This window comes from Perna viridis, chromosome 12 (assembly GCF_037379345.1).
Source record: "Perna viridis isolate PV_CMFRI_1.1 ecotype Kerala chromosome 12, ASM3737934v1, whole genome shotgun sequence".
NCBI lineage: Eukaryota > Metazoa > Mollusca > Bivalvia > Mytilida > Mytilidae > Perna > Perna viridis.
The window spans coordinates 13895589-14017159 of NC_142456.1; the positions used below are offsets into that span (position 1 = coordinate 13895589).

A 121571-nucleotide genomic window follows, 5' to 3' on the forward strand; every position below is an offset into this window, starting at 1 on the left:
TTAAAAGGATCGGAGCCAGGGCAGCAGGCAAAGTCTGTGTAAGCTCTCTCTCGGTGACAAAATACATATTTATGCATCTGCAGGGCCGGGTCCAGACTTTTTTAAAACGAGCGGTGCCAGCTGAGGTTCCCTAGAAAAAGGTGGTGCTGGGACATTATTTGCCATTTTCTTACACCTGAAAATGACAAATGTTCAAATAAAAAGAGGGGTGCTAATCCCTGCACCCTCCTCTGGATCCGCCACCGACATGTAATGTATAAAAAATCACTTGATGATTGGGGGTTTAACGACCTTGAATACCAATACAGGCCTCTCACGGTCGATGTTAGTGGGTTAGCAGAACCAACTGGCGTTGGTTGCGGAGCCCAGCCTTCGGAATACTTGACCGAAGAACTCGGTCAGAGTGAGTCTTACTAGCAGCTGGGCTGCTGTGTTGACGCTCTGGCCTACTCCCAGACCCCACGCTGGTCCGAGAGCGTTTCCCCACTCTAACTGCTTGGGAGTACGTCAACGTCATAAATTACTTGTGGAATCAGAGACATATAATTGAAGAAACAAGAGACTTGTTAATTAGACAGTTTATCGATAAAGTTAATTAAAATGCGAAGGAGAACGAGATTTCCTTACCTCTCCACGAGGAGTTAAATATATAAATCCTTGCTCTCCACTAATTTATTAAACTGATGACATTATCTAAAATAAATTGTAACACGCACCCAGAAAACTTTAAATAAGAGACTGAAGATTTTATTAAATTATCTTTAAAAACAAAATTGTTGTGATAAGTTAATGTGAAAATATTGAATTTAATTTTGAATTATTTTCATTTTCGTAAAAATCTGGGGGAGGTAACTTGTTTTCAATACTTCTTTTTTTTGCTTGTTTTGGTAAAAAGAAAAATGTGGTATGAAAATAAAGTTTAAATATCGTAGAATGGGAAACTGAAGGTTTTATGTCAATATTCGCGATACCTTTTAGTTATGATCATTTAAAATCAAGTTGTTATTGTCGATTAAGCAAGTACGAGACCTTGTTCCCGCTGCGTGTTAATATGAAATTTCAGTTAGTTGTAAATCTCTCTGGTGGAACAGATAAAAAGTCAACAGACATGAGTACAATAATTAATACATCATTAGCTTTAAAAAAGATTAAAAAAAATATTAAAAAAATAAAATAAAATTTCGATTTGAAAAATGTGTACTATCAAAGAAAGTTAATAACTGAACATTAAAAACAGAGAAATATAACACCTACACGTATACACATTTATGTCTCTTGTAAAATTCATTGATTTCATGGCTTATAAAGGCAACTTATTTTATTTCGAACCCATTATAGTTCACTTTTTGACTCATTTAAACCAATGAAAAAATATTAAGCTTATATAAAACATAAACGGATTAACATCTTCGTTTATAAAAGTAATCCAGGATTTCCCGGCTTTTTCACGTCAAAGGCTTTTTAAAATTTTCGCGCCACTATAAGATTGCTCATTTCGGAATATTTCTACACCTTATCAATTCTCCCAACGTAAAAATATAGCTAACGATAATATTTACCACTGTACATCTCGTAGTATTAACACTGTTAGAAAAAATATAATGTAGATGTGACTTTCAATGAGGTATTTGATATTTTTTTTGAAATATAAACAGAAAATCTACTTTGTTGGAAATTCTTAGAGAGACACCGAATAGTTCACCATAATGTAAACAGAAGTTGGTCATGCTTGATAACCCCCTCTTTCTGATTGGTCAATATTTTACATAAATTCTCAGCGGTCTCTCTACACGGTCTCTTTTCATCTTGGTTAGCGAGCTGGAGTATACGTCAATATTTTCATAATAATTTTGACAGAACAGCTGACCGAAAGGTAAAAGAAATGAAAGTAATTTATGAAATGCATGAGCCTTATGAAAGCATTGGAATATTATATTATTATATTATATTTTCTTTCAACAATAAATTTGATAAGAAATTAAATTTAGAATTTAGCGATTTGTTGTTTCCAATATTTCAAATGTAAACAAAGTAGCACGCGGCAGTTGCATGATACACTGATTTCACTTGAAGCAAACAGTTTTTTTTCATTCATGAAGTGTGTTGAAAACTTTTCTTTGGTTGCGATGTTACTTTTACAATTTGAAGATAAAACTACACAACAAATTACATTTATTACTTTAAATTGATATTGTTTTCTCGTATTTGTTTTTGTTTTTTTTTAAATATTTTTTAGGGGAGCCTTTGTTTTAAATTGCCAGTAAAATTGATAAGTTAATTTGAAAACACCGTTTGATGCCCTGAATCCTCCTTTGCAAACCCAGCCATATGGGCAATTTGAGATATACATTTGTAGGTAGTGTTGCCAGGTGATGCTTTCTATGCCCACTAAGGTAGAAACTTGAGAGTTTATTCATAATCTGTTGAAGCAATCTTTTTTTAAAATCTTGTATAAATTCTTTTGAACAGATAAAACATACCATTTGAAATTTAATTTCTTTATTCTAATAACAAGGTATTATTTGAATTTAGAATTATTTTGCTAATAAGAAAATGCAAAAAAAATATGTAAAACAAAACTTTTCTAAGGGAGTAAGTCATGCTGGCATGACCAAAGGACAAGGTAAAACTACCCCCCCCCCTTAAGTCATAAAGGCATTACCAACCCCCTCAGTTGCAGAAAGTTTTATGATAACTTTTTTACTTATTTTCGTAAATCCAAAATTTCCATGTTGAAAGATATTTATAATTGCAAAAATAAACATTTTTCAACCTCTGCTTATGGACTAGGTAGTGTTGATCGGCTTCCTTTTTGCTTCAAAAGTTTTGCAGCCTTTTCTATCTGTAATTATTTATTCCAAGAAATTTACAATTAACACATCCCATTTATATTTTTCTATTTTAATTTTCAGGTACATGTAGTTTAGGTACAATATGCCAGAACTAATTCAAAATGGAGTTCATGAAAATGGCTCCAGCAGTTGTAAGCAAATGTGTCGCCCAGTTTCTCCATCAACCGAATACAGACCATTAGGGGAACGAATCCAGAAACGCATTGAGTCCAGAGACCCATGGTATTCTTTAGAGTTTTTCCCTCCTCGAACAGAAAATGGTGCTGTCAATCTGATTGGGAGGTAGGATTATAGATATTTTCTATTTTATTAATATGAAGCTACTTAATTCTTCACAACCAGCAACATGGTAAGTGCTAGTCATTATGCCGTCACTGGTATATATGTACATGTATTTTATAAAAGTATCTCTAGTTAACTTCAGCTGACATAACTTTGGCTATTAAAAAAATTCTCTTATGCCCATTCATACTTTACATTATTAGATTGATGTTTTTATGCTTGGTTCAAAGGGGTTCAAATTTGAAGTCAAAAGTCCTCGTGAGAAAAATGAAAGGTCCTAAATAATATGTCAAGGCTAGTGTTTGAAGGTTCAGTACTTGAATAAAATGGAATTTAACGGTTCTGGTTCAGAAATTGAGGGTCCAATTCCTTGGACCATTTTTAATTTGAACCCCTTGTGAATTTTTTTGTGAAAATCACAATGTTCCATGTTGCTGGTTGCTTTTTTTCTTGGGTTTTAATTAAAAAAATGTAATCATCATGCTAACAGCTTGTCACAGATTTATCTGTTTTCATTGCTAACTTAGTTTTTTTATTTATTTACATAACTTTTGCATAATTTTTATGTCTTCTTTTTGTTATTTGTTATATGTTATCAGTGACTGGGATTATAATTTTGAGAATGAGCCATTTTAATGATATAAAGAATTTCAATAGGCCATTCTTAAACAAATCTGATTTAAACAGAACCTTATTCAGCTTGGATGTGATAAATGACACATGGCCCCTCTAATCCCAATCACAGTGACATTTTATCTGTTTAAATTCTTTTTGACTTACTATTCATTTAATGTGGTAAACAAAGTTGGGTTGTTCCATGAATAAATTTCCCAAAAATTGAGGCCATGAATTGTCCCACAATGCTGGTTTTTAGAAAAATATAATTCACATATTCACATTCTATACAAAATAGATTTTTTTTTAAAAAACCGTGTCCCGTATTTCACTATTTCTGGAGCAGCCCGAACTATAAACTTGCTACAAGTCTTCTTATATTTATGTACTATATATCAGTGTTGTCCCTAGTCCAGTTTATTATTTTGTTTCACAGTGTTTGACTTCAAGCAATCGGCTTTTTACAATTTTGGTTGGAATGCACTTAAAGCACTGCGCTACAATTCTTGGGAAAAGCTTTATGAACTATACTAATCCAGAAGGCACTGTACTTAAAAAAATGTATTTCAAATGTATGGGGAGAATACTAGATGTATACTACAAGTCTACATACATATTATCCACATCTGAAGGATTAGTGAAAGCATGCTGGATAGTATGTTAATGATTTTATGCTTTGTCTAACATAGTTTTGCAATATCCATAGAACAGAGAGACTTGTAGCAAGTCTTCCCGAAGTACATGTAGTTCACCCGTATGAAAAGACTTGTGCAGTTGCACACCAAAAATATTGTTTTATTTTTAAAGTGAAGTACTTTTATTAATTAATCAATTTTAGATGTACGCATGGTTACTATGGCGACTAATGACCTCAGTGTTCTGTACTGAAGCCTTAGTTCCTTTAGGTTTGTTAATGGTATTAAATTGAAAATGGCAATGTTTTACAGATTTAATTAGAGTTATCTCCCTTAGTACATATTTTTCTCAGGCATGCAAATTGGGAGATTATTGTGCCCATTCTTCCCCCCTAAAACACATGTATGTTATTTTACATTTTGTGTTGTTCTTTCTCATTTGTTTTCATTATGTAATGTATTATTTGTCATTTGTTTTTTTTCTAAACAAGATGAATCTTGAGTTACATGTTTCTTGGATTTTAGAAAATAAGTGAGGAATTCTGTGTTTGAAACTAGAATGATTTCGTCATAGTCCTACACCAAATTTTCATTAAATTTTCTGTTAAATGTGTATAAAATTAATGGAATTAAGTATAGATCTGCACGATTTTTTACAGACAATGTCTATCTATCGACCACTTATTTCTTAAACTGGAAATGGATTTTCTAAACACCTCTTAAAGGGTTTAGTCATTGGGTTATTGGATTAGATCAATTAGATTATAGAATGCAAGAAAAACTAACCCCTTAATGACTTACCCCTTTTGATAACTTTCAAACTTCTTTCTTAAATAATTCAAAATTTGTCTGGTTTCTTCTTCATTCAAGCAAAGTACTTTGTTATCAAAAATATGCTGCCAAAAAGTATGTGAAAAAATTTACAATTTCATAGTTTCTCATAAAAGTCTTTCTGGTTAATATTTGTAAAAGGGAGGTAACTCTTTCGAACCATGTATTGTAGATCCCCAAGTTATAATCATTTATTTATGTTGAATGGTTAAAAGTCATAGCTCATAACATTAATCAGAAAGTTCTAATATCTTATTAATCAGTTAAATTAGAATTTATAGCAATTTTATAATGAATTATAAGCAAACTGTTCTGATAGATCCTTCATTGTGGAATTCCTTATTTGATCAATTACATTTTTCTTCACAAAATACTCTAGAATATTTTAGGTAAACTTGTACCATTTTAATGAATTCCTTTATTGAAAAGAATAAGCTTTTAAATATTCTTGTTAATTTAAATGGATATACATGTATGTGGAGTATTTGGATGAAAGATCATATACTTACGTGTGTAATGTCTGGTTTTTCTCAGGATTGAGCGTATGAATGCTGGAGGTCCATTGTTTTGTGACATAACATGGCACCCAGCTGGTGACCCAGGAAATACAGAGAAACCAACAAGCTCTACTTGTATGGCTGGTACAATGCTGAACTACTGTGGTGTTGAGACGATGCTTCACATCACATGTGGTAACCAGGACATTGAGGAAATCAAAAACAACTTGCAGAAGGCAAAAGATCTGGGAATCAGAAACATGTTGGTGCTAAGAGGAGGTAAGGTAGTCTACATACAATTGTAGAATTTTATTTGTAAGATAAAGTATTTAGATAAAATCTTTGGGATAATACTTACGATAATTGATGAATAATAATACATATCTACCGTATTTTGGTGTGTATAGTGTGCCTTTGTGTATAATGCGCTGGGTGGTTTCCTTTAGAAGTTGATGTAAAAAACCTTTTACCGATGTATGTATGTATTGTATGCGGTGAAAATGGCGTAACTTGTTAGAACCACGAACATTTCTGGCTTTAACGTATTTGTAAATAGAAAGGACCATTTTGTCTGTTTTGTGTATTTATTTCAATAAAGAATATTGTTTTTGTTACTTTTTGTATTTATCTGTTTTGTCCTTGTTTATGTGTATTCATTTACTATTCGGGTAAAAAATGCGTAACGTAGACAATAGTTGAAATTGTCAGCTTGGACATATGTTTTGATTACCTTTGAAAGGTTTCTGTTGAGAGTAATAAATTTCTGAAGAAGGTCTGTTTTTTACTACAATTAATTAAGGGGTCAGAGCGAACAATGCAGACGGTCATCAAATAGGGCATGTGTGTTGATAGCTCGGCCAAGTGTGATCTAATGAGATGCAGAATTTTCTCCGATGTGTATCGGGGATCCATAAAGGGTTTATGTTTAAAATTAATAGTTTTTACGTTGGATAAGGATTTTGTTATTAGTTCACTGAAAAAAGGAAGCCAAATATTATCAAAAAGTAGAATATTCAATATCTATGAAGTAGAGTTCAATATGATGAGTAAATAACAATATTTTTTTTTAAACCAACTACTTTGTCCAATGGAAATATTTTAGGGCTCTATGAGCAATGTGCCCAAGATTTTGTTATTCAGTAATTAAATTGTTTAAACGTGTGTAATTTGATTACTTCTTACAAATTGTTTACAAGTCGTAGACATCCTAAAGACATAATTATATACGCATTGCAAAGCAATTTACAATTTCTTTTGATAATATTGGTAACTAATTGTTGTGTGTCCTCATCATGATTAATTAATCCCCTCAATAAACATGTCAATTGCTTGTTAGATATAAAATTGACAGGTGAAACCATAATCAGTGACATCCAAATACCCTTTGCCAAGCCTCAATAACCACGTGGCAACATTAGTTAATCGATACACAAAAACAAAAGTATAACATTTGTAAACATAATCTGCCATGTTCTTTTAGGAGGTAATAAATTAAACCTGATTCTGTTCAAGAAGATTTTATTGACAATCTATGCTTACAAAGGTAACAAGTCAACAAAAAAAAAAAACTCATAAAAAATCAATAAATATGCTTTGGCAGCTCATAAGTTGTCTCTTGATTCGATGTTGACTCCCTCGAGGTCGTTAATTTTCGACCGATCTTAGGTCTGTAAAAATGTGTTGAAACGGTGTATGGGTGTATTATACACACCCCCTTGTTCTGAAATCAGTTTCCTGGTAAAAAAAGTGTACACAATACACACCAAAATACGGTAGTCTTAAACACAAGATGACAATTACAAGTTTTTATCTAAAATTTTGATATTTTAATTGGAAAAGGTATGGCATTAACTGAAGGCAAAAATACAAGCATTCAATACTTGTTCACAGCAAACATGCAGATGTGATTTTAGTAGGTTACCTCCCTTATTCACTAGCACAGGTGTTACCATAACAGGTTCACCATAATTTTTATGAACATTGACTGCAAATTATGCTCTACATTACGCTGAATCTCTCTATAGAACCTATGTTAAAATCATACTAAGTTAATGATTTTAAGGATCAGTTTCTTAAATTACAGCAAAATATATGGATCATCATTAAGTAGCATAAGCAGGTATGCATTCAACTGTCCTTAATTCCGTCACAGAAGAAAAGAACCAATGCATTGTTGTCAATTTATTTTCTACTCATTCAACCATCTTTTTTGTAGACCCGCCAGATGGAGGTGAAAGTTGGACCTTCCAGAAAGGACGTTTGAATTATGCCACTGATTTGGTGAAGTTAGTACGACAGGAGCATGGGGACTACTTTTTCATCTGTGTGGCTGGTAAGTTCTGAAAAAAAGGCATACATTCCAAATTAACAAGTTACAATGAAAATGTCAAGTTCTAACAAAATTTGAAAGAATGATTAGACAAGGATTGTTTAAAATTGTATGAATTCTAATTATGGAAAGGGAGATAATAATTTAAAAAAAAACTTGGTTGATTTTAGTTTTGTGAGTTTTTCATGGATCGTTGTAGTGTATCTACCTGCACTGATTTGTTCAACTTGTCACAGTTTTCCTTTTCCTCTTTCGTCTACTCTGGACGTAACTTTTTGTGAGCAACTCAATGGGTGTTTCTAGAAAAGTATAGTATGCTTACCCTATCTGTGTAGCTGGTCCATGCCCCCAGTTTTTAGTTGAATCCTAGTCGCTCATTTACTTTTGTTACTTTGTATGTATTATTTTAGTTACTTTATGTTCTTTGTTGTGTATCTATTTTCCATGTCTGGTCTTTGTTCCTGGATTACATTCTTTTGATTTCTGCTAGAATCTTGGTTCCCTTGATTACTCTTTCTCACTAATATGAACATTCTGTTTTCAAAACTTAGTGAAAGTACTTCAGGTAATAAATGTACAAATGTAAATGGAGTGTATAAAACTAATATCTGGTATCAGACATAGAAATGTTTAATGGTAGATTTTTCTCCTTTTCTATAATTAGAAACTGTCTTTACTGAACCATTTTAGGACTGTAGAATTTATCCAGTTTAGACAGGTGTTTGGTTTACCCAGCACTTGAAAATGGTATGGTTTAGACAGTTTTTCTGTTTAGTCAGGGTCAGGTTAACAGTTTTTCTGTTTATTCGATGTTTGGTTTAGACAGTTTTTTCTGTTTATTCAATGTCAGGTTTAGACAGTTTTTTCTGTTTATTCAATGTCAGGTTTAGACAGTTATTCTGTTTATTCAATGTCAGATTTAGACAGTTTTCTGTTTATTCAATGTTTGGTTTAGGGTGCACTATACAGTTACATTAAGGCACACTGTTTTGCACACCAAGTTACCCTGGTCAAATTTTGTAAAACTTAAAATTAAAAGTTGAAATTTGGTGGATATATTGTTTAAATGTAGTTAAGCATTTATACATAGACAGATGTAATATATGTAAATGGTAAACAGGTGTAATTGAAAGGAAGAATGGTATCTGGAATGTTTCAGTCCCCTGCCGTATTAGGTTCTCTCCTCAGCATCAGGTGGCTGATTTTGAAAATACCTTATTTCCCACGAACTTTTGGTACTAAAATTGTGAGAGAATGAATCGAAAAGGGTCTTATTATTTTTACCCTTTTTCCAACTACTCCATGCATGCTTTCATCCTGTGGTAGTGTCTAAGTGCCTGATATTTTACAAAACATAGTAATTGGCTGTTAGTTTTGGAAAGGCACATTTGATTTGTACTAAAACTCAGTAATATTTTTTCAGTGTTACCATGGCTACTGGATTTTATAACAATAATCACTTAATTACTTATTAATGACTTGAACCTCCACACACCAAGGATTTCAAAAATATGCACTTTTTTATGACAAAACAGCTTTATTTCAACAAAATGAGACCAAATATTCAGAAACGACCTAACTGTATTGTACTACCTTATGGCAGGTTTTCTGTTTATTCAATGTCAGGTTTAGACAGTTTTTCTGTTTATTCAATGTCAGGTTTAGACAGTTTTTCTGTTTATTCAATGTCAGGTTTAAACAGGTTTTTTTTTGTTTATTCAATGTTTGATTTAGACAGATTTCATAGTTGTACATTATGATTTATTGTTTAAGGCTATCCTACTGGACATCCAGAATGCAGCTCTTATGAAGAAGATCTGAAATATCTGAAAGAAAAAGTGGATGCTGGTGCTGATCTAATCATAACTCAGTTGTTCTTCAAATCTGAAACATTTTTGAAGTATGTACAAGATTGTAGAGACATTGGGATTAATATTCCCATCATTCCTGGTATCTTACCAATTCAGGTATGTTAAATAAATATTTGAACTAGATAACTAACACTAGAGTTACTGTCCTTTTCTTTTGTCTTACTGGGATCAAATAGAATCTATTAGTTCTTTTTACATGAATAGATTTTTTTTCTTCAGTAATTCAGATTTTATAGACAAAAAAAAATTAGATTTAAATAATCATCTAGATTTATGAAATTGTTACATTTACAGCTTTGTGAAAGCTTGTAAAAGCTACATAATGGAAAACAAGAGTTATTGCCCTTTACTTGGTTTCAAAAAAACAAAAGTGATTCAAAATTTCATTCTTGACTTTTGTATTACAATTAATAATTTTCAAGTCTAGAAGGTATTGTTGCTATCATACAATGTATTTAATTTTTGAAACAATTTAATTTTGAGGGAAATTTACATCACTACAAGATTGAAATTAAAAATTTTGAACTTTGGAAAATTTACCAAACATTCAAACTTCAGTTAATTGAGAATTTTTTGTATATTCATCATGGAGGTTTTGTTAGAAATTTCACATCAGCAATGTGAAAGCATTGCAATTTAAGTTTCTAAATTTACAGTAAAATTTTAAAATTCCTTTTGCAGGCCTATCAGTCATTACGTCACATTGTCAAACTGTCTCGGTTAGAAGTACCACAAGAAATCATTGATACCATTACTCCTATCAAAGACAATGATGAAGCAATAAGAAACTATGGAATTGACCAGGCCACTCAAATCTGTAAAGAGTTATTAAACAGTGACAAAGTGTTTGGCTTACATTTTTACACACTTAATCGTGAGGTTGCAACTATTGAAATACTCAAAAGACTTGGTATGTGGTTAGAAGAACCTGCCAAGCCTCTTCCTTTCAAGTTAACTGCACATCACAATAGAAGTAAGGAGGACGTACGACCAATTTTCTGGAGACTGAGACCTAACAGTTATGTTCATAGGACTTCTAATTGGGATGAATTTCCTAATGGCAGATGGGGAAATTCATCAGCTGCTTCATTTGGTGACATCTCAGACTACTACTTGTTTTATTTGAAACACAAATCATCGAAAGAAGATATGTTGAAAATGTGGGGTAATGAATTGAAAAGTAAGCAAGATGTCTGGGATGTGTTCTATGCTTACATTACAGGAGAGCCAAACTCAGCTGGAAATAAGGTATTTTTTTTGCCATAATTTATTTTTAACGGTAGACATATGTAAAATCTTTGTTCCCTTTGATGAAGAAAAATCTCACTCTTAGCAACTTGATTTTTACATTAACTTTATATGAACTGCAGTTGATACCAGAAAAACAGCTGTACATGCACAGGCCCAAATGTACTGCAAGAGTGAAAGGTTCTGGACTTATCATTTTCAAATCAATGGCCCCCTTAGGAAAACCAAAAGTCTTCCAATAAAGTGTCAGTGATTATGGTTGAAGGCTCTGTACATAAATAAATGAAATTTCAAATGTCCTATTTAAACAAATATCAGAGTGTCTCAAGACTTGGACCACCACTAATTTTAATCCTTGACTTGATACAAACGTCCAGCTCTTAAATATAAGTTTATTCCCCCATTTTGTATCTGAAACCAAACATACTATAACAAATAAGTTTTAAAGTTAAATGTCCAGTGCTCAATTTTAATTTTTATTAGGTGAAAGTTATTCCATGGGTTGATGAAGAACTAAATCCAGAAACGTCGATTATCCAGGAAAAGCTTGCTGCAGTCAATAAAAGAGGAGTAATGACCATTAACTCACAGCCAAATATAAATGCTGCCCCCTCAACAGATCCTAAAGTTGGTTGGGGAAGTCCAGGAGGATATATATTTCAGAAGGTAGTGTATTGGGATAAAGTTGAAATCATTTTATGAACCTTATGTCACTCCTGGTTTTTAGTGGGATTCATATTGCTTTTGATTAAGTCTTTTATGTGCTGTTTTGTTTTCCTTATCTTTTTTTATGTAGATGTACTTCATTCTGTTGTCTACATTGTGTATGTAGATTGTCTCTGTTTCCTCCTCTTTTCATGTTTTGTAATTAGATGTTAAGTAGTAGTCTTTGTAAGAATCATGCAAAGTCTGCAAAATATGATACACTCCAAAAAAGGCTACACATTTTTATTTTTGTAATTAGGTTGTTTTATGGGTCTATATTATGAAATATGTAATTATTCATTCCAATCTGTTTGCTCTTAGGAGATAATCAACACTGAAAATTCAATAGATTCTATTGAATTTGAGTGTCATTTACAGACTTATTTCCCTTAATTTTGAAATATACAGTGCATTCTATATAATTTTTATCTCCTAAGAACACTAGATGAAGAAAAAACCGAATGTTAATTTCGGTTTACTATGGCAATTTGAACAAAATATTATAAATAAAAATATGTAGGCTTTCTAACCATGAATAACATTTTGCATGATTCTTATGTGGAGTGCAACTTAATGTCTTTAGTCACCCTTCTATTTTGATGTTTTAGATATTTTTGCCAATATCTATGATTTTTTCACAAGATGAAGTTGGCATTACAGGTATCTTCTGCATGTATGTTTATATGTGTTTTCAAAAATTCTGAAATTACACAAAAAATGAATGCTTCCTTGCATGTTATAATAATTTCAGAGAGACTTCTCCTTCCTCGGCGCAGTAATATGATTTTGCTAAGTACTGTGAAAGTACTTTTGTTCGTGGATATCAATTTCGAATATTGATACCCCATGAAGTATAATACTTCCACAGTATAGCAAATTTGTGGTTTTATTGTGATGTCCCTTAGAAAATTATTTTGTTTTAAGACTTTATACATCAAACAAGAAAATTAAATAGAAATATATGTATGGTACTAAAGAATAATTATTGCTTATTTTGTTTATGGAGCTTCATACATGTCATACATTTTGGAAATGAAAACAGTGGAGGATAAAGAAACTAGAAAAAGTGGGGGCATTCCATTGATTCAGTCTTTTCTTTATAATCAGCCAAGCTATTAAGCATAAAGGGAGTGAAATCCACCCATGAAAAAGTTATATAAGTATAATATTTGCCATGAAAATGTTTAGAGCAGACACAACTTCAATTTATGGATATTAAGCCTTTTGACTAGTAGATTCATCTGCTACAGATAGACATATCCATAAGAAGTCAAGGCTTAGTTCCTGACTTGCAGTATAAGATGGTTCTACTTTTATTTAATGTAATATAAACAAAAACATTTGATTTGGTGGCACTGGCCAATTATATAAGAAATAATTTGTGGAGGGAGTAGATTTGTACTCATTTTAGCATGGGTACAGCAATTATATTTGATTAATTAACACAGAGCAACAGCGAGGTGTTAAATGAGAATATAAATACCTAACCCATGTTAAAATGAGTACAAATCTACCCCCAGAAGAAGTTATTTCTTTTCTAATATGACAAATACGGTAATTTTTGTGACAAAAATTTCCCTGGGCGTAGCCAAAATAATGGCTGTTCCGTTTAACCGCCCCCATATGGAAGTTGGATTAAATTTGTATATTTATGTCATTGTATGTTAAATTAGTGTATTTATATAATTTATTTCGATTAGATAACCTCTTAGCCATTAAAATGTCGCATAAATGTTTTTAAATGAGTGTTTTGTCTCGAAGTGACAGCAGATAAGGGACAGTGTGCAGGTGCTAAAGGTGGGGTTGTACCGACATATACTGTTTGACAATATGAAGACGTCATATTAGAATAAAGAAATAACCATGGCAACTCAACTCATATTCATATTTTTGTTTTATTCCTGATTTTTAGGCTTACCTAGAGTTTTTCACATCAGCTGAGAATGTAAAAGCATTGATGAATATCTTGCCAGAGTATCCAAATGTTAATTTCCATATCATTAATCACAAGGTTAGTATTGTTAGGTTTGGTAGCTCATGGTTATGTAAACTTTTGGTAACATTTTTTTTATATAAGCTTTTTTCTTCATTATTTTGGTCTCCATTTTATATTGTTAAATGTCAGAACTTGATAAAGTGATAAGTTAGCCAAAAAATGATATTCAACTATCATTTTGGCCCATATAACAGGCCTCAGCTAATTAGGTCAAAGCTGATCTGGATAACCTTGTAAAAGACTCTATAGATGTGTGGAAGCCACTGCTGACAGGTAACCTTCAAAGTTTGACATGAATTAAATTAACCATCACAGATTTAGATTTTCCTGAAATGTACAATTTTATGAAATCTGAGTTGTGGATGGATTTTAACAAAATCTCTTATATGTGCAGCCAGGCCAAAGATGGACAAAAATGACTGATATCTTGTATTTCAGGGAGATTCAGCCTATACAAACTGTGATTTATCTTGCCCTGTTGCTGTTACATGGGGTGTCTTTCCTGGTAAAGAAATTATACAACCAACAGTGGTGGATCCAATAGCATTCCAAACTTGGAAGGTAGTACTATAGATAGAGATTTTGTGTAGAACTTAATAACTGTATTAAAGCTGCTCAAAGTTAATTCATTTCTTCTCATGCCAATTTTCATGGAAATCTAGGAAGCATTTCTTTTTATTGATATGATGCTAAACTGTGCAAATGGGCACTAAAAAAGAGACTAGAGAAGATCAAGAACTTCTAAATTGTTTTTACTTAAATTTTGCTTTTCTTAAGGTGGGCAAAACATAAGAAATAGTAGATTTGAAAATTGTATCTTGTATATAGTGATACTAGTTATCATTGTTTTCACTGATAGTATGGAATCAATAAATCAAAAACACGAAAAAGTACATTGTGGAACAATAGATAGTTACTTGTATGTTAATTCCTGTATAGTACAGTGGCATGGTTGCCAAGGCAACACTGTCACTCCTTATTTGTTTCAGTAAGATGCAAGTCAACAACTATAAATTAGCTGTAATTAGCCTCAGTGCTATCTGAGCTGTTTCAGTGTTAATCATAAATAGGTTGTAAGAGTAATGTTTGAAATGGTTGTTTCAAGTATATTTATGTATTTTTTTTTCTTAAAGATTTTAAGCTTGTTTAGATTTCTCATTATAATTGTATGCATTGCATGAAAAGGACCCTGGTCTTTATTGACAAATCTTTTTTTTTTTAAGGATGAAGCTTTTGGATTATGGAAAGAAACTTGGGGTAGGTTATACCCAGAAGACTCTGATTCGAGAAAACTGATAAACAATATTCATGATAGTCACTATCTTGTAAACTTAGTAGACAATGATTTTCCCAAGGAGTCGTGTATATGGGAAATCGTAGAAAGGATGATAGAACAAGGAAACAACACAAATGATTCAACTGAGATGGAGACAACAGAAGTAGCTATCCATTAAATTGTAAGAATACAGGGATGATTTTCTTCTGCTTTTTAGGAGAATTCCACTATTTGAAATCCAGATTTTACTGTATATTTACTTCCAATTTGCCTTTTTCTGCATTGTTTGTTGACGTCGTAAAATCAATCTTATAAATATATCAGATCTGATTTTCTTCCACTTTGATGTGGAATTTCAGTTTTTCTATTTCAGATTTTATCAATATTTTCTTCCAATTATGCCAATCTTCACTTTATTTGTTGACCTTGTAAGAGTAGTTCTGATATCTAGAAATCCAATGAGTAGAAGGGGAATATGGTAAAAATAAATGTGTAAAAAAGCAGAGCACAAACAAAATTGTTAAAAAAATGGGCTACTGAAACTGAAACATGGGTAGAATGTCCATGAAACAATGAACTCAACGGCAAATTTCTCTGGATAAACTAGGGGGGCATTTTTGTAGCATGTAGCACAAGTAACTAACTGACCCACTGGGAGAACTATCTGATGTCAAGTTTTAGTTTAGTGATAAAAGTTTTAACAGGAAACCATAAGAGTATCTTTTAATATTAGCAAATCAAATTGAAAAAGCAAAGAATGGGATATCTTAACTGTGTTTAGACTTTATAAATAAAAGAGAGTGGGTCACATTAAAGAAATTCTCGTTATACCCCCTGTTAACAAAGGCTTGGTGTGATATAGAAATCACCCTGTCTTCTTGGCTGACTGTCCACCTACTCATATTTCTAAAGGTACAACACATCCTGAACTTCTCTGTGATTTTCTTAATTTATTAATTTGTATAACAATTTTAATCATAAATACTTTACTATTTATATTTTCAGGTCAGCATTACAGAAAAGTTGTGGGAGTGTTTTATACAGATACTGTCTATGTCCATGGGAAATTTCTGATTTATCAAGTGGGACGACTTTTTGTGATATTTTATGTACATTGTCTGTTTCATTTTCCATGCAGTCCTATATTTTATTACTTTATGGTGTTGCAACAGGGATCCTTTAATTTCCTCAAAATGGTTTGTTGCTCGCAAATTAACTTCATGTTAATTATAATTACCAGTAAAAGAGAGGAAAATAAGGGATCCCTCTTATGGTAGATATCCTTTTCAAGATTTAAGGGCTTCAGTGGACAGATTAAAACTGTTTTTCGTATCATTTATTTTATTCAAGATACCTCATCAGTGGCCAATTTTTCTTATGAACTGAGTGATAATTATAGTTTTGAATGCAGTAGAATGAAAAAGGAAATTAGCCATTGAATATTAGGGCACATGTGAAGATATACCAGTCTAAGTAATAAAATTAATCCTTCCACCAAGAGTAATTCTACATGTAAAATTATCAGATTTTGGCCAGTTGTAAAATCTCAAATTTTTTTTAAACTCTTAATTCTCATGTTGTAGAACTTTGTTTATTGTTTTGTTTGTACATCATATCCACTAAACTAGTCACCAATGTTTCTTATTTTTCTATTCTGATAAAATTCAATAGGGCGTTATAAAAACTGTTTGAGGATGTCACAGTTGGTTTTTTTTCATGTATTTTATTGGATCTGCTACATGTTTAATCAAGACACATGTTGATGTTAATGCATGTGTAAAGTTAAATGACTCATGATTTGAATTAAATAGTGTCCAATAGAGATTAACTATGCTTACTATTTATTTATGTGTCAAGTGTGTATTCACTATCAGTAAAATAAATCAAATTGCTTTGAACAAATACAAAGTAAAAAAAAATTACACAATTACAAATGAAAATATATTTTATGACACTGTTGTTACAGTTTTGTTTTGATTTACCTGAAATGTATAATTTTTTACACCCCCACTCAAGGAATGGATGGTGTATTGGAATCACCTTGTCCATCCATCCTTCCATCTATCTGCCAACCTAATTTTCGTCGCAATTATCTCTGCACCCAATTCATGGATTGATCTCAAATGTGGCATGTGGGTTCATGTAGGTGGGTCATATGTTGTAAGCAATTTCGGTTGCTCTCCAATATCAACTTCCTGTAAGAGTGGGGGGTATTCATAGCACAATAATGTGTGTAACTTCATGTTGTTTTCCGGTAAATTTGATGTTACTTTGGTTTGGTTTTTGTTAATTGTTTAATTGTTAGTGACGCACATATCATGGAAATATTCATCATAAATACACATAAATAAATGTGCCATTTAATGTATAAAGGGTTAAACTTGCAATAGTCATAAAAGGACTTTTAAGTTTCTTTTTTTTTCTATCTTTAATCTTAAATACTTGAAGCATTCTGGGTAATTGTTGTTGTGAGCTTTTCCATTTGATCTATAAAAAAGAACTTGATATTTTCAACTGAAGTAATTATTGCCACATAAGTCTTGTCTTGCAATGCTAGTTGCTTGTATGAATATTTTCATGATTATGTTCATTTGTTGTAACTAAATGTTTTTGATGAACTATTTATAGATATGTATATTTAAATTTTACCATTTATACAGCAATTGTTTGGTTTTGAAATAAATGTTTTTAAAGTTTTATTTTAACCAACCTTTTAACTGTTGTTTGCCAGTCTTATAGACTGGGATGTGATTTTTCATGGCTTGGCAGATTTTCACATTTACAAATCTGTATTTCACTGATTTTTATCAGCACACAGTAGAAAGAGTTATTTGTTCTGTCTAGTGGTCTCCAGGTGATAACTTGAGAACAGATCAATGAATAAGTACCATACAATACAGGTTATATTTGGTTCTTAGCAAAATCCAAAAACTTGTTTTTGAGTTAGGCCATTTTGAACAATTTGTCATCCACCTTATTCCACCATTCGTTGCACTGTATCACTTAATGTTCCATTAATGCCTTATTTTTTTATTTTACTATTTATTTACTCCTGATTTTTCCAATTTCGTAGAAATTTCGTTGGGTAGAACAATTTTTTGTAACCAAAATAATATGTGATGAAAGAACACAATTTTCAATATTCATTTTTAAATGACTACAAAAAAAAGTTTTCTTTTAAAGTTAATTCTCAATCTAAGCATGTAATTATAAAAGACTGGCACAAACATCCAATTTTATCTGCTGAAGTTTGATAAAATGACCAACATCAGCTATCAAAATTTTCAGGACCTGGAGTAGACATATTAAGGCACTGTCCAACTATCAGGCCACAACTCAAAGAAACATGGAAACTTTATTTGTATTCATGTTCTTGGAAAAAAGGTCCCTTTTCTTAATTAAGGACTGAATACAGAAAAAAAACGTGCTTAGTGGAAGAAGAGTTTTTTTCTCTTGGATATTAGATGTAGTTGGTTCATATTCCTTGTGATGTTAAAGAATCCTCAATGTACATCATGCAGAAAAGACTGAAAATCGAAATAATAAATGTCCTTTTTTGTAAATCTGTTAACTGTTAATCTGTATCTGTTAATCAATGATTATTAAAATAAGCATGAAATAATTCTAAGCTTTGCCTTATGATGGAAGGAGACCTTTGTATTCAAATGACACTACTTGGTTGATAATGCATTGATATATTGTTATATCGCTGATGACTCTACCAATAGGAAAATGAGAGCTTTCCAATGCTGTGTGTCTGCATTACAAGTTTAAAATTTCTAACAATCACTTCCTACTGCATACATCATTTCCTAAATATGTTGCTTAAAATAGAACAATTTTGAGCCATTAAATGTAAGTGTTTGTTATAAAAGAGTAATCAAGGGAACCAAGGTTATAGCGGTAATCAAAAGAATGTAATCCAGGGACAAAGACCAGACATGGAAAACAGACATTCACAACAAAAAACATAGAGTAACTAAAATCATACATACAAAGTAACAAAAGTAAATGAACAACTTGGACTCCACTAAAGACTGGGAGCATTGACCAGGTGCACCGGTAGGGTAAGCGTCCTCTACTTTTCTAGAAACACCCGCAGAGTTGCTCATAAAAAGTAAAGTCTGGGGTAGACAAATGAGGAAAGGAAAACTATGACCCGTTGAATACATCAGTTTTCATGGTGCTGATGGATACACCATAAGAGTCAAAATGGGATAAATCAGAAACATGCATGTCAAAACCCTACTTATATGATATTAAAATAATTTCATTCAGGAAGCTTTCTGTATTTGAAGATTATTTAACCTTTGCATCACTAGATTTGCTCAGAAAATTTTCAGTAGAATGTTAGAAAAATGAGGTCTCACTCACCACTTTTAATGTTTCCATTACTTTACATGTTGAAAAGGTAATTTTCAAAGTTTCACTGTGAATTCCTAGGACAAATGACATCTTAAAGTTCTTACCATTGCAAAGCTTGGAAAATAGGGCTTTCAAAATCATTATGCTAATTATACAATGATTGTACAAATTCTTCACAAAATTTACTTGAATAAATAATACTGGAAAAACTACATTTTCACCTTTTCTGCTAAGTGATAGCATGGAGGCAAATTACTCGCACATGTTAACAATATTCATGAACTTTAGTTGTAAATTACAAATATGATTTTATAGTACACATTCTTAGCTTAATTTTGACTACTCTTGATCAGAATTCACACAAATGATGCAGTAAATTACTATGCATAGAACAAAGTTCAGCGTGTTTTTGGTACTACATGTACATAGGGAGGTGGCCATTTGACCTGAAAGTGGTTAGTGAGACCCTAATGAGGGTATTGACAGAGTTATCTGCCCTTGAAATGTTGCTTAAAACAACAATTTTGAGCCATTCATGTTTCAAATCATCAACCTATATATTATATATGTTAAAGATTGCACCATTGTGGAATTTTTTACCACAATGAAAGTAAAAGAGCTCCTCGTATAAAACATGAATAAACTTGACTTGAACCAGTACTTCCATTAGCAAATGTGAAGTACATTTCCGGATGAAAAAAAAAAAAAAAAAGTTGTCCTTGTGAATTAGTATGAGAATCTAGGTCATGTGGAAAGACAGAAAGCTGAATAGAAAATCTTTTTAATAATCAATCACATAAAACATCAATAATCAGAATTAACAATATCACAGTTTTAATTTGTTAAATATTAGTATTAAAGTCTAGAATAATAGTTGTTTTGAAGATGGAAAATATCACAGCTAGCCCCATAGGGCAAGATGCTATGTTTTGCCATGATGGTAATATTCTATTCATTGTCAAAGTCATTGATGACAATGTAATGTTTCATTGGAATACAGAAATTCTTAAACTAACTGCAGTAGTCTGAGATTAAAATTTAACCGACAATAAAAAATAAAAAATTGCCAATAAAATACTAGTTCACTTCATAACATACTGGTACAACAAACTGTGTCAACTTAGATAATCCAAATAAGTTTAGAGGCTGACAATGTTTGGGGTGTTTCATGATGCAGAAAAACCCACCAAACAAACCATGCCTTTTTAGGCCTACATATTTCATATTTTTATGTAACTATAGTCCTTTTAGCATACAGATCTGTATCAAAAGAGTAATCTCCCACATGAATCAACCAAATTAAGAATGATAGCTCTCACAAAGCAGTGCAACAACTGAATAACAAAATAAAACTGGTTATGTGGTCTGTAACTATTTCTCAATAAGAAATAAAGATAAATATTGTATTTTTTTAACATGCATGAATCACCTCCTGTCTGATTTATAAAGACTGCTTCTTAAGGAGGTAGACCTAGGGTAAGGGACATAACTCATAACGTCAGTGATATGTTTGTATCATATTCAATTTCACCAAAGCCTATCAAGCTTTCATTTGACACAGAATGAAATCAATCTAAGTTACTTTGATGCTTACATGACATTGATGTAAAATGCTGAATACAAATGTTCCAATGATTTGTAAGGGTTGTGTCCCTTACCCTAGGTCTACCTCCTTAAATAGCACTGTAAGTACCGGTATTACTTGAATTATAGAAGAGAAGCATGAATATTGACTTTTTGGTATGATACATTGTATTACATGATTGATTGATTGTTGGGGTTTAACGCATGAGCAGCAATATTTCAGCTATTCTCAGGCGATGAACATGAAAGGGATGATAAAATGAACATGAAATCATTGAATTACAATTTAGGTTACCAGTACACACCGTATAAGTGGTTATTTTCATGGTGATTTAATTTATCGCTATATTCATGGTTTAAGTTGGAATGTGAAATATTTATGAAGATAAAATAAAGTCAATCATCTTTGTCTTATTCACTGAACTTGTTTTTCTGTTCTGAAAATTACATTTAAAAAAAATCCAAAAAAAACCAAAAAAAACCTGTCCACTTCTTGAAGAAAAATGTGTGAAATTTTCCACACACAAAGTAAACTTATACAGTATACTAGGATTCAAAGATGGTGTTAATTGTGACATTCTGCAAAAATATTTTGTGAAGCAAAAACATACAAGATAAGTATATCAATCTGTCTTTTAGTCTTAACACCCAAGGTTCAATTCAAGGAAAAGACAATAACAATTTAAGGAAATAAATAGTTAAATGTCAGTCTTTGTAAGAATCAGGCAGTAGGTGAAACATGGTATGAAAAAAACCCCACTATTTCGATAGTGTAATTTGACTTTTTAATGATCAGAATCATGGGGAAAAAAACAAGATTTTTAATATCATGTTGCAGCATTGAGATATTATTTCATTGAAATGCACTGTAAATGAACATGGCAGATAACTATCAAAAAACCTCATTTTTCTAACATTCTATTGAAAAATTTACAAGCAAATCCAATGATGCGGAGATCAAACAGAGAAAGCATCCTTCAGTGAAATTATATTGTCTGATCAGTGGGGTTTTGACATGCATGTTCCTGATTTTTCTATTTTGCCCGATTCTTACAAATACTTACACTTAATTGGGGGAGATAGGTGTTGTATCAGTTACTAAAATTTTCTTTCTATAGGCTCCAGGCCGACTAAATAGTAGCAATTAACAATAAAAACAAAACTTGACAATAATATCAAATTAGTACATATATTATAGAAATCCTCATTGACAAACAAAACATTTTAAAAATCTGTGTCAAACATTTTGAAAGATGTACAACATCAATAGTAAAATATACATAATCAGTCCAAGCTATAATACATCTGCCCATCACAATGCAGTTGAAAACAACTAGACATACCCTACGTCTGTCAAAGCCTTCAAACTAATAGACCTTATTGGGAAAAGTATGCTACAGCCATTAAAATGTCAGAAGTATAGGCTTTTTGTCATATCTAAAATTAATGAAATATCTGATTGGAAGCCAAATGTGCAGCACTTTTATGACAGATGTAGGCTGCTTTTTCTATTTTAATGAAAAAGACTAAGCTGCTAAATCTGATTTTCATGAATAAAAACCAGAAGGCAGTTGCTGGAAAACTGAAAAGAATTAAGGGAAAGAAAAAGATACCTACAGCACTCAAGTTTCATTGCGATATATATTTCAAAAGTACAGTATTTTTCTTGAAATATACACATACATAATGATCATACAAAATCTTAAAATACAAAAATGGGTCAAAGACAGAAATTGCTGGTTGACAAAAACAGGAAGTAGAAGTGTGACAGACATGAAATTGCATCCAAGGATGTGGGACCCCATACTAAAGTACCAAATATCTAGTAGTTGTGATTTATAGTTTCTGAGAAAAATGTTAAGAAAATATTTTCCCCACCAGCCCACCTGACCTTCATCACTTGCAGGAGTGCAACCCAGCTAAGAATTAGGGTTGGAAAATTTTAGCAAAAACCTACATGTAGAACTTTTGAATGAACTTGATGTACCTCTACTTATGGCTAACTAAGACATGGTTTGGGTTCTCATGTTGCCCTCATCTCCTCTGACACTGCCTCATTACCAAGTCATATTGCCATGTCAGTGAGTTAAATAAAAAGGCCCTCTCTCATCATTTTTCTAGTTATGACTCTATAAATGTACCCTAATCTCTGCATATCTCCGCAAAGGGCATTTCAAGTTTTATATGCCTTCTTTACGTGAAAAAAAATTGATAACAAAACATTAACTTTTAATGGATTAAAATAAAAAAACTTTTCTTTACAAATCAACAGTTAATCTAACACGTACTTATAATATATACTGTATATTTTGACATATTTATAACTATAGCACCAATAAAGAAACATAATAATAACAATGTCATCACAGATAAGAATAAAAATTACATTATTACATGTACCTGTATATAACAGCACCTTAAACATTACCCTGAGACACATCAATAATTAAGCAAAAATATTAATTCAAAGTTTTTGAAAACTATCACCATACAAAAGTCACACATTTATATATTTATACTGGTACCCAATACATGTTCACTGTCATCATTCTAATAATTATACAATAGTTGCTTATAAAGAGGGCATTACCATGATAAATTGACTGCCCGAGGACAGTGATATTGCCTGAGACCACAATAATGCTTGAGACCCAGTCAATATCGCTGTTCCATGGGCTGTCAATTTAACCACTTCTAACGTTTCCATTACTTTACATGTTAAAAAAGTAATGCCTTCTATATCAGCAACTATTGTGTTTATTTCATTGAAGAAAATGAGGATCTAGGATTTTTTTTTATTTTGGCCTTGTTGAAATCATGTTTATTTCGCCATATTTACATTGACAACTGCTTGATCACAAATTGAATAAAGGGGTGTAACTCTAAACTTGCTACCGGGCATTATCACATTATGGTATTGACTTGTAAAACTTTTTACTGCAGATTAATCAATACAATGTAAAAAGGTTTTATCCAACTGAAATAACTGATTTTTCAATGATATGAAATAATAAATTGAAAAAAACCTTTCTCACATTAAAAAAAAGTAACATGTATTTGGTACCCACTAAGACGATGTCAAAATGAATTTGTGATGAATATAGATATTAGATATAAGTAATGATTCTAGAAGTGTAAACACCATTCTCAATCTAGGAGAAATATTTATTAAAAAAATCCTCTTTTTTCTGTATACAATTTCTAAGCATATAAGATTATTTAATATTTTTTCAACAAGAGGGAGTTTCTCACGCTCATCTTTTTGAGCGGCTTTGCTGCGAGACGAGATAAGCATGAGAAACTCCTTGAGTCGAAAAAATATTTAATAGTCTGTAAATCGCTGTTTTAATGAATCATAAGGTATTAGTTTTCTTTTATTTTCAGTTTTCCTGACCTAAATATGTAAGTTTTATAAGTGCTGCAAATTTCCTTTGGGGACTATATTTCGCGACATGCTACGTGACGTCACTTATGTTGTGCAGCTGTGATTTACATCATTTGAAAAAAAAAATGGGTTAATTATGACGGTCGCGTTTAAAAATTATGGAATAATTTTGGGATTTATTCATTTTAATCGGGTAAGTTACTGTTTTTAATCTTTTTCCATTGTACACTAAAAAAATATTGCCACAAATTAGCCATTATTTCATACGCAGTAAACAAACAGACGGTTATTTGGGTCGTCAAATATTCCTACGCTATTGCTTGTATGTCACACGAGGACATAGAAACTGGCAATAATTTTCATCCTCACTCGACTGGCAAGAGATTGAAAATTATCATATAGCAAGATCAAAGGGATTTTAAACAAAATAGCGATAATTAACAATACTTCATGTAGAAGCATATATCATTGTGGAAAGGAAAGAGAATATGAATCAGCTGTGTGAGTATGGAAAACTGATTATGTGTTGTTCAATACAGATCAGCTGTCTGTTGGAAGTATAGACTGGATGATAATGGTAGCAAAATCTATAATATCTTCTGAAGGTACTTTGGTGATCACTTGCAAGCATTCTATTATCTAAAATTACACAAGAAAATGTAATATTATACTTTGATCATGGCTCATTAAAGAATAAATAGAAAATACATGAAGATTCACATGTAGTTTTAGGTACTGGTACAGGAACTTATAATCATATAGCATCTGAAACCAATTCATCCATTTGAAGCCCAGATAATTGATTTGAAATTCAAATGAACAGACACTCAGACAATGTGATTTCAATATACAGGCCACTAGTTTAGTGATGGTATAATATGATAAAAATTGTCAAAGCGTACAGTTTAAAGTAGTACTCAGAACTTGTTGTGAGCACAAGTAAAATCCATTAATATTCTCAAAGTTGATTTAGAAAATATAGAAAGAAACCAATCCTAACTGAACCTTGACTAACCAGAAATTCATCTACCGCTAAGCATGACACTGCTTAAAAGTCCTGTTTTCATAGTTAACGCATTGTCTAATATAACGTCCTTAAAAGGCTTTGAGATCAAAACTGTGGTTGATTTTGGATTGCAAGATGAGCAGCACGGGAGTAATTGGGTGTGGTTTGTGTGTGTGTAAATTACTGCCCACCTTAAACAAATGTAAATATGTAAACAAACACACGTAACATTCTGATATGTATCAGCTGTTTTCTTTCATTTCAGTAGCGTGAATGAACATCAAATTCATATTTAATAAAAACATTAAATGTTATGATTTAGGAAAGTTATATTATATTCTGTAAAAATCACTTACACACGTACATGTTAGCACTCACCATGTGTGCAATCAAGTATGAAAACAAGCAATAACAATTGTCAATGAATGAAACCTGCCTGTCCATGTCTAGACACTGTGACCTTATAATGCAACCAACTACTGCAATATCTAACATCATTCTACTTCATTCGCCCTTTCCTTCATCATAAATAAAACAAAGCACTAAGTTTCACAAGTGACCTTTTCAACTGACATAGCATAAAGTGTACAGCCAAATATGGACAAATATGGCGGATCTAAGGTTACCATAATAGGTTATGAAAATGTAAAATAAGTACCATAATAGTCCTATTAGAATTGAAAAAAATCTCGGCAACTCCAGTTTATCATTGTTTTACCAGGGGCTGACCATTTATGCTGATATTTTTCCCTTTACTTTCGATTGGGATGAAATAATTTATTTCTTAATTAAACCTGTGTAAACTGAACAAAACCTTCTGTTTGAAAGGGGGTTAGTTTAGACAGGTTTCAATGCAGTTGCAATGGGAAATATTTTCCATACCTCGTCAGACCAAGATACACTAACATACACTGCTATGAGAACTATTCTCCATACCTTGTCAGACTGAGATACACTAATATACACTGCTGTGAGAAATATTCTCCATACCTTATCAGACTAAGATACACTAACATACACTGCTATGAAAAATATTCTCCATACCTTGTCAGACTGAGAACCAGTAACATACGCTGCTGCTCCTATCACAGACACTGCTAATAGTAACTTGTCAGATTTTACTTGACAAAGTGAACGTCTGTAAGTAGATAAACATGTTATTTTAATTCTTAAAATGAAATTATGAATCCTTTTGAACAACTCTGAGAAAAGATTAAGTATTGCAAAGTTACGAAGAATAAGGACAAAAAAATTGGCATTTCATAATAGTAGAATGTATAGACAAACCTGTTTTCTTGACTTTCCAAGGAGAACAAACATGTTTTGAGATTCATTCTACATACCTTGCACTACAAAGTCTTGTTCTTGAATTCAATATTTTTATTCTGAAGAATTCCAAAGAGTCTTGAGTAATTAATGACTTATTATGTTGAAAGTTGACAAGATTTTAGCCAGTAGTAACTAGTTCTGATGTAAGTTAAAAAAGCTTAAATATAGAAATTTTGGCAATACCATGAAGTACTTCTATATATCTCATGGTATCAATTTAGGGCTGTTCCAACAAAAGATATGAGGTACCTGGGGAAGGCACTTTTCACAAGGGAAGTGACCTATAGAAGTACTATTGATGTTTTTTTATTAAACTTTATATTTTGTCAAGAGACCTGAACACCCACCCATATACAAAGAATAAAAGTGTCTTCCCCCATCTCTCATATGATTTACTGAAACAGCCCTTACGAAGTTTGTCAAAATTTCACTATATGGTGGATTTATCAGATCTTCACAGTTATGAAATTGTATTTTGATGGAACCCCACGAATAATACTGTCAATGTATTATTTTCATAATTGCCAATTTTTGCAAAAATTCATGCAACAATCTCCAACTTGACACAGAGGTAAATAGAGACATTTTTCAGTAAATACATACGCTTCTTCTTGTGATGGTGTCTGATGTTTTATTGTAATTTGGAAAAGATTGTTGTAAATTTCTGTGTACTTAAGGTAGACCACCTCTAAAACCTTTAATGTCATTTCATGATAGACTTTAATATCACTTTCTGGCTCATTGTGACCTGAAATTAATTAAAATTACTGATTGAAAAAAAGATGCAAAGGTTTATTAACATACTGTGCTATCATGCTGAGAAATATGACATAGACATAGCCTATAACTGAGCATCCCAGTGACTTAAATACTTTTCTTACGTTTGTTAAGAAAGTAGGCCTAGGGTAAGGGGCATAACTCATGAAATCAGTGATATGTTTGTATCATATTCAATTTCACCAAAACCTCTCAAGCTTTCAATTGAAGCAGAATATAATGAATCCAAATTAATTAGATGTTTACATAAGATTGATGTTAAATGCTGAATACAAACATTCCAATGATTTTAAGAGTTGTGACCCTTACCATTTCTGTCGGATACCTATTCCAGTTTGATTGAACATCTACTGTTAGCCTCACATGGCATGCTTGTTAATAAGAATGTTGAATTCTATACTGCACTACATATACAAAAGTATTGGACAGAAAAATAATCAATATTTATTATCTGTACAGTAGATTGGGGTAACAATCTTTTTTTCTGTTGGTAATAGTATCATAGTTGTAATTTAATTTCGACAAACAAATGTCAAACTTTTTTTTATTCAAAATATATTATGATGTGTACAAAGCACAAGATTTCATTCTTAACAAACAAACATAATTTAAAACTCTATCAAACCACAGAATATTGAGTTAAATATATTAAAATGATTTCATTGTACAATTACTTCAGTAGTACATGTATCCCGAGGACAATAAATAAATTTCATATGTAGAAAATACAATAACTCACCTAGACTTTCCAGGATTGTTTCAATATAAACTAATGTGGAAGGCATTGTAACTTGAAAGTTCAATGTTTTGAGAATCCTAAGTTCTGACTGTAAGATACTGTCATGTGTGTACCTGTGTCCTCCTTCATTTAATAATCTTCTAGCTTTTGATACTGTAACAACCTGAGTACAATGAACAAAATAAATATTTAAGTAGCACTCCATGTAAGAATCATGCAAAATGTGCTTCATGACTGGAAAGCCTACAGATTTTTATTTTTGATATTTTGTTTAAAATGTGAAAGTAAATATCAGGCTTTCCATACAACCTATGTTCTTATGAGATAAAAAATATATAGAATGTGCTGTAAAATTCAAAAGAGATAACTCTGTAAATGACACTAAAATACAACAGATTTTCAATGTGGATTATCTCCTTGGAGCAGACAGATTTGAATGAATAATTATACATTTCATCATAAAGACCAATAAAGCAACTTAAAAACAAAAATAAAAAAAAAACCCTGTATTTTTGGGTGTATTACATTTTACAGAATTTGCATCATTCTTTCAAAGACTGCTACTTAAAAACTGTTAATGGAAGCTTTTAGCATGTAAAAAATGCTAGTTGTCTCCATTTGATTGGGATTCTTTTAATGAAATCAACTAATGAAATGAAAGTTAGCTTTTTGTCTTACAAATAACAGTCTTAATTAAAATCAGACAAGAGGTGATTCATGCATGGCAAAAACCCACCAAATTCATCATTATTTTCAATTCAGAAATAGTTACAGACAACATAACCAGTCTTAGTTTTTCATCAGATTGTTGTACTATATATAGATAGTGTAGTAAATTTGGTCTCACTAACCACTTCCGGGTCAAATGGTCATCCCCCTATGTAGTACCAAAAACACACTGAATCTAGACATATGCATTGTAAGTGCATTATTTGGGTGTATTATGATTAAAAGTAGTCAAAATAAAACTGAGAATGTGTACTTTAAAATCATATATGTAATTAACTACAAAAGTGTATGAATATTGTTTACATGTGTGAGTAATTTGCCTCCATGCTGTCAGCAGAACAGGTAAAAATATGGATTTTCAGTATTATTTATTCAAGTAAATTTTGTGAAGAATTTCTACAATCATCGTACCATTAGCATAATGATTTTGGAAGCCTTATTTTCCAAGCTTTGCAATGGTATGTAACTTTAAGATGTCATTTGTCCTGGGAATTCACAGTGAAACTTTGAAAATTACTTTTTTAACATGTAAAGTAATGGAAACGTTAGAAGTGGTTAGTGAGACCTTTGCACTTCGCAAGAGTTATAGTTCTTGATCTGTGATTACAGAGAGTTGTAGATTGAAAATAGGGATAGATGGACTGATAAATAGGCAGACAGCATGATCAATATATACCTCCATTTTCTAAATGGTAAGTATAAAAAGGTCAATGATTCTGATACAATTTCATTCACTCGGAGACCAAAACTGCTGTTCTTTAGGCTAAAAAAAAATATGCTAGGTTCTCAGGCCCCGCCGCATCCCTAAAAACCCTCCCGTATCTGTTATGTTATTTAACATTGATCATTAAAAACGAAAGTTTGTCTTGTGTCTCGTGGTTCTTATTTCTTGCCACATCTTATATTCCAGTAAAGTTATAATTCCATAGAGTATTTTATGTAACTTCTCAACATCCTGTATGTTTACAAAAAAAGAAAACTTGCTTCTGAAAAAAAAAAAAAAAAAAAAGCCTCCCTCCGGCAACATTTTTTTTTTTAAAAAGTGGCCCAAGAACCTAGGCATTTTTTTTGTATGGCCTTAACATGGTAATGATCTAGAGAACCATACAAGGAAAGTGGAATGAACCTTATAATGTGACGTAAGTTTGCTGGCTATCTGACAACATGAAACAAGTCTGAGTGTTACTTGGTTTTTGATTCTGTCCATAATAAGCTTCCAGTCTTTTGATTGTGTTTTTTTCTGTGATCTTGTGATATGGGAGTATAAATCATCAACATGTTTCAGCATAAACCTGAACAAAAAAAAAAAATTGTTCATCACTCCAACTGTTTCTTCCAAAAAAATTAATAATTACTGCTTTCATGCAAATACCATGATATAATTGCATGTAGTTTTCTAATGTTTTTCGATTAAAATATTCAAGTAAATATTCAATATTATACTCTGTCTATTGAAACCTGGTTTAACCCACCTTATATTTTGAAATGCCTGTACCAAGTCAGGCCCATTGCCAATTTATACAGACTTTCCATTTAGACTATTCCTTTTGAACTTGTGGATTGTTATGGCGTATCCATCTGCACCATGAAAACTGATTTATTTAATGTATCATTGTTTTCCTTTCCTCTTTCTTCTACCCTGGACTTGACTTTTATGAGAAACTCAGCTGGTGCACCCTGCCCCTGCTCCCAGTTTTTAGTGGAGTCCAAATAGCTTATTTACGTTTGTTACTTTGTATGTATTATTTTGGTTATTTAATGTTTTTGCTGTGTGTGTCTGTTTTCAATGTCTAGTCTTTGTCCCTGGATTACATTATTTTGATTTCCACTCGAATCTTGGTTCTCTTGATTATTCTTGAACTTTATCCTAAAGATTTTTTTACTTCAATAAATTTGTTATTACGCTTCATTAATTTTAAAGTCCAAGAATGACTTAGGGCTTGTTGAAACTTTATAAAGCAAAACATATAGGTTCAAGTCATCCAAGGTAGAGTATAACCTGGAAATAGTTGAGTCGATGATTGTGTTTGCGTTTACACCATTGTTGTGTTTGTACTTGTACATGTATTTCACTTTACAGGAAACTTCATGATGTCTTGTGTCGCATTAGAAAATATTTTTTTGGATGTTTTTTTTTTCATGTTTTAAATACTGAATGGCACCGAGTGTTTTAGGGAAATATCCTTTTAATTTTGTTCTACATCAAAAACGTCATAAACTCATAACTTGCTGCTTTGTATAACTCACAATCAGGAGTATCATCAAGCCATGTGCTCTACATTACCACAATAAAATTGCAGATTCACTAGCCAAATGAATGTAGTCATTGCAATAGACTTATTATTGTCTGTTTGATGTTTAATCAAATGTTCAGATACCATTAAAATTCATCTGTATTTTTTTTATATTTTTATCAGAATGTCTGATATGACTGTTAGTGTGAATTCCAACGTGAGATTAATTTAATTCATTTTTTTTCACCACACACACACCATTTTGGATTAATTAAATACACAAATAAAGCCATAAATAGTGTCAAAAAATAAATTCAAAAGCCACACTAATAGTTGTAAAAAATACTTCAATCATAGTAATAAAGCAATCAGTTTTCAGACCAATTAGTCGACTTCGACACATCAGGGTTGATTAACCTTGAAGTCCTATTGAGGGGACTGATTGAAAACCTTGACTTATCTGAGATTTTGATTCATCTGAATTGGACACATCGAGGTTTGACCCTATTACAAATATTTTGCAAACCTATCAAAAAGTTCAACAGCCAAGAACTTTGCCTCTTCTGCTAACTTCAGTCTTTCACATGTCAAGAAAACAAACTCTGCAGAATTCCCTGCTTTAAATAGACCCTGAAAAGTACATTTAAATCTGTGTAGAATATGTTTATATCAATTATAGCACTATGAAAGAAAAAAAATCCACATATTACGTGGGACGTATTAGGCAATAAATAAATTTATTTAGGTATATGGGTAAAGTTATTTTTCATTAGAAACAAGGGTTAAAATTTACTTTCAAGAGTGGAAGCTATCTTGGACTTCCCTAGATTCGAATCAATGATCCACTTTGAGCTGATGGTCCAGGGCCCAAATAAATGAAATTTCAAAGTTCCTTGGTCAGAAATTGAAGACTGCACCAAGGACTATCCTAATTTGAACCCCTAGTGTGTGGACCAGTCCAGTATTGCATTTTTCTAGCTGTCTGATTTTGCTCTAAGGTTGTCTTGGTTCATTTTTTGTAATGATTTATGTAACCAGATAATAGATTTTCCAAAACTCTGTTGACTAAGACTTGACTTGTTAAAAAATAGTAAAAAGCTTTATGTGTACAACGGTGCTCTTATAACCAATGATCTATACATGTAACTATTAATCACTGGAATTAATATATACTTCACTGTGTTAAATTTGGTGAACTTGCCTCATTCTATTAAATTACGAGTTTTACTGTACAAAGCCTAATCAAGCATTCAGGTTTATGTAAAAGACAAACTAAAATATCACATATCATTATACATGTATATATTTTTAATACCTCAAGCTTCCATGAGAGATTATTCAACATTTTTAGAATTAGAATCAGGTTTATGAAAAAGACAATATGACATATCATTTATATATTTTACCTCATGCTTGAGAGATGATTCAATATTTTTAGAATTAAGAGATGCAAGAGCTTTAAGCCATTCCTGTAAGATATCTGGTGAAATACCATAAATCTTCTCATTAAACAAAGGTTCAGTTGGAGTACCAAATATTTTGTCCATATAATCTCAATAAATCTCTTTTTTTAAGGCAAGCAATTCTGTAAAAAACAAGAAAGTAACAAAATAAAAACAAAAACTATAAGAGTTATTTCAAAGAAGATATGGTTTTTAAAGAAGTAAATTTCTATATCAGAAGCAGCTTAGCCCAGTGTTTTCTATAACATCTGCCAAAATGATAGACAAAATTCAAATTCAGAGATTTTCTTCCTCTTTCATTAGGTATGATCTTCAATATGATACACATGTAGCAAGTTTCAAGTGTCTTGCAAAAAGTAGGAACTGTTATCTGTGGTTTTCATCGAGATATGAGCTATGTTCACTTATTAGGGTGTAGTATACAGTTACATTTGGTCCTTGGTCATTTTGTATGTCTTCAGATGACAAATATTTTTTTGTTTCAGTCATAGTCATCTATATCGATTGTGTGCATTAGTATATCACTAAATTCGAGAAAAAAGGCTTTCTTCGATAGTGTTGAAAACCATCCTATTAAGGCTATTTCCAAACATTTTAAGATTTGAACATTTTATTTATGAAAAGTACTCTAAATGAACATGTGTTCTGTTGAAGTATTAAAAAAATATTGACTGTTGATATGGTTGTAATCCATAAATTTCTGTGCAAAACTTTAGAATGTTTTGTACATTAAACTGCTTATTTAATTACCACTATTAATTTATGCAAAATGTTAAAAAATGCTTTGACCTGTTACCCTGGTACCAAAAAAAAATTTGGAAAAAGTGAAATTATTTTTTTAAGTGGAATTATTATTCATTCATAATTTATTATGTCAGTTGGGTCCACTATATGAGCTATATCAAATGCTTATTTTACTTAAGGGACCCCATTACCTATACAAGGAACCAAAAGTTACCCTGTATATAATAACCATGATATTAAACATATGAAGAAAGTTTTTTTTTTGAATTATACTGCAGTTAACATTATTTATAGTTTACATACAAAATAAATCAAGAATATCAGCAATGTCTTATATATGTACAGTCGTTTGCCATGAATGAGTTCACAAAATGGCGACATCGTCAAAACTCACAGACCCCACCAACATTATTTTGTCTTACTTCCTTGTTGAATAGCTAAATACAACATGGATTTTTCCCTGCACTGCTCTAAACTTTGAATCGCCTCTCAGCAGGTACCCGAATTTTGGTTATTCCCCTTTGGTAAACAAAAATATCGTCTGCTTGGCAACATGGCTCGGCACGGAAAAGAAATGACAAAGAAGCAAAAAGAAATCATAATTGCCATGTCATATGACGGAATTTCCAGCTATAAAATTGCTCATGCAACCAAACTGAATAGCAGAACAATTCAAAAATTTCTCAAGCGGTGGCGGAAAGGGGAGACATCGAAAATTTACCTCAAAGTGGAGGACCTAGGAAGATGACACCAAGGGACGACAGGATTTTGTTTCGGTCAGTAAAGTCCAATTGTAGACAAACATTGAGAGATCTTACTGCTAGATTTAATGCTAGAACTGGATGTGATTTGCCTACCAGAACTGTTTGTAGATGATTATTTCATGAGGGGTACAAACGCCGGATCGTTTCCTAGAAAACCACAATATCTGTGGTAAATCGTGAGAAACAGAGACCTTTTGCCGAGAAAAACTTCACTGGACAGTTCAAAATAATTGGTCTTCCATCATTTTTAGTGATGAAACAAAGATAATGTTGGGAAAAAGCAATAAAATTTATGTCTGGTACAAATCTACCGAAAGATTACATCCAGAATGTATTGATGTTCGTGGTGACTTGGAGGCTAATTGCGGTGCATCAATGTTTTGGGGCTGTATAACGTACTATGGAGTGTGGACTCTTACACCTGTGCAAGGAAAGATGAACAGCGAAAAGTATATATCTGTTCTTGATGATTTTTTGTGGCCTCTTGTTGCTTTGCACTTCTCAAATCATTGATGGACTTTTCAAGACAATGCACTTTGCCATGTCTCGTTGCGGTCAAATAAATGGAAGCAGGAAAATGATATAAATACTTTACCATGGCCACCTTAAAGTCCAGATATCAATATTATTGAAAATGTGTGGAAGGTGGTTAAAGCTCGGGTTCAAAGAAGGGTAAATGAAATATATAACGCTGCTGACTTGGAAAGAGTGGTTCTTGACATTTGGATTCGTCTACCTTTTCACTACATTAGAAGCCTTTACGCTAGTTTGCCCAAGAGAGTACGGACTGTATTACGTTCATATGGACACATAACAAAGTATTAATGTTTTCATGTAAATACATTTAAGCTTTTATAATAGAAATATGCATGGTATTGTTGTGATTTTATTATCAAGACAGTTCGACATCCCATTTTGCGAACTCATTCATGGCAAAGGACTGTAGATGCTGACAAATGAATAGCTAATATTGACATATATTTCATAAATGAACTAACAGTCAGGAAGTGATTATTTGAACTTAAAATACAGATGCAAAGTCTGTATTATAGAGAGTCCTGCATATTCCTGATGGTCTATAGGCATCAGCCATGTAACAACATCAGGGTGCATTACCTACAAAGTTCACGCAAAGATGCATAGGGTTGGAATGGATACAAGCCCTTCAAACGGGAATTTATTTTTTGCTAGAAATTTTTATTGTTTGAATTTTTCTATTTCACAAATTCTTTCCCCATATGGATTTGGATGTCAAAAGAATAGGCCTGCAGGAGCGCTAACAACAATTAAATGTGTTAAAAAGAATTATTCATCTCATTATTAATTTTTTTATATATAGTTTTATATTCCCAGTTTTAACCTATTTGTTCACAGATTTCAAAAGGTTACATCTACGAAGAAATGGTCAAAACTTACTTATGATTGCAAGCTAATAAATTATTAGGTATTAAGTTCTCTTTCTCTCTTCTTTTCAGGATGTCAACAAATGTTATTGGAAAACAAGCAGACGATATTTACCCTTACGTTGTTTCGAAAAAACACTTCCGGTTGATTCCGAAAGTTCAGTGTTTCCGGTTACAAAAAAAAATACGGCGACTGACAACCACTGACCATGTAAAATTTCCATACATTACCTAGAGGTTTTTAGCTTATATCCTGTAATACAAATCTTCAATTTATACTCAGTTATATCAGATATTTTACGCACCCTGATGCACTTAATTGAAGCAGGTTGAAATAGTCAGATATTGGTCCGAAAATTTTAAGAACATCCCATGCGTTAGCACAGAAGTACTTTTCAACACGTCGGATATTTACATTTTCGTCCAAGATTTTAATACAATTTTTTTTAAACATCAGGTAGAGACGATTGACTTTGACACCAGACTTAAAAGTTCTATGACTTGTTAGTGAGGCTGTGACCGTGTCCAACCAACATAAAATCCATCAATTTTTAAGCACAGGGGCCTGCTCCCACTATCAAATATGCAGCCCGACTAGTATATAACACAAATAGTAAACTGTCCAGTTGATTAAATGTGATAACAGTCATGAACCCATTAATAATTGCTGTTTCCGAATATTATTGACGCAAACGGGATGTGTGGGTGATTAGCCTGAAGAGGCTCCCCTTCCATGAATACATGGATGAGAAGCCACTGTCATATATTTTTTTTATATCTCCTGAGCCAAATTTCTAAACTGGCAAAGGGGATTAATTGCAATACTGGTATACCAGTGTTGTGCGCAATACTGTCTAGTCCAAATAATCACAATTATGCCCAATTGATTAAGTTTGGGGAGTGGAATTTATTTTCATTTTACTTTGTCAACTCTCTTTGTTAGTGAGACTTAAAATCATGCAGCTCAACAGAATGCTTCAACAAACATTTTTTTTGGCTTAAATACCAACATGCTCATTAATGTTATACCATTAAGTGGAAGCAGGCTCAGTAATGTATTAGGTTTTTCACATCAATTAAAAATTATGTACATACAATTTCACAAGTGAACAAATTAATGCATGTTACAAATTCCATTTTTGTGAGTTAAGTCAGTCTCATATGCAATCATAAAAACATCTTAATACTTTCTGAATTTACAGTACATATGGCATTGACCTGACATTTTCATCCTGGTGGGGTTGTTGTCTCTTTGACATATTCACCATATCTATTCTCATTATATTAAATGCCCATGTCATTACACTCTGGTCTTACCTTTATCAGTAATATTCACTTTATTCTTTTCCAGACAATGGTGGAATCCTGATGACTGATTAGTTGTAAAGAGATATACACCACAGAGACATGGAGGCAATTTTCCTATTAAAATTGACACACATTTACAGATGAGTGAAGACGAGCAAAAAGATTTTCACATGAAATCATCTACTTACTACCAAAAGTTTTTCTCATTTTGGCGTAATTGCAAATTTCATGATCAAATGAAAACGAAAAACTTTTATATTTTAATATTATTTCTTGGTGCTTCAACATTGTCCCTGTGGTTGCTAAGCAACCCTTCACCTCATTTACATACTATTGTAACTCAAACCCATATTCAAATTAACAATATTAAAAACATTCCTCAAAACATTCGGACCTCAAACACTGAAGAATACAATGTTGATCCTGTGTTGTTAGAAGATTTAGGATTCAGTGAAGATGATTCCTACGAAGGGAAACGGAAAGGCATTGATGACTTAATGATAGGGACTGCCATTAAATCAGGGCAATTTGAGGAGAGCATGAAGTTGATACAATCCTTTCACAAGTGTTTACCATCAAATAAAGTTCTAATCTACAACCTAGGAATAAATCATTATGAACTTCAAAAGGTAAGCATGCAAAAAAACATGTTGATCTGTATATTGAATAGAATATTTATACACTGATAACCTACATGTTCATGTATGCATTCCATTATATACAATATATTGTATGGACGTATACTCATTGGTGGATTTTTTTGAAATATATTTAAAGGGAGAGACCACCTTTGCATAAAGTTAGGCTCTTATAAAAAATCATACACATGTAACCAAAAATAAATAACCTTCAATGTAAAATGCACAAGGCCATACATAGACTTTATTGATTTTTACTGATAGTTTGGTTTGGTACTGATACAAGTATTACATATTAATATGTAAACAAAGAATACTCTACAAATACTTGTATGATCATGTTTTTCTAATCACCAAAATATGCTGTCTTGTCAGGCTTATGATTGCACAGATGATGAAAGAGAAATATTCAAATAGTTTTTTGACCAGCAACACAAACACTCTTAGTAAGCAGTCATTAGATTTTCTTCAGAATTTGACTGAAATACTAGTCTTCCATTTACTTACATGTTGTGCTAAAATCTCTTGTTTTGTTTATTTTGGATTGAAATTATAGGGGAAAAGTCCCAAATTTTCACTTTCTTCAGACATCTTAATCAGTTGTCTATTTAATTCTGCTTTAAAACCCTTTTTGCCTGATTCTTACAAATACCTACACTTAATCACTTTTTAATTAGAGATTTATGCAAACAGAAGAGATAAAGGTGAGCAATTCAGGATTCTTTGAGCCTCATGTTTCTACATATATGTCTTAAAATACTTTTGATTATACTCTTTGTAATTTATCAAATGTGAATATGGTACATGTACACATATTTTTTTAATTTTGATTCATTCTTTTGCAGCTAAAAAAATATTGCAATGATACAAAGAAACATTGTACAGTAAAGGCTTTTGAGTATGAATTGTATCCTTCACATTTGGGAGACCTGGAGTTTCATAGCTATAGGCCAATTATTATACAGGTGTGGTTATTGTTAAAATATACATAATAGACCCTTTTGTGCTAACTGTTGGATAGTTGATGAGAATGCGTAGAGCATAGTCAATATTCACTCTGGCAAAGAAAATTATTTTGTTCTGCCCAAGCCCAACCTAGCGGAAGTGTAAATTGAGCATGCTCATCAACTTACCACAAAAGGGTCTATAGGGATCCTGTCTAATTTTAGGTGGTGGTTCTATCAATTGATGATGCATAAGTAACATCTATCCTGTATCAGTATTCCAGTATTAGGATAGAGAGCATCTTCCTGGAAATGAGGGCACTATATTTGGGTTAGCCAGAAGGACACACATTACTATACCCCACAAACAAATTTTGGGGGTGTATATGAATCGTCCATCCATCCATCTGTTTCTTCATCTGTCCACATTTCTTGTATTTAAAGCACAACTCCTCCTAAACTGTTTGTGTTTTAAACCTTGCAAATGCAACTCCTAAACTCCTCAAGGGATTATGATGAAGTTCAGACATTGTATGTAGATGTGTATAAAAATTTGCTCCCCATGTACTTTTTATTGATGTATCTCCAATATCAGTATTGATAGCTGCTCATTTTATGTAATTATCTTAAAAAGGAAACATAGTTAATAGTGTTGAGTTTATTTCAGGAAATCCTTAGAGACTTTGGAACTTACTTGTTATGGGCAGAACCTCCAGAAGTGTTATTGACAGGACAAATTCACCATTTAATCAAACGTGCCCAGACAGTTGGTTTAGTGGCATGGACCATCAAAGACCCTGTCTCCTCGTTGACTTACACCAAAATGTTCAAGCATTTCAAAGCCAGGGCAGAAGACTTCTATTTTCAAGAATCTGCAAAAACTAGTCAGCTTATTATTTACAACACGAAAAAGATTCATAAAGAGTTGATGTTGCCATGGGTTAAATGTGCTTTAGTGGAAGAATGTATCAATCCAACTGGTGCACAAAACACTGCATGTGATTATGGTAGAAGACCTCTGTTTAAGTATTCAGGTTGTCATAAATATGATATGTCAGCTTTGAATGTAATTTTAGGCAAAATATTCCAAGATTTTAATGAATATAAGACATCAGAAAAAATTTTTGGTGTCCCAACAAGAAGTGTGATACCTCATATAACTGATGGTGGTCAAATGTATATGTCAAATAATGTTACTACAAATTATACAGAAAGACTGAGGTTGAATCAAATACCTTAATATTATAGAACTACATGTTGTAGCTATTTATATTACATGTAGTATAACGTTGGTTAATTTATTATGTATATTTATAATGGGAGTTTATTTGGTTATAATTTAATTTTAGATGTAACATGTTTTCTCATTAGATAAAAAAAATTTGTCCATCATCTCATACACCATACTTTGTCATGTGACTGTGACGTCATCAACCTTTTTGGCTGATTTATTCCTTAAATTTTTTAGACTAAAATTAAATTATAAGGAATGACTGTTATATTTTTTTGGTCTATTTGAAATAACCTCAATGCCTGTGGTGAACACTTGAAAATAACCTGCAACGAAGGTTATTTAGTGTGCACCATATGATTGAGGTTATTTCCTCATAATTTAATTTCAGAAGTAACACGGTTTTTGATGGGATCAAAATTTTGTTTATCATCTGTAATGACTGAGACGTCGACAAACTTTTTTTTAATGATTTACTCGTTGAATATTTTTACTTAAATTAAAAGGAATGACCGTTATATTTTTTTTTCAGTCTATTTGAAATAACCTCAATGCACATGTTATTTAGTGTGCACCATGTGATTCATAGGCCAAAAAATGTAACAGTCATTCCTTTAATAAAAAGGAAGAATTTTATGAATGTCAAATAATAGAATTTTTATATTGTAAAATTTATAGTCAGTTTTATCATCTGTGGTAATTTGTAAAATACAATATCAATAGTACCATTAGCCTGGTAATGATTTTTTTTAATGCTTTAATGAAAGGTTCATGGCAATAGTCTGATAGCTCAATACATTGTTAAAAATCATCTAACTCTGGGAAAGTGATTATTGTGTTGGGCTAATATTTTCTGTTACAACCCTTGAAACATCCACCAAGATAGTTTGTGCCAAACTCTGAGTGATTTTGTATGAGACAATCAAGACAGACTGTGCATGTATATATAACACACTCTTAATTATAACTAAAATGCCATTCTTTCCAAATATTCAGAATGTATCAGTATTCTAGGATTTTTCAGAAATTGAGGTTTCCACAGGAAAAATCCATATAAAATCAACTTTCCCACAGTCAATGACTGCTTTCCTAACAAAACAAATCCTTACAGCATATGAATTTGCCACGGGAAAATGTAACTAAGTGCCTAACTTTCCCTGACCCAAATTTCACTTGCTCCGGGTAACAGGAAATATGAATCCTAGAATACTGATGTATATACTTTATATGTATGCTGATGATATGTTAGTTAAGGTGCTAAAATCAGCTTGCAGGTCAGTGCCATTTAAGTTTAGTGCAATTTATAAAGTTTTTGACAGTACCAGTTTGTTATTGAAGATACATTGTGTGAAATTCATTGTATATAATAAAGTCACATGTAGTAGTTGCTCTTACTGTTTTGAAGTACAAATTAATGATATTTTAGTAAATTTAATAAACCATTATTGACATGGGTAATTTATTGAATCCTGTCTAACTTGAACTGCTTTAGAACTGAAGGTTTTGTACAGACATTTGCTGTGTACATATACTTATTGGTATGTAATTTTGATTGGTCCTGAACTACAAAATAATTCATTAGAACTTTTTTATTAAAATTCTAGTAGACCTCATGGAAATACATGTATAAAATACTGGAAACTTGGGAAAATTTCCTGCTACATGTATTTATAAAACTGCTTTAAATCTCATAACTTTAATGTAATTTGGAAATTAATTAGAATACTAGTATGTAGGAAATATAGATACATGTAAATAGTAGTTTCTAGTAGAGATGTCTGAAAAAATACTCAACTTATACCCTAATATGGAAGGACTGGTGGCCATTGGCCTTTTGCGTATGAAATCCCAATTTTTATTTAAAAAATAGAGGAAGAAAGTAGAATTTTGACCTACAAATTGAGTCTTGCATTTATAATAGATTATATTAGTTGTCAATGCTGTTTTTTTTTTTAAATAAGACTGATTATACAGACTGAATGTTAATGAAATACCCATGAAAGGTTTCATTGATATTTTCTATTATTAGTCAATTGTGAAAGTACAGGTGTAGAGTGATATCCGACTAAACCAAAACCTGAATAATCCATAAACTTGTCTAAACCAGACACTTAAGGAGATAGACTTAGGGTAAGGGAAATAACTCTTGAAATCAGTGATATGTTTATATCATATTCAATTTCACCAAAGCCCATCAAAGTTCATTTGAAACAGACTGAAATCAGTCCAAGTTACTTTGATGCTTACATGATATTGATGTACAAATGCTAAATACAAACATTCCAATGATTTGTAAGAGTTGTGTCCCTTATCATAGGTCTGGGCCAGCACTCCACGGTTTAGTTAAATTTCACACTTTTGGCTAGGGATGAAAAATGACATTAATGGAAACCGGTGGTTGCTATAGTGACTAAAAATGAAGAATCTGTTGTTGATAAAACATTTTCTGAAAAAGGGGACTTTTCAAAGTATTTTGCAACATTTTATATATTTTCAATGTTGAAGGGGCTTTTCTTCAGTGACAATTTGACTTGAATTGTGAAAGTGAAAGTAAGTTAATTTTTTACCATGCTAAATTTAATAAGTGGATTACAAAGTGAAATACCTCAAAATCTAACAGGCGATGCCCATATGAGGAAGAGGTTTTCAGAGGAAAAAGTTTGGACAGTTTCAGGGCATGAAATAAAAATTTAAGATATTTTGCGGGAAATTTGATATTTTAAAAACCTGATTTTATGAACTTTTTTGCATATTTTTGCATGGTTTCTATGGTAACCCTATTTGCTGTGGGTAATTTTTTCCAGAAAATTTTTACTGCACCCTGAAGGCCTTGGTTTGAGCTTTTTCTAGATATATAGATTTACAGATGCTTGACAATTTTTTAAAATGATAAATGTTACAAAGCATCAGATTACAAGACCAAAATTAGGCAATACTACAATACTGTGGAGTGCTGGCTACCTCATTAAGTCACTTAGAATCAAATTAAATATATTTTGAGCTTTGGTAAACCAAGCACCTGTCTAAATCAAACAAATTTTTAAGTCCAGAAGTGGTTCAGTTTAAACGGGTTTTGTAGTGTAAGTTTTCTCTTTATTTTTGTTCTAGCCATACCCCAGATTTTAAATTGGTTTACTTCTGATTGAAGCAATCGAAACTATTATTTATTTAACTTGAGACCTTATAAAATACATGTATCATCATTTCTTTTCGTGTAAAATTGTACAGGTACTTTCCCTGTTGTCATAAATTTAGTATATGTAGTATGTGGTTAATTATAATCAAAGCTTTTTTGTTGTTAAGTTTTAACATATCTTTTTATATCCTTATACTGTTATCTTATTGTTATTTCTTTAATGAAGTGAAACATTCTGTATTCTTATTTATTGACCATATATTTGTCTCAGTCAAGTCATATTTTTATTGCTTCTGTGTCAATAATGAAATTAACAGCAACATTTATTCCACATTAATTTAGAGTATTTAAGTATGTTTCTTCAAAAATCATACAAATTCGCAAGTCTATCCTTTTGAGATATTAAAATGTGAACTGAGAGTAAATCACAGACACCTACATGTAATGGTAAGATTTTAAATAAATGATATCTTTCCAGAGAGTTCCAAGATTTTCTAGTCTTGCATTTTCAAGCAGTATTGGATACCTCCTTTTTTTAGTTTTAAAATCAGCTTTTAAAATCAGTTTTGGCTATAGTACACCATCTCAGAGCACCCTGCTTGCCAATATTTCTTTGTACTCGTACAACACAGTGGCAAATTCCGGGGGGGGGTTCTGTGGGTTGGAATCCCCCTTATGTTGGAATTTTTTTCAAACTTGTGCAAAATAAGCAATAGTCTCGAACCATTTCTTTTCAAAATCTCTGATCAGCCCCTGCAAGACTTCATACTAAATGTGTTTTACATGTGGCCTCAAAAACACTATCTTTATTTTAAGAAATCTCAAATGGGTAACAATTGAAGTGCCCTTTTCTCAAGATTGAGAAAAAGCTCCTGAATTATATCCTGAATTGTTTTAAGGGCTATTATTTATTGTTTCCCCTACCTACATTGTATTACTGGACATGTGTCAGCCACTGATCCAAGGAAAAGTGTGCCTGTTGTATACCCCACAATTTTTTAGCATGAAATCTGAATTTTTTTTATAATTTCTATCCAACAAATTTTCTTGCCTGGCTTTCAGTTCTTTTATACCACCCCTTATTGAAATGTTGGATCTGCTCCTGTGTATTCATGTTATAACATGTGTCATTTTCTATTCCATGTGTAGTATTGTATATAATTGGGAATATGATGTTGTCCTAAGTGGTTTGTTTGAGTTTTTTTCTTTGTAAAGTGTTCTATAATACTAGTCATGTGTCATTGAATGAAAACTTCCTCCTTAATGGGATGAAATAACAACCGAGGTCATGAATTTATGTTGTGCCATCCTTTAATTTTTTCAAAGAAATGAAGTTTAGTCACTGAGCATTTGCTTACATTTAAAGCTGGATTGAAGGAGGTAGACCTAGGGTAAGGGACATAACTCTATAAATCTGTGATATGTTTGTATCATTTTCAATTTCACCAAAGCCTATCAAACATTCATTTGAAACAGAATGAAATTAGTCCTATTTACTTTTGCTTACATGACATTGATGTAAAATAGTGAATACAAATGTTCCAATGGCTTGTAAGAGTTGTGTCCCTTACCCTATGTCTACCTCTTGAAAACAGTGTATTCTTGATGTACCATGTTTTAAACTGATTATTTTTGCATAAACTTAAGGTAAATTATGTATTTTTTTTATATTTTGATATTAACTAGGAAATAGACTTCAATCAATAGTTAATTATACTCCCACTCAATGAGCGGATAGTTTATTGGAAACATGGTTGTCCTTCTGTCTGTTTGAATTTGTCACAATTTTCTGGGCTTCCAATGGGTGGATTATTTTCAAATTTGGTGTGTGACTTTATATGTTGGGCATATGTTGTAAACAATTTGGGAATAGTTGGATGCTCTCTGAAATCAACTTCCTGTTGCATAGGACTTGACCATTTTCACTCTGTGCAATGATAGAGAAAATTTTTGTCACAATAATCTCTGCTCCTAATAAATGGATTGATATCAAATTAAGTATGTGCCTTGACACAGATATAGCATATGTTGTAAGCAATTTTGAGTGCTGTCTAATATCAACTTCCTGTACAAGTTAGGGTATACCTATTACACCCCTAGCACAATGAAGGGAGCAATTTAATTCATATGCCTAATAGTCCATAAAGAAGTAGGTACCTAGGAAAGACTTAGCACACAATTGTTTTGGGGGAGCATAAATATCACATATCTTCAAAGCTTTCAGCTGATATGGATTGGACTAGTTGATTTAAATGTACTATTGGTAAGAAGTATTCAAATGGTTGGTTCTCTAAGTTATAATATTGTTTTTAGTGGTGCAATTATAGATCAAATAAAGATATTTGTTACTTTTTAGAATATCTCTTTTTTTATATATACTGTTGTGTTATTGCATAAATTAAGACACATGTTATGCAAACAGAATTTTGAAGGACTAAAAAAGAGTTTTTGTGTATTAAAAAAAATTATTTTTATATTTATTTATATCATAGATAATTGCAAATATATTACAGCATAGCTTTTAATGATAAAGGACAGAACCAGATGCAAAAAAAGGAGAAAAAGTTCACAAAATATCACTATAAATATAGTATAGAATTTTATTTTATACATGTGCTAAAAAACAACAGTGAACAATATCACAATGGAAGGGACCAAATTAATATTTCAATGTCTGAAAACCAACTTACTAAACTTTAACACTTATGAACAAGAAAACATCAAGACTTAAGTATATGTATTTATGTTATTTTTCCAATCATTGACATTAAAAAATATCCTCATCATGATGTAATGATCCTATGAAAACAAAGAGGTGCATTTTCATAAAATTGAAAAAGAAAATGTTTGGTTCTGAACTGGACAGACCACTTTTTACTTGAGAGGAGGCATCACTGAATTTTTGTTGAGCATGATTTTTTTTTTACAGAAAAAAAAATTATCAACAGCAGTTTTTTTCATGCCCATGACAAAGTTAAAAAATATTACTGGCTAATATTTGGAATGACTTAAAAAAGAAATCCCAGCTTCAACCCATGAAATGGTTGTACCCTTGAAAAAAAAACAAGTATAGAATTGAGTGATGAAGAAAACAACTATACAACTAATACTTGAATTTCATGGGTAATCTGTAAATACTCATATTAATCTTGTTTGACAAATATTTCTTTATTTCTCGTACTTCAAAAGATAATCTCACCTAAACAGTGATTGCAACTATCTTGGTCATCTTCTTTAGACTTTTGAATGAAAATGATATCATGTCCCAACAGTACATAGTCACACTACTAGATTTTTGCACAACTGCAATTCCAAAAATGGATGTACAACATGAAAAGAATAAAAATGCTGAAATGGGATTACTGATTAACAGAATAATTGTTAGTTTCGATTTTGATTTGTCAATATGAAAATCATAGATATTTACTTATTCTATACATGAAACTTTACTATTTCCATTCACTGAGATTACAAATATGATACTAATATTTGTTGGTCAATTCAGGGTTTATACAGTCACGAGAGTAATGATCAGAAAACAGTTCAATTATTTGTTTTGATGTAGCATGATTTCTGCTAGAACCTAGGTTCCCTTGATTACTCTTTGTATGATTTCTGCTAGAACCTTGGTTCCCTTGATTACTCTTCGTATGATTTCCGCTAGAACCTTAGTTCCCTTGATTACTCTTTCTATGATTTCTGCAAAACCTAGGTTCCCTTGATTACTCTTTGTATGATTTCCGCTAAAACCTAGGTTCCCTTGATTACTCTTTGTATGATTTCCACTAAAACCTAGGTTCCCTTGACTACTCTTTGTTGGGGGAAAAAAGCAAACAACAAATTGAAATTTGAAATTTCATGAAATAATGACAGAATTAATGAATTGCTGTCTTGTCACAACCATGAACCAAAAAAATTACATTCATAACTAAATTACTTTTTATCAAAAATAATTGGAAGTACTTTTGAATTTTGTTAAAATGCTCATCACAACTTCAAATTTTTGGCATAATTAATGGTATGATGACACATTCATACATATCAGCAGTAACATTTTAGGGTCATAAAATCTCAGTTTTATCCTCTCAACTACGAAAATTGAAATGTTTACAGTAAACTCTCAGTCAGTATGCTAATATACATGGTGTTCTAAAGTATATAACTTTACCAGTAGAAAATTAAATACAACAGCAAGTTAGTAACAGAGGACACTGATCTTGGATATGGGATACTGACTTTTGAAATGTATAACTGGCTCATGACATCCTACTGACCTCACTGATCTTTAGCATTGAACTCCTAGATTTGTAACATAAATGACATTGAATCTGCATAACAGAATATAACAATTATTGTTTGCCATTAAGGTACAAAAGCAGTGTTGTAAATCTTATTCAGTGTCAAGTCAGGACAGTGACTACTAAATAATGTAGTAGACACTGAAAACATAGAAAATAGCTAAAATAGAAAAGCAATATTCACTTAAGGTTTTCATAACTATTGATTTCAAAACTCAAACAATCATTAACAATGTTTTTTTGCCATTTTGAGAACACACACACACACACACACACACACACACACACACACACATATATATATCCACAACAATCTCTATTTACTAAAAATGTGAGTCATCTCTACATAACATATGAAACCAATTTTTTGTCAATAATTTTAAACAAAAACCAAAAAATATGATTCATTATCATAGTACATAAATGTCAAAAGTGGTTCTACATAGTTTTTACTGGTAAGACTTCTAGCCACAGCTTTTAATATAACTTGTGATGATAAAATCTAAATATTGTGGCCTTCCAATAATTTCAGATTTAACCAAAATTGAAGACATTAAATATCAACAATATCAACTTGAAAATCTACAAAAATAGCTTAAAATGAACAATAAGGTCATAAAAAGCTATACGAAAGCACAAAATACACTTATCCCACTTTTTGTGATTTGAAGTCCAATAACACTGAATCCGAAAAATGAAAGTAAGCCACAGGCATCTTTCTTGAAGAGAACATTTGTTGCAACTTATTATGTACAATAAAATGGATGGAAAGACAGAGTATATTAAAAGAAAGTGTATTAAAAAAACCCTAACATTTAATTAAGAGACTGTCGAAGTAGAAAATAGGCAGATCCCATTATATGGCTAGGACTAAGAAAATTATATCCCATTATTTCTTTTTTGTTGCAATGTAATTTTAAACTCATTATGACGTCAGGAAGAACATGCATTTTTCTGTTTCAAAAATGTATGATTTAGAATATATGTTAAAGAAAACAAACAAATCCACTAAATTATGAACCGATGGAAGAGTTATTTCCCTTTATTTAAAATTTTTGTAGTGCTTTCTATGTACATTATTTTTTTCTAACAATTTCAGTAATTACAAACCAACATTAATTCTTAGAAAACAGTTAGTGATCTCTAATGGATGAAAAGTTTTTGAAAACATAATTTGGCATGTGCCACCCACTTTCTGGGTCTTCCATGGACACCCTACCATCTTAACTATTCGTTGCCAAAGTAAAAAAGTAAAAAAAATATATGATTTGGTGGATAAGGTTAAAAATACAAAAATATTGAATTGGTGGGTTTGACATTTTCAAGGAATAAAATACTGAATTTTTGGAATGTGACTTGTTCATTTACTACTGACAACCATTATATTCTTTTACAAAAATATAAATTAACAAATCCTTTATTTTCAACAGGGTCTTGCTGACGGTCCTGCCACAGGTTCTTCTTGTATATCTAAAAAATATTTTAAAAATATATGTATTTCAATTTCAGATAATTCTAAAAAGTATTAAATTCTTCATTGTTACAAAAAATTGCCGAGTAACATGTTGACAGTTACCAAAACTGCTTACAACATAAAACCCCATCTACCAAATAATAGGGACCCATACCGAATTTGCAATTAATCCAACCAGTGACAGCCAAAATAAGATATTTGCTTTCTGACTGGTTCTTAATCACTATTTTTTTTTAAAAAAAACATTACATTTAGGAAGCATATAAAGTATTTACTAAAAGTATTTCCTGCAATTGAATTTGCCATTATTTATTGGCCAGAGACTTGTACAAAATATGGAAGACATGGATCCATTTGAATTTTTGTAGAGGGCTTGGATTTTGGAGAGAAAAGATGTTCTTGTCTTGATTTTTCCAAGAAAAATAATTTGACAAGCACATGTTGTGAAATAAATATTTTGTGCCACATATTGTCCAAAGGAAAAAATTATAATTTTCCTTGTTTTAACTGTATTAAAAAAAAAACCCAAAAAATGGCCTGAAGAGCGGACCAAAATCCTAGCCACCATATTTGTGTATTTTTTGGAAGTATGTTGAGATGTGGTAAAATTTCATTTTAAAGAAGGGATTTGATAAGAAAAGATTGTCTCCGAGTGATATTTGTTTTGCAACTTCAAAATCAAACATTGCATATGCCTTAAAAATGTACCACAGCATTATACTCATAACTGTAAATTAAGCAATAAAGTTTAACTGATATTTCTGTACATGATATCAAAAAGCTTACATTTTAAATCTTAAAACTACATACCAAGTTTCATGAAACTCTGTTATGTAGTTTGAAAGGAGTTGCAATGACAAAAGGAGGGATGACAGATGGAGGGACACATCAAAACAATTTACCTTTGCAACTTTGTTGCTTGGGGGAGACATACAATTTTCATGCTAAATTTCTTCTACCTTTTTATTCATAAAAGATTGCTTGACATGTGCCAAAAAAGTGATGGAAACCACTAGTAGGAAGATGGTGCTTATGAAACCTTAATGTTGTGTAGAGTTAACCAACTGTGCATAGGTTTAAAAATGTACATAAATATACTTCACCAATTATTTTGTACTACAACAGGAAATACAGATTTTCATACTAACATTAAATCTGGGTGAATAAAACTAAAAACATAAAGTTTAACATTAATACAAATTGGAAGGGAGCTTACTTCAATAGATGAATAATTCACTAAAGTTTCATTTAAGTTGGTGAAAGTGTTTTTAAGTTATTGTCCAAAGTGTGGATGATGGACGGAGGGACAGACGGACGGACAGACAATGGTATACCATAATATGTCCCGTCTTTGATGGGCGTATAAAAACTGACAGTAATGGACACATATGTTCTTCCTGTAGCCAAAGGGTTAACTTATTTTTACGTTTACTTTTTTCAATTAGAAAATAAAACAAAATGTGTTATTTTATTTTTTTGATGATCTGATGTTTATGATTTCAACTTTTTTGAAAGAGACCAATGTACTATGCACAAGTACTTACTTCCCCTGTTTTCTCCTAAAATAGGCTGCTGGTCTTCATCCAGTTGCCGTCTTCTACAACCTAACAGCTTCCTAAGCATTCTCATTAGGAATGCTATACCAATGTCATTATACAACATCATTCCAAAAATAAGTATGATGAAACCAAGCACCTGCCACCCAGTAAATGGCTGCCAATCAAGGAACACTGGTAGAGTGATGACCCAGATAATAAGCGTTCGTACACTGTCTAATACCATTCGTGTGGTGGCACTTATTTCTCTTGTTACACTTATGCCAGCAAAATTGAAGAAAGCTATACTGAAGATATTGCCTAAAAACATTACAAGGGAATCAAGAGACAATTATTACCAATATTACCAAAAAGAAAATCAGCTTTGTAGTTTAAAGAAAAATTTCTAAGAAACGATTCATGGAGACTCCATTTTATCATTGTTTTACCGAAGGCCGGCCATTTATGATGTCTTATTTTTCCCAAAAGCCATAGTGTGGGATAAAATAAGTCAAAAATTGCCAGCCCATGGTTTAACATTTTGATAGAAAACATGCTAATAATAGCACCTGTTGGCTTTGCCAGTGTTTAAGAAAATTACTTTGAAAATATCAATTTTTTGTTTAATTTTCTGTCTTCTGAATTTGAAGTCAAGCCCTTCATAAAAATTCTATTAATCATAAATAATCCATATTAAAAACTGATCTACAAATTTAAAACGATTCACGATCATATGACCAAATTTTACTTTTGAATACATCATGAAAATATTAATCTATTTATAAATAAAAATTCAACATAAATGCTAAGAACTTGCTTCACCTAAAGTAGCTGTAAGAATTTTCCAATTCTGTGAAAGCTGATGAAATGCATCTATTGCATCATCTAATCTGTGGGTTGGAAGTTCACTGAAGGCACCAGCATCAATGTAATAGAAGGGTATCAGTAGCAGCCCAAGTAGAGTAAAACCAAAGATACCTGTAAACAAAAGCCATGTTACTGTTCATCATGTTTATACATTTTGTAGTGGTGAACAAAACTTAGGATTTTTCGATGTTGACCAACTAATATTCAGTGACCTTACTGAGTGATATAAGCCCCATCCATCAACTGTGACACATTAAACCTTAAGGTTGGATTATCTTCTTTTGAAAGCATCAGATAATAATCATCTTGATTCATATATCTATATATGATGCGCAACCTTCAGAAAAATTTTCTCAAAATTCATTCAACAGTTTAGGAGGAGTAACCTCAAGAATACTATGATGCAGGCCCCTGTGCCATATAACTTGAAAAAATTCTTAACTGTAAGTAACATCATTAATTTCAAAGACTTCAATTGCAGTAACTATAGAAATTAAGAATATTTTTAAAGTTTTGTGGCCCTTAGGCCTGATAATTATTTGAAATCAATTTTTCAAATAAGCTAAGCTGACAACTTGAAAATGTCCATGGAAACAGATTACAAAAAATTTATGCTCTTAAAACAGAAATTATTTTGGGCATTTTTGAATGTATAAATCAAAATTTGATTTATGTTTTTTTTTTTCAATATTGAGAAAAAGCCTGCTTGAGAAGTGAAATAAAATTCACAATACAATTTTTAATCATTAAAATTACAACCAAGTTTGATTTTATCAATTATAAAACCATCTTAACAGATTCTCAATTTACAGTATATCTATTCAGGTTGGTTGATAAAAAAAAAAAGATTCCTAAGATAGTTTTATACTACTTCACAGCCAAGTTAGCAGGGGAAAAAACTAATTTGATTGACTAAAGAGGGATAGAGTATCTATGTAAGAGCTCTGAAATGTAAATGGCTCAAAATTGTTCAGTCAGAAATGATTTAAGAAATTTGAAAATGAATGATAGAACTTTTAATGCAAGCGTATAGTGGGAGTTACAGGAAATCTCAGACAACCCAGTTAGTCAAGAATATGGTGATGCAAGTCATAAATTTAGTTCAAAAAGCTCTCCCATAGGTAAAACCTTTAAAATCACATTTAAAATGATGGGTTTTGGTAAAGAGTAACCAAGGGAATTCCTGACTTTCATCTTGGTCTCCTGTTCGTCGGTTTCTGGACCTTTCAATCACAGTCACGTTCATTTATGTGATGTCCAATGGCCATCTTCTCTAACCCTGATTCAGAATCTCTCTCCATCTTTTTTGTTTCTTTAACCTTAACAACACATTATTACAGTATTACATACATAAGATGTACTAAGTTAACAACAAATGAACAACTAGCATTATGATGAAAGAGTACCGGTAACCAAGGAAACCAAGGTTATAGCGGTAATCAAAAGAATGTAATCCAGGGACAAAGACCAGACATGGAAAACAGACATACACAACAAAGAACATAAAGTAACTAAAATCATACATACAAAGAGTCAAAGTGACAAAAGCAAATAGCAACTTGGACTCCACTAAAAACTGGGAGCAGTGTATACACATCTAGGAAAAAGTCTACGTCGCTAAAATTAGCTTTGGATGTTCATGATTTCTTTTGGTTGTGATGTAATGAAAATGATGTGTTTATATTTACATGTACATATGCGCTATTTTGTGTTGTTTCTCCATCTTTTTTGTTTCTTAAACCTTAACAACACATTATTACAGTATTACATACACAAGATGAACTAAGTTAACAACAAATGAACAACTAGCATTATGATGAAAGAGTAACCAAGGAACCAAGGTTATAGCAGTAATCAAAAGACTAAGACCAGACATAGAAAACAGACAAACACAACAAAGAACATAAAATAACTAAAATAATACATACAAAGTAACAAAGCAAACAAAGAAACAAAAATAAATGAGCAACTTGGACTCCACTAAAAACTGGGAGCATGGACCAGGTGCACCGGTAGGGTAGGGTAAAGACAGCCTATGAGGTCTCATGGTAATATTGCTATATATTTTAATTTGATGAGAATCCTGCCATTTGATTGGTTTGTTGACAAAAATCAACATTGTTTCAATTGTATAAACTAACTTGCTATTTAGGCCACACCCACCTTTTATGAAACTACTTTTTGTTTGTCAACATCTGAAATAACGTTTTCAGTCACATTGTAACGTTGAAACGTTTTTGTGACAATAAATTATTAGCTAACTTTATGTCAAATTCCTGCTTTAATAACTGTGTCTTCAATTTTGGAAAATAACTGAACATTTCCCAGTGATGAAATGACAGCGTCTTGCCGCTGATTTTAAAATGTTGGCCAAATGTTTACTAGAATTACTACACGGCGGGAAAAATGAAGTTGCTGTTCACTCAGTGTTAAGAAAAGTGATGGATATTTCATTTTTTTTATTTTTAATTAAAATATAATAAATGTATTCAATTTCTGATTAGTTCATATGCTATAACCTAATTTGGGTCCGTTTACGGTGAAACATAATCCGCTTCGTGGATTATTCAGCGAAAACGGACCCAAATTAGGTTATAGCGTATAAACTAATCAGAAATTGAACACATTCATTAAATATACAAACCCTCCCATCCGACAGCCTCTAGTGGATGCATCGTATATCTATTGATTACTTTTTCTTCATACACCATTTGTACAGCTACTATAATCTGGGCCATTATAATCAATAAATCACCTAAATCAAACACAATCAAATATTTAAATGGTAAAATTATATCTACATAGCTATGAATCATGCTAAGAATCATTCATTCAATGGGTCATAGTTCTCCTTTCCTCGTTTGTCTACCCAGGTCATGACTTTTTATGAGCAACTCGGCGGGTATTTCTAGAAAAGCAAAGGACGCTTACCCTACCGGTGCACCTGGTCCATGCTCCCAGTTTTTAGTGGAGTCTGAGTTGCTCATTTGCTTTTGTTACTTTGTATGTATGGTTTTGGTTACTTTATGTTCCTTGTTGTGTATGTCTGTTTTCCATGTCTGGTCTTTGTCCCTGAATTGCATTCTTTTGATTGCCACTATAACCTTGGTTCCCTTGATTACTCTTGAATTCAAAAACAATATAAAAATAAAGACTGAGATCCTTTTTTCAGTAGTTGCACCAAAATTTGAAGATTACAAATATAGTACATATATGTATATAAATGGTACAACAAATCAACTTCCTATCATCTTCGCCTTACTTTGTCTTAGCACTACATGTATCACCATTTTTTTTTTGTAAACTTTTCATCCTTTTTTTTTTTTGTTAACTTTTCACCCTTTTTTTGTTAATTTTTCACCATTTTTTGGTTAACTTTTCACCCTTTTTTGTTAATTTTTCACCATTATTTGGGGTTAACTTTTCACCTTTTTTGTGAATTTTTCACCATTTTAGGTAAACTTTTCACCCTTTTTTTGGTTAACTTTTCACTCCTTTTTTTTTTGTTAATTTTTCACCATTCTTTTGGTAAACTTTCACTTTTTTTTTGGTTAACTTTTCACCATTTTTTTTTAAAAGAAATATTCTCTTCTAACACCACTTAGCAATTAGTATTTTACTGTATAAAGAAAAGAACATGAATTTTACTGTACAATGAAAAGAAATTAGCATTTAAAATACATGTTCATTTCTTTATACAGTATAGTACATGTTCTATGTTTATACCTATTCCCACCTAAAAGTTTACCTTTTCTTACCTGATTAATTCTGGTAATTGTAAAATGAGAGGAATTAATTCAACAGATATGGTTATATGCTAAACAATATTTTGTGATGTATTAATTCAAAACAGCACTGCTCAGATTAATTTATCCATTTATCTTTTACTTTCTTTCCCCTGGGTTGACAGTTTATTTTGCCTCTTATCAAGTGCTATTTGCCTATGAAAATGGCCATTAGGCCAAACATATAAGCCTTCCTTTCCTCATTTTATTATGGTGTATTTTATTTGTATTTACTTCCACTGTGTGGTTACTTTTTGCTTGTTCATTACTTATATGAAAATTATCAAATTATTGTGTGACTATTTCTGCATGTGATTTTTTTTTCTGTTTTCTGGGACTTTCTACGAGACCTCTTTTCTACATAATATATATAAGGGAGATAACTCATCTTTACCAGCAATAATTCCATTAGTATCTTTGTTCTTATCTCCATTGGTTAATATGTCTGACAAACCAACAACAGCTAACCCACAGATAACACCCACTATACCCATCCACATCTGGGCTCTGATTGTTCTACCCAAGAATGCTACTGACAATAAGGCAGTAAAAATAATTACAGCACCTGTAAAATATAAACAAAGGTTTAAAGTAGTAAGAGAACAATTAAACTGTAATTGATGGTTGATCCATGTTTATACAGCCACAAACACAAAGTTTGCTGACGTATATCATTTTGTTGTTGGTCGCTTCCATTAACTTTTCATTTTGCAATTATTTGTGTTTAACTCGTGAGATCTTTTAAAAATATTACACACATTGTTTCCACAGATGTAGTGGAGGACTCTACAGGTTTTCGGAGATTTTGGCCCGAACCCCTTGGTAAAATAAGGGGCTAAAAGGCCAAAAATATGTGTTGTTATTAGAATTAATAAAAGCAATTTATTGTAAATTTGATTTGGAGGATTCCTTTGTCAATATGTTCCTTTTGAAATTCTATTTTAAGAGTTTTATGGTACAAAGAATAAACTTATCTTTAATTGTTTCAATCTTCATCAACCCAGTACTCAAACTTGTCTGACCCTGATTTAAATTAGATTTAATTTATCATATTTTTCAAAATTTGCAATATTACAAATTAAAAAACTACCTAAAACAATGAAGCTTCATTCCTTTTATTGCACATGGTAGAACCTCTAAGTGATGGATCTCACTTCCTGTTTCGCTAGCTTTGGTTTTGAGTTCTTTTTGCATAGTACTTCCTGTATACAATCATTTTTTTGCATTTATGTATTTGATTCTAATGCTGATAAGAGGTTATTCCTTGAATCACATGTACAGCATATCGACTTTTGCAATATATGATTAATATGTTTGTATTCAATCCTACATTAATACTTGGGATTAAAAAGACTTTTTTCTCACAATCACTAAAAAATTTATGGATGAAGTTTTAGTTTAACTTTAAACAAACTGATTGTTTTTTTTATCAATATGCAGTTCTGAATTCTTGAATTCCAAGAAAAAACATATCTTTTGAATGTTTGAGTATTTTGTCATTAAAAAGTAAGAACTAGGTTAATGAATTTGATAATATTCAAGTTCTAATGAAACTTAGTGAATCAGTGAGTTGGAAGAGTAAAATTACATAAGTAGTGTTAGAGCTTTTTTTTTTCCTTCAGATTATTTAATTATACATGTACTCAAATGAGTATTTGGTAATTTTTTTTATATACAATGTAATGCATACAACAGGATCTGATGAAAAACCCACAATAGTTAGACAGAATTCTTTTTTCCTTAACTACAGTCAAAATAAAGTTTATTTTTATACATTTATTTGTTTTAAATTTTAAGCAAGCTTTATTTCAACTTAATTATGGACATTTCTACAAGCTTAAAAATATATTCTAAATCTTGTCAAAATCTATGTATAGCTTTCATATAACTCTATTTTTGTTAAAAAATAAAACTACAAAAAAAAACAATTATTGCAATGCAATCCTTATCAAGCCTTAGGGGTGCTAGATAACAACACAATTGTTTACAGTTTTAAAAACAAATTACTAATAATTACAAACCAATTAGCAAAACACAATTAAGACATACTACAAAAACATCAAACAAATTGACATAAATTATCTCCCCTGAAGTGACACTTGTTACTTGTTATATCAATTGAATATTTTAATTACAGGTAGACAAATTAATACATAATTAATTGGTGTCAGACTTTGATCCTTATCTACTCCTAAGAAAAAAGAGATTTGGGTCCAGGTGTCAGAATTTAGCATTACTTGCCAATTTACAGGTAAAAGTATAAAAGAGTGAAGTAAAGCCAACAAAGTGTATTCCAGGATCAAATGGACAAATGAAGAACATACAGGTAAGTGATTCAATTTTAGTTATTTGTGTTATTAACACAATAATACAATTATTTCACTTAACAAAAAAATAGGGAAAAAGAGAAGTGAAGAAGTTAAAATTTTCCAATAAGCTTTCAAAAATGTTTTTGCTATGATGTTATTTTTAAATTCACTAGAAAATTTATTTAAAAAATTCAAATTAAATAGGCTCTTTTGCTTTAAACTGCTTTAATATGACTGTCTTTTTTAAATTTTCAATATTAAGGCCGTCATAGTTCATATTAATTAAAAATTACATACTTTTTTTTTACAATTTTCAAAAACAAAAGTCATTAAATAATGTCATGCATTCATCTATTAAACTATCACCAATTATCATTGAATATATAATCAACAAATTCACTGCATTAGTTTCTAAATAAACTTGTCAAATGTGACATGTATATTCCTACAGTGAAATATACCACATTTGACAATTTGATGTTAAATTTCACTGACAAATTCACTAATGACTCCCTGTGACCTTTGACACTTGTGGGTGTTACTAGAGTAAGAGATACTACCATTGGTTAAAGAGGGATAACATTAAACAGGGGTAATAAAATATTTCACAGTTTTATTGTCTGTAATTGAAATGGATGGGCGAATCTAATGCAGGGAAGAAAACACATCTGATCTACATGTAAGGTAATTATATAATTGAATATCTAACTCTTTCATTTTATATTTCATTCTTATTTAAAAAAAACGAGTTTTTAGCTAATAAATAAGGAAATAAATCTGAAGAAAGTGGACTTGCAAATATTTAAAATCTCTTTTAAGATAAAATTTGGAATTTTCTTTTTGAAATTATCTTTTATTTTGAGGTTTTACTTTCCTATATTCATGTAGGTAACATATATTATGCACCATGCACCATGTTTCCCTATTTTTAAAATAACTGACTCAAAATTTTTCTATCATACGTAAGTTAAACAAGTACTATCTTTAAAAAAAAAGATATCCGACACAGTCTAATATTTTCCTTTAAACTTCTAAGTTTCTACATTTCCTTTAAAGAAAATAACACATGGAATGCAATTTTTAAGGTTCTGAAAAATTTTTTATCGAACACAATTCCAAATTTTCGATACAGATTTTTCAAACACCACTAAGTTATCAGTATTTGGCCAATCGGGAAAAAGAACTGCGATCAGGTGACTTGCGTTTCCATAGAAAAGCATCCTTAAGGTCAAAGGGTAAAAAGCAAAGCTATACCGACTGTGTCAGCACAAAATAACAGGAAGTTATATATCAAGGCTTGACATGTCCAGATATCACTATCATTTTAAATTAGGGTATTTCTAAATTTTAGTCAGGAAATATGTTGCATATATAATTTTAAAGTATAATTAATCAGTAAAAATTATCTTTACCCTTTTAAAATCTTAAAATCAATTTTTAAAATTTGTTCGGTACAACTGTGCTTCTCCTTTAATCTAGAGTCATTAGCCAGCTGGTAACAAAACACCTCAACTTCCCACGGCCACACAGAAGTTCTAGATTGTATACAAGTCATCATCATTAGGATTATACAATTTTCCCTACTTCAAAGGCTTGCATGCAAAAGAAATAAGTGATATAAATTATCAGTCCATTCTAAAACATTCAATAAAATAAAAATCTGCAAGAATATTTGTATCCTTCTTTATATGCAAGATAAATGTTTTTGGGGAAAGACAATAATTGTTTAAGAGGCCAGAGCTGTTCTTTAGTAATAGAAATGGTTAGTGAATTTTAATTTTGAAAGAAAAAGAGGAAAAAGCGGGTAATGTTGCTATATTTAAATTCAATATATAGGGTACTGTAATGTAAGTGTTTAAAGTCAAATACTACTTGTATGTTACAATGCAACCTGTTTAAATGGAACCCTGAATGATAAAAAACCAGTACAAACCAGACACTATTTGAAACGCCTTTATAATCAGTTAAAGTGTATTTTAAACCTCAGTAACCCAACATTTCAACACCTTTGTAAATCTAACAGTTTTAATGTGCATGCCTGTATTGTTGTATGTACTGCTAACCTTCTACTACCACCTGATTTTCAAAATCTTGTTACAAAGCAATATGTATGTGTAATACATAGTGCCTAATTTGAAAGTAAATCTTTTCACTGCATTTAATTGTATAAAAGATGCAAATTAGCAGCCTACATGGAGCCCCGAGTTAAGTCAAAAAGGATTCGGTTACGATAGGTTTCACTGTATAAGAACATAGAAGTATCAACTTATTTCCCCTAACTGGTCTTATTTTGTAAATAATGTGACATATGTATGCTCATGATTAAGTGTGCAGTTCCAGCTGATCACAAGCTTTTTTCAACTTAGGTTCGAAAATTAATGCCCCATTCAGCAAGATAGATATTGGTCAAAAAGTATATAATTTGTCCTTGTACTTGCTATGTGCTTGTGTAAGATCAAACCATTAGCACTAGCCTGTGCTAGGAGAAAATATTTCATTCAATCAGCTATTTATTCTTAAAAATGCAATGGTTAGATTGTTCTCTATAGTTATGTAACTTTTTTCTTAAAACTTTGATAACCATATACATATAATAACTTAAGGCAAGCACATACAACGGACATGTGCACAGTTTTCCTCAGTTGTATGTTGAGGTACAATGCTGATGTTAACAAGACACCTTAACAGCGACACCAAAATTCTAGCAGGGTCAGTGATGTATGAATGAGATACTTGATACATGAAATGAGTTGACAAGAAATACAAATCCCCTAATATCACATGGTACATGCTGTGTGCTGGTGTGAAGATTTTCATTAGCACTAGGATGTATCAGGAGATACAAGGGGCATAACTCAATTGTTTAAAGTTTTTTTCCAATCAGGATTTTCAGGGTGAAATATAGTATTCCCTCGGTACAGACGGTGTTGCCCTTTTAATGAATAGATTTATAACCACCCCTGACCTTTTCTGTTAATTTTCCCTTAATAGATGTGAATGCTTGCATGATTTGCCTCAAATTTGCCCAAAACATGTTATGAGTACCTCCTTTTTCACATGGATTAGCTTGCTCTTTTGAAACCTGCAGGGAATGCAACTTAATTATCTTCTGATTAATTTTTGTTATCAACTTCAATTTCTATTTTTCTCTATAGGCACTTTCTATGTGCAGTCAAACTTGCAACTTTCACCTTTTGATTATTTTCAGTCTAATTCAATATTATAATATTTCAAGTTATATTTTCTAGTAATATACTTTTAAAATCTCTAATACTATTTACTATCTTAAAATCTAGCATTCATGATTTAAAATAATGATATTGCTTTACAGTTTCTCTGAGCACTTACTTTGTGCTTGTGTGATATGAACTCATTAGCACTAGTCTGTGCTTGGAGAAAAGGTGAAATACTTCGTCTCTGCTCTATCTACCTATCTTCTTGTATTTTTAACAAACATGAAAGCATGTATCTAAAGTACAATGTACTTATAACTGGTTTTATATTTCTCTCAGTACTTTCTTTGTGCTTGTGTGTTAACATTTCATTAGCACTAGTCTGTGCTGAGAGTTATGTGATGTATTAGCAACAAGAGAGCAGATGTTCATCAGTTTTTTAACATGTTATTTCTAATTTGTTGGCAGAAAAATGTAAAAATGATTCTATTCCCTGGTATATGTTATGTGCTTGTTACAGTAAACAAAATAGCACTAGCCTGTGCTAGGAAAAAGGAACTCACACTGACACCAATATATAGAAAAGACATCTCACTGATAATTCTAAACATGACTCTATGCAGACATGTAGAGAAGTATAATCTGTTCCAGTTGAATATTACCAATATCATATATTATGGATCACATGGCACTGTAAGTGGATTATTTTTCCTAGTACTTGTGTGTGCTCGTGACTATTGAATTAGCACTAACCTGTGCTAGGAAAAATGATTTTACAAAACAACAAGAGTCAGGGTCCAAGCAACAGAATAGACAAGGATAAAAAGTTGATAAAGAAGAAGAAACCATACACAACATGTATAGATATTGCTGACTATTTTTCATAGTACTTGCTATGTGCTTGTGATATTCAAATTAGCACTAGCCTGTGCTAGGAGAAATGGTTGGATGTGCACAATTCTATGATCTAAATGATGTCTAAGGAAAGCAAACTTGCTACAGTTTCTAACACTGTTACATTTTCATGGTACATAACAGTAGTGACCAGATTCAGTGGGCTACTTCTTCTGGTACTTGGTATGTGCTTGTGTAAATTAAATTAGCACTAGCATGTGCTAGGAGAAATGGTCTCATAAATTCACATTTGCAACAAAGCTACAGTATCAAATGTACATTCTCAATCTACTGGTACAATAAACAGTTCACACTAGCTTGTAGCACTAGAGATTAGGAAGGTTAGTATGTGCAAGTATGTATGTATAAATTTATTTCACTAAATCTTCACATCATTTGATTACAATATAGCTTGAAAAATAATTCTCTTCTCATATTTGGTTTTTGTTAAGTTACCTACACGTACCTGTACTACAAGGACAACATTGGGATATGGATTCTTTCCCATAGGACATTTTGTGTGCTTGTGACAAAATAAATTAGCACTAACATGTGCTATGAGGAAGGCTCCAACACAAGCAACATACTTATAATTGGAAACTACCATAAATGTCAAGGTGAGTAATGACTCTTTTAATGATACCAGAAGTCTTGCTTACAAACATAAATAAAAATTTCAATACACTGAGCATATTAGAATTCATACTTATAATGAAACCTGCATAAATTGGACCTTGAATAATTTGAAAATCTGTCTTAAACAGACACTTTATGAAGTCCCTTCACATCAGTTATTTGGCTTTATGACCCTGGGTAAAACAGTCAAATGTTTAAACCAATCAAATTCTAGTCCAAAAGTGTTGGATTAAGACTGATTTCACTGTACCAACCACTATTTTTATCTATATTAGTCATGATTTAGTTTACAATTCTGTACTTTCCTATCAAAGGAATAAATAACAATGACTCCTTTCAGATGAAGAATGACAACCTCAAGAACATGTAGACTTTTTTCCTGGTACATGTTGTGTGCTTGTATATATATAAATTAGCACTAACCTGTGCTAGGAGAAATGATCTATCAAACATACAGTCATCACGGGAGATTAGAATTCATCAAATATATATAGATGTAAGTATTGCACTTTTATAGGATGATAGAAGACAATTCTGTTATCAGCCTGATTGCCAGATATTGTTTCGAAGTTTCCTGATAATTTGGGAGAAATATTTCCTGGTACATGTTGTGTTCTTGTGAAGATTGAATTTGCACTAGCATGTGCTAGGAAAACTTATCTTCTATAAACAATGCCTAACAGAAGTGAAACTGAAGTGAAAACTAAGGCAAGAATATTATGACTTCATCCCTGTTCTATTTACTTTACTGGGGTAAAAAACTTTACTATTTATTGCTTCTAATTCTCCAGCTGTTACTTTAGTTCTTCATAAGAAAATACTGCTATTAGCACTAAATGTTCTACAATGAATACTGATTAATTTCTGATGGCAGAGAGAATAAAGCAATTCATTTGAATATTTTACTTAGTACATGTTGTGTGCTTGTAATGGTTGAATTAGCACTAGCATATGCTAGAAAAAAGATTTATTAAAGGAAAGTATTAAGGATAATTCTTTGAAGAATATGAGTTTACTTCTCCTCTGCTATATATTCTCTGAGTAATCTTTAAACATAACAACTGTGTCTAAGCACTGATTGGAACAGTTTTTCCAGGTACTTGTTTTGTGCTTGTGTCAAAAAATAATTAGCACTAACATGTGCTAGGAAAAAAGATCTTCCAGAGCCAACAGTAAATCTTACTCTTGTTTGTTTTTTTAGTTGTTCATTCTTGTTTTTTGGTTGTTTTATCTTCTTTTATTTTGATTTATTCTTAGTCATATAATTATTGAATAAAACTACATGTAGTACTTTAATATTTGTTATTATTTTGTTCACACTTGATTTCTATAGACTTTCATAATGGATTAGTGGTTTGAAATATATATTCTGTGTTGTCTACATGTTAACGTCTGAAAAATCACTTTGTAAAAATTCTTTCCCCTGGAACTTGCTGTGTGCTTGTAATCATTCAACCAGCACTAGCATGTGCTAGGAGAAATGATTTCACCTTATCAACAGTTTTGTACCAAGGTAAACTGTGTTTAGCTGGCTGAGTTGGTTTTATTAAACCTCAAGGTTTTCACTTCATGCACATTTGAAGTTTTAATGGTGTATGCTCTGTATGCTTGGTATATTAAGGAATAAAATTGGATCAGTGTGGTTAGCAGAAGAATTCTTTATTCTGATTAGACTTGAATAGACAAAAGTTAAAGCAACAGAGATCCTGATCACACAATAAAAAAGACCAGTTAAAAGATCATTCAAGAATTAAGACACACAGCAACTAAGTAACTCTTAACAGATCTGCATGTAGAATCAGTATCCTAGTTAGATACCAAGGTCATCAACATCAAGGAGAACTGAGTCAATCATTTCCCTGTTCTTACAATGTGCAAATGTATTATGTACCATTAGCACTTGTGAGTATGGGGGAGAGAATATGGCTCTATATCAACAGGAAACAAATGATAACATGGCGGTGAGAATATTGCTCTACATCAACAGGTAACAGACAAAGTATGATATGGGGATGTGATGTCAGATATGATATTAAATCCTATAATAATTTGACAATTTATTATTTAAAGTAAGCATCTCATTAAATAGCTGAAAAACGACAGTTATGACTGAAATGTTTTTGATATTTCTTTTTGAGGGTAGAGAATATTATTTGAAGTATGAGTACTTGAAGGCAGAGGATATAATTTGAAAGATGAGCACCGTATCCTTAGAATTAAGACTACACTTATGACACTGGTGCAACAAAATACTATAACACATGATGTAGTTCTTTCTCCTACAACTGTATGTATTGTATAATGGCTTTTCTGTTTTATTAATTTTCCTTTCTTTTTTTTGTTATTAAATTTGGCTAGGTGTCCTAATTCAGATTTGCTTTAGGGTTAGATTTGTTGTGGAAAAACTTTAAAATAAGTTTTTTTATTACCTACCACTACTTTTCATTTTCTTACATCCTTAAACTTTTTTTCCATGGCATCTAAATGCATGCCAAATGAAACCTAATTTTTCGATTAGTTCAGTTGCAAAACCAATATTTGCAATAGGTGTATCCTGAATTTTCAGATTTAAAAAAATAAAATTACTTTAAAATTGAAAAAAAGTTTGCAAGTTGCATCCAATGTGTGCATCACCTTAACATGCTTTTGATATGCAGTACATCTTACCTCTTAACATCTGAAAACTTGATGCATATGTCAAATTTAGCCCTATGTACATCAGCGAAGTACCAGTCATATCACACAGGGAAGCAGGCAGAAATATCAATGGATTGTAACCCAGTCCAAAATGAGTTCTCTCCCTTTGTCTGTCATTATAATTTACGGTTCTGCCAGAGCAATACATAATAAGGAATACAACCATACACATCATCTCCCCTAAAAACATACCAACAGCCTGAAATGAAACAAGAAAATGCAACACTGACATCAGATAGAAAAGTCACTGATATTGAATTGAAATATTAAAATACAAAATATATATAAATACATGTATTGCAAATTTCAATATATGCCCAAGGATTTATATTCAACTCCTTGATATGATGCATAAACATATATGTGTTTCAAGGAATAACCTCTCACCAGCAGTGTTCCAACCACACTACACTTAGAAAGTTCATGATCAAAAATTAATTATCTTACAGGAAGTACTCAAACCAAAAAATGCTGAAATAGAAATCTAAATTCAGCACTGAGAAGTTCTACCCATGTAGACTTAGTTTAAGGAACATAACTCTTGAAATCAGTGATAAGTTTGTATCATATTCAATTTCACGAAAGCTTATCAAGCTTTCATTTGAAACAGAATGAAATCAGTCCACGTTACTTTGATGCTTACAGGTGTCATACCACTATTTCTGGTCTCTATTACTTTCTATGTTAAAATCAGCTTTTTATAAGGCTCAAATTTTTTTTTACATCAGTACAGATGGTGCTAGAGGGGTATCATTATGATGGTCACCCTTTACCTTAACTCTCATAAAAATATCAACATACCTTATGTGCCTTCTAAGAAAGAATGGTAAAGTGAAAGTAGACAGATGCATAAATCACTACTTTCATTTTGAAATTAAGGGCCTAGAGGTTTTGTTCAGGATTGTTTTACCCTACACTGAAATAAAGAAAATTAAGTTTTTAGGGTATTGCTGATTCATTTAGCTTTTGACAGATGACACCAAGTTTGTATACCTCTACAGTACTAAACAAAACTGGGACTACTTCGTGTCATTACTTTCTTGTATGTGCAGGCGACTGATTTCCAAAGTAGTTGTATTACACCTACATGAGATTGACGTAAAATTCTGAAAACATGAGTTGTGTTCCTTACCCTAGGTCTACCTCCCTTAAATAATCCAAGGAACTAAATTAGTTGTATTATGCAGTATTTTCAATAAAAAGGTTGTTGGTAGCATGAATCATGACCAAACCCTCCTTCATTCAAATATGTGTATGCTTAGCAGTTTTGCTAATAGGACCATTTTTTGTTTTTCAGGTACTGAGGCAGTATTAACCAAAAAACATGGACTTAAATAATTAATCACTATGAAATACATGTAAAGAATAAAATTCAATGTTAAATGTTAACAATACCAGTATAATGTTGACAAATCAATAATAACTTGACATAATTTTTTTCTTCCAAAAGTAAATATTATGCAATAACCATTTTGTAAGTTACCATTCCAAAGTTTTCATTCCATGTGCAGTATCATTACTGTATCTGGGTTAAGAAATTCAGGGTCATCCTGTAGAGAAAGAGGACAACTTGATTTCTTATTAAATAAACTGTACTGTTCTACTTTCAGAACATTTTTAGGAGTTTGTAACACTGCCGTGCATGTATAGATCTATATACTGCAGTGTACTTAAGAAGTACAAATAAAGCTTTTCATGAAGTTTGATCATAACATAGATACAATACCTGGAAAAATGGATGATCAAAACCATGGGGCTTAGTATGTGTGCCTGGAGCAGTTTCTCTGTCTGCCCATCTGTAACAAAGGATACATGTAGAATGTAGAACTGTATCACATAAAGTCAATACATGTACCAATGAATGAAATTAAATGTAGGCTAGTTAGAGCATAGTGATTGGGAAAGGCTGGGCCATTTTTATACTAAAGGCATTTTGGACATGAAAAAAAAATGACCAATTAAAGTACCAGAAGTTCATTTTGAGTGTGATAAATTGACCAACAAAATATCTGTAAAAAATGCTTAAAATGGTCAGTTTAAAAAAATTCTTTATAACCAACCACTGTAGACATATAATTGTAATGAACTTTGGTTGTGAGTAATATAATGAATTTTATGCCCAGAACATTAATTGAGTGAAGTTGGCTAAGTGTTTCTGGTTTCCCAACCTACTCTATTTTTTGGGGGTCAAATTCTGAACCCTATTGGCCAAGATTGTGTCTTGGTACAACATTGGGCTAACATTATTTTGTGTGGAGTTGAAGTAATTTTGTGGTTATTATGTTGTTTGTCCAATGTACTTTCTGTTTTCTAAACCTGGTCTTGGTAATCAATTCACATTTTTATTTACAAACAAAAACTTGGATCTTTTGCTTTTTAGTTTGTTTGTTTGTTTGTTGGGGTTTAACGCCCGAGCAGCAATATTTCAGCTATGTTCAGGCGATGAACATGAAGTGGATGATAAAATGAACATGAAATGATGATGAAATGAAAAATGGGACGGGATACAAGGATAATGGGTTCGAGAAATTTTGATTGCTACTGGAAATAGGGAAAGGTGAATAGGGTCGGGCAATTTAGCCTTCTGTGGCAGAGCCCTATGGTTCCTACTCCGGGAGAATACCACAGTAGGGTTTTTAACGTGTGAGGAACGTGGCATCTTTCCCAACAGGGTGCACCACTATGGTTTGCAGTCAGGTTTTCCATATTATAGCCTGACAACCCCAGCATGTAACATGCCAGGGGTACCCCATTCCACCACCTGGAGCACACAACCCAGCTGCTCTATGGGCAGAGCGCCCTAGCCCCTGGCTAGGGTTCTGAGCACTATTTAGTCGCCTTTTACGACAAGCTTAGCGCTGCTGCAGGCCTATTCTTTTGATGCCCAGATCTGCACGGGTCTTTGCTTTTTAGTCTTGTGTTGCAACATTATCTGTCTCGTGTAGCAACATTGTCTGTGCTTCAAAGAGCATGTATTAATTGCATAAAATAGAGGAGAAATGTTACATAATCAAGCAAACAAACACAGCCAAACATGTATATTTAGACACCAAAACAAAAAATCTTTTTTTTTCTGGCATCAAAAAGGAAACATAAAAATTATTTTGTTTAGCCTAAGCTTAATATAACATTCATTAACAGTTCACACACATATATCAGGCAGCCATAACAATCAAATGTACACTGTATACTGATTTTAAAAACAGTAACTGTTTCTTTTCTCATCATTACAGTTCAAATGCATATCAACAACATCCGTAGGTGGATCCAGATATTTGAAAAGGGGTTTCAGAAGGTTCTAGAGAAAGGGAAGTCTTTGGCTTTCATTTGTATATTTTTGCCTAAGTTTTGAACAGAGTTCACAAAAAATTCCAACAAAGATGGTTAAAATTCTACAACTCCTCTTATTCAACCATTGAGTGACATGCTATGAACACTTAAAGAGAGTAACCGTTTTATTTTATCACGGCTTTGGTCAAATTTGAAATAATAAAAAAACAGCATTCCAATGTCCTACGCAAAAAAAAGTGAGGAAAACTTTACATTCACTGAAATTTTCTAAGTCCAAGGGCCGTAACTTCAATAAAAATAATTCAACCGTACCCAAAGTTGATCTTAATCTGTAACTTCTAATAGTAAGACTACATACAAAATTTAAAATCAATTGGTGAAAGCATTACAAAAAAAGTGTGGACAACTGTAAATTCACTGAAAGTTTCTAAGTCCAATGGCCGTAACTTCCGTAAAAATCATTCAACCCTAACCAAAGTCAAACTTAATCTGTAACTTCTCATAGTAAGACTACATACAAAATATAAAATCACTTTGTGAAAGCATTACAAAAAAGGGCGGAAAAATGTAAATTCACTGAAATTTTCTAAGTCCAAGGGCTATAACTTCTGTAAAAATTATTCAACCATAACCAAAGTTGAACTTAATCTGTAACTCTTCATTATAAGGCCACATACCAAAAACAAAAAAAGTGTGGAAAACGCAGACAGATGGATGCCCTGCATTTCCATGTCCCCTCGCGACACGATGATGGATCATTGATACAATCTAGGATGGACAGTTTGGTAAATCAGAAATTATACTGAAAAAAAAATCCAGGACACATAATTTGATTCATCATATCTTAAGATAATCAATGAAACTGTATAAATACATGTGTTAGGTCCTAAAAACTTTTACTCTTCCTATGTCCATCTCCTTGAATCTGCTAATTATTGTTAAATATTTTTAGACTAGATATAGTGTAAGCAATTTCTGGTGGGAAGTTTTCCTACACTTCTGTAGTAGAACATAACCAAAATCTAAGTGTTAATATCTACAATGGGCAACTTTCATTTGCACTTTTATTTTTTTTATACAGTTTCTATGAGGTCTACTCAAGGATTTGAATAAAAATATATTTGGTATCTAGAAGTATGTTTTGAATGCTTACAGTGTAAAAATTCTGGCAGAATGTTCCCATACTTTTTCTGTAGACTAGAACATTTAAATATAACCAAATTGTAAGTTTGAATATCTCCAGAGGACTAGTTTTATTTGCACTTATATTTCCTAATTCAGTTTTTGTGGGGTCTACAGAAGGATTTGGAATAAAAAATATTTGGGATTAAGAAAATGCATGAATCACCCATATTAGAAGTTTATCAAAACACTTTGTACCTGTGCCTATTATAACTGTTTTGTTCAATTCTGATACATGCTATAATTGTTACCAGTTTTGATTTTTTTTAAATTAATTTAAATCAATCACTGCAAATTAAGCTTGTGTTGTGATCCTAGTGTGCTAAAATGGCAAATGGTATCTGTACATTAAAATAGGAACTTACTTTGTTGACAGTGTATTAATTGAACCAGTTATGACCATGACAACTGCAATAATTGCTTGTCTAAGGCTGAAAGCCATTTTCTCTTTGACCAAGAGGCGTGAATTAAACTATCAATTTGAACTAAGAGACACTGTCATACATCAACTTCTCCAAAATATCTGCAATGTTTCATTGAAGTATCCAAAAACTAATTTAACATAATTTCTGTATCCGTTAGAAGGAAGTTGGAAAAATAAACAAATGCGGAAGATTTTAAAGTAGGGATGTCCGTCTGCCAAAAATTAACACATGATCTACAAATCACGTGACTTGAAAAGGAAAATAGTTATTTCCCTTTAGAGTTACGCAAAGATCACCACTGGAGACGGAAGTCGCATTTGGCCTGGTTGCCTTGATTGAGCAAGGGAAAATAGGACGACAATAGAATATCTGGATATCAGATTCTCCATTGTTGGCATATTGGGCCTCCAGAAATTTCGTTTTTGCGTTGTTTTATATTGCAACAGATAAAAGTAAAATGTTTGGGAGATCTATGTTTAGAGAATTAGAGGATGACCCGTTTTTTGCGTAAGTCAGTAAAGTGTAAAGACATTGCTCCGTTCTAAAAAAAATCTGAACTGTACGTACATCAAAAACAAAAGTAGGACCACTTCCATTGACAGTTTTCGTCTCAGTTTACGTTCCACGAAAGAAATATGGAAATAATAGGAAATGAGAGTCATGTTCTATCTTGAGTAAAGCCCCTGGTCTGGACTAACACTAATTTTACATTATACTCGGCGTCACATAACATACTGTTAAAATTTGAATAAAAATATTTTCTACGACTTTATTGACACCTACCGTCGTTTAAATTGTCTTAAATGACTTGCTCATTCGTTTAGCCAAACGGCTTCTCCCTAAACATTGAATTGTTAAATTCCGGTCAGATTTTAATTCTAGGTGCCAATATTTACATTGTAAAAAGTCGGCCATGTTTACAGTGATCAGGTTGCTAGGAGATGTTGTTTACGTTTAAATGGTTTGTCCAAAAACCGAAGAACCCAGAATGCACTTCGGCGTTATTTCGGATATCTCGGATTTATTTTATGCGAACAACGTACAATACCGAGAAGTTGATCAAGCAGACGATTGTCACCGGAGTTCGACGTGAACTTACGAACTTCGTTTGTAAACAAATGGTCCCGTAAAAACCAACATGGCGGATATTAGTATGGGATTTTCCCGTAAGGATTTGTTACGCATGATTTAAGCTAATAAGCGACTTGTTTTTGAGAAACTGTTTGGCTAAACGAATGAGCAAGTCATTTAAGACAATTTAAACGACGGTTGGTGTCAATAAAGTCGTAGAAAATATTTTTATTCAAATTTTAACAGTATGTTATTTATGTGACGCCGAGTATAGTCCGAATTTCCTCCGACCGAGCAACCCTCCTCTTTTTTATTTGGATATTGATAAGAGGAGGGTTGCTGGGTCAGAGGAAATTCGGACTAATTTTACATGTACATCTACGTCTACAAGTTGCTGGATCACCTACATGTACATGTAAATGCTTTGTATAGTGGTAGTATATTTCAGAAGTCAGTCAAATTGACTTAATTCTTTGGGCAAATAGGTTTGTTAGGGTCCTACTAAACAAAGAGTGGTAAAGAGCACAAAAGTCTGGTAAAGACTGAAACCGAAATATTGATTTATTTTATTTAATAAAAGTTTCTTTGTACCTATATATTGATATTCTTTTATTTACGTATGGTCACGACTTCAACATTTCCGTTTCTCCAACATGGTGACCGTAAAGTCTGGAGGTACTTAATTCGTGACAATTTCAGTGTGTAATATTGTTTTTATGCGAGTTGTAGTTTTATCATGTTATTTTGTCATTTTCATATGTTTTTGAAACTTTTTCAGTCTTTAATATTGTATTTTATCACTCATTTATAACTCCCAGATGTCACGACAGATTCGTTGTAAACGAAGGATTGAGTAAGTATAAAATAGATTCGGAATGGAGATGAAAAAAAAACGAAATGTTCAAATAGATTTATTAAATAGTGGTGTTTTAAGCCCAATCAGCACAGAAAGGCTATATCCAGGCAATGTTCATATTAGACAACCATTACATAATTTTGGTTTCATATAGAAAATTTATTCTGGAATATTCAATCAAAAAATAATTTATAAAATTTAAAATCCACAAAGAGAAATTTAAGGGGAAAGTTGAACATGATGAATACTCAATCAACCAATCATTGATAATTCATTTTTTTCTGAAATTTACCTTAAAAATTATCTAAAATTATTTTATATCATTTCTATTTAAAAAAAAAAAAAACGTATGTCAGGTCTTTTACTCTCCTGTCTTGCAGGCGAATAAAGGTTGTCCGTAGACAGTAATGTAAAAAAAAAATCTAAGTAATTTTAACTATATATAAGTTTTTGAAATGCAAGTAGGAGAATTGAACTTCATGGACCTTCAATCAATCAATATGTGGAGATCACCATTACTCCTTCCCTGTATTTTAAAATATTTTTGAAGGTCCTGATATATCAATCAATCTTTTTATCATTATAAATTAGAATTTCATATTTCAGATATTTTTCTCATACAATTGCTGACCAGAGGGACATACTATTTAATTTACTTTCTCTTTTTCTGTCAATAAATCCGTATTGTAAGTCTCTTACTCTCCATTGTCCGTAAAGTAAGTTATATCCAAGAAAAATATGTAGTATTGCTGTATGTAATGTCTTTTAAACTCCTGTCTTGCAGGCGAATAAATGTCGGTAGAGTAAGTTATATCCAGAAAAAAATTAGTAATATTCAAAGTATTGCCGTATGTAAAGTATTTTATCCTCCTGTCTTGCAGGCGAATAAATGTCCGTTACGTAAGTCAAAATTTCCTTCTTTCAATTTTATTTTAATGAATCATTTCTTTAGATTTATTTCATTTCAATCTATGTTATTTCATTTCATTTTATTTTATTTCATTTCATTATTTCATGTCATGTCATGTCATGTCGTGTCATTTATTTTATTTTATTTTATTTTATTATTAAGTTCATTTAATTCTGTTTAAAGTTTTAGTTCAAGACAATGACACGATATAGTGTTTTTTATTTTCAAACTTAAATAATCTTAAGTTTTTTGTTAGTCGAAGTGTGAGTCTTGCATGACTTCACACGCTTTTGCATACCCAGCTTTTGCACAACTCTGTTCTCAGAGGGTATGGTCAAGTGACCTCTGGTCGAGGTCAAAGTGTCCACGGGCCTGATCTTGAAATTAACTAATTTCAACAGGCGTCGTGACTTCTGCTCTGGGGTAAGCTGTATCCAAGTCTCGTGGGAGACTTTTAATACAGAGGCCTTCTGTGACAGAGTGAATTTGCCGGTATCATGTAAAGCACCCCTGATGTCACGAGTCTGTTCCTATGCAAGCTCATACAATTTTGTCACTAAATCTGGTAGCCTCTGGACAACCCAGTTAGTGCTACGCTTAATGACATTACTGTATGACTCACCACAGTTGTTATACCAGAGTCCGGGTAGCCAGGGGTGCTTTGAACGGGGCTTGAAGGCAATCTCCTTCAAGTTGGGCAGTAACCTGTTACACAGGTAAGGGATGTCATACGAGTCCTGAAGGTGGGAGGTGAACTTATGAGAGGATTCAAATTGACCATCCCAATGTAATAGCATGAGACCTATCATAACTGGATGCACAGACGTCTGTGTGCTCACCAAGTTAACATTTGGGAAGCACACAGGGGTGAGGAAACATGAACTTAAGTTAAAAGTTCTGTCTATGTCAATAACAGTACCTGCAGCGTTTGCAGATTTAAGCATGGCCAACTGCAAATCTGTGTACAGGACAAGACTGGGGGGTTTGGATGGGTCAGTTGTGACGACTTCTCTGATAAAGAGACTGCCCTTAAACATGTTAAGGGCAGCTAAGACGTCATCAGCAACGTTAACCCTATAAGTGGACTCAGGTCTGCCTTTTCTTTGGGCGTAGTACTTGGCATTCTGAGTAACGCGGTGTGATATAATGTCATCAGGAGTAGCTGTATTAACTAATCTCCTGATGTCCGTGGGGGCTCTACCGTTCTGAAGTCCATCACGAACAATGGTCTTTTGTTCGTATGTCAAAGAATGGTAAGGGACCGTCGTTTGTTTGGCATTGCCATGCACAATATTGGGGGGATATTCCCCAATGTATTCGACTATAGCAGTAGATATGACAGGGTCGCAAACAAACCACGTAAACCGCTTCTTGTATCAAGAATTTCGGACTAACGTGGAATACTTGCGATATGCTACGACAATAGTCGATGGGTCAGGCTGAGGGTCCACAGAAAAAAACGTTTTCTTGGATCTCTTGTCATATCCTGTTACATGAATAGACTGACCATTGTCTGATTCAGTTGGGTTACACTGAATGGAAGAAGTGACTGTAGCCTTCAGTACGGGGTCTGTAATATCGGAGTAATTAATGGTAGAGTCGGGGTCTACTGAAGTCAGTGCAGCTGACTTGGCAGGTGTGGAAGTAGGAGCAACAGGTGCAGCTGACTTGGCAGGTGTGGAAGTAGCTTCCTCCTTGTCTAACGGTGGAAACTGTTCAAAATCATCTATGCTGATGGGGGAACAGTCAATCGTATCAGGAATGAGGGGGACAAAGTGGGTAGGCCTCCAAATATGCCTATAGTGTGACCACCAGACCACATGATGCTAAGCTCATGTCGTGATCTTGAAGCACGGGGCTTAAAGGATGTGTTCAAGATCTTAATATACTGATCTGAGGGTCCATTAACAACGGGGTATACAGACTTTATAGGTCTACCAATAACACTACTGGAAGCGTGCATGGTCAATGCACACGACCAACTACCAGTCTGTGCACAGTGTTTAATGGAATCAGATAAGGGCGGGCATATGTCTGGAATAAGTGTTTTTGAATGAATGCGTTGATAATACGCAGCATTTTCGTTGCCAAATTATGCTACCGAAATAGCATTGAAAAGGCAATTCCCATTGCCTGTGACAGCAACTGGGGTGGACCCCATCATCAGCAAATACCGTTTTTAGTCACATTTGTAATTTTGTAGAGACCTTAATTCAACAGTACGGGGTTGGAGAAGTTATAATTGGTAGCTTATTCCCATGTTTTAAACCAAGGGGTATGACAACAGATGCTTATGAGCAAAAAAGAAGTTCTATCTACAGATTACTACAATACAAATTTAGAAACAGTAACAGAGTTATGTTTTGGAAAGTAAGAGAACTTGTAAATCCTAAGGAGAGTGCATTTCTTCAAGATGGTGTCCATTTAACCAAAGTAGCAGAAAAGACATATGTCAGACAAATTAAATTAGCCATGTTTTGTAAACTTTTTAAACATTAAGTCGTTTGTTTTTAGCATTTTTGATATTCGTTTTCTAATAAAGTATAGAAATTCCATTTATCGTTTCATCAAAATGTTACGAAATGGTTGAATATTACGTATACTATAACATTTACCACAAAAAATAGATGGGATATATCGCATCTACCCAAAAGAACTTGAGATAAAGGATACTACAGACACTGTGATGTCAGCCTCATATCTTGACCTACACTTAGAAATCAATGGTAAAGGAAAACTATTGACCAAACTTTACGACAAACATGATGACTTTTCATTCAGAATTGTTAACTTTCCTGTCATCTCTGGCAACATCCCTTCGGCTCCTGCGTATGGAGTGTTCTTATTACAACTCATATAATGCCAGAGCTTGCCGAAACTATGCAGACTTTTTGTATCGCGCTAGAACTCTAACAAATAGGCTACTGGAACAGGGTTATGTTGCTACAAGATTGAAGTCATCACTACAGAAGTTTTATGGTTGTCATCATGAACTCGTGGATAGTTATGGTGTATCCATCAGCACCATGAAAACTGATGTATTCAACAGGTCATAGTTTTCCTTTCCTTGTTTGTCTACCCAGGACTTGACTTTTTATGAGCAACTCGGCGGGTGTTTCTAGAAAAGCAGAGGACGCTTACCCTACCGGTGCACCTGGTCCATGCTCCCAGTTTTTAGTGGAGTCCGAATTGCTCATTTACTTTTGTTACTATGTATGTATGATTTTAGTTACTTTATGTTCTTTGTTGTGAATGTCTGTTTTCCATGTCTGGTCTTTGTCCCTGGATTACATTCTTTTGATTACCGCTATAACCTTGGTTCCCTTAATTACTCTTTGACATTCGAATCTATTTACTGATTAATTACGTTTCCTCACTGTCACCATAACATTATTAGTTTATTTATCTAGTTGCCATTTTGAACAGTCTATGAGTGGAAATACTCCAAAAATCATGTTTAAATTTAAAAAGACACGTTAATTTAATAAAATAAATTTGAATCATAACAATTTGTATACCATACATCATTGTTTTTGTTTATTTAAATGCAAATAAATAGCTATTTAACTCCTTCACATCACCAGACTTTGCGAACTGATCGCGCGACGATGTCTTAGATGCCGATCTATGAATAAATATCCAGAATAGTAGTTGATATATTATTTTCAGTGGTCACATAGAAAAATAAACACTATGTAGATACAAAGAAAGTTTTATTATTCAATAAAGTAAATCAATATTTCGGTACCTGTCTTTACCAGACTTTTGTGCTCTTTACCACTCTTTGTTTAGTAGGACTGGTTTGTTGAAGACCTGTCACTGAGGGTAGGGTTTAATCCTTGGTTGCAACATGTAATTTTGTGAATCAGATCATGGTACAGTTAATACAGTGTTCATCAACATGTCCATGATAAGAACATTTTGGACAAGTCTATGACATGATTTTTATACTATCAGCTTTGACAATTTGAGTTATATAGTGATCATGGTGTCTGTCCATATGTCTGTACACTTATGCCATACAGTTTTCTCTGGAACTATTTAATATGTCCATCTAAAGGCTTTGGAAATTTTGACTACCCATATGGGCTATTTATCAAACTTCAGCAGACAAAATGTTGTATCGGTCCTATTCATGCTCAGGTCTTGTTATGTTATCATAATTAGCTCAGATCAAGAATAAACTTAAAAAAAACTTTTTTTGTAATTATTGAAATTTGGGTTATTTCATCACGTAGTATGTGTGTTACAAAATATCTGAACAAGTGAAAAAGGGTCAGTTTTGAACACATAAGGATGTTCTAACAAGTAAACAAAACACCCTATTTCTCAGACTTTTTCATCAAATAGCCGAGAACTTCCAAGTGATGAGAAATGTTGATAAATAAAAGAAAACATTATGTATGTTGATTTAAATATGTTGTTGACTTGAATTTATAATTACAAACTCCGACTGATTCCTAGTTTTAGCAATACACTCTTTTGTTACCACTGAAAGATCGGCAGGAAAATGATGGTAGTAAAATTTTTGTAAATCATTTTTTTTAATTGTATAAATCAAGTAATAAATGTATGAAAACTCTCACTTCAATTCATTTGTATACCAAATGGAGCTGCATGTCTACCATTAATTTAATTATACAATCAACTAATCATTTACTAGTAAATCCCAGTCTGTCAGGTGGTTGCACATCGGCCTATTGACACAGACCTGTCAATTTCCAGTGAACAATTAGGAGATGTGTAGACAGGATGTTTAGACACTAATAAAACCACCTAGACAGTAATTTAAAAGGGTTGACAATTTTTAATGTCCGATATTGGAAAACAGTGTTTGGTCATTAGCAAAATTTGTCGGAAAATGACCAGTATTTTTGATAACTTCCCATAGCCTTGGTCTGTCTGCACACTTTTTTTTTCACACAATTTTCTCTGGAACTATTTATCACTGCAACTTAATTCTCTTCCCTGTTCATACAGGCACTTAGAGATGTAGGAGATTTAACAAAGTGAAGCTGCGTACTGTGAAAGTACTTTTATTTGTGGTAACCAATTTTTGTGGTTTAGGGGAAAATAATCAGTTCATGGATTCTTGAATTCTTGGATTTAACAACTCTGTCACACAAACAAATATTTTCCTTTTGGGAACCAAATTTCATGGTTTACCAAATCCACGAAATCCATGAAAATATGTACCCCATGATTAATAATACTTTCACAGTATGTGTCTGGTTAACAACATAGAACCTTGAAAGCATATTAAAAAACTGTGGAAGCTTTCTTCTCAATTTGTTAATTAAAAAAATCTTCTTTTAAATGATCTTTTGAATAGATAATCCATGCCATTTTGAATATTATATTTGTATTCAAAGATAATAAGAATTTTTCTATCTCGGCATATAAGCAAGGTAGTTCTGAATGGCTTCTACTCAATTTAAATTTCTTCAATCAGTCAATCAAATTAAAGTCAGATGTCACACCAAAAATGAGAATACATGTACATGTATCTTGACAGAAGCTTCATATACACTGTAGGTATGCCATACAATGAATTTGATTTCAGACAATGAACATCAACTTGCTGTTTAATGGTCGTTAGTATTCTTTAGTGAGCTGTCACAGTTTTTGTTGTTTATTTTGTTGAACTTGTCTTGTGAAGTCATTTTATGGCAATGTGTTTAGCTTTTTCAGATCTATAAATTATTTATTTCCAGAAAAAAAAAACATTCAAAAAATTTATCAGTATCTGACGTAAAATGTTATGTTGATCCCAGATGGGCACACTTTAGACTTGCCTGTTTAAGAAATTTTCTAGAAAGCACATTGTAACTGGTCTGTTTGTTAATTGACCAAACTCAACATGAATCTTTTGTAGATAGTTTTTATCTGGTGAGAATTTTGATCTTGACTAAACTGGAATGCAGATTTTTTTTTTTTTCAAGTCTGAAAATACTGTTGTGATTAAACGGTTTGAAATTGCAATGAATAAAAAGTGAATTTCTGGTTTAAAAGAAGTACTTCCCTAACTGTTTTTGGTTGCGTTATAAAGACAATACCAGAGCACTGAAATAGGGTTTGGACTCAAACAAGTGAAAATGCCACAGCCTCATAACTTTTTGTTGTTCTTAGCCTCGCATTCATACACATGTATGTTTTATGTCAAGTCTCTAAGCTGATATTGTCTATGTTGCCATTCTATCCAAATGAAAATCAATAACAAGTCTGTGTGTTCAATATCGGTGGCATCTCAGAAACGAACATTTTGTGTTCTTGTTCATGGTATTTAGAACTATGAAAATTGATCATTAGATGTCTGCAATACAAAAAGTAAAATATGTACACATATCTTGAGGTACAATGTTTTAAATGTGAAAAACTATAACTCTACAGAAATACAAAATGAACCACAGTATGCTGTTAAAAGATAAACTAATCAATACAAAAATAATCATCACCCATTATGATGCACTATAATCAGATTCATAGTAACATATGGCAATAATGAACAGGTTGTAAGAAATGTTGAGAATTTATTTACTGAGTAATAGTAATAATTTAGTCACTATATACTGATGTCAGAAAGCTGATATTTTTAAATATAGAAATATTAATCACCATAACAAATAAATAAATTTTGTCCTCTGAATTCAGAGCACACCAGCAGCATATGGCAAACATGCAGCAAATGTTCAGAGATCCTTTTGGTGATTTTGGTCCAAGAATGGTAGAGGACAGAAGGGATCGTAGAGGAGACAGCCGAGCTGTTCAGCCACGAAATATTGATCCATTTGGCTTTGGAATGTTTGGGGGCATGTTTGGGGATATGAGAGGCATGATGTCAAATATGCATCAACAACTTGTGAGTACTCATTCATACTTATCAAGACTAAACACTAAAATATATACTCATATGGAGGCAGCATATTAGAAAAGGCACCCATTTTTTACTCAGCTGTTTTCCCAATTCTTTTGTGTAACAAGAAATACTAAGTAGTACCTATTGGTATTTGCCAAGCACATTATTTCCCGTAAGACTGATATCAGACCCTCAGTGGTTTTAGGGTAAAGATCACAGTTATTATGACGTGGTCCTGTATTATATTATTATGAGTAGGAATTGGTACAGTGTGAATTGACTTTCGTCATATGCTGATATTTGCTGAGCATTCTCTTTGCTATTTGTAATGGAGTCAAGAATCACCTATTCAGTATGAGGTGTGGTCACAGGGTTGTAAGTATCTGACCAAAGGTAAAATTTTCATGGAGATATACAGATAATTTATCCATCACAATATCCTTGAGAAAAAATTAGCAACATTTATGTCATTTTTAAAACCATGCAAAACATAGTTGTACATGTATACCAATGTTGAGATTATTTACTATCCACAAATGCATTTCATGCAAAGACACATGAGACATGTGTAAAACATATATATGGAACAAACAAAAAATATATATAATGCAACATAATAAGACAACATCAATGCAAAGCAATTGATATGACAATGTGCTTGCTATTATTTCAGGAGTCACCAGGAAGCAATGCCAATGGCCACAGTTTTGTGCAGTCTTCATTTATGTCCTACTCAAACACAGGAAATGGTGCTCCTAAAGTCTATCAAGCTTCTTCATCCACACGTAGAGCACCCGGAGGGGTAGGTTTGCTGGAATATTTTGTTATCAAGTTACTCATGCACTTTGTCAATTAATATTAACATCAAATTTTTACTTAAACCATACTGCAACATTAAGGCTGCAAAATGCTAGGTACCAGATATACTATAGCCCCATCAATAGTATTGTGTACATCCAGGGCATTGTGTCTTTTAAGGAAATAAACTTTTGCTAGTTTTGAAAGAATACAGCTTATCTGGAATCAGATTAAAAGCATTTGTACAGTAAACAAATAAATCCCTGCAGCCTCATTTTGATAAGTTCAAAAACATGTGATATACTAATTTCTTGATTAACAAAACAATGGATGAAGGTTAAAGAAAATCTTATAATCTCAACTGACAAAAAAAATTGTAAATATCATTGGAACATTTTTTTAATTATAATAAGCTGAGACATTTAACATTTGAGATGTCACTTTCTGATCAACAAAAATTGTTTGATTCTCTTAATGTTAAAGATCTTGAAGGATTAAGATAAGGCCTAAATTTGCTTCTAAAAACTTTTAAATTAAAATAAGAATAATGAAAAATAAAATGAACTTTGCAATATAGAAATAAACAATATACAGGTATGCACACAAAAAAAGGAAAGATACATTCAAATTAAAAATTTATTATTCATACACTATATGAATTTCATATATCTGTATTTCCAAGAATAATCATCAGAATGTCCTGAAATTTCATATAAAAACAAGGCAATGATATTGATAAGATTTTAAAATGTGGGTTTTGTTTTTGCCAAAATCACCATTTTTGCCAAAAAAATAAATCTCAAGAAAAGCACATGTATTTTAAATACAAATAACTGTCTGATTGAATTTCATGGCATTTGAATGAGATTTTGAAGGATTGTATTCATTTGTTAATAACTGTAATGAAATACAGTAGGTTAAATTCACTTATCAACCTCTACATCAAATTTTTGCAAGTCAATTAAAATTAATGGTCTTTCTCTTGAAAAATGACGAAAATGATGATTTTGTTGATACATTTCCATGATTGACCTTAATTTGTATAATTTATGGTAAATTGAAGCAGTGAATTGTTTCGTCCATGAGTATAGATAAAAGCTAAACAACACAAAATAGCGCATATGTACATGTAAATATAAACACATCATTTTCATTACATCACAACCAAAAGAAATCATGAACATCCAAAGCTAATTTTAGCGACGTAGACTTTTTCCTAGATGTGTATACACTGCTCCCAGTTTTTAGTGGAGTCCAAGTTGCTATTTGCTTTTGTCACTTTGACTCTTTGTATGTATGATTTTAGTTACTTTATGTTCTTTGTTGTGTATGTCTGTTTTCCATGTCTGGTCTTTGTCCCTGGATTACATTCTTTTGATTACCGCTATAACCTTGGTTTCCTTGGTTACCGGTACTCTTTCATCATAATGCTAGTTGTTCATTTGTTGTTAACTTAGTACATCTTATGTATGTAATACTGTAATAATGTGTTGTTAAGGTTAAAGAAACAAAAAAGATGGAGAGAGATTCTGAATCAGGGTTAGAGAAGATGGCCATTGGACATCACATAAATGAACGTGGTCATGTGATTGAAAGGTCCAGAAACCGACGAACAGGGGACCAGGATGAAAATCAGGAATTTATCAACTTGGATGATAGTAAGTTGTTATTAATCTGCAAGTAAAAAAATATTTTATGCCCAACTAGTATTTTCAAATTTTCTTGTCCCATTGTGTTTCTCCCTATTTACATATTTCATTTTGACCCAATGCAGTTGAATTTTACCCTACTATATAAGGTAATTATTGAAGTAGATTTTCATTCTTTATTAAGTGTGAAAATGAAAACAAAGTAGTTTGTTTACCTTTGCATCATGGAAATTTTTCATCCGGAAATTTGGAAAAGTTACATTAACTACAATATTCAACACATTTCATCAACAGACATGATTTTCTTTCTGCTTTTAAGCAGAATTCCTCTTTTTTCAATTCAGGATTTTATTGATAAATTTTTTTATTCACTATATGTTCCAATTTTGCCAATTTCCAGTTTTTATGTTGGCTTGGTAAAATCATATCTGCATCAATTAATCAAAGATGTGCATTTATTTATTCAGGTCAAGCACAGGAATTTGATCAAGAGTGGTCTCAAAAGACACGACAGTTTCATCAACCCACATCCCTTGAGTATGCAAGACGAGGAGAGCGGTCTGATCGAAGACGGGAACAACTTGCACTTGAAGGAGGAAAGAGGAAAGACAGGCCTAGAAATTCATACAGAGACAGGGATTGAATGGTATGTGTTACAGCAAATGATATAGCTAACTTCAGGAACTAGAGTTGGTCTTCCTGGTAATAAATGACCCACACATCCCCCACAAACTTCTTTAGGGATGTTCCAATCAAACATGTGAGGGACAAGGAAGGCACTTTCATTCTTTGTATATGGGTGGGTTTTCAGGTCTCTTGACAAAATATAAAGTTTAATACAAAACAACAATAGAACTATAGGTGGCTGCCCTTGTGAAAATATGAAAACCTCATATTTTAATGGAACAGCCCATAGAGCAGGTAGTTACCTGGACAATGGACAAAGAGATTTAAACTTTCTGTCACACTTAGATTCAAATACATTTGAAACGAAGGACCCCAAAAAAGGGCATAGTAATTACAAATATATTTAAGGAATGACTGTTATATTTTAATGGTCTATGAAGAAGAAATAACCTCAATCATGTGGTACACACTAAATAAACTGTGTAGCACCACGTAGCAAGTGTACGCCATGGGCATTGAGATTATTTCAAATAGGCCAAAAAAATATAACAATCATTCCGTATAATTTAATTTTAGTATCAAAATCCAAAAGGTAAATCATTAAAAAATGTTGATGAGGTAATTTTCACATTACAAAATTTGGTCAATGACACAATGGACAAAATTGTTTTTATCCAATCAGAAAGCGTGTTACTTCTGAAATCAGATATGATATTATATCTTTGTTAATTGCCCATTTAGTAACATGTACCTAAGATATTTCATGAGGTTGATGAATCAAGGGAAGAGAAACATGTTGTTAAATAAAATACCCACAATCTGATGAAATATTGGGGCACCATGTTAACTGATCCCTACAAATATAAGTGCCTTAACGGTAATTGTTTCTTTTTCTGTAAAAAAAACGATCAATTGGAGTTGAATGAAAGCTCATTCTAGAAAAAAAAATGTATAAAGATGAAGAAAAATATTTGTCCTGGCTTCCTACTTTACATGTGAGTTATCGCACTGGCAAACCGATAATTTATTAATGTTGGCCTGGTACATATGCTTCAACAAAGATGAATTGTGTCATTTTCATATTTAAAATATACAATGAAACCTGAATGCCCTTCACATCATTTCAATACATATTGAACCTGCAAAAAGTGAACATCTCCCTAGACTGAACATTTCTTTCAGTCCTATGATGGTATGGTTTAGACAGGTTTTACTTGGACTTACTGTTAAATAACTATTGTTTGTGGGTTCATATTTTCATGATTGTTGAAGTTCATGCAAATGATGAATTTAATTACGAAAAAAAAATTCTTTATCAACGAACTTTTGGATGGGTTGAACAAAAAATAGAAAAAACTGTCCATGCAACAGTCGTTGTTTAGGATAAGATCTATGAAATATAGTAAACAATTTACCTTCTGGATGTTGCAAAGAGTTAATAAATATGACATCAATAGTAACCAAAATTGAAATAATCTTCAAATCTCAAAATTGTTAGTTGGAGGCACAACTTAGGTAAAAGAAACAGTAACAACAAAAAATGTGAATTTAAACATACTGAAAACAAGAATTCAATGAGCAACTTGGGCTAGATCCTGTGCACCAGTTAATGTAAGAGGTCAATGTATTTTCAGAAACACTTTTAAACTGACTCATGGTATGTACAGATGAAAATATATACATTGTATAGAAGATCATAGATTGAATTGCTGTAAGGGATTCTTTGTTAACCCAAAACTCAATGATCAGGAAAGTTTTTGTCAAATGGGCCGTTTTCAGCATTTTTTTTTTACAAATATTTAAGATATTAATGGGCCATTACATTCTAAATAGAATACCACAACTTTAATGGGCAGCTTTAATTTATTTTAGTCCTGAGCCCCTGCCTTTCTCAGTCATTGGAAGCTATGACAATGTTTTCTTGTACATAAATTTTTATTTCTTGGTATCATCAGCTAATCCCATAAAGTCCTGTTACTTAGATTCCAGTACATAGTTACATGTATTATATTTTTGTCATATTTTCCAGGAATGTATAGAGCTGGATGTTGTACAAACCTGTTGATTTACAGTATTTATTGTTGACTTCAAGCTGTGATGAAAAAAAAAATTCTAAAAAAAATTATCACATTTTGACTTGGCAGCACAGTACAGAGGAACTCTTCAGTGTTTAGGTTACAAAGTTTAACAAGCATTCAGACATTCCATGGTTGAAATTTTTCTGTTGGATTTTTTTCTGGATGTTGTTTTGTGGTTGAATTTGTTGCCATGTATCCCTGATAGGTATATAGTGTTACCTGATTTGTCTATTTTTTGTGTGTTATTGTACTTTTATGGGAATAATGTGCCGGTAACAGTAATTAGTATAGATATCAATGTAAGGGATACATGGTATTAGTTTACATACATACATTTATATATTGTTTTTGTTAGTACATTTTGTTTCTATGAATGGACATTGAAACCTCTTTATAGCAACCATTTGAGGGAGAAGGGGTAATTAATTTAATGGGAAGATTTTTTTATTTTTTTTTATTTCATGATATCAGGAAATTTTGTTGGGTCAAAGGGACTCACTCATTATCAACTGTCAGCACAAGCCGATGTTTTTTGTATTTTTCTTAATGGAGTGCATTTGTTAAAAAGTTTGATTTTTTAAATTTAATCCTGATTATTTCATGAAGAACTCCCAGCCAATTACAACACAGTATCTTTTAAAATAATGAGATACGTTTTTGAACCCATCACTTAACCACTCCAGTTCTACCTATAAGGTTGCTATAGAGGTTTGGATATATTTTTTTTAAAGAATTATAATTATTGATCAACAGTTCAAACATTATGAATCCTGTCGTATGAATGAGTTATATGTTGCATCTTGATCAAATAGTGGGTGGTATATTAGAATCACCTTGTCTGTCCATCCTTCAAAAGTCCCCCCTTTTTTTCAAGACTAAAACATTCATACATAGAAAATTGTTATTGAAAGTAAGGTAAAAATGGAAAATCTAAAGTTTTGAATACCAGATGCCAAAATCTCATGGAGGTATGATACAAAGATCTTGCAGTTGCATTGCAAGCATAATTTATTTAGGGTACTAAGTTATTGTGCTCTTAAAGGATAGCAACATTTATATGTGTTATGTATGTAATATTTCAAATTGTAGAGGTATGAATTCAGTGTACCTAGTGTATACATATTTATTTACTCATGTTGTTTACTTAGTACAAGATTTTCTTGTGTCAATCTGTAGGAGGTAATTTTGGTTGGGGCTTAGTTCTTAAAAAAAAACTGTATCTTATTTGGTATAGATTTGTCCAATTATGTCTTTCAGTTTTTTTAATATACCTAAATTTTAACCCAGCTAATTTTCTCTGCTATAGTACAGTCTTTAATTTTTCATGAGTTTGAATCATTTATTTTTATCTGGATTACTAATAATAGACATGTTGTTGCACTGTTTAAAAAATAGACTTGTGTTTACACTATCACTATTTTTACTAATTATAGTACAATTCGTCGTCAAGTTGGACCATATTAATTAACATATCCAGATTTTTTATAATTTTATTTATACTCTAGACCACTTTGTTTTCTGTCTCATAATTAGTGCCATAAATTTAGCCATTTCAACATTATTAACTTGTGCACAAATCTTTAACATCACGAAGCTTCAGATGTAACCAAGAAAAGGTCTAGAAAAGCTGCCCTGATCATAATTAAGGTGGCACAATCCTCTGATTTAATTGATAGGGTTGAATGAAGTAAATTTTGATGTTTTTTCCTCCATTAGATATTTGACTTTTTTAATACAAATATATACCCTCGCTGTTTGAGTTTTGGATACATAATCTGAAATACATTATTGTGATTTAGAGTTCATACACCTGCAATGGTACTTCCGTCTTTGGAAAGTAGTCATTGATGGGTTATGTTATCATACCTTTTAATTGGTCAGTTCCATATTACCTCAGATAAGAAATCCCCTAAATATTGCTCATGGTACCCAGTATTATGGTATTTAGCAACAATAATCTTTGTTATCAAAGAGTTTAATCTTGAACTATTGTACAATACTACTACTGACATCAAAGTCTGGGTCCAGTTTTCAAAAGTTTGCCACTTTTTTTAGAAGTAAATTTATTGAAGTATTACTGCTTCTCAGTCTTAAATTTGTAATGACTTTCACATATGTTACATTTGTAATTAATTGTTATACTATTAAGTATAACTGTTTTTTTGGTATTTTTTTCAGGGATTTGAATTTAGTTTCAAAATTCATAGTTCCTGAACTTTTCCACAAAAGTTAAAAGTTCCAGGACCCAGCAAGGTCTTAGGTCAGAAATTGAGGGGCCTAGACCTTGTGATACTACTTACTTGAATCTCTGTTTAGTTTTGTTTAAATTTTTTATTATATTCTTCTGCCTTTAAATTTGTTTAAAGTCTTTGTGATATGTTGGTTTTCCTTTGTACAGAAAAAAAAATACATGGCGAAAAATGATGATTCTAAATAAATGTAAATAACAGTATTTTTCTTATCTTGTATTTTGAGATGAACTCATAATGACCCAGGCCTTGATAGCATTGTGACTTAACGGTATGGAATAAATTTGTTAATTCCCTTAAGAAATACCATGATAAACCAATAATTGTAACTATGGGTTTTTTAGCTCACCGGGCCGAAGGCCATGTGAGTTGTTGCCATCACTTGGCCTCTGTTGTCGTCTGTTAACAATTTTTCAAAATTCTTCTCCTCTGAAAGTAAGGAATGGAATTATATGAAACTTTGCACAGATGTTCCTTAGAGTATCTTGCACAAAGTTGTGTTTAGATTTTTGATCTGTCAAAAAACATGGCTGCTGTTACTAAAAATAGAATATAAGGGTCAGTCTGTAGTTTTTCACATACATTTCCAAAACGGTTAGGTTAAGGCAAGTTTTGACATGGGGGTAAAAGTGTTCAGCATGATGAGATCTATCTGTGTTTAATTTTTCATTATTATCGGTCAAGCCATTTAAGAGTTATTGCCCTTTTTCGATGTTTTATTTTACTATTTTTAATGTTATTTCTTTCAAAAAATTTTCTCCTTTGACCCTGCTTGACCAATTAGAACTAAACTTGGTATGAATGTTCCTTGGGGTATCTTGCACAAAAGGTATGTTTATTTTTTTTATCCATCAAAAAACATGGCCACCGTTACTAAAAATAGAATGTAGGGGTCAGACTATAGTTTTTCACACATATCTCCAAAACCGTTAGGTTTAGCCAAATTGTGACAGGGTAAAAGTGTTCAGCGTGATAAGACCTATCTGTGGTCAAATTTTCATTTTAATCTGTTAAGCCATGTAATGGTCCTTATGATAAGTCACACCAAAGTCTTTTTGAGTCAAAATTTGACAACTTCTTAAATTTATTGCCATTGAAAGATAGAATTTAACCAGGTGTGGGATTCAGGCTTCTGGGAGCCTCTTGTTGTTTTACAGGGCCTAGTTGTTCTAAGACAACTTGTTATGGATTGTACTAGACTCATCCAATGGATAAATATTTTGGGCAATTGGCCCTGTAGTGAAACTTTTAGCTGTGAAAGATAATCAGTACATCATTTTTATAGAACAACTATATTTGGAATCATCTTGCATATAAATTTTAATTGGTAGTCTTAGTAAGAATCAGACAAAGTGGGAAAATATGTAACAAACATGCCAGTAACTTTCCTGTCTGACTTAATTATTTCTCTCAAGAAATCTTCACTTTTTTAAATGACCACTATTTGGTCTCTGCAGGACTGGATGTGTTTGGAAATCTTTCATTTCAAAGTTAGAAAGTTGAGGATATCTGCTCTTGAAATATATAGTTGCAGTGCACTTCAATAAAATCGTAACTCCTTTTACAAAAACTAAATGGAAAATTTTGTCTTTATTCATGGATTCCGATGATACAAAGTCAAATTACACTGTTAAAGTGGTTGATTATTTCATACCATGTTTCGCCAACTGCCTGATTCTTACAGAGACTGGCACTTAATAATCCCACATTTTGTAACATCTATTGATTGGTGTAGGAGTTGTTTTATTAGTTTAAGTTAACAGTAGCTTAATGAGTTTTGTTTTCTTTAATGTGTGAACAAACAGAAAATAATGAACTGTTTGAAATATGCACCATAACTTTAAAAGAAAATTTACATGTGGTTTTCCTTAATTCTAGAGTTATATCCCTTTTGTGGATATTTTTTTTCCTGCTTGGATGATAAATGATGATTTGTGTAAAAAGATGTTGTATGATATATTTATGTACCTTGAATTTTTTTATTCCACTTGTAGACAGTTTTGAATAAAGTACTGTTTGCAGATCATTATGTCATTATTTGGATTTTACATAATTCTTATAGCATATGAATTCGTTGATTACTTTGTGTTGCCTTCTTGCATCACAAATTGAATTGCCCTTGCCAATTTAGTCCTGGCACAGGCAGTTGGGCTTTCTTGTTTTCAAGTTTAGAACCTTGTTGTAAAGTTTTATTAAGACCATAGTTCATGTGTACTTAGGCACTGACCATTTTAATACTGAAGGAGGAGGGGGGAGGGCTGGATTTTTTTTGGAAAAAACAAAATTATTCCAAATTTGAGAAAAAATGTTCTTTTTTAACTCAGCCATGGACAGAAAAAAAATATTATAATTCAATATATTCCCCATTACTTAACAATGTAGATTTTCAAATAACTCCAACTCCTGCTGAAAATATTAAAATCATTTTTGCACTTGCAGGGAAAAAAAATTCTAACTCAAAATAAAATCCCAGGTCCCCTCAAGAAAAAATTGGTTTGTGCCTTATACTCAAGTTAAGGCATGATAACCACATGTCTACAGATACAAACAAAACAGAAGAGACGATGACAAGGACAGCAACAGTGCTATACCATTTTACAGAGACAAAGTTTTTCAGCCTGTGTAATAATAACAAGTGTAGGTTACAAATTCGCTAAAGTAAGCACCTCTAATAGCATATACAGCTGAAAAAGTTGCCTAAAAACTAATCAAAATGGGTTTTGATATTTGTCAAATTGTGCACATCTTCAATATGTAATTAAACATTATTTGAACATTTTACTATCCCCATTTTTCTCCATTATGTGGCAGGGTATCCCTTAATGTTCCATCAATGCCCTATTATTGATTTATAGATTACAATCAGGAACCCTCTAATGATGGCCAGCAAATGGCATCAAATGGATTCTAACCAGCTTTCACTGTTGGTGATGCAAGTAAAAGTCCACTTACTTATAGTTTACTACTAATCTTCCCCCAAAAAAACCCCAAAATACAAGGTTAATTTCAATGCCACAAAATGAGTACAAGTAAATAATACATAAATGCAAGAACGTTATCATTTTACATTATAGTACATGTAAATACAGTTGGATTATTCTTTTTTTATTCTTTGCTTGTTGTTCCATTAGGAAGATTTTTAAGTTGTACTCCAGCTAAGAATCATGCGAAATGTGATTCATGGGTAAAAAGCCTACATATTTTTATTTTTGATACTTTGTTTGAAATGTCATAGTAAACAGAAATTAACAAGTGGTTTTTCATATAAACCGTGTTCTTAGGAGATAAAAATTACATGTATATAGATTGCACTGTAGATTTCAAAATTAAAGGAGATAACTCTGTAAATGACACTCAAATACAATAGAATCTACTGGATTTTCAGTGTGGATTATCTCTTAAGAGCAGGCACATTTGAATGAATAAATACACATTTCATAGTACAGACCCATAAAACAACTTGATTACAAAAATAAAAATATGTAGCCTTTTTGGGGTGTATCCCATTTTTCAGATTTTGCATGATTCTTACAAAGACAGCTACTTAATTTCTGTTTAAAAAGACTTATTCCTTTTACACTTCTTATTTATGTGGGAGGATATTCCAATGAGATGGACCAGAGTAAACAAAAGTATGTCTGAGTAGTTCAGTCATAGGTTTAGGAATAAAAAGACAATTGTATATGGCATTTCTTGAATGGTATGTGTTTACTTCAGAAACAAATTAAATAAGATGGAGCTAACCCATTTAAACATTTGAAGATCAATAGGCACTTTTGATATATAATTCTATTCTCAATAGTTAGCCAACCTAAAGAATTAAAGAGGGGGTTAGATGGGGCACAGAATTCTGCAATAAGTATAAGCTTAGTTGCCTCTTTTGTAGTCTTAAGTACACATTGTAAATTTTCTTTTGTACAATTGCCCCAACTAGAACTAAAATAGTAAATAAGTGGTAGAAAATATCCTGAGTAAAACAGTTTCCTTGTTTCTAAGTTTAGATACTTTTTAATCCTAGACAGAAGATAGTCTACTTGAAATTTTTGAGCATACAAAGTTTACATATTTTAACCAGCTCAGTGTCTGATCAATTTGGACTATTAATAATTTTTAACATTCTGAGTTCTATAGTACTTCAGATTTTATCAGTAACTCAGGGGAACTATTTTTTGGATAAAATCTTTTGTTTAGTCCCAATAACCATACACTTTGTTTTAATACAACTGATAAATATTTTATTTCTACACCACTAATTTTACAACTCATTGGTTGTACATCATTAATACTTTTACCCGAACAATGAATAGTTAAGTCATCAGCATAAAAGTTAGTTTTTAAGATACAGTGGAAGGTCATTTAAATAAACAATAAATAATAATGGACCAAGAATGGATCCTTGAGGAGCACCATAATTGATTGCCAATTCATCAGATAAAGTTCACCAAATTTGAACAATCTGAGTACAGTTTTTGTAAATATGATTGAAAAAATTTCAAAACTATTTTATTGCAACCATAAATTTCTATTTTTTGCGCAAAATTTCATGATTTACTTCATCAAATGCTTTTTTGAAGTCTAAAAATACTACAATGTTTAATTTTCCCTTACTTCTTCTAAAAATTTATCAGCAATGTTTACAAGAGCTGTTTGACATGAATAACCAGGTCTAAAACCAGACTGTGCTACGTGTAATAAGTTACATTGTACTAAATATTTATATAATTGCCTTTACACATGTCATTCAATAAGTTTTGAAATTGTTCTGTAATTTGAAGAGTTGGTGTTATCCCCAGCTTTAAATATAGTTATGAAATCTATTAACTCATAGTCAAGTTATTGTCCTGATATCAGTAAAAGCTTGTTTCTGGCCCATATGTTTTTTGGCACTTATTTTAAAGTGGTTCGAGTCATAGTTCTGAAAATAAATTACAGTCTACCTCTAGTACCAGTAGTATGGCACTTTGTGGTACAGATTCAAAGAGATCCAATATTCAAATAATTGTCTGGACATCAGGAAAATTTCAGCTCGTTTTTGGTCTTTCATTCATAAATGTTTCAAATCTTTACCCCCAAAATCAATAACAGTCCATCCTTCAATGTACAAAATAATGTAGATATCTACATCCATATGCTTTTATACAATTAAATTCTATGAAATACATGTTTTTCCCCCTTCTTGGTCCCTAATTCCAAAATGGTTAGGGTCTTTCATTCATAAATGTTTCAAATCTTTTTTACCCCCCAAAATCAACAACAGTGCATCCTTCAATGTACAAAATAATGTAGATATCTATATCCATATGCTTTTATACAATTAAATTCTATGAAATACATGTTTTTCCCCCTTCTTGGTACCTAATTCCAAAATAATTAGGGTCTTTCATTCATAAATGTTTCAAATCTTTACCCCAAAAATCAATAACAGTCCGTCCTTCAATGTACAAGATAATGTAGATATCTAATATGCTTTTATACAATTAAATTCTATACATATTTTTCCCCCTTCTTGGTCCCTAATTCCAAAATGGTTAGGGTCACGATTTCAAATTAATACTGATCTTCCTTTTGTGGCTTGGAACCTTGTAAAATTTCATAAATATCAAACAAATATTTAAATTATTGTATGAAAACCAAGTGTCTACAGAACATCAGTAGTGCCATACCACAAAATAAAACAAAAAGCTTCACTGAGAGCAGCATGACACAACCACAGCCAGTTGAACTCACTTGAGGCATGTGTGAACACACTTACCATAGGGACTTACAGATCATTATGGACACAACAACTCATTTGGACAATACTGCACAATATTTTGAAATTCAATTTAAGTATAAAGGTCTGGTACTGCTTCAGGTGTATTTATTGATCCCTTTGTACTCATTATCTCAAAATAACACTAAATGTTAGGGTATATTTGGTAAAATATGAAATCTAATAAAAAAAATTTTTAAATCACACAAAACAAAAAAAAGATGATTTTTAGGCCAAGGCCCCCTTTGGCCTCTTAAATTGGAAAACTGTAAAATATATCTGAAATCTGATTGAAAAACACAGATTTTCATAAGGAATCTAATAAAAGCATTTTAAATGAACAAGTTATTGTCAAAAATCAGAAAAAAGAATATTTGTTTCTTGCCCCTTTGTGGCCTCTTATTTTTACTTGGCTCAAGTCATAACCCCAAAAATCAACCCCAGTCTTCATTTTGTGGTTTGGCACCTTGTAATACAATTTCAAAAAGATTCATCCACTATTAGTTAAGTTATTGTCTGGACAACAGGAAAATATGTGTTTCTGGCCCCCCCCTTTATGGAGCCTAATTTCTGAATAAATTCAAGTCTTAACTCCAAAAATTAGAGCCATAAGCCCCAAAATAAAAACCAACCTTTCTTTTGTGGTTTGAAAACTTGTCATAAAGATCAACTGCTTAATACTCAAGTTATCGCATGAAAACCAATTGACTACAACACAGATGACGACGACAGCACAATGTGGTTGTATAATTAATACTTACAAAGAATGAAATTTGTCAAAAGTCAACATGTACATAGTGTTGGTTATTTATTCATGGTTAACACACGCACCACATATATATATGTATATTTTGCATACATGACCTATCTGGGTATAAAGATGTTCAAGATCTCATAAAAAGCTAAGTCTTACAGACAATACCATTTAACCCAACATATATTGTTTCCAGATGAGCACAGTTCTGAAACAACTGATGAGACTCCCCCTCTAAACTATTTATGGCATCGCAAAAACGTAGATTTAGAAGCCGTAAGTTTTTGCATAACTCTGATATAATGACTGCTGCTGAGACTTCAAGATTAGTACAATAAGCCATGTTAAGATTCTCAAGCTGAGATTTATTGTATTTTGACACGACTTTCCCTCCACTATCGACAGGCAATTGTTCTAAGCTACTCTGGTTTATAGCTCCTACACCTGATGGTAGATCTCCGATGCTAGCATTAGATTCTAGAAATGTGAACTTTGTTAATCCTTCACAAGCCAACAAACTTAGATTCACTAAGCTTGTACAAGAAGACAGAAGTTTCTTCACCCCATCAAGTGTTATTTTTGAACACTGACTAAAGTCGGCTGATCGGAGATATCTACAATTACTAGCAATAATTTCTAAGGAGGTATCATTTAGATCAATACAGCTGTTCAAACTCAAGGATTCCAATTTGAGATTCTGCATCAAGTCTGTGAAGAAAATATGGTCAAGTGTTTTTATATTTTGAAAACTCAGTACTTTCAATACTTTGATTTTCGAAGGTGAAGGTAGAGCAGCCAAGGTCAGTTTCGATTCATCCTTGCTTGAATTCCAGTAATGTGCTCGAAGTGACGAGTTTCTTATGGAAATTTCCTCTAATTTTTCACACGATGCAATGAATTTAGATACAACTCTGTCGCTCAGTAAATTCCAGCAAGACAGTTTAAATGTTTTGAGATTTGGCAGTTTACCTATAAGATCACTGAAAGAACAATCATCTAAATTTGAAAAGTCAAGTTTAAGATCCTTTAAACTTTCACCATTGGCAGCTATAGCATTCAGTGTTTTCTCTGAAAGAAAACTACAATCTAAACTTTTTAAGTTAGGTAAATCTTTTTTCAGAAATTCCTCAATATGAGTTCCATACATTGAGTGAAGACTTAGTGTCTTGTAGGTTTGAAAAAGATCTGTATGGTTCTGAAATATTTGTACTAGTTCATCTGTCTTTTCTATCACATGATATACCCCACCACCAAAACCATCATCACTATCAGAATCATCACTATAATCTTTTTGTTCTGGATCCCTGAAGTGTTGATCATACAAGTAAAAGTGAACGTGACGTAACTTCATCTTCATAGCTATAAATTTATTCATAATTGAGGAATTGTTCCCAAAAAATACTCCTACATGAATATCCTTTAATTGAGGACATTTCATTGGAAGGAGAGGCAATATTTTGCCTACATAACTCATGTAGTTTTTAGAGTAAGAAAATTGAAGAGTGTGTACATGTCCTAAGTTAGCTGCCTTAGTTTGAGCAAAATAGGACTCGAGAAGCTTTGGTGAAACTGTTAAATGTTGCACATGATTCAAAACATTTGACATGATTGAAAACAGTTTAGCTTTGCTCAAAATGTTTTGTGTAACAAGACGATCAAGATCCACCTGTGTCCACAGACTGGCAGACATTGAAAGTTCCATCCACATTATACAAACATTGCGAACAGTTTTCAGGATCTCTTCTTTGGATATGAATTTAAAAATAGTGACTATCAATTCAGGTGGTAAATCATTAATCTCCATCTCTGAAAAAGAGTTTAGATATCACTAATTTTTTAGATATTATATTTTCTATCAGAAAAATTTTTATTTCATAACAAATATCTCTTCTCATAACATTTGATTAATATTCTATTTACATGTATACCGCTACTATATATGTTACTCTTTTATATATAAATTATATGGGCCTTTGCCAATTATTGTAATTGTGTTTGTGCCAATAAAGAATATTATTATTATTATTTAAAGTTTAATTGTTTTTGCCTTCAACAATAAAAGTTCAAAGGGATATATTAAACTAAAAAAAATGTTCAGTGGATAAAAACTTTCTCATAATATGTACAAATGCATGTCAGGTCCTCACTATCTACTAAGTTTCATGAATTTCCAAGGAGTTGTGCAATCAAAAGTGTGACGATCATGCAGATCAACAGAACAAAACCCTTATTAAATCAGAAACCTGCTTTAACACCTATTAAAATCCCTTTGTCACAATTTCAAAACATTTCAACCAAAACTAACATCAGGCTCATAATATATACTATATTTCAGACTATATAATTGGGCACATACCATTTACTTCTTGAGGTCGGGACCTGGGATTTAATGTCGAATCAGATTTTTTTCACACAAGCACAAAAAGATTTTTTTTTTTAGTAGCTTGAGTTGAAAAAAAATTATTTGAAAATCTACATTGTTAAGAAACAAATTCTTGGCTAAATATGGAATAATATTTTTTTTTCCAAAATAATCTAAGCTCCCCCACCCTGCCCAGTATAAAAATGGACAGTGCCTTAGTTACAGTTTGGAATGTTTTGAAATTTAGACAAATGGATTTCACGCAGATGGCACATTTTATCGTCTGAATATAGCTGAAATATTGCTGCTCGGACGTTAAAGCCCAACAATCAATCAATCACCAATTAAGTCAGAAAATAGTATGCATGCCAAACAACCTATGTAACAAATTTAGAGGGGATGGTACTATACTCGGCGTCACATAAATAACATACTGTTAAAATTTGAATAAAAATATTTTCTACGACTTTATTGACACCAACCGTCGTTTAAATTGTCTTAAATGACTTGCTCATTCGTTTAGCCAAACAGCTTCTCAAAAACAAGTCGCTTATTAGCTTAAATCATGCGTAACAAATCCTTACGGGAAAATCCCATACTAATATCCGCCATGTTGGTTTTTACGGGACGATTTGTTTACAAACGAAGTTCGTAAGTTCCCGTCGAACTCCAGTGACAATCGTCTGCTTGATCAACTTCTCGGTATTGTACGTTGTTCGCGTAAAATAAATCCGAGATATCCGAAATAACGCCGAAGTGCATTCTGGGTTCTTCGGTTTTTGGACAAACCATTTAAACGTAAACAACATCTCCTAGCAACCCGATCACTGTAAACATGGCCGACTTTTTACAATGTAAATATTGGCACCTAGAATTAAAATCTGACCGGAATTTAACGATTCAATGTGTAGGGAGAAGCCGTTTGGCTAAACGAATGAGCAAGTCATTTAAGACAATTTAAACGATGGTAGGTGTCAATAAAGTCGTAGAAAATATTTTTATTCAAATTTTAACAGTATGTTATTTATGTGACGCCGAGTATAGTAAAATCCATTTAACTGTCTTTCACGTCTTAAGTAGCCATAAACATTGTTTTGTAACCAGTCGAGCAGTGATAATTTAATTAAAGACAATGTACTAACTATTAATTCTTAAAGTCAGTTCCACTTACTTGTAAATTTTTACAACATTCACATGTTTCACTTTCTTTCATCTGTGAAGGAAATTGTTTGCGTCACATCCTATATTTAGACAGTTGTAGTTAACCCCCTTTGAACATAATTATGAAGTTTCTACCAGACTTCTGAAGTACTTAGGAGGTCTCAGTATCGTATTATAAGACTTCTATAGTGAAGTGCCTATTTTAAGGTTTTTTTTTTTTAATATGAAAATTGATTCAATAAAACTTTCATTTATGTAGCCTTTCTAAGGACATGTGCAACAAGTACTATCTTCGTGCTTTATAAGGTCAAAGGGTGAAAAACGAAACTATATTGACTGCGTCGGAAAAAATAATTTCCCGCCAAAAAAGTAGGGTGAGTTCATGAAGACCGGAGAGAAAAGTTGTCTTGAACCATTTATAACCATTTTCTCTCCTTTCACTTTCGTTTTGCACTCATCAAAGAATAATCAAGGGAACCAAGGTTATATAGCGGTTATCTCAGACATGGAAAACAGACATATACAACAAAGAACATATAATAACTAAAATCATACATACAAAGTAACAAAATCAACCTTTTGAGTGGAACATTTTTATGTTATAATGTTAAATTTTCTTAACAAAAAGTTTGTCATCTTATAGTGTTATGTTTGCTCTATTATATAAATGATTGTTCATATCTTTTGACAACACATCAGTTCGTAATGGGGCAAACAGAAAATGCACTATTTTTTTTTATACCCTCCACGTTTTGACATATACCCGCTCAGGGATATACAATGCGATACTGGTACCAGGAATGTCACGCATCTTAGACCCTATAAAGAGCAAAATAATGTTAGTTCGCTTCAATTACTATTTTCATCTACTACAACTGTTTTGGCAGTCTTTTCAGTTTTTCGTTTTACATATTGGGTTTATATGACATTCTATCGTTTCCTTTTCCAGCAGTGCTAGAGGTTGTCTGGCAAGCTATTTTCTGACTTGGGATATGGAGGAACGGAATTTCAACCTCTTACATTGTAGGAGTATATCGTTTCAGTGCTCTCATAAGAAGAATATGAAAATTTGATCTCGCGCCGTATAAGGATTTTAATTTCAAGTTATTGTTCTACGGAGGTGCACGTTTACTTAAACTAAATAAATGGTCCGTGAAAATATTAAATTATGCAGTACTTAAAATATTCTATGCCAAGAAGAAACAATTCTTAAATCGTTAAGGATTCTTCAAAACATGACCAGTTTGAATGAATTCAATAATACTTTTTATATACCTTCAATTGATATTTTGGACGTTAATAATCCTAACTTCGAAAACTATTTTCAAGATACCAACCCAAAAGAACTCAAACTGACTAAGTCTAACAGTAACGGTACTCGTACACCTTTTCATGCTTTATATATTGCATTCGAACTAAAATTTATGCCAAAAGATGTTTTTTATTTTCCTTTTGTTAATTTCCCATTCCTAGAAGGTGATGATTGGGTCTTTTTACGGTCTTGACTATCCTTACGGATCTCGCACGACCGCCTCTTACGAGGATTCTGCTAGTAATGACAGTTAGTAGTAGAAGGTAGTGGAGCCCAGCCTTCGGGATACCTGACCGAAGAACTCCGTCAGAGTATGCTACTAGCGGCTGGGCTGCTGTGTTGGCGCTCTGGCCTACTCCTAGACCCCACGTGGTCCGAGGGCTTCCCCCACTCTATTTTGTAGTGATGACTTCAATCTAGTTTTATGGTCGTCATCATGAACTCGTGGGTCGTTATGGTGTATCTATCTGACCATGAAAACTGATTTATTCAAGGGGTCATAGTTTTCCTTTCCTCGTTTGTCTACCCCGGACTTGACTTCTTAATAACAACTCGGCGGGTGTTTCTAGAAAAGCAGAGGACGCTTACCCTACCGGTGCACTTGGTTCATGCTCCCAGTTTTTAGTGGAGTCCGAGTTGCTCATTTGCTTTTGTTACTTTGTATGTATGCTTTTAGTTACTACATGTTCTTTGTTGTGTATGTCTGTTTTCCATGTCTGGTCTTTGTCCCTGGATTACATTCTTTTGATTAAAGAACACGATGAAAGAACAGTTCATTTGGAAATTTTCCGAAGTTTGGTAGATACTTTTTTTCTAAGATAACAATTTTCTAAATCATGTAGCCAAACTATACGAGTTATGTCCCTTTACATGGAATATGTTATGTAACTGGAAAATGGATTATTGATACCAAATAATAACTGAACAGATATATTTCCATACCACACATGATCATGTATCCGAATCTAATTTATATCATAATTTTATTTACTTTCAGGTTTATTCTACTACTAGATCATGTCAAAAATCAATCAGAAAAATAAACATTGCTTATTGGCCCTGTTTGTTACATTTGCAACCCTAACAGCGAGGATAAATAGCAAACCTTATAGTTGAAGTAGACTAAGAATCTCATAGATTATTTCCCATATGTATAAATATATTTAGAATAAAAGCTACCACTCTCCTCCGCAGACCTTTATTTCAGTTGTGTATGATAGGACTTTACTTTGAACGCAGAGTGATTTGCTATCAATATCATTGTTTTCATTTGTAACGTTTGCATTCACTGACCACAATAAATATATAGTTTGTGTTAACATAATATAGTTCCCCCGTTCTAAAGGAACATTGTTTTTCAAAACCTAGATAGTAAATAAAGGGGAACAACATGGCCTGTACGTGAGACAATCTACGTACACAATGTAGTGAACGGAATAAAATACTGTATAAGTATTCATTTTCCTGGTCGATAGAAAATCGCTAAAAAAAAGTACCGGGAAAATTGATTTTTAACACTATAGAAGGCTTAACATTTTTTTTTGAAACAGCGAAAATTGCTATCCGCGAATATATTCACATAACGGAATCTACGAAAAATAAACAAACACATAAATAAACAAACAACAAAAACAACAACAAAAAACGGAGTGGCTTCATTTGTCTAAGAAGGGTAAGCATGACCTGCTCCACATATTGCAAGTGAGTACAGTCCGGTTATAGTCTAGCAGCAATAATGCGGTTCCTTGACACAAGTCACAAATGGAGCCCGTCAAAAATGTATAAAAAGGATTTATATCTATATTTAACTCCTTGGTCAATGTTGTCTGACATTTGCTTACATGTGTTGTGCCTCAATCTCTTCTTCTATTTATTTTGAGTTGAAATTATAGAAGAAAATCCCAAATTTTCGATTTCTTCGGTCGTCTGAATATAGCTGGAATATTGCTGCTTAAACCCCAACAAACAACAAACAAGAAACAACATCGATTTCTTCGGACATCGCAATCAATTACCTATTTACTTTCACTTTACAAACCGACTTCGTGACGTCACATCTCAACCACCGATAGGCGCGGGAAATTCAAATTCCCAGATTATAAATCGCGATGAATTAATTTAGAAAAGGAAATTATTTTGTTTGAATTTAATTTTCACGAACATTTCAAAAATTAGTTTCGATATTTATGACTTGCACAATAACATAGTCTTCTCCTTTAAAGGAAATCAAACTTATTACATCCAGCATTACTTTCGGTCATTTTGCAAATTAATATAGAACTGTGTACTTACATTTTTTCTTTATGTACTTCAAATGGTGCATAAACTTAATCTTAAAATTATTCTATGCGCTTTAAAAAAAAAATAAAACAACATATGGTTACATTAAAACATTTTAAGGTCAATGTCTCGTGTTTTTATCTCATTGATAAATATTGTTATTTTGTTGCTTTATTTTTGTTTTGGGTTCCGGATTAGTATTTTTTTCACGTAAATTGTTTTCTTTTGTATGTTTACATTGTTTCTGTTTTTCACACCTTGTTTTATTCTTTCTCTTGATATATACATGCAAAGAGTTATCAAGGGAATCAAGGTCACAGCGGTAATCAAAAGAATGTAATCCAGGGACAAAGACCAGATATGGAAAACAGACGTACACAACAAAGAACAAGTATAAACTGACCATTTGGAAGTGTGGAACAACCTGTATAGGTGTCACTTTCAATGTTATACCTTTCTCAACCTGAAGTTGTTTCAGAATGTTTCGCCTTGTCATAAACTGAGCTTCATTAACTTTTTTTATTTTAATGGTCATTTGGTTCGGAATGACCGAAACTTTCATATCACCGAAAAGATTCATGGCAGTGAGTGTTTGTTTCATGTGGTTTCGTCTAGTTTTACTTAATGTCATTAATTTTGCTTGGTCAGACAACTCTTGAAATTTCATGTTGCAATCTTCTGTAATTTTCTGTATTTCCTTCATTCCTATTAATGTCTGGCAGTTTTATGCATATTTCCTGATCAACTCCATCTGGCGTAGAATAGTTTGAACCAGATCTCTTTTGCTCTGAAGGACATGTAAAATATATATTTGTTATAACCTAAATTTGTTATAATTATTTGACTGTTTTTTTTATTCAAGTGTAAGTACTTGTAAGAATCAGGCAACATGGGAAAAATCAGATACATCCATGTCAAACCACCACTGATCTGACAATAAAATATCACTTAAGGATGCATTCTCTATTTGAAAAGACATTATTTGATCTCTGCATCATTAGATTTGCTCAGAATTTTTTCGATAGAATATTAGAAAATGAGGCATTTGATAGAGTTATCTGCCCTTGGAATGTTCATTTTCAGTGCACTTCATTAAAATTGTGACTCAATTGTCCAATCTTGTTTGTTTTCCTTGATTCTGATCGTGCAAATAGTCAAATAATACTATGAAAATGATGGGTTTTTTCTTACCATGTTTCACCCACTGCCTGATTCTTCCAGGGACTGACACTTAAGTAGCAGTCTTTATAAAAATAGACAAGAGACGATTCATTCATATCAAAAACTCATCGAATTCAAAGTCCTAGTTTTTCATTTGGTTGTTGGTAAAAATTATATGATTGTACACGAAATTGACACTTTGCAAGAGTTATCGTTCTTGATTTTGTTTGATATAGCTGTTTTGTATGGGAGATAAAGTGCAGATCTGAATATAGAAATGATTATCGCTATGTAAAAATATAACATATGTAGTCCGAATTTTTTGTGGATTTTCATTTAATGACCAAAACAATTATCCAGCATGTAAATGCCTGCTGTTGATGCGAATCAACTACTATGCTGCATATTGTTCAATTTACTTTAAGTATTTATGTTAATGTAAGGCAAAAAAGTCGTGTATACCTTATTAGACTATTATTGACTAAAAATTGCTTCTCAGGATTTGGACTTACAAATTGACTGTCAATATATAAGCATTACTTTGCGAAAAAAAAGACCATCAGATGACACATTAATATCGCTTTTAGACCTTCCTGTTTGTTCACATTTTCAGAGTATCATTAAATTTTCCGAAAGAAGTTTTTATTATATGAATGCGATTAATAAATAATAATTGAACAAATTGGAACTGGTTGAAGAATAATCAAGGGAACCAAGGTTATACCGGTAATCAAAAGAATGTAATCCTGGGATAAAGCCCAAATAGTGAACACAAATTTGATGTTCAATGACGTATGTAATGACTCCACATATTTTAAGTGATTAACAGGCATTTGAATATCAGCTTTCATGTTTAATTTCTGAAATGGTGTACGTAAACAATAGTGGAACTAGGCATGTATTTTATATTTTTATAAATATTAACATTATAGTTGTTGAGAATGCATTAGACCACAGTAGTAAGTTAATACAATAACCGTAATTAGTCATTTACTCTCTCTCTCTCTCTCTCTCAAAATGTTCCAAAAGATTTTCCACACTGTTCTGATTGAGGATATGAATAAGTCAGATTATCGAACCTATATTGAAAAAAGAAATCGAGAAAGAAGTAGTAGATTGCAACAGCAAGAACTTTCCGCTTAAGTTACTTTTAATGACATTTCATTTCAAAAAGAGGAACTCAAAGGTTCCAGCCAAAAGCCTTGTTTAAGAAATATAATAGGCAGTGCTAAAGTTATCGACACTCCTAACGTGCATATAAACACAAGAAAAATTAAGCAGGCACACGAAATAGTATCTCTCTCTCTCTCTGTTTCATCGAAAACAAAACAGATTGGAAGAAATTGTATGACAGTTGAAGGACAATGTACAGGTTGCACTATTTTATCATCTGGCCGAGGGATAACTGTAAACTAAGAATGTCTTGTTACATGATGCTAATGACATAACCATCGTGGATGATACCAGGGTCGCTGTCTTTAATCCAAAACTTCAGCGCATCTCATTCATTGATATTGCTACATTTAAGATCGTACAAAATTGAAGACAAGATATAGAATGACAGGAAAACATGCAGTTAAAGGGAGTAAAATATTATTTTGCTTACATTTTGATGGGTTATATAATCAAACCATCACTCTTATCTTTCTGAATGCACCAACATTTCAAATTTGAACATGCATATTTGAGAGAAAATATGTCCACCAAAATTACCCTTCACCAAAACATCCCAATTAGCGGTAGCTTAAAACCGTTTGCATTAAAATAAAGTAATCTAGTTTCACATGAAATTCAAATGAAAATTTCACATGAAATGCATGTGAAGCCCTGATTCCCACAATATGTACGGTAACTTAGGGAAAAAAATCTATATTTTTGAGTGAAAATGACAAAATTTTGCCTTCATATCTTTCAATACAGATCACCAGTATAATGAATATATGTTTTGTCTCAATTGTCTTTATAGACATCATCCAAATCCATAACTGGTCACAATTAGTTCTCATCATGTTTACGTCTTTCTTCGGTCAATGGTCAAATACTGTTAACCTAAAAAAAAGACAAAAGATTACTATAAAACATTTGTATCTTTTGGTACAAACATCGAAAGTTAACCGAAATATATTTTTTTGGTTATAAATGATTTAGATCTATTTATATCTTGCATGCGATAAAAACAATAAAAGTTTTATGTTAATTCAGTAATGTAATGTAAGAAAACAATGTAGAAAAAAGAAATATTTGTATTTGATGGATTAATTCTAACAGTATGTATACGAGCAAAATGAATCGATTTCAAGTGTATTTACATTAACATTGATATCATGTCAAAAGATAAATGCTTAAAAACATTTCATGATATTATGAACTTTTTATATAGATGAGAAATTCAATGTTCCACAACCATCATATTGTATAGAATATCTAATAACGATACCGCTCCATTCCACAAGTATCAGTTGCTTGCTGTACTGATCAAAGTGAATTGCAAATGGTTCATTCAATCCATCACCTTTGGATAACAGCTCTTTCTTTGTCTTCCCGTCAGATGAAATTGCCAGTACATTTCGGGATCCTTTCCCGACTAAGTAAAATGTAATATGGTCATCTAAAGCTACTCCAACAGGACGTCGCAATAACTGTTCGTCTTTTAATTTGAAGAGCAGTTTATATTTAGAATCCAAGACGTTTACAGTACGTGTTCGAGGACATGAATAACACACACAGTTGTTTCCTGCAACTACATGAGAATCACCACTGACAGCGTTATCTCCAACAATAACATCTTCCTTTTCTCTATCGATGCTCAGTTTGGATAACCCAATTTTTGGCGTGCAGAATATAATGTTACCATCCTTACAAGTTATTTCGCGATGTTTGCTTCTTGTATTTATAGTTTTTGTTATTTCAAAACTAGATAAATCAACCATGGAGATAGTTCCAGATTGATAATTAGATAACGCGATACGGGTGTCATCGACAAGTGTAACATCATATGCGCCTATCAAATCAACAGTTGAAACCAATGAACCGTTTTTATCTAACAGCTGTGCACAATTGTTAACATAAACAACTATAAATCGGCCATTCAGTAGTGTGCAACAACCCATGTAAGTGCCAGCTTCAATGTTGTACCTATTTACAACATTTAAATTATTTGGAAAACTTCGCTTTGTTTTTAGCTGAGCCACTTTGACTTTCTTAGTTTTAATGGTCATTGTGTTCGGAATGACTGAAACTTTGATATTGCAGAAAAGGTCCATCAAAGTGAGAGTTTGTTTGCTTTCTGTCGTTTCTTCTAGTTTTACTTCAATGTCATTAAATATTCCTTGGTCAGACAAGTCTTGTAATTTCACGTTGCAGTCTTCTGTAATTTTCTCTATTTCCTTAATTCAAATAAATGTCTGGAACTTTGATGCATATTTACTGATCAGATCCCTCTGGCTAAGAATATTTTGTACCAGATCTCTTTTACTCTTTAGGACATGTAAAACATCTGACAGCGTGTTTGATTTCTCTGTACATATATCATTGATTTCGGTTATTGTATTTTGTTTCATTTCCTCACTATGGCGAAATAATGTGCTTTGTTATCGATGAGTGTTATCAGTTGTTTTCTCATTATTTCTAGACCGCTCAATTTTTCTTGGCGATGTTCTGTTGCTTCAGAAAAAGGATTTCCCGTCTAGGTAAGCTCAGACTTATCATTTTCATACGCCAGTGACGATTTGACATTTTCTATTACTTCTTTCAAAACTTGAGTACCAGTACATCTTTTGTGTGAAGTTGTAATACATTCCATGCAAATAGGCATATCGTGGTCTTTACAGAAATACTGATACTTTTCATCATGATCGGAACATATGAGTTTCACTTTCAAAATAAAGGGAGGTAACTTGCAATAATCATCAAATGGTATAGTAATGTGGTCCATCGAGTATTTCGCCACTTTGTGACGTCGACTGCAGGATGTACAGAAGGCCTCCTCGCATTCTGGACACCAGACCGCAGGTATGGACGTCTGTTGGAGTTTTTCGCAAATACTGCACTGTTTTGACATGATTTATTCTTAAAAGAAAACAAAAGAACTCTCATGTTGTAGAGTGGGGGTGCATGGTACGCACAAAGAACAATAAGTCATCACTCATAGGTGATTCTGAAGTATAAGTCAGGTAAGGATGCATTAATCTTGTACAAGAATGATGGTAAATTCTCACAAAAGGATGCACTGTTAAAATGAAAAGTGAGGGATTTGGAAGGGCGATGTGGACAGACGGATCTGAGAAATAAACCCGAAATTATGTATTAAATTAAGAACAAAAATTGATGAAAGAGCCAATTTTGAAGAAAACTTGAGAATTGTTTCTGATATAAGATGAGACTTAAACACTTTTAAATTTATATCTTTGAAGCGCTGTAATTGACATCAAGGATATCAATATTCGAATGCGTTCAGAGTCAAAGGCAGATATCTATAACGATAATCTGTGAAAATATCTCAAATACAAAATACATTAAATTATGCGGGTGGGTACAAAGGTTTTAAAGTTGGTGAATTATTAACAAGGAGGACTATAAGTTAAAGCTGCATTAACTGCCAAATTTGTTCAGTTCTTGGTTCTACTGAATTTGGCTGATTCAATGAAATAAGTTTGTAGTAATGCAATTAAAGCAATAAATGTTGATAATACCTACAGAATATTGCGAAAACAACGTTTTTTAATCAAGGAAGATTGATAGCTCTGATCTAATTATTTTTCGCCATTACTTCCGAAAATTGACGAAAGGACATTCACCTGGGTTAAAAATGTTTTTACCTTGGTAAAAAATAACAATAATGGATACACAGGTAAGCACCTGTCTTGTTTTCATTTCATTTCATCTATTTCTTGATTAGATTTCAAATAAATAATGACCATATTTGAGTCACATTATATCACAATACGTTAATTCCAAAAGGATCCTTGCGTTGTATTCGAATTTTTTTCTTTTACGGCTTGAGTCCGTCGGTCTTCCTTGCCGTTGAATAACCACTTTTGCCTAGCAATCAGATTTGTTATGAAAGAAGCGACCCTTACATCACATGCGCGGATTAAGGTCACCAGAAGTCACATGCATACGAACTTATCTAGGTCGATTTTTTGTCTTGCAAGACAATAAATATATAGACACCTATTTCATGTATGTAATGCATTTTATTTGTGGATATGAAATGAAATTGTACAAGAAAAGTACAATTTAGTAGAAATGATTCAAATTTCATAAGAAACAAAAATTTACGAAAATGACAGCAAATGCAGCTTCAAGCACTAGGAGTTGACTAAAAGTTGAACTTATATCAACTTCTCATGAATGGACGGCGATAACTATTTTCTACATGGAAATAAAATTGACATCCCCTTTCAAATGATACTTATACACATGTATCCTGATAGCTGTTCATATTTACGTTGTAAATAATAAAGAAATCAAGTGAAGAGCGTGGTTAATTTGTATAAAGTACTGCAACTAGGATTGATATTTCACTGTAATTTTATTGTTTGGGTTTGTTGCTAGCATTGGAATAATAATAAATACGTACAGAACAGAACTGGCAATCTTGGTTAGAAATGATATCGCAATTTTGAGTTCATAACTCAATGCTTCCAGTTTTTAGTGGAGTCCGAGTTGCTCATTTACTTTTGTTACTTTGTATGTATGATTTTAGTTACTTTATGTTCTTTGTTGTGAATGCCTGTTTTCCATGTCTGGTCTTTGTCCCTGGATTACTTTCTTTTGATTACCGCTATAACCTTGGTTCCCTTGATTACTCTCTCATTATTATCAGAAGCGGACATTTATAAAGAATGTGTAGAAAAGACAAAGTAACAAATAGATGTGTTTTACATACATATGGAGAACTATACCTGGGTTTTATATCTGCTTTCAGTATTGAAAATGTCTTAAGGCACTTCAACCATGGAAAGTTAACAAGGAAATACATTTTGTAAAATCCTGGTTCCCTCTCACTATCAATACCGACAATAGATAGGAGAACCTTAGTTTATACAACATCTTAGGTAGCTAACCATGAATAAACAAGGAAATAAAATACTGGTCCCCTGTTACTATTAATTTTGTCAATAGATAGCAGTGGTGTAGCTATAGTTATGAATGTTCGACCAATATGAGACAAGCGAAGTAACAAACGATTTATCGCGAACACCTTCATTCCCAAACAACACACAGCAATAACAATACATGACATCTTGAGAGACGGAATACCTTAACCAGGGATGCTTCTTTAACCACAAGGGAGACAGTTTTCTCTTAATACCACCAATATCTCTGAAAGTCAAGATTCCAGATTTATTCCATTTAAATTTATCAAATATGACATCCTATAGATAGCAAAAAACGTACATTAACGAACTATTGACAATAGGACAATATGCACTAGATTTGCTTTCACCGTTGAAAGTATTCAGTTTTTTAACGTTTGTTTCTCAATTCCAACAGTCGAACACAGCTGTCCACAAATTTCAATAGCAATTTACTGATGCGAACGTTAGGTTCGAAACACGTGTCCTACGTCATAAATTGTGTTAACCTCGATATCCTTCAGCTTGATGACTTCATTTTACTATTTTTTTAAACAAGATAAAACACACGAAGTCAAATGACACCCCTGGCATGGACAGTCTTAGTGTACTCCCCCCCCTAGAAAAAAACGATTCGACGATGCCATTGAGATTATCCCCTTAATTGCGAGCGGTGGGCATATTGGCGCATATGCATATAAAAATTTTAATTTTACGTGCATGTACATGTACATAGTCTTAACCTTTTTGAATTAGTTTGTCTGAGGGCTGGGGGGGGAGGGGTAAACTTCCACTGTAAATATAATTTATATGGTCGATGATGGACAATTTAGAGTTGATTCCTATTTTTAATATGTTTCAGATATGAAATTTGATTTTCCCCAAGTCAGCGTATTTTTGTTAAAGTTTTAATTCTCCTCGATTGCGACTATTTTTAACTGATTTGACTATACTTTTGATAAACGTAGCTTATGAGACTTTAGGTCCGAAACACGTGTCCTGTGTGACTTAATTTTGATAACCTCTGGCATATCCTTTATGACTCTATTTTATTCGGTCTTGCCTCGAATTTGTCTTTGCCCTATGGGTTGTGAATCTGGATTATTCCTTAGTATTTTTTTCACTATAGTTATAATCAAAATTACCGACTTTGAATCCATATTTTATGACAATTAAAAAATGGCCGGTCATTTATTTTAGAACAATGATAGAAAATGGTACATACCTAAAAGGGAAAGAGAAATTGTCTACACTTTCCCAGCTAGTCTCTATGATAAGTATTTTGATATTGTTTCGGCTCATATCATCTCTCGATATATCACCAATATCAGGGTAAGAGGGGCCATTTCTTTTCAGGCTTTTGTTAGAGGACTGGCTTGATGAACAACTATCACTGTGCCGTGACTTGACGGATTTGGCATTGATTTGTCTGAAATTTCAGTGGATGCCACTTTTGACTCCGTAGCCTGATCATCTGAATGGACATAGTCATTACTTGTATTATCTAGAATATCTATTCGTTTACGGAAAAGAAATCTATCTTCTAACAAGACTGCTGCTTTCTTAATTTTTAAATTTGTGCGGAAGTATAACTTTGTAACGTTTAAAATCAAAACAAGTTAGGAAGAGAATTGTGATAAATCCGAAAATACTTCAATTGGTAGCATCTCGTTTCAAATGGCCACAGATTCAATATACAATAGACCCGCCATATGAACATTCATACTTCAGTTTTTCCCTTGGCTATAAAAAAATAAGACCACCACCCCCACTCACAGGAAAATGTTGTGCACGCAGGTGTTTCGCTGCGTCAGTGGTAGCTACGCCACTGGATAGGGCAATATTTCATATTTAACAACAGTTTATACCACGTAACTGTGGTATCTATAGGTAATCAACGGTAATGATAGAAATAGTACGAGTACATACGAACTTCCTGATAAAGTTTGATCAACTTTAAAAAATTGTTCTGGTCATCATATATTGATTTATCTTTTTTTTAAACTTAAAATTGATATTTGTTTCCCCCATTGTATATTTCTTTTTTCATCTTTATCCTAATAAATCGTGTTGAACACATACTTTTTCGTACTTTTTTCAGTATATCTCTTGTGATTATACATTCAGATTGATTAAAGAATAAAACTGAGTTTATTTGAATTATAAATGAAGAGATGGTTTTCGAAATAAACTAACAAAATTATCAATTTCATGTTAAAACAATAAACCCTTTTCTCGTGCTTCGTGATTTTCGATTTTAAGTTTTTTGATCTTTTATTTTTTAGTTCAGTCTTTGTATAAGATACAATTCGTATTTTATAGTGTACATGGAAAGTTTGAAGTTTTCCAGTCCTTTATACATTTCTGTGTTTTCCTTCTTTGACTCTACGTCTTTTCTTCCTTCGAATTGAAGCCGCGTGCAGATACGGGTGTCAAAAGAATAGGCCTGCAGCAGCGCTAAGCTTGTCGAAAAAGGCGACTAAATAGTGCTCAGAAACCTAGCCGGGGTCTAGGCGCTCTACCCACAGAGCAACTGGGATGTGTGCCCCAGGTGGTGAAATGGGGTACCCCTGGCGTGTTACATGCTGGAGTTTTCAGGCTATAATACGGAAAACCTGGCCGCAAACCATAGTGGTGTACCGTGTTGGGAAAGATGCCACGTTCCTCGCACGTTAAAAACCCTGCTGTGGTCTTCGATAGGAGTAGGAACCTTTGCGCTCCGCCACAGGAGGCTATATTGCCCGACCCTACCCATCCCTCCCTTTTATCTTGTGGCAATCAAAATTTGTTGACGCTATTATCCTTGTGTCCCATCCTTTTTTTCCATTTCATCATCATCATCATCATCATCATCATTTCATGTTCATTTTATCATCCATTTCATGTTCATCGCCTGAATATAGCTGAAATATTGCTGCTCGGGCGTTGAATCCCAACAATCAATCAGTCAATCAATCCTTCGAATTAACCGAAGTACTCACTTTGTCTAACGAAATCTACATGTTTGAGTAAAATGGTCTATTTTCCGAAAAGTCAGAACTGTCTGTTTAAAATATATAATCAAACGCTGAAAACAGATGATTCAGGTAAACCCTGAGGGCTTTTTGTGCAACATTTCTATATGCACATTTCTTTGTCAGCATAAAACGACATAAACCAAGCATTCCAATTTTCAAGCTTATGAATTTTGTCAGCAATTTCACATAACACATTATCCAAGAACAGTGTATGTCACATATGGATATACATGTATTACGAAATTGAATGAGGTAAAACTACACGAAGAAATAAAATGCATGTCTTTATTTTTTTTGTATGAGTGAAAGACATTTCCCTCAGTGACAAAATTTTATTCTATTGATCGGATGGAAATTTATTGGAGAACATTGAATATTTTGAAGTCTTGATGCTTAAAGGGACAAAACGTGTAAAATAAGAAATGTTATTGGTTCCAATAAATATACTTGTGAATCACGTCCGTTTTAAGGTACTCTTATTAAAAAAATCATCGATATTCTAATACTTAAGAAAATCTATAAAAAAAAAGAATTCGGAAAATTACTCGCAACAAATCAACATACATGTAGTTAAAGACAAATTACAATGTATGGATTACTGAGACAAAGAGCAGACTACACTTGTATTTAAATGCTGCTGACGAAAGATACACCCTGAAATACTTGTACACCAAATTTATTATATATGATTGGCATTTTTGTAATTAGATAGCTAGCAGAAATATTCCTGCTTATAAAAAATTGCTCTTGGTGCGAATGCACTACTCTGTTGCATACTTTCTAACTTACTTAAGATATTGACATTGATTTTATTAAAGACCAAAAAAGGGCGTCTTAATTTAAAAAGACTATAAATGGCTACAACCTTCTTTTCATTGCATCAGTATCAGCACTTGATGAAATGAAATAATCTACAATGACTGTGTAAACAGCGTGAAAACGACGACAAGAGGACAACGTGATATCGTTGCTTCTACCTTCCTGTTCATTCACATTTTCTCTGTACCATGAAATATTCTGAACGAAGTAGTTTTTATATTAATGTTGTAGGAGAAATAGATTATAACTAGTTGCAGAGATTAACAATTACGAGGAAAAAAATGCTGTTCGTTAACGTTCAAACTGGCTCTACATAGTTTATCTCATGTTAAAGGTTAATGATCTTTACAAAATTGAATTTAAATGTTCAACTTCGCGCAATTAAAGGTGTGTTGAGCAAGTTTATTGCTAAATAAAACCTCTTAACATATTTTTTTTTAGAAACTTTGAATTAATTCCACTCAAACGCCAGTTAATATACTGTACCGGTAAAATCAATGTGGGTATAATAATCCATTCTTACGGCTATATTATGCCTTTAAGGTCGTTGCCACACTCTTTCGAACTAAACGGCCGCCATATTGGTTTCAAGTTGACTAGCGTTCATGCATGTATGAACGATCTGGCGGAGTCGTGCAAGTATGAACTTTCTGGGAAAGACGTTCTTGGCTAATCAAACACGACTATAAGCATAAAGAATCTTATGATTAGAATTTTTGCTAAATAATTCTTCTTAACATATTTCTAAGAAACTCCGAATTAATTTCATTCAAATGCCATTTAATATACTGGTCAATCGAAGATTGAATATACCCTTAGAAACCATGTTATAGAGTAATCAAGGGAACCAAGGTTATAACGGTAATCAAAATAACGTAATCCAGGGACAAAGACCAGACATGGAAAACAGACACACACAACAAAGAACACAAAGCAACTAAAATCATACATACAAAGTAACAAAAGTAAATGAGCAACTCGGACTCCACTAAAAACTGGGAGCATGGACCAGATGCACCGGTAGGGTAAGCGTCCTCTGCTTTTCTAGAAACACCCGCCGAGTTGCTCATAAAAAGTCAAGTCCGGGATAGACAAACGAGGAAAGGAAAACTATGACCCGTTGAATAAATCAGTTTTCATGGTGCTGATGGATACACCAGTAGGGGTCCAGGATCCTTAATCTTTGTACAATTTTGAGCTTGTCTACGTTTTGAGCATATACTATTTAAGTACCATTCTGCTTAAGAATCATGCATTCTCAATTTGGTCTTTTATGACTCAAATGTAATAAATACCCGTTGAACAAATCAGTGTTCATGGTGCAGATGGATACATCATAACGATCCACAAGTTCATGATGACCACCATAAAACTTCTGCAGTGATGACTTCAATTGTGTAGCAACATAACCTTTTTTCAGAAGCCTATTTGTTAGCGTTCTAGCGCGATACAAAATCTTCATTTAGTTTTATATTTTGTTCTGAATGAGTCACTGATCACATAACCAGTCTTGGTTTTCCATTCAGTTACGACTTTTTTGAAACCGACGCCAGATGTCTAGAAAAAGTAGATGTATTTGTTTTGTTCATTCTATTGTTTTAGAATTAAAACTTGACCTTATGAAAAAATAACATTAGGCTTCTAGTAATACAGAAAACGCTTATGCATATCCCGTTGAAAGCACTAACACTATAGCGCGACGTTTCTAAATAATACATAAAATGGGTTTACAAAAAAATGTAACAGAAATATTGACATTTATTTTCACCGGAATTGCGTATGGATATTCGTGTACCTCGAATGTATGACATATTTTAAGAATATTAAATTAAATATAAACTAAAACTCGGGATCAAAAGCGTTCTGAAAATGCAAAGTCATGGCATTGATACAAGAACAAAGTCATTAACATATTAGAAACAAAATCAATATTAAACATATCTACTTCTGCTTAAGGATGAAATAAATCTAAACTCACCAGGTTCCTAAGTTGACATTTTCTGAAGGTTTATTTTCTGTAATGGTTTTGACCACTTTATTTGAAAAAAGATAAAGCTGTTATTAATTATGTTTAAGGTAAGTTAATTGTTATCTATTTGAGTAATTGAACAACAACAATTGTCAGATTAACTAATGTTCGGTTTAGAATAGGATTATAAACGTTAAAGCAATTTCACTATGAGGAAAAGTCCGTAAGAAAACATTTTTTTTTCTGAATTCACAAAAACTAAACATACCAAATTTTAACATGCATATTGGAGAGAAAACATGTCCATCCAAATAACCTTTCACAAAAACATTCAATTTAACGGTACCTAAAAACCGTTTGCATTAAAATAAAGTAATTAAATTTCAAGTTTTTCGCATGAAATTCACGTGAATCGAGATTCGCATAACATGCATCGCAAGCAAATGAACAAAAATAATCACTTAATTTTTGTGGGAAATAAGAAAACAGACTTTGGCCATTATAGCATACATATTTTTTTCAATACATATCAACATTATATTGAATGGATATTTTGTCTCATGCTTTTACTGACGACACCACCCTAACCCATAACTTGTCACAACGAGTTCTCATCATGTTTTCTGTCTTTTTTCAAAAAATGGCCAAATACTGGTAACCTAAAAAGAGACGAAAGATGAATATAAAACATTTGTATCTTCTGTACAAACATAGAAAGTTGAAGTAAATAGTTTCTCTGTTATAAATTATAACTTGTTTGTTTTCAAACTTATAAAATTTATATGTAAATTCAGTTCATGTAATGTTAGAAAGCAATGTATAAAGTAAAATATTTTTATTGGATTAATTAGTCCTAACATTATGGATATAAGCAAAATGAATCAATTTTAAGTACATCTACAGAAACAATGATATCATTTTTTGAAGAGAAATGCTTAAAAATGATTTAGGACGTTACGAAATTCTTCCATTAATTAGAAATTAAATGTTCCAAATATAAAAAAAATATACAAACCAGGTTATTGTATTGAATATCTAGTAACGGAACCTTTCCAGTCAACGAGCATTAATTGCTTGCTGTATTGATCAAAATGAATCTTAAATGGTTCATTCAATCCGTTTGGATAACAGGTCTTTCTTTTTGATTCCATCAGATGAAATCGCCAGTACATTTTGTGATATTCTCCCAACTATGTAAAATGTCATATGGTCATCAGAGGCTACTCCAGCGGGATATGTCGATACATTTTCATCTTTAAATTTGAAGAGAAGTTTATATTCAAAATCCAAAACGTTTACAGTATGTGTAGAAGGACATGTATAACACACCATATTGTTACCTGCTACTACACGAGAATCATCGCTTACAGAATTATCTCGAAAAATAACATCTTCCTTCTCACTACCGAAGTTTAATTCAACTAACCCCTTTCCTTTCGTGCAAAATATGATGTCTCCATTTTTACAAGTCATTCCGTAAGGTTTGTTTCTTGTATTTACAGTTTTCATTATTTATAGATAAATCAACCATGGAGATAGTTCCAGGTTGATAATTAGGTACAGCGACATGGGTATCATCGACCACACTAACATCACATGCGCCGTCCATGTGGACAGAGGAAACCAATGAACCTTTTTCATCAAACAGATTTGCACATTTGTCAAATCGAACAATTATAAATTGGCCACCTGGTAATATGCAACATCCTGAACAAACACCATTTCCAATGTTACGCTTGTTAACAACTTTTAAACTTTTGGGGAAATTTCGCTCTGTCTTTAGCTAAGCCTGTTTGAGTTTACTTGTTTTAATGGTGGTTGTTTTCGGAATGACTGAAACTTTGATATTGCCGAAAAGATTCATTGCTGTTAGCGCTTGTTTTTTTTGTCATTGGTTCCTTCAAGTTTTATTTCAATGTCATTAAATTTTCCTCGGTCAGAAAAGTCTTGAAATTTCAAGTCTTTTTGTTATTTTCTCTAATTCCTTAATTCCAATAAATGTCTGGAAGTTTGATGCATATTTCCTGATCCATTTCATTTGGCTAAGAACAGTTTGAATGAGATCTCTTTTACTCTGAAGGACATGTAAGACATCTGTAAGTGTGTTTGATTTCTCTGTTCAAATAACATTGATTTCTGCTATTGTATTCTGCTTCATTTCCTCAATGTGGCAAAGTAATTTCTTTGTTTTGTTATCGATGACCGCTATCAGTTGTTTTCCATTTTCTTCTAAATCGTTCGATTTCTCTTGACAATTTTCTGTTACTTCAATTAAAGCATTTTCCGTCGCGGTTAGCTCTGACTTAATATTTTGGTAGGCTACTGATGATTTGATATTTTTGATCACATAATTCAAAACTGGTATTTCTATACACTTTTTGTGTGTAGTTGCAATACATTTCATGCAAATCGGCTTATCGTGGTCCCTACAGAAATACTGATATTTTTCATCATGGTCGGAACATAACAGACTCATATTCAAAATGAAGGGAGGTAACTTGGAATAATTATCATATGGTATAGTACTGTGATCCTTTGATAATTTCGCCACTCTGTGATGACGACTACATGATGTACAGAAGGCTTCCTCACATTCTGGACACCAGATCACGGGTACAGACGTTTGTTGAAGTTGTTCACAAATACTGCATTGATTTGGCATGATTTATTCTAAAAATAGAAGATAGCAAATCGTGAGTCATATTGTTTGTGATTTAAATGCTTTGAGCAACATGGAAAAATATTTTAGGATTTGTACAATTGAGTTTATATGTAGTATCCAAAGGCATTTTGTATTCTGAACATCTTATTTATGAAAAGTACCGGTAAAACTCCAGTAACACACGACTATAACTCATATTTGTAACTAATGGCTCTAAAGAGCCTTAATCGCTCTCTTGGGTTGATAAGCAACATTCTATTTTTGTAAAAGCGGCCATGTGTTTTCTAAGATAAAAATTCCTAACTTTCATATTTAAGGTACAAACATATTACGTTCACTGAATTCAGTCGAGTAATATAATTGGAATAGCAAAAAACGTAGAAAAGGGCAGTATTGCCAATAACCATTCACATATTGTCTCTTTGTCTGTTTTCCATGTCTGGTCTTTGTCCTTGGATAACATTATTTTTTATTTCCGCTAAAATCCTGATTCCCTTAATTAGTATTTCACGAAAACTGGTGTACAAGTAAATCTCACCATTCTGAACATTTAACCTGTGTCAGAATCTGGCTAAACCTAACGGTTTTTTGCGAAAATATATTGTTTAATCCCTATGTTCTATTTTTTAGTAACGATAGCCATGTTTTACATGAATAAAAAAGTCATTTTGTGCAGCAATTAAACCCTTAGAAACAATCACGCGAAGGTTGGTTCCAATCAGCCCAGTTATATCCACAAAAATTGCACAAAAAAAAATACGAAAAAATGCAAAATCTCCTAAATCCGTCAATGGATACTGACGAACATTTGTACACAGATACATCTAATCGTGCCTAATATTTGATTTCTTGTCACAATTTGGCTAAACCTTACTTTTGGAGATATTTGCAGAAAAAACTACTGTTTGACCTTTTTGTTCTATTTTTAGTAACGGTGGTCATGTCTTTTTCACGGATCATAAAGATCAACGGTTACTTTTTGCAGAATATTCTAAGAAACAAGCATTCCAAGTAATGTTTTGTTAGGAGAAGATTTTTGAAAATGTGACCGCGGACGGGCGTTAAGCTTTCCAAAATAATAATAAAAAAAAACACAAAAAACTTGCTTACCGTTATCAATTTTATTTGTAGTGCAGGATTTTGTTTCTAACCCGAATTGGTGTTAGTGTTGTGAGGTCATATAAGGGTGTGGCCTCATAGGCATTGTATTTATAAAATTATACATCTAACTTTTGAAGGATTCGAGGATATTATTAACACTCACCATGCTGAAATGTTTGAAAAAATGTCTAGATTTCGATATTTTGCAAACTTATGCAAATTGATATGCAAATTAGTTGCATCTAGGTGCTGATGCTGATTATTTTATATAAGTTAAAGGTAGGTGGTCACGGGGTGGGAAGGATGGGGTGAGGAGGTGCTGGGAGGGTGGCTTGGCATGCGCGGGAAATGGGCCTGTTGCCCGAAAATGGTCATTTTTTTGGTGATTATTGGTCATTTTTCACCGGATGTGGCGCTCACCAGGGGAAAGACAGTGTCCAAAGTGCAATTTTTCCAATTCCTGTTCCCTCCGATGGTAATTCAAGCCATAAATTGTTCATTACAGTCGTAAGTTGAAGGTAAAGGGTCCCCAGAGGAGTCACTCATGAGAAAAAATGAGGATTTTTTGCAATTTTTGGATTCAGATTGGCCTACAACCGGAAGTGGTTAGTATATGGGGTTGACATCATGGGAGTGGTGAGAAACATCATTGTTCTGTGGAAACCAAGTGAAATAAAGCACTATGAATCCATTCTGCTGTTGTTAGAGGCCGAGAATTGAGGTCTACCCCTCAAAAACTCGCAATCTTTTGTGGCCTTCTTAACTCATGATCTCTTGTTCAGTTGTCAAGTCCCAATTTTTGCTAAAACTCTATATAATATAGCCTCATTTTAAAACACATTCACATTGCTTGCATATGAAATCAAATTGTGGTTTCCAAAGCCAAAAATAAAATTATCAGAACTCATAAATCGGAAAACAGCCCATGACCGTAATATTTCGGTCCAATATGGTAAGGGTTAAGATGGTTCATGAAACCCAGGTTGCATTGTTAGGCAATAGATTTAGCTTAATGACTTTTGAGTTTCCCGGTGCAAACGTGGACATTTTAGAATAGAATTTTATGACACTTTCATAAATTCTTTATGACATGACTCCATGGTGCACATTCCATATTTTTCGCCATTTTAATTACTTTTAGGGTTTCCTGATGCCACTATGGACTATGTAATTAATTGACTATGGGAGGATGTCTACTTTAACTGTGCAACGCCTGATGGATTTTATGAAACTTTCAAAAGTTCTTTTCTACATTAAGCCATTGTGGAACTCCTATTTCCTTTTTCCATCCGAAAGACTTTGTAGATTTCCTGATGCTCAACCCCGACTTGGTCGACCGGTGGGGTGAGGGTGCTTTTTCAAACCGCAGCTTTTCTGTTTTAAGGTAGTAATAATTAATTTTCTTTTCATTAAAACCGACAAATTAAAAAAGGAAAAGACATTAAGGTGTCGATTAGATCAGGGCCTTTTTGTTTGTTGCCGAATTAACAATAAAAACAGGTTGCTGATTTAACTTTTGAGGTGCCGATTTAACTTGTCACTACTGTTCAAAACAATTAGATCTCCAACAGGAAGCTAGCAATTTTTGTACAAACCAACAATCTTGATCCGTGAGCAGTTCAAGAGAAAACTGTATAAAATTTAGATGATGACGTGTACAATGAATATACCTTATCGGTAATTTTACATTTTAGACCGATTTTTACGTGAAAGATCAATCAATTCTTCGTGACTTTATTCAACGATGTGTCCACACAAAAACAGTGGATATTCTTTTTTTTGTATTAGGTGGAGAAATGGCTTTATTATCCTCATAATATTCGAAAGTGTGCAAAATGAGATAGACATTTGCAAAATTTGAATATAATGAGTTAGTAAGTATTTGGTTTAAAAACTATAGTCAACATGTAAAAAAATTGGTAATGTTTATTTTCTCATATATAGGAAAAAAGATGAATAAAAATTATATGGCGAACTTCGTCCGCTGTAAATATAATCTGAATTGATATAAAACGTATTGATTATCTGCAAAAAAAATAAATGAAAAATACCGAAACCATAGCAGTTGGATGATTTCCCAATATTTTGCATGAAACAGACGAACGTTGTAAAAGACACATTATAACGAACCGAATAAGGCACCCACCATCTTAAAATTTATACTGATGGGTAGGCTGGGATTACTGTGAAAAAAAATTATTCCTTTGAGTCAGATTATTTTTTTCTCAGCCATGGATAGGAAAAATGTTTCATTCAATATACCCCCATTACTTCACAATATAGATTCTCAAATAAAAAATGACTGCGGCTGTTGCTGAAAAAAAGATTTCACGCTTGCACTGTTTCATACATATAATTGAAGAATAAAAGGTGGAACTTGATGGCAATATTAATGGTGGGTAGTATGGGTAGGAGAGCATTCGTACATTAATAGATGAAATACTTGTGAAGATAAAGATGTGTAAATTGCATACTAAGATATCCAAAAATATTCACGCCCTTGATGCAGTGGGTTCTCTCCTCTGTACCAACTGTTTTTTTTTTTTTTTTTTTAAAAAATGGAAATTTTCGCACGAACTTTTAAGAATTAAAATCATGAATATATGAGCAGAAAAAGGTACACATATTTTTTTGAGTTATTTTTTACAACAGTACTAGGCCTGACTACTTTTCCTTACAGTTTTAAAGTACATGATATATAGGAAAACGTATCTTTTGACATTGATTTTGAGAAGGTACCAAAAATTGTCATTAAAACAGATATTTGTTTTCCATTATGTTACCATAGCTACAGATTTTTATGACAAAACATAAGAGAGTATCAATCATATTCATGGATCATCGTAATGAGTGGATTTTAAAAATGTATACTTTATACACACACAAAAAATGCATTTTTTGTTTGTTTCAGTCTCTAAAATAAAGCTTTATTTATAAACAAATGTCATCGAATTTTCTGCAGGGGCATATATATAGAGTTGAACCTAATCCGGTAATAATCTAGCAACAATAATGCAGATCTGCGACACGTGGCAAACACTACTCACACTAGGTCGATATTCATGCATTTCAACTTTCATTATGTAAACTTAGTAAATCTTATATTGAAAGATATAATAGACCTGATTCAAAATGAAGAATTTTACTTCCTGCTATAAAACGATATATATTTGTCAATGTTAAATGTGTAAAATGGCATGTATGAGGAGAAAAATAAATGAGAGCATAGAAAAATACAAACCGCGCAAAATAAAGGACATACAATCCTAGATCCCGGTTGTAAGATATCGTTTGTAGGGTTGTTCAGTTCATGTCACATTATTTTGGGATTTAAAGGTTATTATCGACCATTTAAAGTCATGCAAAGATAGGAATAGTACGAGTTTACTTGTAATATCAACTTTCATATCAATCTTAATACCGCGGCGTTAGAAAATTGTTACTGTTAGTAGGAGACGACTATTCAATTCTGAGGAGACAATGGCAAATTTTGTGGGGTCAGAATTTCTATTGTTGAAATATTCCAGGTCATGCAGAAAATTCATTTTCAACCACATTTCAGTATTTGGACTGATGTCAGAATATTCTTTATATTCTAGGAGGTGTAGGCCGGAATTTTTTCTCAATTAATTCAAGGCCAGAATATTTATTCCAATTCCTTATCTCAGAAATAAGACAAAACGGTCATCCCCATATCACATTTTTTTTCATTATCAAGATAAACGCTATGTCACATAATATTCAGATAAACTAAACCCGAATTTGATGTGATTTTTTCACATGAAATTCACGTCACATGAATGGTACACAATATCATATCATCAAATTTATTTGCTTGATTAATGTTGAAAAATAGACAATTTGTAGTTTGTATAGCAGTAGTAGTAAAGGTGATTCGTAAACATGATAAATCGTTTCAGATACATGAGCCAAACATTAATTTATAGTAATGATTAACGTAAGAATAATAAATAAATGCTGATGATTGGTTATGCGTACACGCCATAGATAATATATTTTTAATATGTTTTGGGCCAGATGTTCTTATCCTGTTGTTTTTATTCTACATCATCTCTTTATATTTCTTGAAAAGTAAATAAAAGTATGATATATTCTAACAAAATTATCGTTCTAACAAAAATTATAGAAAGCTGCTGTAAGTAACTCTTCTCTACAAATTAGTACATGATATAATGACAATTCACCAAAGGCCATTCAAATTATATTACAAATCAATGCATATAAAATTAATTTTTTCCGTTTCCTATGAACAAAATAAATGCAATTTTAAGTTGATAACAGAAATGTTCATTGTTGTTACAATTAATGACACTTTATCTTCGCCGCCAACATTTTAGATGAAGATTGTAACTGTTTTTCTTCTACTATATTATTTTTAAACGCATCAAGTTTAATCCATTAATCAACTTTTGACCTTGTATTTTTGTATTGAATTTCTAGTAACGAGACCGCTTCAGTCTACAACTATCAGTTGTTTGCTGTATCGCAAATGTTTTATACAATAGAGTAATCAAGGGAACCAAGGTTATAGCGGTAATCAAAAG

At 32.3% G+C, this 121571-nt stretch overlaps 7 protein-coding genes, 1 long non-coding RNA gene and 1 pseudogene across 14 annotated transcripts; 4 read left to right on the forward strand and 5 right to left on the reverse strand.

Moving 5' to 3' along the window:
• The first annotated feature begins 1795 nt into the window (after positions 1-1795).
• On the forward strand, positions 1796-17842 carry LOC148601293 (methylenetetrahydrofolate reductase (NADPH)-like). 2 transcript variants are annotated; one of them, XM_088554719.1, is made up of 11 exons: positions 1796-1873; positions 2913-3134; positions 5750-5991; positions 7928-8044; positions 9815-10008; positions 10594-11160; positions 11644-11826; positions 13778-13876; positions 14300-14422; positions 15085-15318; positions 16143-17842. In XM_088554719.1, exons 2-10 carry the CDS (start codon positions 2935-2937, stop codon positions 15313-15315), a joined length of 1956 nt encoding a protein of 651 aa, XP_088410845.1. In that variant the 5' UTR covers positions 1796-1873; positions 2913-2934; the 3' UTR covers positions 15316-15318; positions 16143-17842. The 2 variants fall into 2 exon arrangements, with proteins under 2 accessions (XP_088410845.1, XP_088410846.1); XM_088554720.1 differs by lacking the exon at positions 1796-1873 and adding an exon at positions 4588-4654 and having other exon boundaries at positions 2993-3134.
• Positions 17843-20267: 2425 nt separating this feature from the next.
• Positions 20268-35815, reverse strand: LOC148601294 (cyclin N-terminal domain-containing protein 1-like). 2 transcript variants are annotated; one of them, XM_088554551.1, is made up of 8 exons: positions 35673-35815; positions 32692-32870; positions 31812-31915; positions 30238-30343; positions 28323-28485; positions 27410-27554; positions 26522-26615; positions 20268-25110 (listed from the first exon to the last, which is right to left on the reverse strand). In XM_088554551.1, the coding sequence occupies exons 2-8, from the start codon at positions 32830-32832 to the stop codon at positions 25012-25014; spliced, it is 852 nt and encodes a 283-aa protein (XP_088410677.1). In that variant the 5' UTR covers positions 32833-32870; positions 35673-35815; the 3' UTR covers positions 20268-25011. The 2 variants fall into 2 exon arrangements, with proteins under 2 accessions (XP_088410677.1, XP_088410676.1); XM_088554550.1 differs by having other exon boundaries at positions 30178-30343.
• On the forward strand, positions 35811-45274 carry LOC148601295 (uncharacterized). Of its 3 annotated transcripts, none has more exons than XM_088554547.1 (4): positions 35811-35870; positions 37011-37596; positions 38451-38570; positions 39217-45274. In XM_088554547.1, the coding sequence occupies exons 2-4, from the start codon at positions 37108-37110 to the stop codon at positions 39787-39789; spliced, it is 1182 nt and encodes a 393-aa protein (XP_088410673.1). In that variant the 5' UTR covers positions 35811-35870; positions 37011-37107; the 3' UTR covers positions 39790-45274. The 3 variants fall into 3 exon arrangements, with proteins under 3 accessions (XP_088410673.1, XP_088410672.1, XP_088410671.1); XM_088554546.1 differs by having other exon boundaries at positions 35821-35896; XM_088554545.1 differs by having other exon boundaries at positions 35824-35914.
• A 228-nt stretch (positions 45275-45502) lies between these two features.
• LOC148601296 (solute carrier family 35 member F6-like) lies at positions 45503-69737 on the reverse strand. Of its 2 annotated transcripts, XM_088554548.1 has the most exons (8): positions 69423-69736; positions 66311-66380; positions 64555-64783; positions 55270-55440; positions 53735-53845; positions 51046-51201; positions 50233-50544; positions 45503-48684 (listed from the first exon to the last, which is right to left on the reverse strand). In XM_088554548.1, the coding sequence occupies exons 1-8, from the start codon at positions 69497-69499 to the stop codon at positions 48638-48640; spliced, it is 1173 nt and encodes a 390-aa protein (XP_088410674.1). In that variant the 5' UTR covers positions 69500-69736; the 3' UTR covers positions 45503-48637. The 2 variants fall into 2 exon arrangements, with proteins under 2 accessions (XP_088410674.1, XP_088410675.1); XM_088554549.1 differs by lacking the exon at positions 66311-66380 and having other exon boundaries at positions 69423-69737.
• Positions 69738-69784: 47 nt separating this feature from the next.
• LOC148601297 (myeloid leukemia factor 2-like) lies at positions 69785-88602 on the forward strand. Its single transcript, XM_088554552.1, has 6 exons — positions 69785-69989; positions 78971-79178; positions 79849-79977; positions 81472-81631; positions 82090-82268; positions 84279-88602. The coding sequence occupies exons 1-5, from the start codon at positions 69940-69942 to the stop codon at positions 82263-82265; spliced, it is 723 nt and encodes a 240-aa protein (XP_088410678.1). The 5' UTR covers positions 69785-69939; the 3' UTR covers positions 82266-82268; positions 84279-88602.
• On the forward strand, positions 70215-78233 carry LOC148601298 (uncharacterized). Its single transcript, XM_088554554.1, has 3 exons — positions 70215-71406; positions 72194-72309; positions 74523-78233. Exons 1-3 carry the CDS (start codon positions 71372-71374, stop codon positions 74816-74818), a joined length of 447 nt encoding a protein of 148 aa, XP_088410680.1. The 5' UTR covers positions 70215-71371; the 3' UTR covers positions 74819-78233.
• On the reverse strand, positions 87291-96735 carry LOC148601299 (uncharacterized). Its single transcript, XM_088554543.1, has 2 exons — positions 96616-96735; positions 87291-94888 (listed from the first exon to the last, which is right to left on the reverse strand). Exon 2 carries the CDS (start codon positions 94884-94886, stop codon positions 93231-93233), a length of 1656 nt encoding a protein of 551 aa, XP_088410669.1. The 5' UTR covers positions 94887-94888; positions 96616-96735; the 3' UTR covers positions 87291-93230.
• Positions 96736-102043: 5308 nt separating this feature from the next.
• On the reverse strand, positions 102044-120363 carry LOC148601300 (uncharacterized; annotated as a pseudogene). Its single transcript, XR_015917324.1, has 5 exons — positions 120248-120363; positions 115372-115913; positions 107623-107738; positions 103763-104943; positions 102044-103407 (listed from the first exon to the last, which is right to left on the reverse strand). The product of XR_015917324.1 is annotated as an uncharacterized LOC148601300 (transcript).
• Positions 111804-115361, reverse strand: LOC148601301 (uncharacterized). The gene is made up of 3 exons (XR_015917164.1): positions 114259-115361; positions 113253-113902; positions 111804-111957 (listed from the first exon to the last, which is right to left on the reverse strand). It is a non-coding gene; the product is annotated as an uncharacterized LOC148601301 (long non-coding RNA).
• Positions 120364-121571: the final 1208 nt, after the last annotated feature.

What these genes read in the sequence shown, in the direction of transcription:
- LOC148601293 (XM_088554719.1), top strand. Translation starts at nt 2,935, where the DNA reads ATGCCAGAACTAATTCAAAATGGAGTTCATGAAAATGGCTCCAGCAGT. An exon ending in GCTGTCAATCTGATTGGGAG is followed by an intron (nt 3,135 to 5,749) that starts GTAGGATTATAG and finishes GGTTTTTCTCAG; the next exon opens with GATTGAGCGTATGAATGCTG. An exon ending in TAGCATTCCAAACTTGGAAG is followed by an intron (nt 14,423 to 15,084) that starts GTAGTACTATAG and finishes TTTTTTTTTAAG; the next exon opens with GATGAAGCTTTTGGATTATG.
- LOC148601294 (XM_088554550.1), bottom strand. Translation starts at nt 32,832, where the DNA reads ATGGACAAAATATTTGGTACTCCAACTGAACCTTTGTTTAATGAGAAG. An exon ending in GCTGTTGAACTTTTTGATAG is followed by an intron (nt 30,344 to 31,811) that starts GTTTGCAAAATA and finishes TTTTTTGTTCAG; the next exon opens with GTTTATGCTGAAACATGTTG. An exon ending in ACACCATCACAAGAAGAAGC is followed by an intron (nt 26,616 to 27,409) that starts GTATGTATTTAC and finishes ATCTACTTACAG; the next exon opens with ACGTTCACTTTGTCAAGTAA.
- LOC148601295 (XM_088554547.1), top strand. Translation starts at nt 37,108, where the DNA reads ATGAGTGAAGACGAGCAAAAAGATTTTCACATGAAATCATCTACTTAC. An exon ending in ATCATTATGAACTTCAAAAG is followed by an intron (nt 37,597 to 38,450) that starts GTAAGCATGCAA and finishes ATTCTTTTGCAG; the next exon opens with CTAAAAAAATATTGCAATGA. An exon ending in ATAGGCCAATTATTATACAG is followed by an intron (nt 38,571 to 39,216) that starts GTGTGGTTATTG and finishes AGTTTATTTCAG; the next exon opens with GAAATCCTTAGAGACTTTGG.
- LOC148601296 (XM_088554548.1), bottom strand. Translation starts at nt 69,499, where the DNA reads ATGGCTTTCAGCCTTAGACAAGCAATTATTGCAGTTGTCATGGTCATA. An exon ending in AAGTTTTCAGATGTTAAGAG is followed by an intron (nt 55,441 to 64,554) that starts GTAAGATGTACT and finishes TATATTTTACAG; the next exon opens with GTGCTGTAATTATTTTTACT. An exon ending in AATTCTTACAGCTACTTTAG is followed by an intron (nt 50,545 to 51,045) that starts GTGAAGCAAGTT and finishes TAATGTTTTTAG; the next exon opens with GCAATATCTTCAGTATAGCT.
- LOC148601297 (XM_088554552.1), top strand. Translation starts at nt 69,940, where the DNA reads ATGTTTGGGAGATCTATGTTTAGAGAATTAGAGGATGACCCGTTTTTT. An exon ending in CACGTAGAGCACCCGGAGGG is followed by an intron (nt 79,978 to 81,471) that starts GTAGGTTTGCTG and finishes TGTGTTGTTAAG; the next exon opens with GTTAAAGAAACAAAAAAGAT. An exon ending in ATTTATCAACTTGGATGATA is followed by an intron (nt 81,632 to 82,089) that starts GTAAGTTGTTAT and finishes TTATTTATTCAG; the next exon opens with GTCAAGCACAGGAATTTGAT.
- LOC148601298 (XM_088554554.1), top strand. Translation starts at nt 71,372, where the DNA reads ATGTCACGACAGATTCGTTGTAAACGAAGGATTGA. An exon ending in CGTTGTAAACGAAGGATTGA is followed by an intron (nt 71,407 to 72,193) that starts GTAAGTATAAAA and finishes CCTGTCTTGCAG; the next exon opens with GCGAATAAATGTCGGTAGAG. An exon ending in GGCGAATAAATGTCCGTTAC is followed by an intron (nt 72,310 to 74,522) that starts GTAAGTCAAAAT and finishes GTAATTTTGTAG; the next exon opens with AGACCTTAATTCAACAGTAC.
- LOC148601299 (XM_088554543.1), bottom strand. Translation starts at nt 94,886, where the DNA reads ATGGAGATTAATGATTTACCACCTGAATTGATAGTCACTATTTTTAAA.